The sequence below is a fragment of the Magallana gigas genome, chromosome 9 (genome assembly GCF_963853765.1).
Source record: "Magallana gigas chromosome 9, xbMagGiga1.1, whole genome shotgun sequence".
Lineage (NCBI taxonomy): Eukaryota > Metazoa > Mollusca > Bivalvia > Ostreida > Ostreidae > Magallana > Magallana gigas.
In genome coordinates this window covers 25662696-25775525 of record NC_088861.1, presented here as the reverse complement: position 1 = coordinate 25775525, position 112830 = coordinate 25662696, and the positions used below count along the sequence as shown (strand labels likewise).

The 112830-nt window shown below is 34.3% G+C and overlaps 6 protein-coding genes and 1 long non-coding RNA gene across 8 annotated transcripts; 3 read left to right on the top strand and 4 right to left on the bottom strand.

Moving 5' to 3' along the window:
* The first annotated feature begins 17805 nt into the window (after nt 1–17805).
* On the top strand, nt 17806–23841 carry LOC105320639 (uncharacterized). 2 transcript variants are annotated; one of them, XR_010709432.1, is made up of 5 exons: nt 17806–17943; nt 19366–19502; nt 20118–20270; nt 20753–20887; nt 21399–23841. XR_010709432.1 is itself a non-coding variant. In XM_011418650.4 (4 exons), the coding sequence occupies exons 1-4, from the start codon at nt 17916–17918 to the stop codon at nt 20756–20758; spliced, it is 324 nt and encodes a 107-aa protein (XP_011416952.3). In that variant the 5' UTR covers nt 17806–17915; the 3' UTR covers nt 20759–21375. The 2 variants fall into 2 exon arrangements, 1 of the variants encoding a protein (XP_011416952.3); XM_011418650.4 differs by lacking the exon at nt 21399–23841 and having other exon boundaries at nt 20753–21375.
* Nucleotides 23842–25533: 1692 nt separating this feature from the next.
* LOC105320640 (toll-like receptor 3) lies at nt 25534–29892 on the bottom strand. The gene is made up of 2 exons (XM_034479309.2): nt 29744–29892; nt 25534–27626 (listed from the first exon to the last, which is right to left on the bottom strand). The coding sequence occupies exons 1-2, from the start codon at nt 29775–29777 to the stop codon at nt 25534–25536; spliced, it is 2127 nt and encodes a 708-aa protein (XP_034335200.2). The 5' UTR covers nt 29778–29892.
* Nucleotides 29893–35562: 5670 nt separating this feature from the next.
* Nucleotides 35563–44586, bottom strand: LOC105320665 (toll-like receptor 13). The gene is made up of 2 exons (XM_011418699.4): nt 44499–44586; nt 35563–38802 (listed from the first exon to the last, which is right to left on the bottom strand). The coding sequence occupies exon 2, from the start codon at nt 38787–38789 to the stop codon at nt 36105–36107; it is 2685 nt and encodes an 894-aa protein (XP_011417001.4). The 5' UTR covers nt 38790–38802; nt 44499–44586; the 3' UTR covers nt 35563–36104.
* Nucleotides 44587–51755: 7169 nt separating this feature from the next.
* LOC105344901 (toll-like receptor 13) lies at nt 51756–55590 on the bottom strand. The gene is made up of 2 exons (XM_034475708.2): nt 55450–55590; nt 51756–54329 (listed from the first exon to the last, which is right to left on the bottom strand). Exon 2 carries the CDS (start codon nt 54303–54305, stop codon nt 51918–51920), a length of 2388 nt encoding a protein of 795 aa, XP_034331599.2. The 5' UTR covers nt 54306–54329; nt 55450–55590; the 3' UTR covers nt 51756–51917.
* A 6979-nt stretch (nt 55591–62569) lies between these two features.
* Nucleotides 62570–94535, bottom strand: LOC105344920 (uncharacterized). Its single transcript, XM_011452838.4, has 6 exons — nt 94035–94535; nt 93464–93551; nt 63857–64030; nt 63341–63423; nt 63126–63201; nt 62570–62814 (listed from the first exon to the last, which is right to left on the bottom strand). Exons 1-6 carry the CDS (start codon nt 94317–94319, stop codon nt 62606–62608), a joined length of 915 nt encoding a protein of 304 aa, XP_011451140.3. The 5' UTR covers nt 94320–94535; the 3' UTR covers nt 62570–62605.
* On the top strand, nt 68641–70553 carry LOC136271530 (uncharacterized). The gene is made up of 3 exons (XR_010709434.1): nt 68641–69247; nt 69393–69439; nt 69899–70553. It is a non-coding gene; the product is annotated as an uncharacterized lncRNA (long non-coding RNA).
* Nucleotides 94536–96252: 1717 nt separating the features above from the next.
* Nucleotides 96253–103294, top strand: LOC136271871 (uncharacterized). Its single transcript, XM_066072437.1, has 4 exons — nt 96253–96508; nt 96703–96823; nt 96920–96938; nt 102848–103294. Exons 2-4 carry the CDS (start codon nt 96792–96794, stop codon nt 103292–103294), a joined length of 498 nt encoding a protein of 165 aa, XP_065928509.1. The 5' UTR covers nt 96253–96508; nt 96703–96791.
* Nucleotides 103295–112830: the final 9536 nt, after the last annotated feature.

The following is a 112830-nucleotide window of genomic DNA, read 5'->3' as shown; positions in this document are numbered from 1 at the left end:
AAAATTAAAACAAAAAAACAACAAAAGGTATCAAATTAATGGAAAACTTGTGATTATTACTTTGCTTTTACAATCTTCAAAATTTTAATAGGCACACGATAGTCATGATTTCTTGGCCTTTTCATCCACTTGTTCTCTCGTTCTGTAACCGCGCAGCATAGTTAAAGCTTCCCGACACAGTTTAATGCACAAAATATGCATTTGATCTCAAATTATAACGTATAAACTTCGTTTATTCATGGGGTTAACTGCTCTAACAAAAAATTAACATCAACGGAGTCAATTCCATGGCTTTATACCTAGTCACGTGATCAACAGGTCACGTGACGCTATATTTAGAAAAGACAAAAATCGACATATATATCGCCTTTGCGCAGGTGAAAGATGCTATCAATACCGTGTTCTAAACAGATTCTGGATTTTGTTTTGATCTAAGTTAATTAAATCTTGCTTGGGAAAAAAACGCTATTTATATAATATTTTCCCAAAAAATGCTAGCATGCAGCGTTAAATCGGGGTATCTTCCCGATATTTTGGTAAATTTAAAGAAAAATGTTGAAGAAGCTAGTTTTCCGCAGCAGGATCCATGTTCCTTATCAAAATTGCTTACTTTTTATCGTATTGTTAAGTTAAAGGAACCCGAGCAATCACCTGCGCCAGTCGCTTATTTTAAACATCCCTAATTTTTCCTTTTTTTCTCAGGTTTCAAACGCACAAAAGAATAAGCTTTAGGGGAAGTAACCCATCAAACAAGGGCAATAATGGGCACGCGAATGATGAGATACCTATACATAAACTTTGTCAATCTATACGATACATCAATAAAACTATGTCCATTTTTTGTTTTATTGTGTTTGTTTTTCATATTTCAGCGAATAAATAAAGTACCCATCGGCTCCTGGTGATTATTTATAGGAAAAGAGCAATACACATTTAAAAATATAACACATAACGTGTTACATGCACATATTCCAGTTAACGTTTTTTATTTTACTTCAGCCTTTACAGATTTCATTTTATTAACTTATGAAATATTATAACCAAGATCAGATGCAATATAATTTTATTTTTACCAAATTCAAAGTATGACATATTAATCTGTTGCAAGTTTTGCTTTGTTTATATTCCTCTGCTATTTATAGTACGCAATGAAAAAAAAAATTACCCCCAAAAAATTTTTAAAAATGCAAAATCATTAAAAATATTAAAAATTCTATCAATCTTCACTTTACACCCAATATTAATCATTTTTTTTAAAAAAAAATACATTTTTGAAAATGTTGACAATGTTACAATTCTTAGCGTAAAACGTTTAATTTGCTTTAAAAAAAATCAATCGATCAATCAAAGAAATAAAATAATTTTTATACCCCCGCTCCGAAGGAGAGGGGGTATACTGTTTTACCCTTGTGTGTCTGTCCGTCCGTCTGTCCGTCTGTCTGTCTGTCCGTCCGTAACAACAATTTCTGTCGCATTTATCTCAGCAACTATTTATCGCAGATGCTTGACATTTTTACACAGTGTTTGTTAAGGCTTGGGATGTATTTTTGTACCAATCGGAAGTCAACTTCCTGTTTAATGAGTACCGTACTTTGTTTATTTGTTGCCGAAATTTTCAAATAATTTCCGTCAAAGATTTCTCAGCAACTATTTATCGCAGATGCTTGAAATTTTAACACACTATTTGTTTTGGCATGCCATATTGTGGGATATATTTTTGTATCAATCGGACGTCAACTTCCTGTTTAATGAGTACTTTGTTATTTTAGCCAAAATTTTCAAACAAATTTTCGTCAAAGATTTCTCAGCAACTATTTATCGCAGATGCTTGAAATTTTTACACAGTGTTTGTTAAGACATGCCATATTGTGGGAAATATTTTTGTACCAATCGGACGTCAACTTCCTGTTAAATGAGTACTTTGTTATTTTAGTCAAATTTTTCAAACAAGTTTTCCTCAAAGATTTCTCAGCAGCTATTTATCGCAGATGCTTGAAATTTTAACACACTATTTGTTTAGGCATGCCATATTGTGGGATATATTTTTGTACCAATTGGATGCCAGCTTTCTGTTAAATGTCGACTTTGCTTATTTTGCATATTCACATCAGAGCGGGGGTATCACTAGTGAGCATTGGCTCACAGATATCTTGTTTTTTTTCAAAATCGGTAAATATCAGCTTTTACAAAACTGCATATATTTTGAGCAGGATTTCTAATGGCTGATTTAAAGGACATCAAAAAGACACGTCAGTAATTTCACAAATATCATGTAGCATTATTGGATATCTGTGTTCATTTGAAGAGTAGGTTTTCCAAGACATCAATGATAATGATTTTACAACTTATTTGAAAATTCCAATTCCTCTAAAAAAAAAATGAACTTCTGCAACTTTTCCAAAGTCATCCCCTTCAGATCAACAAGAGACTCGAATGTACTTGCATGGTGGAAAAAAACCAAAAATGAAAATGTTCAAATCATTCCAAATTACAATTCCTGCAATTCCCATTCCTTTCGCCATAAAGTGTACAACAACATTTTTTTCAAATATCCAAGAATGCGATTACCCGTGTCCGTTTTTTAAAAGAAAATAAAAATTCTTCAGAAGTATGTAGCTGAGTCCAAGTATTATAGAGGAAACAACAAACATGGAGAAAAAACAAGTTTGTGGAAAGCTTTTCATTACAAAACTGGGAACAATTATCCAAAAGAGCCAGGCTGAGATATACCCTAAAAATCTGTTAACCATGTCAGTATGAAATTGACAGCTCGTCTTTACATATTTTCTTATGGGATAGACAGGCAAGAGGCATAACTAAAATGTACTCACATGACAGAAGCACTGGTGGCAGCTACAGACCAACCAAAAACAGCGAAGGGGTCCATTAATGTGGCAAAAACAATAATAAACACAACTAGAGCAAAGTTCGTTGCAAAGCAACGAGTGGGTCTTCCGTTAATGTCGGAAGTAAAGCTGGAAGTTCCTGTAAGAAGCAGAGCTCTTAAAAAGGCATGGTCACGATTTTGGTCAAATTTTATTTTTCTGCTTTTATTATTTACAATGCTTTAGGAATGCATTTCTAATGATCAAATAAAATTTGGGTGACAGTCGATGAGTTTTAAGCAAGATACAGGGCTCACAATTCTTCGTCATGTAAACAAGGCTCTTGCCCCGTTTTTGTTTACATAGGTTCAATATATCAGTAAAAGATATTTTTCAAGCTGATTTGTCTATCTTCTTATTCATTTTAAGCATAAATAAACAGTCCCTAACGATTAAAACAATTATTCGAGGTCTAAAACTGGAATTTTCACTTCAACATTCAAAATGTAAACAAACGCTTTGTTTACATAGCAAAGAATTGAAAGCTATGTAACTCGCTTATTACTCAACAAATGACAATAAAATGTTGGTTGCCTATGAAAAATGCCTTACTGAAGCATTGTAAACATTAAAATCGAAAAAAAAAATGACCAAAATCGTGACCATGACCATTTAAACCAATAACAAGAGTAACTAAAATAAAAAGATAAAAAAAATCGAATTATTCCTGGTACAACTTTACAAAACCCGAATGATTCTAAGTACGAATTAACAATTATTTTTGGTAAGAGTTTACTTTACTATAAACTTTACGCTATTTTTTAAACCAAGGACACAGATACAAAATTTCCGGAAAATTCAATTTTTAAACCCCGATATCTCTGTATTGCATCGTCCGAATTCTAAACGGATTTCAGTTTCGTATTTAGCATAACCAATTCTACAAACCTCGTAAACATTTGAAATTGAAACGAAAAATTCGAAAATTTTAAAACACTTCCGGTTTGAACCGGAAATGACGGAAACTAAATTCCAGCTTTATGTCCAAATGAAAATGATATATGCTTCAACTCAAAAAACTCCAAGTCTCTATCTTCAAGCGTTTTTGAAAACGCTCTGGACAAAATCACTTTTTTAAAATTTAAAAATTGACGTAACGTTAAAACGGAAGTGACGTTGTAGTTCAAAATTTGACATCTTTTAGGCACGATAATGCTTCATAATCCCTGAAAGTTTCATGTAAATCTGTTGAAAACTACCAGTTCATCTTCACTCTTTTCTCCAAATTGTAAAGATTCAAACACCACAGTACCATGTTATGTTCCGACACCAAAGATGAACAAAAACTCAAGAAGATAAATGAGTCTCAGAATAAGAAAAATATTCTCAATGTTGGGGGAGGGAGGGGATTTGAGACCGCAGTGTCAACACTGATGACAAAACCGCAGTCGGTGTTGGCAAAGATGATATCACCTGGCGGTGTGAAGCCCTACAGTGTTGATAATGTATATACCTATTTACTCAACAGGAATCCGCACAACTTTACTAACATCTTAGATTACTTAAGGAAAGGAGGAGACCTTCCCTTGGATGCCCTGCCCCTGGATCACAAGAACTTGTGCAAAATCTTCATGGAAGCTAAATTCAATGAATTAAGACACTTCAAAAAATTATAGAAATCAAGAACCTTGACTTAAGTGCAGAGTTGGTTGCTCTCAGCAAAATATAACGTTGATATTTGATAACAAGTATATCATTCGAGGAGGAGGGTAGTGTTATGACCCATGAACATTGCCTATAAATTAAATAATTTATTCCACTATTATTAAAGTACATAGTTGTTTATTTATTGTTGATATTGTTATAGTATGTTCTTATGTGATTTTTGGTAGAAGAAGTATCTTATCATGTAAAGTATTTGTTGGCGCATGCAAATCTTAATGTTTATTCTAAAAGTACTGTATTACAGTGTTTTGTATACAAGGAAATCTATCCAGCAGAAGTACTACGGGGACTTTATTTAACTAGCAATAGTAAACATCAGAACAACTATGTGTATCTGTTGTCTATATCTTACATGTACAACAACTCTGTTTACTATGAATTAATGCGTCTTTAGTACTCTTGGCACAATAATCGCTTACAAGGTATGTCGACACGTGCACAGCAGTTCGCCGCTTCAGAGAACTATTTCCAGCTTTAAATACCATATATCACGATGTTTAGACAGAATTAACACAATCTGCGTTGTTTTATTACTTACTTTTGAATGTTAAGACATATACTTTGTGTTAGCTGCATCATCGTCTTTTTGAGCGGAATCCCTGTAATGTTTTTGTTCGCAGACACCATTTCTACTTCATGAATATTGATTAGCGGGTCATGTGATAAAGGCTATATAAGGCCGGGCCCGATCAGAATTTAACACTTCGGTCACTTCTTGTTTTGAGATGAGCCAGTTTCAGCTCTTCCAGCCCGACTTCCCGGCAACAAAGGTGAATATTTTGCACCTTCTCTATTAGATAGACATATCTGAACATAGGTTCCATTCATATTAAGGTTTCAGTAGATCGTCATCATCACCTTCTGCATCATATTCAGCATTCCTGCTCACCTTCCTCAGAAGGTGCAACTAAATCGAGTTCAACACCTTTCAACCCCTACTACTAGAATTAGAACTTAGTTTATCATGTTGATATAGTTCATCAAAAGCCTAAGTGTTTTCATCTGGTGCACCTTAATAAGGTGTAAGTGTAGTGTAAGTTACAGTAATCTACACCTTCTTTTCATAATTCAGCACCTTCCCATACGGCCTGTACCTTCTATATTTAGGTATAAAGATTTCATTGAAAGTAAAAATGTATACAACCCCCAAACTCAAGACAGCAGCTTCCTGAAATTTATATTTTATACCTGAATAAATTTGTATTGATCATTACTTATCTTTTTCCAGGTACAGAGGGCTCTCACAATTTGAAACAACCGAAACCTTATAGTTAAAGTTAACAAGAGATGTTTGTGAAACACTTATGCCCCCCTCCCTTGGAAACATCCACAAAGAAAATGAACGTAAACTGCAAAAAACTGGAATTTTTCTAAGTCCAAGGAATATAACTGTCGAAAATTGCTCTATCATACCCAATATCAAACTTAAACTAGATATTAATTGGATAAACCTATATACCAAATTACATATCAATATGTGCATCATATGCGAAGAAAATGAGCAGAAACTGCAAATAACTGGAATTTGTCTATGTCCAAGGGCCATTACTCTGTCGAAAATTGCTCGGTCGTACCCAAAATCAAACTTGACCTAGATATTTTAAATAAATGCTTCGTTTTAAAGAGTCGAGGTCCCAGAAACGTTAGTTTTGTAAAATGACTGCAAATTGTAAATTTTAAATCCAAATTCCTTGATATTTTCCCTCATTGAGCCTCCGGGCTTTACTCGGGTTTAAATGGAATACCATGTCACACTTAGACCCGTGAACCTTGCTTTAATGTTTAAAAATAAAAAAGTATTCACACCTTAGTGGTTTTCACACATGGCTTTATATACCGATTGCTGACCAGTGTCCGAGTCTTTCGTGTTAAAGGCCCCGTGTACATACGTCGGTACCTTGTGCTGACTGCATTAGTATTTTTGATTGTTTCGTGTTTAACAAGGCCAAAAAATTGTCAGATTTAAGTTCGGAAGAGGAGCAACAACAGATTCAAATTCAAATTATAAAATTGTGCGTAATTCAAATTAGAAACTACATGTACTTGTCATGCAAAATAACATGTCTTTGGTTTTAAAATAAATAAACATCGACAAAATCAACTCCCGTCAGTTCTTCAGTTCTTTGATTATTTCTTTTATTTTAATCCAACCGCTTGCTTACAAATTAAAATAAAACAACAAACATAGTATTATGCTTCAAATTAGACTCGGATACTGGTCAGCAATCAATAAATATATAGCCAGTTATGAAAACCACTCAGGTGTGAATACTTTGTAGGTCTACTGAGTGCTATCCGTTTTCGTCCGTCGTCATGCATTTTACGTCGTCCGTTAATTGCGTGGACCCTGAGGTCCACGCAGAAAATATATAAGCGAGGTTAAACCGGATGCTATGGGAAAAAATCAGCTTGCGCATGAGCTAGCCTGGTTCCTGTGCGTAATGGGTAGCTGAGGGAACCAGGCTAGCACGCGTTTATCTGAATCGGGATCGGAATTCCGTGCCATATGCACACATAAGTTCAAAGGCGCTGTTATTGTAAAGTTGTCGGTAACAATACAGAAACAAAGTATTCCTTTTAAAGAAATGATTGGCATGTGATATGAACTATCAGTATTATGAATTAATTAAGTTAATGTTATGCCGAAACTACAACATGCATCAAATAGTATAATTTGCTATGTTTTGTTGTTTTCCAAATATACATGTAACTTAACTTCACTTTTATAGTAGGCGAGGCTAGTGTACTTTCCGATTAAATTTTTTTAAGCATTTAAGTATGATTGAATAATTATGTCACTGTCTACAAGTTTAAATCTCAAGAAAAATGCATCAAAGTATGAAATTTTTAATTTACACAAAGCTGTCACTGCATAGTGAACAAAGTAGTGCGAATCGTAATGTGTGCGCAAATAGTAGAATTCACCGAATGCCTGATACTATACATGCAAACCTGTCATAGATAAATCATAATTATTTTAGAAGTATGAACCCTTTAAATTCTGAAATACAACAAATTTAGTGGTTAAAAGCAGAGGGCAAGAGTCGGTGGAATCTCTGATTATCTTAAGGCTTTCACGTTTTCGTTGGAAACACATGCAAATGGTCCACGTATTGTAGTCCTTTTTTAAAGAACAGCAACTTGTAATTTTACATTTTTAACTTCTTGAAAACTACAAGGCTGTTACAATTTTTTGGTGTGAGGCCACTCTATGGCAAGAGGAATCTAAATTGTGAAATTCATGGCTCTACCACCCTCAGGGCGCCACATGTGGGGCCTAATATGCAAAATTTTCAAATATCTTCTTCTCTACTCCAATACATGTGAGAAAAACACAGGTTGCTTAGTTATGAGCTCCATGAAGCCCTCTACAAAAATTGTAAAATTCATAGCCCCTGGATCATGGATTCTGGGTCTTAAGTGGGGCCAAGATGGCCATATAGTAAAAATATATGAAATTTTAAAAAATCTTCTTCTCTACTACCATATATATTTGTTAAAAACTAAATGCATGATTATGATGTACATGAAGCCCTGTACTGAAAGTGTGAAGTTCATGACCCCTGGATTAGTGTTTTAGGTTCTAGGGTGGGGCCAATATGGCCATACACTTAAAATGTATTCAATCTTAAAAAATCTTCTTCTTTACTCCCATGTATATTTGTTAAAAACTAGCCTGGTTATAATGTCCATGAAGCCCTTTTCTAAAATTGTGAAATTCATGACCCCTATGTTAGGGGTTCCGGTCCTAAGGGTGGGGCCAATATGACCATATAGTAAAACTTTTTGAATTTTAAAAAATCTTCTTTCCTACTCCCACACTTGTGGTCAAATATTATGTCCACTTACTCCTGCACCTAAATTGTGAAATCTATGGCCCCTGGGTCAGGGGTTCAGGACACGAGGTGGGAGGGGCAGTATAGTGTAAATGCATATAAAGTTAAAAGTTTTCTCTATTCTCACACATCTGTCTAAAAAACTGACTTATAATTATGTTTACAGGAAGTCCTCTACTGAAATTTTAATTTTTATGTCCCCTGGAATAAAGGTTTTGACTCTAGGGGAGGGCCAAAATGGATGTATAGGTGTTAATGCATATGTTAAAAAAATCTTTTTTACTCCCACACACCTGAAAGGAAAACTGAATTCATGATTTTGTAGACCAGATCTATAAATTTTTTGCCAAAATTATAGGTTTCACGGTTCTTTTTAAAAGAATTCAGGCAGGGAGGTGGTCGTCATTACGAATTTATAATTTTTCTACTCCAGAATGAAACCTAATTAATTAAATGCATATATGAGACTCGACAATTAAGTTTGTGTATGGGTTATATGCTACTCAGGTGACCGTTAAGGCCAATTGGCCTCTTGTCGATGTGAGGCATCTCTATGGCAAGAGGAATCTATATTGTGAAATTCATGGCTCTAGCACCCCGGGGCATCACAGGCTGGGCCAAATATCATGCCAAGGGCATAATCCCACTCGCCAGGTTGGACGATTGTGAATCTCAACCTCTCTGTTATCCCCTACTAATTGGCAAACAGGCCTGGCTTGATCAATGATGTTGCCCTGGAAATAATGGACACAATTTTAGTTAATAAATGTGTACCAAAATTCTTTACAAAGTTGTTATCAAATTTAATTTATCAAATATCCAAAAGTTGTTGTTGGAATATGCCCATTCTTGAATGCATAAAAAATCAGGAAACTCAAAGGCTTTTCGTAGCAGACTCGGGCAATGTTGCAAGGTAAATCTGTTCTCTAATTAAACCACTTAATGTACCATCCTGAAACAATTTAAAAAAAAGATCTAAGCTTTGATTTAATATCTTACTGGCTTCAGATGGCTGTTTTGTACACTAACAGTACTTTTGATGTGTTTTGGCGTAAAATTACCAAATACTATTATTCACATGACCGCTTGGGTCAAATCCCGACAGAGAGCTTCACTTGTCCGTCTCCATTTGCTGTAATCGTTTCCACCGAGTCTCCAGATCTGTTGCTGACTTTCTCAAGTTGGGGATGAGCGTTTCTCTGATCTATGAATATATAATAAAGAGTGTATTGAATACATCAAATTGTTTCCACCAAATTCTTAATTAAATTCGTAATTTTTTGTGACTGTAAGTTTGTCATGCCATAAAAAGCCAAATTTTCAAAAATCTTCTTCTCTCCTCCAACACGTGAGGAAAAAACTGGTTGCATGGTTATGATATCTCTGAAGCCCTCTACCCAAATAGTAAAATTTATGGCCCCTGGGTCAGGGGTTCTGGCCTTCTGGTACAAGCAGATGTATTTGTGGTTTTGAGGTAATTTAAAAAATTCATTATTGCAAGGGCATAATCATGTCAAAATTCACAACTGAATTATAAAATAACTTGATGTTATAACGTAGATTTTGAAAAACGTTGAGAACTTTATAACTTAAGATTATTTGTTAGTAGAAACCATAATTTATAATGCATATGTATATGTTAGTGTATGCCCTTGCAATTAAGAGATTTATTTACACGTGTACTCAGCTTTAAGATATACGATGTTTTACACAAAACCGAGGTTGCCTCTTTATACAATGCATACTTATAACAAGTGAAAATAAGACTATATAGGTAGCATTCTACTAATAATAATGTTAAACAACATATTCATTTATAATTTTCCGCTTGTGTCCGGGTGTCTCTTGTTGAAATTGATATGCAATATGTAGGCCCCATGTGTAAGGTACATGAGAATCAGAAGTAATTGCGAAACCTGCGGCTATGACTGTTGTGTTGACTTTACACAATGAAAATGCAAGTTACAGCGGGAAGTAAAGTAACACGTAAAGTAGGTGGATGGGACATTGTAATTTATGTACACCGGTAAGTTTCTGACATGTGATAGTGCAACATGCACGCGGTACGGAAGGTCAACCCTCTGCATGGAATTAGCTGGGGGGGGGGGGTCTAAAAAGCTGAAAAATCATGAAAAATTACCAAAATATGAAAGGGTCAAAATCTCATAAAAACCCGTATGTAGAGAATTTTACAGGTTTTGACAAGTATTTTTCTTCCGAAATTGGTGATTGGCCTTATAAAGAGTGAATAAAAGGTATTTGTGCTGAATGGGAACTGAGGAAATTCTAGTTACAGAGTTCCGAGGACACGCATCGCCTGGCTTCAATGAATTGTATAAAAAAAACTGTCCCGTGCCACCTGAGGCAACTCTCAGACTTAAAATTCCTCTGATCGATAAGACGTCACAATAAGCAGCATGATGTATTATTTTAATCAGAAACATTTCAATTTTTACTTTATCTCTGGTTTTAATTATAAAAACTACTGGCGTAAAATGTTACTAGAGACTCTTCTAACTGAATAGTCCAATCCACAATTTGCAAAAGTTGTTCCCCTTTGTGGGTTCAACAAAAAGGTCAAAAGGGAAAAAACAACTTTTCCCTTCTTTATTCAACAAAATATTTGGGCGTCCTGTGAAAAATTCTCTAGGAACTTAATTTATTCCTTCGGTGTGTGGGTTGCCCAAATTTGGGGCAATCAAAATTCACAGCAAAAACAGATTTCTAATATCAAATGACGAAGTTACGACACTCTAAAGTACAAAGGCTACTGTGAGAAATATATGGGGTTTTCCCCAAAGATGGCGGCCAAGGGACATAACTTTTGTAAAGTGTGGATTGGTCTATATATCTTCGATTTCTCTGTATTACGTATAATAATCATTGATGACGTCACATGCATGTTTAATAGAGACGATCAATGTCGAGGGACAAATTGAAGAAGTCGAAGGTGTTTCCGATAAATAATGACAATATTTGTTTTAATGCGAATAACGATAGGATTCTAGCAGTAATACTAATAAACATGAACAAATTGCCGATCGAATTATTGTATAATAAATACAAATGAACTTCGGGGTAGTGTTACACTTTTTGGTTTTTTTATTAAGGTAAAAAGTTATCTATTTTTAACTTTCACGTGATACCATGGCACGGCAGCTTCAAAGATCGACTCGCCTTCGAAGTCAAAAAATAATATCATTGCGAACACATTCACTTGATATAAATATTCAGCACTGTTTTCATAAAAATAAACAATTTTTAAATTGATCATAATTTCGACGGTCTTTAAACTCGGAGTTGCCTTAATCTACCCGCGGAATTTACGATTTTTGAATTTTTTTAAGATTGAAAAGCTTAAGTAACGTCTATTCCAAAGACTTTTAAAATTGTACTTTTCCCCATATACTTCAATGTTAACTTCAAGGTGTGATGATTTGTTACTATTTAATTTTTGTTCAATTTTTAAGGTGAATGTACACTTTAGAATCATACTAAGATTTCAGTGTTCAAACTAACAATATTTGATGTTAAATACGTCACTTATGAATATAATACCTTGAAGTGAAAGACAATTTAAATAAGAAATATGATTGAGCCCAAACTTTATGCATTAAGTCATTTACTGGTTAGAATTTTGTATGATAATGACTGCAAATCCCTTACATTTGAAATGTATCTACATTTTTTAAAAACATTTTAATATACTCTTGAAGGAAATAAGTTTTTGATCTGCTTTAATAAGACAATAATAACTTTTGATATCGGTCAATAAATGGTGTTATAGACCCTTAAGAGTATACATGTACCAACCGGGGACTTGAAAAACCACATATAAACTGCAAAGCTATGCAGTCCTGTGTAGAATTTTGTCTTGGTGTCATCGTCCTTTATCTTGTCAACATGTCGATGCAGGCATAGCAACTTCTGATCTCGAATTTTAAAACCATGTTTTCTAGCAGAAGTGATTTTAGATCACATTGTACACCTACTATGAATTGCATCATGTTTACAGGGATGTTGTAAAATTGCACGTTATCTTTAGTTTTATATTGCATTGATCCATTTAATTCTGCCTTATGACACAAAAGCTTCAAAATACCCGCATCTTGTATGTCTAACCTCAGTGTCAATATCTCCTGGTTCGATCTCCAATCCCTCTGTATCACTGGGTTTAACATCTCTGCTCATGGTGTAGGATGAATGAATAGTTATAGGAAACGGTCCAGGGTTTTTTTTTTTGTTTTTTTTTTTTGCTTCCAAAACAAGGGCCTGGGCCTTTCCATTTGGGAAAAATAGCGACATTTGGATGAAATTGGGAAAAATGTCTTACCTTACATTTTTCTAAATAATTTCAAATAAGACATAACCGTATTGTTAGAAAAATATGTGTAAATAGCTTTAACCAGTTTTGCATCATCCAGTTTATTTTTTTTCTGTTAGACTTTGAATTGTGCGACATGGTTGACAGTCACAATATGGCGGCCCTTATTTGGAACATGCGGTTTAGATTTTTAAAACCCCGATCCTGATTTACTTTTCATGAATTTGGGGACACGTTTTGTTTTCTTAAACGATATTCGGTTTTAACTTTTTGGAATTTTCTGTGATGAAATTGGGAAAAAGACGTTCTTTTTACCGTTTGGAATGGGGCCGAATACAGGCCCCCTACGACCCCTTAAAACCCCTGAAACCTCAACTGTCTCTTCTCTTGCTCCTTAAATCTACTTAATTATACTCTGCCTCTCCAAAGTCCTACATGCATTCATAAAATGAATGTTACAACTTCATTTAAAAGAGCTATATTTTTATTTCTAATGATATCATATTATTTCAATATATTTTCATTATTTGGTTTTGTCTATCGCCTAACCTCAATTTAAAACACTAGATAAAATATTTGTAGGATTCGAGTAACATGTACCTTTTGAAAATTTCTTCTGGTTGCTCTGTTCTCCCTTTCAGCATTCACTGGTTTCTTCTTGTATTATAATATGGCGGGAATATAATTCTCAATCCGCTGGGTCATCACTATGCCACAAAATTAAAGTGCTCTGAACATACAGAGGAGTGATCAGATAAAATCGCATTCAATTATTTGAAAAAAAAATGCATCCCCTTCTTTTCCCTTAGCATTGTCCCGATTAGTGCACATGGTACACACTACAGCTTCGCACCATAGTTATCAATTTAGAGCCTATTAAAGCGAAAGAAAGCGTTTTCACTAAAACTTTTGAACGCTTGCGCGGAGAACAGCTCCGCAGTTATTGTGAAGGCCCTAGCTATGCTTAACTCGAAAAGTGCTGCTGGAATCCTGTATGAAGTATAACTTTAATGCAACATGCCGTTTTACGTGCAAACTGTGTAAAAGTTGGAAATGTTTTTTGAGAACCCGACGAAAAAGTATTTAATCGAAGAAAATATAGGATTCTAGCAGCATTTTGAATATAAACTAAGATGATGTGCCTTTACTTGATATGAGTATTGTTTACTGAAAGCGGTAGCGTTGTTTTCAGGGAATATACGTTAGATATTGATAGCTATCGCCTAATAATGCACTGAGTTGATTGTAATGTATAATACTATATTACAATAGCTCATCGATTGATTAACATTTTGCTTAATCACTCAATGTTTTTAAATACCACAGGGTTCAAACGATGTTTATTCAAAAGTTTAAAAAATTGTAAACTATATCAATTTAACAATATCCGCTTTGATTGTAAATAGTATTTATTTTTATTAAAAATCCAGGCCGGTGAATAAATCAAGAAATTGTTGTCAAATTTGAATTTAAATTTCCTGCCGCAATAAAAGCTGCCATTAAACTTTACTCTATGACGACACACCATCCATTCCGGGTTTTTTTACCAACATGATATTAGTAGTAGCAAATCATGATATTCCCTTTAGCCTCTGGATAACAAGTTTTGTAAAATATGAAACAATGTTTATTTTAGATCGACTTTCCGCTACATGTAAATTACAAACCATGCAGTGACACACGGAGCAGGTTCATTGAAATCTAAAAGCAGAGGGTTAGTGTTGGAGAAATTTCCGCGTAGTTGTGGAAATTGTAAAGATGCCAAGTGTCGTTGAAAATGTCTGCTGTCGTTTGTTTTCGACATGGTAATCCGAATTTAGGGAATGTTTTTTTTAAACATCCCAAATACAAATAACATACTAATTCAATTAGCGAAGAGCTTAACTTCGATTAATTTTTTATTTTCTATCACTAAAAGTGTAAAAAGTTGGTTTTAAAACTAGAGGTATCGTAAACTTGTTCTCTAAATAAAAAAGCGAAGCTCAATGTAAACGTTTTGTCTATTTTTATACCCCCGCTCCGAAGGAGAGGGGGTATACTGTTTTACCCGTGTGTCTGTCTGTCTGTCTGTCCGTCCGTCTGTCTGTCCGTCCGTAACAAAAATTTCTGTCGCATTTATCTCAGCAACTATTTATTGCAGATGCTTGAAATTTAAACACAGTGTTTGTTAAGGCATGCCATATCGTGGGATATATTTTTGTACCAATCGGACGTCAACTACCAGTTAAATGACGACTTTGCTTATTTTTTAACCAAAATTTTCAAACAAATTTTCGTCAAAGATTTCTCAGCAACTGTTTATCGCAGATGCTTGAAATTTTTACACAGTATTTGTATAGGCATGCCATATCGTGGGATATATTTTTGTATCAATCAGACGTCAACTTCCTGTTAAATGACGACTTTGTTTATTTTTAGCCAAAATTTTCAAACAAATTTCCGTCAAAGAATTCTCAGCAACTGTTTATCGCAGATGCTTGAAATTTTAACACACTATTTGTTTAGGCATGCCATATTGTGGGATATATTTTTGTATCAATCGGACGTCAACTTCCTGTTAAATGACGACTTTGCTTATTTTTTAACCAAATTTTCAAACAAATTTTCGTCAAAGATTTCTCAGCAACTATTTATCGCAGATGCTTGAAAATTTTACACAATATTTGTAAAGGCATGCCATATCGTGGGATATATTTCTGTACCAATCGGACGTCATCTTCCTGTTAAATGAGTACTTTGTTTATTTTTAGCCAACATTTTCAAACAAATTTTCGTCAAAGATTTCTCAGCAGCTATTTATTGCAGATGCTTTAAATTTTAACACACTATTTGTTTTGCCATGCCATATTGTGGGATATATTTTTGTACCAATCGGACGTCAACTTCCTGTTAAATAATGACTTTGTTTTTTTTTTGTTGCCAAAACTTTTGAACAAATTTTCGTCAAAGATTTCTCAGCAGCTATTTATCGGAGATGCTTGAAATTTTTACCCAGTGTTTTTTAAGGCATGCCATATTGTGGGATATATTTTTGTACCAATCGGACGTCATCTTCCTGTTAAATGAGTACTTTGTTTATTTTAGCCAAAATTTTCAAACAAATTTTCCTCAAAGATTTCTCAGCAGCTATTTATCGCAGATGCTTGAAATTTTAACACACTATTTGTTTAGGCATGCCATATTGTGGGATATATTTCTGTACCAATTCAATGCCAGCTTTCTGTTAAATGTCGACTTTGCTTATTTTGCATATTCACATCAGAGCGGGAGTATCACTAGTGAGCATTGGCTCACAGATATCTTGTTTTTTCATTTATTTACAACAAATATTAATACCATATTACCTTCATCCGTGACTATAGTAGCAGGTTAACATCTGTCATTTATTCATTAAGAATACATATGTTTAACATGCATAAATGTTTTCATTTCCAGATTGTTATGTTTGTGAACATAAATATTATCAATTTTGTTTTGTTTACTTGAGTTCATTGAAAGTCATAAACAAGCGTATTATCACTTATTTTACGCGAGAACTTCATTTCGCGATTCAACCGTTTTCCATCAAATTGCGAGATCATAAAATCGCAAAGGCCGAATTTGTTATCATAGTTTCATGTAGTTTACTTGCGTCCAAAAGATAAAAGCGAGACATTTTAGAATTTGCGAGTTGTGCTTCTCGCAGTTTAACGCGGATGCTTATTCCTCGTTTTTATTAGGAATCTACAGTTATGGATGGTGTGACGTTAAAATAATGAACAGTTTTGCTTTTCGGTACAAAAGAGTTCAAGATCAGGTAAGCCTCTAGTAAATGAGTTTTCTCTAAATTAATTCAAACATGCTTTTACGCTAAATCGTGTACTTTATTTATAAAACAGCATGACCAAATGTAATAATATGAACCACTCCTAGTTTAAATGAAAATGTGGTTTTTTTTAACTAACTTCCGTGAAATAAAAGCTTCCTCTTGCGAACACTCTAATTTTACAGCATTAAGGAAGTGACCTGGCTCTAATTATAGATCGATCTGGAAGTGTTGTTCGCAATATATATTTACATATGTATTTTGCACGAGAAATATCAAGTAGGTCAAAACATTTATTTTTGGGAAAAAAGCGTTTCCAAAATGTTTAACGTAACACCTGATAGATAGTTTTTAGTAAGTAGGGTATAATTTTCGTTGCGAGCCATGTTGAGGGTCCAAATGGCTTGATTTCTTCATTATTCAACCGGTTTCAACTTGCCGTACTGGGTAATTTGTCGCAGACAACAATGTTTTTATTACCGTTTGTTAGAGTCCCCTTAAATTGAAATTGTTTTTTTTTTGCCGCTTGTAAATTAAGAGCTGTTTTCAGTCATGTGGCAGGTGTTCAAACATAATTTGTATGTATTTATCTGGATAAACGTGACCTATATATATTTTCTTAGAGGACATGTAATGAACAAATAATAATATTTATGTGACCGTTTAATTGTAGATACTTATAAAACTTTTAATAATCTCCTGATCAGACATTCAACAAGAAAGGAACGGTTATCTGGCATGCAACCAGAAAACATCTATGAAACCATCAATGTAAATAAATACCCACGTACGTTACACGTCAGGGAAAATCCTTTTTTTTTTATTGCAATTACGTTGTTTTGTAGAACTTCAGTATATGTGTGTGTGGTCGTGGGGGGGGGGGGGGGGGGGGGGCTTTAAGAAATCTTTGTTTACACTTCCATTACCAATACGCATTTAAAATTTTGTTACCTAAAAACATTTAGAGATTTTTGTAAAAGTAATAACTTGAAAGCCGAAAAAAAAAATCAGCCAATCATCTTTTTAAAAAAAATAATATTATGAAAAATCAGGAATTTAAATACCATTTTTTAAAAACAAACCTTTATTTTAAATTTTTCTCATTCAAGTTATTGCTTCAGACCCGAAACTTCCAGTTATCCAGGTGTTTTTTTTTCCGTTAACTTTTATCTCTCCCTTGTTCTATTTTATAGTCGGTTACAAAATAAATTAATATATAAATATTCATGTTTAAATCCGAAATATACGAAATTATTTAGAATAAGGAAATAAATTATTCCATATATTTAAGCGAATAGCTTACTTTTCACTTAGAACGGCTGGGAAATATAGGCAAACTAATATTTAAACCACAAATATGAACATAATACTCGGGATTGCGGTTATATTCGTTTTTGTTCATGCAGAAGACGACCTTGGAACAAGACCGTAAGTGGTGTATTGATATTTAAAGTGAATTGGTACATCAACACAAAGAATAATCATTTTTATAGTATTTTATTAATATCTTAAGTTCTCAAAACTAAAATACCATAACATGCATAGGCTTTGAATTATTGTATATTTTGTTTTTGTTTAATGCACACAGTTAAATTGCAGTCTTTAACTAAAGCATTAAAATGAGTGATAGGTTAACATTATACAATTATTTAATGCTTGAGCAGTCAATAGACCAGAATATTTTTCCCGAGGTGCAGGGAACAGCTCAGTATGATCTATTGCCCGAGGCCAACGGCCGAGGGCAATAGATCATACTGAGCTGTTCCCTGCATCGAGGGAAAAAATTCTGGTCTATTGACTGTTCAAGCATTAAATAATTGTTTTATTACCTAATTCCTTTTTTAGTTTTCGGGGTTTACAATTTGCATATTGCAGATGGTTTTCGTGCCATTATTCAATATACTCAGATTTTTTTTCCATCTTTTACATGCACAAAGCCTGTTGCATGCATTACAACATCTCAATTTAATATTAGTTTACTCAAAGAAGGGGGAGTCTTCAACCCATTAGATTTAAGCATTAAATAATTGTTTTATTACCTAATTCCTTTTTTAGTTTTCGGGGTTTACAATTTGCATATTGCAGATGGTTTTCGTGCCATTATTCAATATACTCAGATTTTTTTTCCATCTTTTACATGCACAAAGCCTGTTGCATGCATTATAACATCTCAATTTAATATTAGTTTACTCAAAGAAGGGGGAGTCTTCAACCCATTATAGATTTTCATTAGTCTTTTACCTCATATAAAGCTTTAAACCTGTTGATTATTTGATACTCCATTTTGATAACATTGTATTTGGTTTCACCAAGTACTAAAAACAGCGTATATGTAAAGGAATATACATTCCCTGAGAACTATCGAAAGGATATAACATTAACATACCCGCGTTCTGAAATACATGTACGTTGCCGGTCCAATAGATCGCAGTCTATTGACCGGCGGTCCAATAGATCGAAGTCTATTGACCGGCGGTCTAATAGATCGCAGTCTATTGACCGGCAGTTCAAAATAGACGCAAATATTTAATTTGTAATAAAACAACAGAATCCCTTTGATTAGGTAATAATTTACTTTATTTTAGAGTATTAAATATCCAATTATTTTTAAATCATTCTTACAAGGCTGTAATCAAAAAATTGTATTGCATATTTTGAAACGTATTTAGAAGTGTTAAAAAATTGCTAATTTTTAAAATTTGATATAAAAACTGACTAAAATTTTGGAAATCATCATAGGTAGTCTTAAGTCAGTTTATGTTGCACGAGCACGGTTTAAAGTTAAACACTTTTTTTCTATTTCAGATTGTGCGCAAAATTTTTTATTGCACTATTTTTTTTTAATTTCAGGGATTATTGTAATGATGAATATAAGGGAGTGTTTTGTGAAAACAGATGTCCCTATCCAACATTTGGAAGTCAATGCAGTGAAAGATGCCACTGCAGCATCGAGTTTTGTGATCATACAAGTGGATGTCGTGCTCCAGGTAAAAAAAATGTGGAAATAGAAATGAACAAGGACATCATTTTCATAAACACAAGACATCGTTTACAAAAATTCGTATCAGTGGGGAGGGGGGGGGGTAATATTTTTACCTGATATCTATATGATCTTTAGACCAGTTACTCGTAAATGCATGTGACGTTAGTTATTACAGAGGTATGGATGCGTTTCACGGTCATAACTTGTTATTTTCAACGAAATATTGAGAAATGTTAATTTTTGTTTTGTTTTAATGGTCTATTTGATGTTCCGTAATATGGACAGGTATTGTTTAGATAGATTTTTAGACAAATTCCGTTACAAAAAACCCAACCATATGCATGTGCTACTTGTACTTGCCTGTGAATATATTAAATAAATTCTTTTTCTTTCCATTTTTTAAAAGAAGTCAGCCAACAAATTTCGCGGTTTATAAATGTATTGATTTTTGAGGTTATTAGCTATTTAAAATATTTTTAAGCTGTTTGAATTATAGGAACCGTTTTCGGTGTACATGGTACATTTACGTAATAAGATTTTCTAGCACTGAAATGGTTTTTTAATGCTCATAAAAAAATAATGTACATATAAAAAGATGTGCATTCATTTTGACTTGTAGCTGAAAATTGTTCCGTTGGTTTTATGGGGAAATATTGTAAAGAAATGTGTCGTTTTCCAAAGTACGGATATGGTTGTCAACAAAATTGCCTTTGTCCTAAGTCTTACTGTCATTTTAAAGAAGGATGTATTCGCAAAAAATTATCTCCAAAAAGTAAGTAACTGTGAATTTAACTCGCATGAAATAAACATTTGTTGCTCAATCCATGATGGTGTAAATACAGGAACAGCAACAGGAAATATAAAAAGTAAACAAATGCAACTTTCATTTCAGTAGATTGCAGTACTTGTATATGTTAAACATGTACATTTATAAATGCATAATCTGATTATGCTATTTGTGTTATATCGACGATGTTCAACGTTAATAGTGTGTTATCTTTGGAGAATTTACAATATCATCTCCTAAATTCAGTTAATCAATATTTGTTAAATTTATCTATTTACACAATAATTGAAATCGTTATACCTTTATTGCTTTATTGTGTATTTTTTAGTCCTCATCATATACTGGTAATAGTATTCCCAGTGAAACTTACATGGCCCCTTTGTGAAGTCCATTGCAAGTTTGCTTATTTATTAATACCAGCAATTAAAAGTAGAACACACATAGTTGCATCTGTTTTGTTTTGCTAGATTTAAATAGGAAGGATCTGTTGTTTGAGGACCAACCCGATGAGGAAGAAAGTACTATAAAACCTTACAGTCCTTCCACCACGTATACACCAGGGGAAAGCTTTATAATAACGATGAAAAAACGAAAAACTGATTGTAGGTATTGTTTTTAAAAATTTGTTTGACCAAAATTTCCTTTTCTTAAATTGAAGTTTAAAAAGTCAATTAAAAGTTTCAGTTGTTATATTATTTACAATACTTGGCTTTAATTGTCTGCAGGATATCTACATATTTTTATAAACGTTACACATGCAGCAACTTTTACAACTTACATGTATCTTATCAACTTGATACGTGTATCGGCTGTAAAACCATTAATATTAAAAGGCGAATAAAACACACGCTACATCACACATCGTCTTACTTAAAGAATGTATGTAATTCTTATGCCTAATATGGACTTTTTGGCAAACAGAAAAAACTTCATTTAAACAGTTGTATAAATTGCAACTCATGATGCTATACATATAACATATTTAAAAAAAAATACACTTTAAAAAAAAGAACTCCTCAACTTATATTGATTATAATAAAATACCCATAAGCAATTTAATAAAATGTTTCTGTTTAAAGAGAAATATTATAATTTATTTTTTTTAATTTTCAGGTTTATTCATTGAATATATAATGTCAGATGTTATTATATAAGAAAAAATGTCAGCTCGAATGAATTATTATTTCATGCGCTGGACGCGTTTTGTAGTTGAATTAAAAAAAAAAATTCAAAGCCAAGGTGATACATGTATATAAAGAAAAATATCCTGTAGTGAGCTTATTGCTTTACTCAAATAAAATTAAAATTTCCGCGAAATTTTCGAATGAATATTTGACATTTTTTAAATTCGGGAAAAATCTTTGGTAAGTGTCACCGACTTAACGATACCATATGCGCGTGCGTATTTGCAGTTGTATGGAGGCTTCCGTTGCGAATATTGTTAGATTTTTCTGTTAGAACTAATAAAATCAAAGTACGGAAGTACTGATGGGAGTTGATTTTATTGATAATTAATTGGTTTTAAATCAAAAATCTGTAATTTTGATCGGCAAGTAGTTTCCTGGTTGTATTAGAATTACGCACATTTTTTTTCCTTATATATGTAGGAATTTATGGGGTTTTCCGACAAAAATTCCGATAAAACCCCTTAGGAATCATCTTGTGAAATATTTATAGATGAATTACATGTAATTTCATTAAACCATTTTTCAGTAATCGAAATATTTCTGAATATATAAGGATCTGAGCATTATTGAATTTTGTCTCATTCAAACAAACGCTCGGCTGTCTCCACAAGTCTCAGAAAAGCAGAAGGACTCTCTGCTTGTCAGAGATTTACGGAGACAGTTGAAATCTGGCGTAGGAATTATTCTTACGAGTTCAATATAGTCTCGTATTCCGAATGCATACGACTAAAAAATCTGCCTACTTTCAATAAAAAGAAAAGAAAATCAAAAGTGAGTTGAAGTGAAAAGTGTTTCTCGTCAACGGATGTAATGGGTTTTCGTGTAAGACGAAGCTAAATTATCAGAACCATGCTCAATGTTCAGTTAAACTTTTCTCGTTATTGTTTCCGTTCACCATCGTGACCTGTTATATTTCAATTACGATTTAGAGATTTCAAATGAATCAATTTAGCAAGTTCATTTCAATAATGATACAGCAGGTAAATTAAAAGGCATATTGTATGTACGTTTGTGAGTAACATTTACTTCATTACTTGTCATTTCCCACATTTAAATGTTTTCATATAACTTGTAATTTAAAACTAGTTGATTTTTTTTAATTCGAAAAACTGTCATTGTTACGTTTTAATACGTGAAACACGTTTCTTCTTTGTCCCGGATTTCATTTCTTTCACGTTATTAGTCCAAAGAAAAAACGGTCGTTATAATACAATTTTTGTGATAAATTATTTTCTGGAATACAACCATAATTGATACTGGGATCAATGTGAAGATTGAAACAAAAACTATAAAGGTTTACAAGTAAGAACTCTAACTTTATATTCTTTACGGAATTCCTAGCCCTAGCAAACAATTCGTAAAATTACTTTTTATGTACATTTTGTCTGTAAGAACTTTCAATACGAAATTCCCGTTATGTTTTATTTTTAATGTTCTCTTTGTTTGCTTTTTGTCATGTAACCAAATCGATTACGCTACCGGATGCTTAGTCAAAGCGCTGCCTATGTGGAACCAAAGATTGAGAGTACTATACACTGGACCAATTATAACATTTTTTGTACAAAAATTGTACAATTTTAAACATTCATACTGATTGTACTTATTAATAAAGAAAGCACAATTTGGATTCGATCTGGAGCTTGGCTATGCAACGACATATTTAATACAATGAATAACTTGATGATCAGTTATGATGAATATATTGATGCAAATTTTCCCAATGAAATGAGATGGAGATGACTAACCGCTATCCGGTACTTTTAGTACTATGATTTTAGAAGATGGTAGTTGATGATTGGGTTAAAAGAAATGAAGTACTTTTTGTAGTAAATTAAAATGTTAAATTTTTAAAAATGTTACACTTAAAATTATAATGAATATCATGCCCATTTATATATAATTATCATAATGTGATCATGGTAAAGATTAATTAGTTTAGAGATAGTTTAATCATAAATGTTCATTCATGAAAACATAACCTGTAAGTGTACATAAAATATCGATGAAAACAGTTTGTATATTGTAATCTGTTGTGAAATGTTAAAATCTATGTACAGAGATAAATGTTAACAAATTTATTATGAAGTAATAATGAAACATTTTATTAATAAATGTTTTCAAGGACCTGGACACGATTTGATTTAGAATTTTAATATTTATTAAACAATCACTGGCGACAATTTAAGATTTGCTATTGATATTGACGTTTATACATGTAATTAATACACAGGTTCCAAGTTTCCCTATTGAGAACTTCATTGACAGCTTTCACTGGACTCTAAAGTATATGCCAGAACTTGCATGTATTTGGATAACATGTAGTAAAACTCAGGGGAAATTGAATTATCATATACCTTATTATCGGCTAATAGAGCGATGGCAAGTTTATTGTCTCCCCGTGACAGTAACCATTTCTCAAGGCGAAGCCTAGGGAAAAAGTTGCTGTCGGGGGGGGGGGGGGGGAACTTGCTGTCCAATTAGTCAGACAATAAATACTCAAATTGAAAATAACAACATATTAAGTATCTAGACTTACATTAAAAAAATAACAAAAATTGTTTAAATGGTGTTATTATTTATTTATCATACATGCATAAGATATATATACCACATATTTTCATAAGAGAAAGTGAACGTTAAATGATGTACATGTATATATACATGTACAAGTATTAGGTTAAGTGGCTGTTAATAACTATTAATAATTTAAAAAATATAGTTTTTGTTCGTATTTGGGCTCCATTTTGTAATCAGACCTATATTCCTTTTAATGTGGCCTCGCCATGAAAGGATTAGTGAATTTTTATGGTTTTTCTTTTCTGACCATTTGAACAATGCTTTTATTAAGAAGGATGGATGGTCAAAAAATTAACCATAAGAACGGCCTAAAATTTTTAAAATATGATTTGTTTAGCTGTTTACTATTGGTAAATGTAGAAAAAATCCATATATTTTACTTCTTGAATTTGAGTATTTTTATATATTTGTATACATACACAGAATGAACCTCTGCCATTCAGTCAACTGAATGATAACTGAATGGTCTGGAAAGGTGACTGAATGGCATAGCTATGCCATTCAGCCACATTTCAGTTACCTTTCAGTCACATTCCGGTTAACTGAATGGCAGAGATTCATCCTGTGATATCTCTTTTCCTACAGGAGATCAATACAGTTCTAAAATGGCCATAATCCTAGTGATACCCTTAAATTAATTGAAACTTCCATCTAAGAAACGGGATATTTCTTCAGATATTTCTTCAACTGCTGTTATTTTTGGCATAGATTATCAAAACTAAAATTTTTAGTAATATGCACATCTCTGATTTATATACAAAAGATCTCTTAAGCAAATATTTCCCAATGATCATCCTGAAACCTGTAGTAGGAGTAACCAATACAAAAGGAATACTCTTGTGGCAGCCGCCCGCTTGCCCGACCGCCATTTTCAATTTCCGAAATTTTCTTTCGGAAAGCCCGGCTAATAATGAGGAAAAACCATTAATTTTTAAAATATACATGTATATCAGTGAAAGTAGGGATAACTCGAGATATTGTCGTTTATCAATGTATAACTGACACCGGAGGTTCGCCAAGTGGTGATTTTACAGCAAGAATAACAACTTTCCAAAACATTTTTTCACGAGAACCGCCTTCATGCCAAGTTACAATGGGCTGGTTTTTCATCGTACGATGCAAAGAAGAAATCATGTTTTTACTACTAATGTTTTTATACAAAACAAATACTACTGCCGAATTTCCCCATTGTCTCAGTCTTTCTTCCACCAAATTTTCTTGCCAAAGACACCATTCGTTTTTCGCAAAATTGTTAGACAATATCACAAGGATCTATTTGCTTTCCTTAAATGCGGATTCAATTTCACCACATCGGTCCGCTCCCACATCAAACTCTCTATCTGGTATACATAACAGTAAACCCTCTGATTCCAATTTAGGCACAAGTGTTCGAATGACCCATTTTTCATCCTCTTCACAGTATACAACATACGCATCATATCTGAAATCTTGTTCATTTATTAGTTTGACATATCCCTTTTTTTTCAAACGAAAATAGTATATATAATTTTTAGATTAAGGGATATCATTAGCTGTCGAAGCATACTAGCAGGTGTCTGGCATGTATACATCCCCGGAAACAACAAAAGAGTAACGTTGGTTTTAAGACACCAATTTTTAAACCATATCATATCACATCCACAATCGAATGGGTTATAAGCGAGATTTAGAGTTTTTAAGTTATTCAAAATATTTGTTGGCACAGATGTTCTATTAAATATCGCAATTTTATTAAGACCAATATCCAAATGAGTTAATTCTGAAAGGTTTTGAAAAACATTTTCTTTCCATCCTATTAGTTTGTTTTGACTCAGTGAGATTCGCTTTAAAGTCCTTGTCGATCTGAATGCATCCTCGTAAATTGTATCCATTCTGTTATCCGCCAGAGATAGTTCAACTAATTTAGTCAAAGGTTTAAGAATTTCTTGACTATAGGGTCCTGTTGGAAAATGATTTTTACGAAGATCCAAAGTTCTTAAATTGGGACAAGACTTGAATATATATTTTGGTGAATATTTTGAGATATTCCCAAAGTCAAAATCGTTGTAATAAAACTTCAAGGTAACTAGGCTAGAACTGTTAAACGCATATTTAGCAATTGATTTCAAGCTTGGTACATGTCCAATTTTTAGCTCTTTTAAGGATCGTAATGAGCTAAAAATGTTGTCCTCAAGACTTTTAATATCAGTGTAGCTTAAATCTAATGTTTCTAAAGAAGGGAGACAAAGAAAACTGTTTAAGGAAATGTATGTAATTTTTGTGTGTGCTAAAGTAAGATACTTTAAATACGGATTTACGCCTTTGTTTGCCTCATTACAAAATGAAGGTACATGTCTAAAATAGTTATTTCGCAAATCAAGATTTTCCAGGTCTGGGAGACAATAAAATTTATGATCGCGAAGAGAAGTGATACTTGTGTTTTGAAGAAACAATGATTTTAATTTCGGAGTAAAGCAGGTTTTGTTTTGTCCACAGAAGGTCGGAAGGTTTGTGAAAGGGTTGTTTTTTAAATCTAAAATTTTAAGAGCTTGCAAACAATCAAAAGAATTGTCCTGAAGGGTTGTAATTGACGTAAATTGTAAATGAAACTCTTTAAGATAGGGCATAGTGCTATAGCCGTTTGAATTGCAGAAGTAAGGAACATTTGTTATTTTATTTCTGTCAAGTTCAAGATACCTGAGATTGGTCAAACATTGGAAATGTTTATGTGAAATATTTCCACGAATACCTGTATTTCCAATATGCAATTCATTCAAGTGATTTGAAATATGTTGAGAGTTGTGACAAAAAGCTGGAAATAATCCTATATCTGTGCCTGTAAGGTCAACAACTATCAAGTTTGGAAAACAAGTGAAGAAAGTTTTTGGAAGATTTTTTATCTTGGTTGAACGCAGGAGAAGATTTTGTAGTTTTGAAAACAAAGGGATATAATTTTCTAGACACAACTTTGTCAAATTTCTAAATCCAGACGATGATAAATCTAACGTTGTCAAAAGAAGTCCTTTAATAACATCGCCTTGAAAATGTTTCATCGGATTGCTTGCTAGTACCAACTTAGAAAGATTTGTGGGTTTTAAATATTTGAACAGATCTGGTAGAGAGAAGTTTAAATTGTTAGAAGTCACATCCAGGGTCTGTAAGGTCGGCGATATGTTTTCAAATGCGTCTCTTAAAACATAACTAGGAAGTTCAATGTTATTTGATATCTCCAATGATGTGAGACGTCGAAAAGATTGAAATAGACCCTTTTCCATAAATGTTATATTCATATTCTGAAGTTGTAAAACTTTTAGATGTAGGCGAGTTAAATTCAATAACTCGTCTCGTAAAATGTTTGGACGTTTAAAATTTAGGAACGTCACATTAGAAATATAGCTTGGTAGACTAGGAAAATAGGGTAACTGTGTGTGGCCTCTCTCTGGCTTACATCTGGCAAATCGACCTTTGACATCACAAACGCAGGAATTATGGCCACATGAAGTATACACCATAGTGGCAGTTTTTAGCACTGCAAATCCAACAAGGGCCATACTTAGAAAAGTGTTTGTCTTCATTGTTGTTGACAACCCTCTACAAACTAGAATTAATAAAAATGAGATTAATACTTTATCATTGTAAAAAATCTGTGAAAAAAGGCTTGGTATATATTCCAGGGAAATTCACTATATTTGACTCCACCTGCGCCAATGGAACCCATTCTCCTAGCAATAATAAGCAGCCACCGCGTTACCCACTCGGCCATCTAGGCAGGCACGTAGCATCAGGGGGGGGCTGGCCCCCCCCCCCACTTTTTCTCGCAGCAACAAATTTTTTAAAATTTACATATAACAAATTGAATTATCATGGAGTTGCCCCCCCCCCCCACTTTTTTGGGAGTATGTAAAAAATTGATATGAAAATAAGGAAATGAGGAGTGAAATTGAAGTTATATACTGCGCCCCCCCCCCCCCCCCCCGGATTAGGATTTTGAAGATTTTGGAAAACTTTAAATTTCCCCCCCCCCTTTTTTTTTGCTTGTCAAGACCCCCCCCCCCCCCCCCCCCCCCCCCGGATTAGGATTTTGAAGATTTTGGGAAAATTTAAATTTCCACTTTTTTTTTTTGGCTTGTCAAGATTTTTTGGATTAGTCTGGCCCCCCACTTTCAAAAACGATGCTACGGGCCTGCTAGGCAAGATAAAAAATCGTAGTTTTGATGACGAACGGAATCTAGCGCGCTGGTTGTTTACTACATGGTCGTTTGAAATATATAGTTAAACGACAATTTGAAAGGATATACGATACGCATTACGGAGATAAATACGTATGATAAGCACACACATTGCAATAACCCTCAAATTGGCATATAGAATTACTTAAGAAATAAAGTACGAGTTTTCGTGAATGTTGCAGAATAACCTCCGAGGTCGAGAAATGTTGTTTTGAAATATAAAAGCCGAGGCGTTAGCCGAGGCTTTTATATTTCAAACAACATTTCGAGGTTATCCTGCAACATTCATGAAAACAAGAACTTTATTTCTATTCTACTAACAGCCCAGTATTTCTACAGATCGTTTCTCCTATAGAGAGACGATCTAGGTCATTTTGACGGCTGTTCCGTGTAACCCCAACGGTTTTGTTAGTAATGTTTACATGTGTATCGATCAAAGGAATCACATGCAGACGACATACTTTTTTCTTAGGATTTTAATACTCTTCACTTATTTATAAAATATCTTTGAATCACATTCCTAATATTTTAAAGACAATTTAATACGATTATTACTACAACACGTTATATATTTTATGTAAAAACACGCCGTGAAAATGTGCTAGGGAGGTCCTAGGAACAGCCGCATTGATCTCTTAAGAATAAAGATTTGAGGCAATACACATTGTTTTGACTGGAACTAACACGTGAAATTGACATGGTTTTAAAACTTTTTACGGTTTGAAGTGGTACTTCCATGATTAGTGCGAGACAAATAGGTATTTCTGATCTGATAATTTACTGATGACGTTCGTGGTATATTGGAGAATAATGTCCGCGGCATCTCTTTGATCTCGGCAATAACTGTAGTAGAATTGCCCATAGTGAAGGATATAGCACTTATATCTTAGTCAAAATCAATGTGGAAAAAGCTCAGAACGATTGAACAGTTTTAAGTAGTCTGTACATGTGCAATTTTTTTAAAGTGATAAAAGTTGAGATCAGTTGCTGACAATTCATCATGAGAGTAAGTTTATCTGTCAAGTTTAACAAACATTATTGATTAGACGAAAAAATATACATGTATATCCCTTCTGTTTAAACCAGAAATCCGAGAATCAAAATGTTATATCGTCCATGTTTCTTCAAGTGATACTTCTTTAATGATCAATTCCATTTCCAAGTTAGTGTCTTTTTTGCAGTTATAATATTGACATTTTTAGTACAAGTCATGCGTATGCCTTATAAAAACGTATTTACCACTTTTTCGACGAAGAACGAAATACCATATTCATAATTGAATTAAATGACACAACCTTTGCAAAATATTTTATTCCTGACAAGATAAAAATTATCAATGTATTTACGTGTTCATTAAAATCATTATGTGTACATTTAATAATAGTCAACAAACAACAAATAAAGGCAGAAAATAGATAAATGATACAGTTTCCATTCATAACCATTCTATAACTGTTAAGATTTTGATAAATAAAAATTATTGTACCTGTATAAGTGAAATTTTCACCGATTGTGTACATGTAATAACTCCATTGATGAAAAGTCTGTTGATTCAAATATTTGGTACTTGTGACTTCACTGTCGAAACAGCTTATTTGATATGAGAAGTCATATCAGAACTAGGAAACAAACAAATGGATACAAGGAAAATAGTAAATTACTGAATAATTGTAGGGAAACAGATACATGTATACAAAATGCAATTTAAAAAAAAATTAAATGAATAAGGAAACACTAGACTCATTATTGTTCAACACTTCAATTGAATTTAGACTTTATGATAGCTTTAATAATAATTATTTTAAAAAATTTATTAAACATATAATGCTTTTCATGGAATGTAAATTATATTAAAAAATGGCTTAAGACTCCACTATCCCATTAAATAAAATTATCGTTACTTAAAGAGTTATCTTTCCAATGTAGAAAGTATGGATCACTTCCGGTTAATCAAAGATAAGTAATCAGTACGGGTATTAACATTTTCTGTCACCAACATTCGAATCAATCAAATTACCATACTGAAAACATCAGAAGTTATCTAAAATTAAAAACAAGAATTCAAATCATATTGACGCAAGCGTCAAATGGGCCTCAAAAATATAGTTGTTGTATGCACCATCATTGTTTGATAACATCAAAACACACCACAAACAATAACGAGTTGGTTGTACTAATTTTTATAGTAAATTTTAAATAATATATTTTCAGGGAGGAAAAACCTGAACCAAAACCTCGTGTCATGTCTGTATTATCTATGTGGTTTCAGAAACATCTTCCGCCTCTTTACTTGTAATATTATTATTAAACAACTCTTGACTATTGAAGTATAAAACCTGTTACACTTAAAATGAAGGAAAGACATCCTGAATATACTGTTTGACTATATCCTGCCCCAATGGTTTTCACCTTCACACGTGGCATCGCCAAAGTAGCCGACGTTTAGCCAAGCGTAAAATTCGGTATGGAAAATGTATAGTATGACGGACAAAGACCATCATTTTCAGATCATTACAGCGGTATATTGTGTGTGTGTGTATTGCACTCATGTTGGTAATAAAAGTGAAATAAATGACATGTTCATTTTATTCTCTGGTGCCATTGAAGATAACTCAGATATCTTCTAAACACAAGTAACCCAGGTAGAACCAAGTGTTACTCGTCCAGACTTTGCGAAAGCCACTTGACCTAAACAACTGAAGGTTCACTTCCGGAGAGAAAACCCGCCTTCCTTCTTCGCAATAAATCCCGTAAATCAGCTGCTGATCCGAGTTCATCAATCTTTGCCTCAAGAAATAAACCACAGCGCGATGATACAGTCGTTCAAATTTTAGAAACACGTCTTTGGTTGCTACAAGCATACCCCCTCCTACCCACACATACTTTTCTTTGAATATGGAATCGAAAGATACATTTTTGGTTAAAGATTGGTTTACTAAGTTTATAGACAGCCGTGTTTTGTCCACTTCCGGTGGTGGATTCATCCGGAAGTAATGGTTTTCACCTTCACACGTGGCATCGCCAAAGTAGCCGGCGTTTAGCCAAGCGTAAAATTCGGTATGGAAAATGTTCTGCTTTAAAGCATCTGCAAGGACAGCGTATTTGGCGTGTTGGCTGGCGGAATATTCCGGCATCACAGTATTTGGGTAATATTGGGTAATAGGAATGTTCGGCTGCTGAAACACTGCCTGGATTTCCTTTAATATTTGGAATGGCCAAAATTCCTTTCGATCCGTTATAAGTATTATTTTCGTTTTATTCCGGAATTTTTCCCTATATTTTTCCACGGCCAGTTTGAAATCCTTCGAATTAGTGTAAAAGATGAGTGGGCTAATGATATTTTAAAACACCTCGGCCCATTGCTTATAATCATTTGGAGAATATTCTGAGCTGGCACCCTTCCGGAAGCGACCGAAGTCCCAGAATGCCGAGATGATCGTGACGTTGTCGTGCTTTGTTGTCGTCATCCATTCCTCTGGTAATTTCCGACTAGAGCGGAAATACAACATTCTCGCACCTTTTTAAGATTTCCTATATTAATTTTTTTTTTAAATTCTATCCCGCAGAAACGCAGTGACAATATTTAAATGTATATTAAATAACGGACCGCTTTCTGGTGGCCTGTAATAAAATCAATTCAGCGTTTCAGAACATACAACTGCACTAATTGCGTTTGATTCTAATGAAAGGCTACATGTAGTTATAATAAGTCATTATTCTGATTTCCCTGATAAACTAAATACTACCTACTACTTAAAGCTGACATGAATTCATAAATACGCATTATTTCCCTTTCATCTCCAACTACCGCCATATTACATGTAGTTGTCGATTTCTATTGTTCTGCTCATCGCTACACACCCCCTATATAAGGCCGAAAGCACTATTCATGCTTCACCGCATTCAGGAATTTCGTACACCCGAACACGTTACCTTGGACTAAAAGACATGGAGAAACGCGTTTTGAATAAAAATATGACAACCACTGCACTGGCAAGATATATCCAATAAACGGCGAAACAAGACAGACAGAAATCCAGGCACAGATACTTCAAATATTCGCTGATAATTGTAGACCGTTTTCCTGTGTATATTATAACATCGCACATGCGCAAACCACACACTGTGGCAGATCGAGCAATGTCAATTATCGCATGGATTTTAGAAACGGTGCGTTTTTGTAGGAACGGATAGAAACGATGTTTCGTTGTTACTTTCTTCGATTTACTATCATTTAGCTACTGTGTTGGATGTAGTACCGCCGGGTGTTTCAAGAAGATGCTGACGCTACGCATTATGTATGAACAACACACGTCTTCGAAGTGCATGCAAAGTAATGCAACACTGTTTGTGCAAAATAATACAGATACATGTACCTCGGAATTCCTTTCAAAGAATATATATATTTTGTATTTCATTGATTGTTGTTTTCCATAATCTTTATTACAACATTTTACTACAAGGTGTAGTTGATGCATTTAGAAGTCCGTGTCACATGAATGCCTCGATCGGAAAGCAACCGACCGTAACTTTCTCAACTGGTATATATACCCCAGTGGCAGTAGAGGAGCGATCGAAACTAACATGGCGACCGAATGCTTTTATGAATTCATGTCAGCCTTAAAAACTAAAAAGGTTAAATATTAGCGGGTTTTTAAAGCCTTTGAAAAGGCTGCTATTGTATTAGTAGGATTTTGTAAGACATGATGCTATCACAATGTAACATAGGTGAATGTAAATAGGTTTGAGTCACGTGGTCGAGGCTTTGTTATTCATGAGGTCTGCAAGGGTTATTATTCGTTAACAACCTACCATTACTAAAGAGACAACCGCACAGAATTTTGCACGTTTTCAATGAAAAACATATCAACGCACGACTGTTTCAATTTCTTTTATGAATAAAATGATTAATATATTAACCGTTTTCATTGGCCGTATTTACGACAACTTGAAACATTAGTGCGCTCATATAGAAAACAGGCTCCATAAATGAGGGTCTGACCTAAAATCTATGAGAAATCGATTAAAACAACAAACTCCTGCTATATTAATGGAGGCAATATCTTAATACCGTAGAAGGAATTATATAGAGAAATTGAAATTAAAAAACGTTTATGTTTGAAGGATGAGAAAATATGTAAAAATCCTAATTTGATTTTTTTGCAAATTATTGGGGGGGGGGGGGGGGGCGATTTTGGACGTTTAGAGTTTTCACTGACATACAGGTATTGACGTATTATTGTTCTACTAATTATAGCGGGACAGTGTGCTTGTCAGGGCAAGCGAAATTTTTATTTGTTGATTATTATACTTCTCATCGATTGGCTGTTCGATTTCACTGACGTAAATGCTAATTTGCATATCAAACACAGAACTCATGAACGAGATTACCAGTTGTTATTACATGTACTATGATTCATTTAAGGTATTATGAGGTCACCGTGATAATTTCGGTCGGGGCGTGGTCCGAAAAATGATCACCTCATAATATTCAAAGAATGATTCCTTATTACTGATATTTATTTCATTTCCAACTTCAACATTTTAAAACAACATTTTAATACCACTATTTTTTCATATAACACGTTATGTAGTATTACTTCGCGGCGCAGCCGATACCATTTTTCGGTTATGCTAAAAAAAACACGCCCATTTTGTGTCGCGTATCTTTTATGAAATTATTGGGTTATAGACTACAAAAATGACTCGTGATGTAATCACAGTTGAAGACAGTTGAAAATGTAAATATTTATCGATACATTTGGATAGTTTATGTTTTAAACAAGCTTGTCACTTCACGAAATTTTATTCTTAAGCAGAATAGATCATGTTTTTATCACGTGTAGAATTTTTTAATTGATAACTACAAAAACATCTGTCATCGTTACAATTAATTACTATATCATATGTTAAGTATTGAATCTTGAAAAAAAATAATTGTTTTTATCAGAAATAAAACTAATGGTTACACGGAAAAGCTTTTCAATGACAGGGATACACTTAAAACTTATCCATTTGTCTACATTTACATTCCTTTTCTAAAGCGTTTAATTATTTATTCGTATTAAAATTGCATGTAAAATACATAATTTTATCTGTAATATAATTACTTTACACAAATTATATATATTTTAACCAATAGCTAAAGAAGTTAAACGAAATGATTTAAGGCCACGCCATGTCTATGAATTTGCAAACTGGATATTTGTAAACAAAGACGAAATTTTTTTAACAAAAAATGAATGTACCATAATAAGGCATACATTTACAAAAAACATAAGAATATTTTTTCTATTAACACTGCATGTAAATTACAGAAAAATCGTTCTAGTCTTCCGTTATCACCATTTGTGGAAGTTGTCGCATTCAATTTGTTCAAACCGTATAACTTCATCGGTTCATAAAATGCAATTCTTTTAATTTGCTTGTTCAATCATTGTAAATATATATTTATATTACAAAATAAAATATTAAACAGTAACAAGGGATGCATTTTGTTTTTCGGTTTTAATGCGGATATAAAGAATATCTTGGTACAGTGCAGAAAAATATATATATATTGGTCACGGGAGAGAATAATGGGTATTATTCCTCTATTATGTTTTGTGGTATGACGTCTCTAAATAATAGCCTGATCATATTAAGTAAAATTTACGTGATTAAGAAGGGGGCGGAGAGAGCAAAACGATCGAACCCGTTTTAATCGCGTAGATTTTACTTTATATGATCTTACTTACTTACTTACGTTGAACATAACCCGCTTTTTCATTGGCTGATCAAAGCTCTGTGCCAATCAAAATAAATATCATCACTCTTTTTTACGGCCCATAAGCTGTTAATCTAATAGAGAAGTCGCTGTGAACTTAGAGAAATTCTAAACGATTAAAAACATCATTTAAGAGAATATCAAGCGACTGTTGATTGAATGAAAAAGTGGGTAATGCTCTAAGGAGATTTTCACAACTATTTTTGGACATTAATAACGCATATAAATGATCAACGAAAATGATAACTATCCTTAAAAAAACTTATTGGCGTGCGATAACTTGATTTTACTCTTTTCAGATCAAAAGCATAATGGATTTGAAAATAAAAATGCATACTGTCGGTCGATATACAAAGAGGAAATATGAGAGACCACTAATGGTCTGTCATGCCCACTTTGTAGATTTCAAACTATATCTATTCTATTTTGCTTCTACTGTAGTCCAGAAAGTCGACCCTTTTAGTTTGTACGCGGACCTTACTTTAAGACCTCGTTTTTAAAGAAACAAATTACTGCCGTCGCTTAAGAAAATTGCCTTTATTACATACATGTAAGAAAATTAATACTTGTTGATATAGTACACGTCCAATAAAGTATGTATTCACAAAAGGAATCAAAGTAAAATTTCAACAGTATATACTTTGATATTTTGTCATACATGATTGCACAGGTGGGATACTATGTACACAAATGTTATATAAATTTGTATGTCAATCAGCAGTGAGCAATGTCAATTGACAATAAAGAAAACAATGGAAATACATTTTAAAGAAACATAATTTATAAGATTTAAAAGATATACAAGAAATTGAAATGCATGATAGAAATTCAGTATGGTTATTGAGCTTATACATCGGAAATAGTATAGACATTACACTTATAACAAACACAAAACGATAGTTGTTCGTATTTACAAAGGAAATGAAAACTACATATGCTAAAAATTATTCATTTTAGCGGCCTGTTCTTTTCTGTTGTTAACTTGTTATCATATGTCAATGACATTCTCATTTTGGTCTTAATCTTTGGTGTTCATCAAAGCCATCATATACTCGCTTGATTTAAAAGAAAAAATAATTGTTCATCCATCCAAGACTGACACCGGAGGTTCGCCGAGTGGTGATTGTACAGCAAGAATAAAAACTTTCCAAAACATTTTTTCACGAGTACCTCCTTCGTGCCAAGTTATAATGGGATGAGTTTTCATTGTACGATGCAAAGAAGAAATCATGTTTTTGCTACTTATGTTTTTAAACAAAACAAATACCACTGACGAATTCCCACACCGTCGCAGCCTTTCTTCCACCAAATGTTCTTGCCAAAGACACCATTCGTTCTTCGCAAAATTGTTGGACAATACCACAATGATTTTTTTGCTTTTCGTAAACGCAGATTCAATTTCACCACACCTGTCAGCTCCAACGTCAAACTCTCTATCAGGAATACATAATCGTAAATTTTCGCATTCCAGTTTTGGCACAAGTGTTCGAATGATCCATTTTTCATCTTCCTCACAGTATACAACATAGGCATCGTATTTGAAATCTTGTTCATTTATTAACTTGACATATCCTATTCTTTTCAAACGGAAGTAATACATATAATTCTTGATTGTTGATAAATGCGTTGAAATTATAATAGAAGTTAACGTAATTAATAATATTGCAGCTGAAACAGCAGTAATTACTACGATCCATGGGTTTTTTTGTCTGCAATCCTCCTCCGATAGAGTGAGAGATGTCATAGGTTGCCTAAGCATACTAGCAGGTGTCTGGCATGTATACATATTTGGAAACAAAAGAAGAGTTACATTTGTTTTTTTACTCCAGGTTTTGAACCACAACAAGTCACAACCACAATTAAATGGGTTATATGCAAGACTTAATGTTTTCAAACTATTCAAAATATTTGCTGGTACTGATGTTTCGTTGAAAACCGAAATCTTATTATGCGACAAGTCTAAATCTACTAAGTTTGAAAGGTTTTGAAAAACATTTTCATTCCAGCCTATAAGTCTATTTTGTTTTAGAGAGATCTTTTTCAATGTCTTGGAATATCTAAAAGTATCTACATGAATTGTGTCCATTCTGTTTTCAGCTAAGGATAGGTTAACTAATTTTGTCAAGGGCTTTAATATTTCCTGACTTAAAGACCCTGTTGAAAAATGGTTTCCACTTAAATCTAAAGTAGTTATATTTGCACAAGATTTAAATAGATGAACTGGTGAATATTTTCCTTTTTTCTCAAAATCAAAATTGTTGTTCTGAAACTTCAGAGTACGAAGACTGGAACAATTGAACGCGTATTTTGATATTGACTTTAGGTTTGTTAGATAACTAATTTGTACACATTCTAAAGATCGTAGAAAACTGAATATATTGTCGTCAAGTTGAAATATTTCAGTGTAACTCAAATCTAAGGTTTCTAAAGATGCAAGACAAAGAAAACTTGAATATTTAATTTTGTTAATTTTTGTATGCGATAAATCGAGATATTTTAAAACAGGGTTTATGCTTTGATTCAAATCATTGCAAAATAATGGAACTTCACTAAAATAGTTGCCTTGCAGATCAAGATGTTGTAGATTAGGAAGACAATTAAATTTATATCCAAATAGTGTTGTAATTCCTGTGTTTTTTAGGCTCAACACTTTCAAATTAGGAGTATAGCTTGTGTGGTTTTTTCCACAGAATGTGGGAAGGGTTTTCAAACGATTTTCTTTTAAATCTAACTTTTGGAGAGCGGGCAAACAATTCATAGAATCGTGTTGAAAAAATGTAATGGATGTTTTCTGAAGGCTGAGTACTAATAATTTCGGAACAAAGCTGTTGCCAAGTGAGTTGCAGAATAAAGGAACTTCTGTTATTCTATTTCTGTCAAGATCTAGAGTTTTAAGATTTGTCAAACATTTAAAATGTTTGTTGGAAATCACTCCGCGGATACCCGTTTCTCCAAGATTAATTTTCTTTAAGTTACTTGTAACATTTTGAGAGTGGGAGCAAAAACCAGTCGGAAAAGTTCCAAGTTTTGTTTTTTCAAGGGATATTGTTTTTAGGTTGGGGAAACAACTAAAGAAATTATTTGGAATAGTTTTGATTTTTGTATTGCGTAATTGCAGAGTGCTTAGTGATGGCAGTAAAGAAACCGAATTTGCAGGACATAATTTTATCATATTTTTAATTTTAGAAGACGACAAATCTAACGTTTTCAAATGTAGTTTTCGAACAACCCCTGCGTCGAAGTCTAACAATGGATTGCTTGCAAGAATTAACATTTTAATATTGGTATGTTCAAGATATTTGAACACGTCTTTAACCTTAAAGTTCAATTTGTTAGAATTAAGAGTTAACTCTTCAAAAATAGGCGTAATGTTTATCAACGAGTCTCGTAAGATTTCAGAGATGAGTGTAGGACTATGTGATATCTGTAACCTTTTCAAATTTCTAAACGATTGAAATAGACCCATTTGCAAAAATTGTATATGCATTTCTTGTAACGTTAACGTTGTAAGTGGGAGGCGGCTTAATGGCAATAAATCACTAACAGATATGTTTTGACGTCTATAGCATTTGAAAGTCACATCTTTAATGTAGCGTGGTAAATCAGGAAAATAAAATAACTTCCCATTCTTTCGGTCTGGTCTACATCTGGCAGAAAGTTTCTGGTCATCACACAGACACATGTTTTGACCGCATGAAATCGTGACATTGGTGGCAGTTTTCAGTATGGCAGCGAGAAACAGAAAAACAAATATATTGTTCTTCATTGTTTTGCAACGTCTAAAAAAAAAGAAAAAATACGCTTTGAATAAAAACATCATCGAATTATTTTTCTTAGAACATTTATTTTTCATAAAAGTGAAAATTGTATTTGCTTTTATTATAGGACTATGTTTCAGAAATAAAGGCTTGCATATTAATATAATGACAGGTGTTATAACAACAGCACACGTAATATTCAAAACATACAAGGAAATATGTTCCAGTTGCTCATTTCTTGCTAGCTTACAAGATTCAAATTAACTTAATTTGAACCAAGTTACTGTTTATATCACATTTTTCTTGACATTTTGATTTTTATGAATACGTTTGTTTTTACTTCAGTCATCTTAGTTATAAATTGAGGCATTTTGCAAATAAACTACAAAATGCCAGCACCAGAGTACCTTTGGTATTTCAACACATGCGTAAAGATATCCGTAAGGTATTATTGAATTTTAACTAAAGAGTTATTATTGTGAAATTAATCAAAAACCTACTTTCATTTTCGATAAACAAGCCCGAAATAACAAAAATGAGATTAAGGTGGTGAACACGGTTTAGTAGATCCAATCTTAGGGATATTTTGCATCAAAATATATACTTCCAATGAAATAATATTGAATAATAACGTAAAGAGTGAATATATTTACTGTGAGCCTATTGAGATAATAAATAGACTGAAGTTAAGATTTGACAAATGTTCAATAAATAAAATGAGTCAATTCGTTTCTTTAGTGGGCGATTTTAGTTTTGATAAACATTCGCTTGAAAACTTTCAAGAACGGGGTAACCAAGAACGCGGACTGACTAATGAACAACAAGCTTATCTTTCAAAAATATTGGTGCGCTAGCGCTGTAGCCATCATAAAACACCGACGCAGATTTCTAAACATTGGTTTAAATTTCTGAATCGATTAATTAACAATCGGAAGGCAGAGTGGTGTATTGAAATTGTCCTGGAATGGGGTCTCAATTCTAGAGTGGGCTTCACATCAGCAATGGCATAGCTCATTGACCTTAATCGTTATGTATCTGCTGTAATTTCAATTTCAAGGTGAACATTTTCTTTTCAAGAACCATTGGTACTTTTGTAGCAATCGTATCTTCTAGGACCTTTCCGGCAAGCTCGGAAAACATATATCCGAGGTTTTCCGAGCTTGAAGGAATATAAGATAAAGCTAACTATTTATTGTAATATTTAAAATAACTAGCTATTTATTGTAATATTTAAAATAACTATATTCATAAATAACTGCATTATAAGACCTAAGCTACTATTACGTTTGACATTTAATTTACAATAAAACACAAAACTTCATGTGAAGATGATAAAACGAAATTCAAATGGTACAGTTTATCTACAGTAGTACAGTCTTCCCAGAATACCCTGGATATGGCGAGTTAACAATCGGCCAGCTACTTTGAATCTGAAAACTTTTGTTTAAAATGTGCATGCAGATGGATAAGCGTGTTTTAATTTATTACCTTTTTTTATACCACGACTGATTTTTCGATATAATTTGTATTATAATTACTCTACCAAATAAGAATTTCAGATAAACGACTTTTGAAATTCTTATTTGGTAGAGTTATTATAATACAAATTATATCGAAAAATGACCAAGAGAACCACTAAATACCCATCCATCGATTTAAAATAAATACAATAAAAAAGTAAATTTTTCAGTCAGGTGCAACAAACAGGATTAAGGCCACGTACATGTATTCATCCCTGTCAGCACGTACTTCTAAATATTCAACACTGCAGTTTGTTTTTTATTTCAATTTTAAAGAATAAGATAAGCTAGAAAAAATCAGACAAAGTTTATACAAAAATAAACAAAAATATGATTAAAAAAATATTAAGCATTACATGATAATAATATGTAAAGTGTTAAGGGTATCATCTAGAACACTAAAACGAAAAGAGTACAGGTTTTCTGTTCAGTAAAGCTAACGGTATCGCTTCAGGTGTTTTGTGTTGTTTTGTGTTGGTTACACATTTTGTACAAGATCTAGAAAAGATCTAGAAAAAACTAGATTTCAGAACTATGATCAAAACGGAGGATTGTAACAATAAAAATTGCGATTCGCCAAAACAAAATCAAAACGCTTGCTCTAAATGATGCAAGGTGAAAGGAAAAAGGAACGTTGATCGTAAGTGGAGTAAAGCAGTGTTTAATTTTAAAAGCAAGAAAGCAGATAGAAAAGTGAAAGTTAATAAGTCGAGAAAAAAGAAGAGAAGTTCAGCAACATCTGAGAATCATGATCTTGGGTTGCATATCTATAAAGGTAATATGGAAGGGGAACATAAATTGACATATTAAATAAAAATGAAAGTAAACACAATATTTATATTATTATTTAAGACTATCGATAACACTAAGTCAGCCTTAGTTACATATATTTTTGTATAATTAGTATATTTTATGGACAATATTGTTTCTGCACATAGAGCTACATGTAATTAAGTACAGGAATACATGTCTAATAACAATAAAATTAAAACATCATGGTCTCTCCAGTGACATGACTTCAATATTATGGAGAATATTTGGCAAAAACATTAATTCACACTAAAAACCCGGGGTTCATCTGTTTACATTATATTATTCGGACTGCCTGGGATTGTATTCCTACAATGTACTTCAAATGTTGGGGGCCTGTAACAGCCTGCATAAGACAATTCTTTTCAGACTATTTGAAGCATCAAAAATGTAAGGCAATTTAACAAAGAGGTAAGATATGTTGACATTAATTTTATTAACATATCTTAAAGAGGTTCGATCCTCTGATTTTGGGTAGCCATTTTGTGTCAACTCTAGTCTGGAAATTCTGTGTCATATATGAATTCTACTTGTAAATTCCTTTTTTTACAATGCCAAATAAACTCTATTGAATAAAATAGTGAAGAAAAAAATCCATATTTAGAAAGTGTAGTAAGGGACTATATTTTGTGGCGGAAGGTTTTTAAGAAGAAAATGAACATTTTTCATAACTCAATTGTTTTAGAGTACCCTAATTTAAGCTTTCTTATTTTCCGTGCAGACCAAATTTTCAGATAGTTTATGCATTGGGTTATCTTCGTATTGTTTCAAAAAACACATTTCAACAATATTTCAATATTTCTATCGACATATATTGGCATGTTTAAGTGATATTTCATAAAAGTAAAGAAAAAATAAACTCCAATTTTCCCCTAAAATTAGATTATTTCATGCCATATCTCAAAATTTACATTATAGACCCATACTTTTGGTTTTATTTTCTGAATATTTAAGTTTCTTTTGACAAGTCTGTCATAATTTGAGAAAAATTTGAGACTTTTAAATTACTTAATTGCATGTTGAATCGTTTATGAATAAAAATATGAATTTTTCAGTGCAAAAAGGTCAAAATATAAATTAGGTGAAGAAATTGCAAACTTTTTCATTATGATAATTTTCATTTTATTAATTCTAAATAATGTAAATTTGTATTTGATACCATGGTTCATTTCGATAAAAAATTATAGAGGGAAAAGCGATTTATGTGCAATTTGCACTTTCAGTGCAGAAAGGTCATATTAAATACACCGTAGCACCGAAAGGAGCATATAGACCCCCAAATTTTGTTTTGAGTTTTGGTTTAGATATGTGTGTAGATATTAAAAAAATACTTTAGAAAAAAACTTAGAGACTTTTGATCGCAGGATCCAACGTCCTTAAGATGGGCGATGTCAGAAGTACTGCAGCCATTTTTAAGTGGCAAATAACTGTGTCCCTTGACAGTACTATAAGCAGTTGCGGTAGTTATAAACTTATCACGACCAACATTGAACATATAATGTGTAATATTTTCATTTACTTTCTTTTCCCCTATCAAATTGTATTGATTTATTTGAGTGATATTTTCGCATAACACAGAAGACCCAATCACCAAATCTGGTGCGTATGAATACAATCTTCCTTTAGTATTTCTCGAAGAACATAGTTACAATGTAACTGACTCCTCGCGACTTCAAGTCAGAACACGACCTAATATTATACTTACGATGATAAATATTTCTCGATGTAAACATATTTTAACATTAAAAGGAATTCAATTGATTAATTTCTTAGTATACCAAAAGTTTTATCAAATTACAGAATGAAAAATGAAATTCTCTTATAAGTTATCAAATCTCTGTGCACTTTTTTTGTCAGCATGATTCGGCTGTTCCATTGGCTCTTCCATTAATTGCATGTAACTCGTTGAATAAAGCAGAGATTTTAAAAAATAAATCATGTTTTCGGAAAGAAAATAAATGTTAAAAACAAGTGAAAAGCTGTCAATGTGACAGCAAACCGGGTTTCTTTTATGTAAACTGTATCCATAATCCATGTCAACCCTTATCCAGTGAAATGGAGTACCCTACATGTATATGCAACATTTTGCCAAAAAATGACTAAGTTCAAAAGCTGGTATTTTTTTCATAAATTATCGGAAATCAGAATCCTAGCAATATGCACACCTCTGATATATGTACAATTGATCTGCAAAAGAACAACTTCCTATCTTGAGAACTGTAGGAGGAGTTATCCGTACAATGAGGGTTTCCTATATGCAATATTTTGCCCCAAAATTACCAAGTTCAAAAGCTGGTATTTTTTTCGATAAATTATCGGAAATCAAAATCCTAGCAATTTGCACACCTCTGATATATGTACAATTGATCTGCAAAAGAACAACTTCCTATCTTGAAAACTGTAGGAGGAGTTATCCGTACAATGAGGGTACCCTTTTGGCAGCCGCCCGCCCGCCCGCCCGCCATTTTCACCATTTTAATAACCGGATTTTTCCGTTGGAAAACCCGGTTAAAAACGTAAATATAAGTATTGAATCATTATTTTTTGAAAGATGTGGTCTCATAACTGCAACGATGTGTGCAAACAAATTTTCATAACGCGCTTGCGCATGTTTTTCAATTTGTATGCACACACCGTTGCAGTTATGAGATCACATCTTTCAAAAAGTAATGATTCAATGCTTAAAACGGCAGATGAATGGTCAGTTTTTCCAATCTGTAGGTCGTATAGTTACCTAGCTAGGGTATAAAAGAGATGACTTTTTATATACAATGAGTTGTTTTTGTCCATAACTTTTAAGTGAAGCAAGGCAACATTTGTTTTTTATACAATTTTTTTTATCTACTTCCCATGATAAAATACCCGTGTTTTTTCCTTTGTATTATGATTTAAAATTTAAAAAATCGTACTTTTTTGGTTTATTTATGCGGGTGTATATATATATATATATATATATATATATATATATATATATATATATATATATATATATATATATATATATATATATATAAATCAAATATAGTTAGTTTAGGTTGTACACAATACCTCCAAGCAGAGCAATCTAGTCGCGTCGAATGTTTTTGAAAATTGTCATTTAGTTAATTTATGTTAAATAATTAAAATGATCATTCCTTTTCATTTAGAGAAGCTAGTTCTTTTGTATTCATAAATTTATTTAAAGTTAACAAATTGCACATCATCATTAAATATTTTTTGATTGAATACTGTGGTTTCATCAAATGAATATTCGTTAAAAACCACGCAAATTTACGTGTCCTTGAAACTGTGATTTTAACTTTATCCATCAGACAATTGATACATTGAGTATTAATAAAAGCACAGTATCTTATTGAAGGATGGAAACAGAAAAAAAATAATTTTTACCTCTTGCTTTTAGTACATGTAATTCCTTCCGACTTAGTCAAGTCAATGATGTTTACGGACTCATTTTATTTCCTGTAATGCACTTTCCCAAAGACCATTTCCTTATGGAAATGTATCTTTCGATAAAACTCGCTTTGAATATTTTCCATGCAATACAGTGTAATATCAAAGTTTCCGTGTTTCTTCAGATAACTACATTGCAAATACGGTTTTATCATTGACAGCTCGTTGACAACATTTTGAAGGTGGTAATGTAAAAACATTTTATTGCTTACTTTAAATTGTGGCATTGCACCACACAGATAACAAAATCGGATTTTTATCCTATGATACACTTATAAGAAGTGTTATGGAAGTCTGAACAGAACTTATATATTTAGGGGAATTTTTTTTATTCTACATCGTTTACATGCACTTAACATAAAATATAGTGTCAGAATATTTTACTGGTTATGATGACACCAGCAGATTCATTTCCCTGCGACAACTATTTTCTAGGCAAAGCCAAGGAAAAAAATTGCTGAAGGAAGGGGGGGGGGGCAGTACACTTGCTATTGTTCTTATGGTCATCAAATAGATACGTGTTTTCCATTTTACCGTAGAAATGTAATTTGCGGCAATGTAAAATTTGTTGATGGTGAAACAAGTTCGAGTTATCGGACTTTGAATTCGAAGAAGCGTAACCGATAACACTAGAAAAGTCCCGAGTTTAAAAGGAGAGAAATCGGAATAGTTTTTATGATTATTCACCATGGACAAATAGCACAGGGACTATTTCACGGTAAACCTAGTTGCGGTAAAAAAGCAGCTGCAGGTGTATTTATTTTGACTTTACATATACATGGCATCCTTGATTAAGGAGTGTGGTAGGTGTCTGAAGTTTAAGACTACAGCGAGCTGAGTTAGTTAATTTTAGGACATTCTATCCTTTCAAACTAGTATGCATGGATTATTTAACACTCAAACTTTGTAAAGGCCAAATCCAGAACATCTTGGTAGTAACAGACCATTTAAGCAATGTTTTTGTTGCTGTACTTTCTAGGAATCATACAGAATTCTAAAACAATAGTTGATGCCTTGATCCACACCTTTATTGTTCCTTATGAGATTCCAACGACTCTTCATTTAGATCAAAAGGTTATCTTCAAGTAAGTTAATATAAGATCTTTATATTTATATTTAACAGTAACTTCCAAATTCTATAGAACTCTATATCTTCCCATGGACAATGACATAACTGAACGTTTCAACAGGACCCTCATCTTTATACTTGGAACTACTTTGCAACATTATCAGAAGACTGACTGTAAGTCCTTAGTCAATCGCATATGATGCAACTAAGCATAATACTACAAGATTCTTTCCATACCTTCCACGTTACCTGTACATTAGCCCATAGCTTAGACCAATATGGCAACGTCTAGACATTGTCAGAATATGTAGAGATTTTACACATGCGAATATAGCTTCAAAGTACACTCAAGGACGATGTAAGCTTCAGAACAATCAGAAGTTGAAAGGAGTTGGTATACAGGAAGTTAAGGGGATTGAGTGTTTGGCATGGCCTTGACAACAAGCATAAGATTTTCAGTCCGTGGGAAGATACCCCATAAAATGCGGTTCACCAACCTAACACAATCGGCCCAGTATTTAAAGTTAAGAGGGAGGACAAAAAAGGCAGTTGTAAAACACTGCGTAGGAATTTACTTGTTTCAAATGGATCAAAACTCACATCCCCAATTCCACCACCATAGAATCCAGCTAAAGGAATTAGAGCTCCGGGGTACTCAGAGAAAATGTTCTCAGGTAGATAATTTGCAAAAGTCTGATGATGATAATTTTGTCGGCTTTATCATAGGTATCTGTGCCACCACAGCAAAGACTCGGATTGACCATCACAAACAAACCAAATCATCAACTTTCTTTTTTTTCTAATATGACTTTTTCCCGATTTTGACATTTACATCGATTATGAAATGCCCAGTTGTGACAAGGAGCACACCGGGGGTGCGACCGGTCAGCAGAGATGCTCACTACTCCAAGGCACCTGATCATATCTCTATCTTTTTAGAGGTCCGTGTTGCTCTGCTTTGAATTTGTATTTCGTTTTATGGATTTTTGAGATGGTTGAATGTTTGTTATTGTCATTTTTTTATTGACCAGAGGAAGGATGCTCCTAATATCAGTCTATCAACTGATTGTCAAGAGTATAATGATGACGACTATATAGAAGAAGAGCTATAATATAAGGATGTTATCAGGAATATAGACTCAGAATCCAAGACAGATCCTAAACACAGTCAGTCCAAGGAAGACTTTACAGTCCGAGAGCAAACAGCAACACTAAAAACAATAACAATATAAACAAAAACAAAAAACACCGCTGTTTTCTTTGTTATTACCATTATTTTTTAAGCAACACTTCCTACAAAGAACCATTTTTGTCAATTAATTTGCACAACTTTTCATTTTAAGCAAATTAATTCATATTTTTATCATGTGTATACATATAATAACAACATAAACCATCTGCCATCGTCTAATAACTAATACTTACATGTACCATATGTATGGATCTCGAAAAAAATAATTTGAAAAAAAATTATAATTGGCAATCAAACTAATGGATACAAGGAAACATCGTCCTTCTATGACACGGATATACTTAAATGTGGAGATATCGGGTCAACATATAAATGTATTACAGTTTGTAGAATTTTCTATCAGTTATTGGTATTAAAATAAAAAATATATAATTCTTATATGCAAACATTTTTTTTTTTATATATTTCAGCAAATTACTACAGAAATATAAAAAAAACTAAATTTGGAAATAATTTAAGAACATGATTTTTTTAAAAATCAAACAATTTAAGTGCTAACCCGAATATCTTTAATTTGGTGTACATGTATACATTTGGGGATGGGGGTGTACATTTACGTGGTTGTATGGTTCCGCTTTTCCTAGCAGAACAACAACACATATGCTAACTTATCTTCATATAGTGACATGCATTAGAATAAACTATTCGTGTAAGTAGCCTAAGCTCTAGGTCTATCGATATGTAGTTTGCCCTGATAAAAAAATTCGAGTTGCCATGCGTATGTCAGCCTAAAGTATCAGATTTCCAGCTATTGAAACAGATTGATTTTCTGGTGATAGATGTTGGCGATATTCGTCAAAAACTCCTCTGAATCTTAGACTAGTTCCACTCTTAATAATTTGGGAAATTTTGTTCAAAGTTTGGCCGTTGGTTTCAATGTTAATCGAATGAATTTAATCTCCTACTAGTTTCAACCTTAACTTTGGACTTTATTATTAATCCCCTTGACTACAAAACATTTGTTTCTTAATTACAAGGTCTAAATCCCCAAATAATATCAAGTTGCTGATTTTTACGGTTTAATTTCACTTTAGTTTCACAGTAGTAAATGGAAAGTCAGAATTGTCAAGATTTAAATGTAAATAATATGCCTGTTTTAAATCTTGATTACAAAGCGATGTTTAAGAAATACAAAACTCATTGACTTGAAAGTTAATAAGGCTAACTTTGTCCTCTTTCCATGCAAAAGAAATGTACGAAGTTTGATATACATTTGTGCGAGGGTTTTCTTTGAATCTTGTCCATATCTGAAGTGGACCCACTTACTAACACGTACAGCAGCCATGCTTTATCTCCTTCGCACAAGTTGCGCAAAAGGACAATAAAATAGGGTGGTTTTTTAAATTCTGTTTTTGGTTTTTTATGGTTTCTAGTGGTTTTTAAGAATATCTAGGTATGCTGTATAAAAAATACATATTAATATCACGCAAGTGAATACCGTTAATTCATTCATTATTGGTCTGTGGTATAAGATCTATATACACAGTATTACAACTTTTTCATGGACATAAAAACATGTAAATCACCCTTGCGAATGTTTTTGTCATTTAAATTTAGACCACGTGGTTTTGTTTGACCCTTTCAGTTTCGCAGTAAAAAATTGTGCCTTGTGTTTAAAGTCTATTTCCTAGAACCTATAGGTACTTGTAGTCAAACATGAGATCTAGACGTTTATTGATTTGAAACTTTACATTCATTCAATGGCGGGTAAAATGAGTTCTAGAAATAAATGTGACAATAGAAAATATAGGGGTTTATATGTTATTTCAGCAAATAACATGCTTAGTAGCGACTCATCCATAGGATTTATTTTTAATCCACGCCTGACCTAGTAATATTATCAATAATGAAACAGACTCTACTATTTTTTGCGGAATGTTCTTTGAAAATGGTTTGATAAACTATGTTTTTATACAAAACAGACACCAATTTTTTTTAAAGCATGGTATTTTATACTAAAGCCTTCAACATGGCTATGATTTTTTAACCAACGCAATGTTTATATTTTCAACCACGTGCAGAGTGGTTTAACACGAGCAATGACTCTGTTCTGAATATCATCGTTTAGTTTAAAGAGACAGTACAGCTGAAAACATATGTGTGAATAACTTCAGATTTACCTATTGTATCGTAAGGAAATAAGAAATAACGTTGATTGTAATAGTTGAAATACATAAAAATCCCTTCCACATACTTAATTAAAGCTGAACACCGCTCGTAAATAGGCACTGTCCGCCATATTTCTCTTTAATCACTGCTGTCCCTACAACCCTTATATAAGGGACAGACCTCTAAACAGTTCAAAGTACTTCGCTGTGGAGGTCTCACCTGTGTGGACGTACAGTTTGCCTCGCCGTGTTACCCGGTCGCGATGAAACTATCAAATTTTACGCACTTTTTGAAGCCAGGAGAATACTAACATCAAATAAATTGGTCAATGCATTATTTACGAACAAAAAATGAACATAAGATAAGAAAAAAAATGCATAAAACTAAAGACCACGAAAGGAATACTACATGTCGGCCACAAGGTTCAGGTGTGCAATCGGGTGTAACGAAATCGAAGGGTTTATTTACCAGGTATCAGTGTGACGGTGCCTATTTACGAGCAGTGTTCAGCTTTAACGAAATTATGAGCCTCCGGAAATTCAAGGGTCGTACAAACCGGAATAATCTTATATCGTTTATTTGTACCACGTGGACTTTGATTGACAATAATTGACACGTGCTGAAAACTACAAGATCTTCGTCCGACTACGGTCATCATGGTATACGAAGTAAAAGGGACTCTCTAAACGGAACACATCCTCACTTACTAGGTAATTTATAAATGGTTTACCAATTTCGGTTCATTTTAAAATGAACAGACATAAATATTTCAAATAACCTCTCAATGGGCCTCATTTACAAAAATGAATTTAGGTTGTAGCAACTCCTATGATAAACACGAAAAATACATCCTTACAAAATAATAATTGTGGTTATTTTAAATAAAATTGTTTACAAAAATGAATTTAGGTTGTAGCAACTCCTATGATAAACACGAAAAATACATACTTACAAAATAATAATTGTGGTTATTTTAAAAAAATTATTACCTGTGAGAAGTAGAAAAGACATATTTTTATCAACAAACATGTTCAGGAGAATCTTCGCGAGCCCTGCATGCGTAATAGTACAGAAGGCTGAACCCCGTAACACGTTGCGATGTGAATATGTGATAGGTTATAAGTAATTATTTGTTTATTAGATAATAATTATATTTATTTCATGGAGAACTTTGTAATTTTTTGAAAGTTTATACATTCATGAATAGTACAAAAATACCGAACCCGATCGGAAATTTTTTTTAAAGTCGGTTTTTTTTAATAAGATGCGCCGTACTGTCTCTTTAAATAACCACAAGATGATGAAATAAGACATATCTTAATAGATTTCCATGTTTTAACATAAACGACCAGTACTTACGAATTTTGAGAATATTATCCTTATACTTATACTTCCGCTCGAAATTTTACAGGAACTGAACAAATCTCGGGGAAGTCTCGTGAACTTTCATTCGAGCACATCTGGATTTATTTCATACTTAGCAACGATAAAGAAAACATTCCGAACAAATTCGCAAGGGTGTAAATGGTCTTTCGAAAATGGTCAGTCAGTATAGTATACAAAACAATAGGCCTGCACTATTACGATTTTGTTTTCAAATCAATAAGACATCGGATTTGAAAACCAAATGTTGACCATTATTTTCTGACGAAAGAAAAATCAATTCATTTACGAACGCGTCGAAGTAAAGTTAATGTTTCCCAATCCAGAGACCTCATTTTCAAGCCAATGAAATGTGTTCCAACTGAAGGCAAGAGTCTTAATGCAATTGAATTTCTGAGCGCCCCTTGTGAATCTCTCTTAATACTAAGATATGTGTCACGGAACATTTATTTACGAAAAACTATATTAACATTTAACAGATACAACATATGTTTCAGAAATTATTTCGCGGTTGAATTAAGCAAAAACAATATTTTTATTATACTGGTTGAACAGTTATTCATGTATCACAAGAAAGGGTGTAGTTTAATATTCAAAGGAAAACTGTTTTATCAAATGGTACTAATCAAACTTGTTAACATCAAATAATAACCAGATAAGGACAAGAAAAGGTGGCCAAAGGGTCTACACTGTGCTTTAAATATATGAATATGTATTTTTTAATTTTTTAATTTTCGTGTATAATTTTATGTTTTAAAATGTCTTATTGACATCAATGAACATGTTTTATTAGATATTAATTGTTAACAGCAAATAATAAACTCAAATCATGACTTTTATGATATTTTTAATATCTAGGAGAAACTGTTTCCTTCGGAGCGGGGGTATAAAAATGGAAAATACATAATATAAATGTATAATGTAGGAACATGACTTCACATTTAAAATAATACATATTTTGATAATTAAAATGTATGGTAGAAATCAAGTGTGGTATATGAACTCATACATTGAATATATGTGTGTATTATAAATATAGGACTTAAACACGAATTAAACAGTGGTTGTTACATGTAGTATTTACAAAGGAAATAAAAACTATAAATGTTACTGATGTTACATTTTAGCGGGCTGGTTTTTTTTTCGGCCGTTATCCTATCTCGACAACAGTCTCATTTCTGCTTATATCTGGTTTTTAACGAAGTCATCATTGACTGGCTTAGTGTAACAGAAAGATAATTGTTCATCCATTTAAGACTGATACCGGAGGTTCGCCAAGGGGTGATTGTACAGCAAGGATAACAACCTTCCAAAACATTTTTTCACGCGCACCCCCTTCGTGCCACGTTACTATGGACTGATTTTTCATTGTACGATGCAAAGAAGAAATCATGTTTTTGCTACTGATGTTTTTGTATAAAACAAATACCACTGATGAATTCCCCCTTTGTCGCAATCGTTCTTCTACTAAATGTTCCTGCCAAAGACACCATTCGTTTTTTGCAAAATCGTTGGACAATATTACAAGGATTTTTTTGCTTTCTTAAAATGCGGATTCAATTTCACCACATCTGTCAGCTCCAACTCTAAATTCTCTATCAGGAATACATAACTGTAAACCCTCGGATTCCAATTTAGGCACGAGTGTTCGAATAACCCATTTTTCGTCTGCTTCACAGTATACAACATATGCATCGTATCTATAATCTTGGTCATTTATTAATTTGACATACCCTATTCTCTTCAATCGGAAGTAGTATATATAATTTTTTATAGTCGGTAACTGCACAGTAATAAGAGTAAACGTTAAAAAAAGTAAGAAAGATCCAGCCGATGCAGCAGCAATATATATAATCCATGGATGTTTTTCTGTGCAATCGTCTTTTGTTAGTTGTAGGAATGTAATTGGCTGCCGAAGCATGGAAGCAGGTGTCTGGCACGAATACTTGTTCGGAAATAATAGAAGAGTGACATTTGTTTGTAGACTCCATTTTTTAAACCAAATTAAATCACAACCACAGTCAAACGGATTATACGCAAGATTTAATGTTGTTAAATGATTCAAAATATTCGTTGGCAATGACGTTTTATTAAACACTGCAATTTTATTGTCCGCCATGTTCAAATGTTGTAAATTCGAAAGATTTTGGAAAACATTTTTTTTCCAACCTATTAGCTTGTTTTGATTCAGATGTATTTCTTTTAAAGTCTTGGACGATCTAAATGTGTATTCATGAATAGTGTCCATTCTGTTATTAGTCAGGATTAGTGTAACTAATTTTGTTAAAGGCTTAAGTGTCTCTTCAGCAGTGGGTCCCGTTGAAAAGTGGTTTCCACTGAGGTCTAAGGTCGTCACATTTGCACAGGATTTAAATAGATATTTTGGAAAATATTTTTTTCTCTCAAAATCAAAATTGTTGTAAGTAAATTTCATTGTGAGAAGACTTGAGATATTGAACGCATATTTAGATATGCCTGTTAAGCTCGGTGAATCGCCAATTTCTAAATATGTCAAAGATCCTAACGAACTAAATATATTGTCATCAAGTCGAGTGATTTCGGTGTTCTTTAAATATAACTTCCTTAAAGAGGGAAGGCATAAAAAGCTGTCGTTAAATATGTATTTAATTTTCGTGTTCGATAAATTCAGATCATGTAGAAGGGGGTTAGTGCTGTGATTTGATCCATCGCAGAAAGACGGAACTTGTCTGAAGAAGTTATATCGCAAATCAAGCTTTTCCAGATTTGGAAGACAGCCAAACTTAAAACCTTTAAGATTTGTAATACTTGTATTTTGTAGGAACAGTTCCTTCAATTTCGGAGTATAGCTGGTGTTATTTTCTCTACAGAAAGTTGGAAGACTTTTAAAAAGATTGTTTTTTAAATCTAAGCTTTTAAGAGAAGGCAAACATTTCAAAGAATCGTTATGAAAAATTGTGATCGATGTAAACTGAAGCCGAAGACGATATAGTTTCGGGACATTACTAAAGCCCTTAGAATTACAAAAGTGGGGGAAATTTGTTATTGGATTTTTGTCGAGTTTAATATGCCTAAGGTTTTTCAAACACAAAAAATGTTTGCTACAAATATGTCCACTGATTCTGGTATTTGCGAGATACAATGTTTCCAAATGATTTGTAACATGTTGATAGTTGTGGCAAAAAGTTGGAAAAAATCCAAAAGGTGTGTTATCAAAGTTAACTTTTTGAAGACTTGGAAAACAACGTAATACATTTTTTGGAAGTGTTTTGATCTTTGTTGAACGAAGTTGAAGATTCTCTAGTGTTGGGAGTAGAGGGGTAGAATTTGCAGGACATATTATTGTCAAATTACCAAATTCAGAGTATGATAAATCTAAAATTTTCAGATGAAGTCCTTTTACTACATCAGCTTTGAAATGATATAATGGGTTACATGTATATGCCAAAACTAAACTTGTAAAATTGGTATCTACAAGATATTTAAACATGTCTGGCACAGTGTCCAATCGGCTAGAAGTCATATTAAAAGTTTGAAAACCTTGTGAAATATTTCTGAATGCCTCTTTTAATGTATCAGAAGAAAGTTCCGGATTATATGAGATATCTATTATTTTTAGACTTTTAAAGGATTGAAATAAACCCATTTCCATAGTAGTAATTTCCATACTATGCAGTCGCAACACTTCAAGACGAAGGCGAGTTAAGTTCACTAAATCCTTTGTAGAAATATGTCGGCGTGTATAATCTTTGAACATAACATCAGTGACGAAATTCGGTAGACGAGGAAAGAATAATAACTCTTCTCGGCCTCGATCTGGTCTACAGCTTGCAGTAAGTTGTTCGTCATCACAGATACACATACTCCCGGCACATGAAGTAACAACCGCCGAGGCAATCTTTATCACGGAAGAACCAATAATAACCAAACACAACAAACTGTTTGTCTTCATCGTTAGGGAAGATGTGAAATTGGACTGAAACAATAAATTAGCATATAAACATATGTACAATATATTTGACTTCGAAAAAAAAAACCCATAAAATTATGTGTTATTAAAAAAAGGATTAACAAAAAATACTGAAAAGAAAGTTTTGCGTGATAAAAAGATGCTGGATGTAAGGCCCCACGTTTAATAAAATTTGTGCGGAAACAAATGCGTAAATTACAACTCGAGATGCGTAAAGACCTGTAGCTCCGAGATCGTTCATCTGATTTTTTGTCACACCAGGAGCTTAAGTCCTGCAGCCTATTTCACTTAAATGTTACAAATAGTATTAAGTTGTTTTTTTTTTTACCCGAAATTGCTAGTTATAAATCGCATGGATGCAAAAATATCACACGAAGTCTTATAAATAACAATTGTTTCGTTCAAAGGACGTTTCAAATATGTCAGGAAACTATTATAATATATCTTTTTAAACAAAATGTTTGATACAAATTTTGTAGCAAAACTATTATTGTTTATATTAATTTTATACTTTGTATGTCTGAGATAAGACAGTTACTTTTTAACTTATCCGAATTTTTTTTCAATAATGAACAAGAAGGTAAGAATATCAGAAACATCAGAGCATTATGCTAACAAAACTGAAACAACGCTGCATAAACAGGTAAAGGAGTTTAACGGCGGCGTAAATCCAGAATACAGTTCGAAAAAGTGAATTTTAGATTTTTTAAGATTTAGACAATGAATTGAGAGTTATAAATATTTTATAAAATAATTAAAAAGATCAAACTTGTGGCCTTTCACCTGGATATATTTTAAGAGCATCAGATTTAGTTTTGATGTCCTAGTAAAAAGTGCCGGCAATGGTTAACATGCCAGCGCTTCCCAATATTTATTGGTAAAAATGAACGGCAGATAAATGTCTCAATATGTAAATGATTTTTTATCACAGATAAAAAAACAACAAACAGTTAATAATCGGTTTTCTATTTTGTTTATTTTTTTTTGGTTAACTGTCATTTACTTTTGGTTTTAATTCAAATAAGGAATGCTGCTGTTTTGTTATCATAGTCCAGGCAAACAAATATTAATGTAATATTTTAACGTCAAACGAGATACGCAAGATTTATAAGAAAAAAATATTTACCTGTACTTCCAATAATTATTTGCGGTGATGTAAACGTGCTCAAACGTGTTAAAAACGACGTGCACTTTACCAAAAAAAATTTCCTCTTGGAAATTTATCTGCCAACATCACGTGTAAAATATCCATTCCATCTATTAAAACGCAATTACGGTGTTTCCGTGTTTCTTTCATTGAAAACAATCCAAATTGGAAGTTATATATCAATCAATTAGAATTCAAAAGTGGAAAAATAACAATATTTTTTCCTTCTTTGAATTGTAGCATTTCCTCATATATTATGACACAATCTCATGTTACACTGTAATAAGTATTTAAACTGATAAAAAACTTTTGGTGCAGTTAAAAAATTAGGCCGCATGTTTTTAAGTTGAATTTACTCTTATTTTGGAGGTTTTTCGGCTCCCTTTCTTGAGAGGGGGAATTTATTCACAAAATGTTTAAAACACTCTTTCGCACGTACTAAATATAAACTACATGTATACGCTCAGCCATAGACACAGTTGTCAATATAACAAAATATACACCTTCACTGTACAAACCATACATTACATTTTAAAGCGAAATCTTTATAACAATTCATTCAATAAAATTTCAATTAAAAAGACAAATGATTTACACTGCCATTGACCTTATGACATATATAATTACATGGTCACGATCTTGGTCAAAAATTATTTTTCCGATTTTAATGTTTACAATGCTTCACTAGGGCATTTTTAATAGGCAACCAAAATTTGAGTGTCATTCGTTGAGTAATAAGCGAGTTACTGAGCTGACAATTCTGCTAGGTTAACAAAGCTTTTGTTTACATTTTGGATGTTGAAATGTAAAAATTCCAGTTTTAGACCTAAAATGAATGTGTTAATTAAACGCTAGGAACATAGAAAAAGCAGGTTGAAAACGATTACTTACTGGTATATTGAACATATGTAAACAAAAACAGAGTACGAGCCTTGTTAACATGAAAAAGAATTGTGAGCCATGTATCTTGCTTATAACTCTACGAATGACTCTCAAATTTTATTTGATTATTAGAAATGCATTCCTAAACTAAGCATTATAAATAATAAAACAGAATTTGATCAAAATCGTGACCATGCCCCTTTAAATGTGGTAAAAAAAATTGTATTTCGTTGTGCATGTATAACATTTTTAAACTGTTTGAAGCATTTTGTGCATTAATATATAATAATATACAGTTGGGATGGCTTGTACTGACACTTTGACATGAAAGTATGATCTGATCTGCTTCACAAAACACAACATATGCATTTCGCGCATGATAATGGTGTACAAATACTCCTTTATGTGTTTATTACATTTGCTTTAGTATCATACATATGAAATGTACGTTTAAAGAATAAGATGCTTCCTTTGGTGATTAATGCGGGACATTGCAGAAGAATGTTGGGTTTTTTTTTGCAATGATCGCTACCTTCATAACCGCATGAATCATCAAAGGAAGTATTTAATCGTTTATTAAAAAATTAATGAATTGATCGTTCAAAAGTAACTGAATATTTGTTAACGTGTTTCAGTACCTTAGATAAAACATGTGAAAAGCTGTCAATGTGACAGAAACCGGGTTTTCTGTTATGTAAACTGTATCCATATCCATTTGTCAACCCTAAATTGAAAAACAATACCTATCCAGAGAAATATTGTACCCTATAAGCAAATTTTTCTGCGAGAAAATGAATAAGTTCAACAGCTTTTTTTTTCCATAAATTTAATACCAAAAATCAAAACTCAAGCAATATGCACATCTCTGATATATATTCAGTTGATATGCAAAACAATTTCCTATCTTAAAAACTGTAGGAAGTGTTATCCATACAATAGGGGTACACTTTTGGCAGTCGCCCGCCCGCCATTTTCACAATTTCAACAAGCATTCTGAGAGTATTGCATAAGCAATACACGTCCCCTACCGGGTTGTGGAAATTGTGAAAACAATGCACTGCTATGCAGAATATCGAACCCGAACATTAAAAAATTGGAAAATAAAAAATTAGTTTTCTTGCAAATATGTCAACTAGACGCTACAAAAGTGTAATTTTGATCTGTAGTTTGACATTTTGAAGCTGTTCAGCAAATTTCATATTGTTCCTCAAACGCATCATGTGGAAAACTGAAGTGGGACAGACAGACGGACGGACGGACTGACGGACGCAGAGGAAAGCTATAGTACCCTCCGGTGAAAACCGGTAGGGGACTAATAACCGGATTTGTATTTGGAAACCTGGATAAAAATAGTCAAGTCGTCTTATATAGGAATTTGAATCTGACATTACGATTGTTTTGTACAGTCCGTGATTTTTCTTAGGTTGCTGAAGGTTTTGATCGATCGATAAACTGGTTTGAACTGGATATTGTAGATTTCAGATCTGTCAATTTCTATACAGCTGTGAATTACGGTCAGTTTTCGTTAAAAAAATATTAAAGGAATCTTAGTGGATGTAAATGCATGTAATTTTTTATATGCACTGTATGTATATATTACGGGTTTTATTATGAATTCATCCTTAAGATTAAGAAATGTAACTTCATATCAAAAAATTCCTGTACAGACTTGACATGGAAACCTTGATTAAGACCTATTAGATTAATTGAAAGTGTGTAGGGGGGGGGGGGGCGCTAGACTGATCCTCAAATATCTTGACAAGCAAAAAAAACCAAAAAAAAACAAACAAAGTTTTCCCCCAAATCATGAAAATCCTAATCCGGGGGGGGGGGGGGGGGGGCATTCCTCTATTATGCCATGTGTCTAATGGTTTTGTCTAACTGTGCAAAAATAACTGGGGGGGGGGGGAACTAAGCCCCCCTGGTTCCGACGGCTATGTATTAATTCCACAGATTAAACTATTTTATTACTTGGCAAAAAATAAATATGGAAAAATGTTCTTTCCTTATAAATTTTTTTAATTTGGCTTATATCGTTCGAGAATTCGTATTCCAAGATCAAGTTATAATGGAGGAATGTTCCCCTTTGTTATTACTTCACATGTATGCTTATATATTTGGGCATTTTAATTCTTGACTGCATTATCAATAAGAGTTACACGGCACGTTAATATAAGCTCGTTAAATTTTAATAATATACAGTTCAATTAAAAATCATAAATTAATACATAGGAAATCAACTTGAACCATGAAAACGAACAGATGGATATGAGGAACGCTCTCTGTCTAATAACGCGGATATACTTTTTTCGAACAAGGAAATCCGCCTATGTTAAGCATTACAAACATTGTTCGTATCCAGGAACAAATCAATTTTTTCATTTTTTTTTTAAACTGCATGTATAGATCATTATAAAGATTTTATGATTTATTTACAGAAACATTCAAACTCGGAAGTGTTTGTAAAATAGATGTCCTTTTTTGGGGGAACATTGACTTCAATATTTCATTTGTTATAAATCCGAGGAAGAACTATTTAATAGATAAAAGATAATAAACCAGGAAACGAAATTTTTTTTAGGACATTGAAAAGCAAACTGCTGTGTTTTTTATATAAAGAGAGAGAGAGAGAGAAATATTAAAAATAGTTCGATTTCTTTAAATAGCTGTAATTTTTAATTGTGGAAACACAATGCATTTTGCTTTTGATGGACATTATCTAAGCTATGATGTGCAATTTCTAGATACCAAGTTCAAAGCAATTAGGGCTGTCAAGAAGGGCGAGAAATCAAAATCTCAAATAGCCACAGATTTCGGCGTACCGGCCAATAATCTGTCCACTTGGTTGAAGAACAAAGAGAGCAACATAGAGACCTACCAACAGTTAAACCCCAAGAGAAAAACCAGAAAAACAAGCACTGAAATGGTTGAAGCTGCCAGAAAAAAAATCCCATTTCCTGGCCAATGTTGGTGACGAAAGCAGAGGAATTGCCAGAAAACTTGACAAAACAGATTTCAAGACCTCCAACGGATGGCTAGAGAACTTCAAATCCCTTCAAGGGATCACATTTAAGAGAGTATGCGGAGAATAATAGTTTGTTGACGCAGTCTGACGAGATGACACACCCCTGCGAATGTTATTGTCATTTAAATTTTAGACCACGTGATTTTACTTGACCCTTTCAGTTTCGCACTAAAAATCATGCCTCGTGTTTATAGTCTATTTCATAGAATTTAGGTACTTGTAGTCAAATATAAAATCTAGAGGTTAATTGATTTTAAACTTTATCTTCATTAATTAGTGAATAAAATGTTCTAAAAATAAATGCGACGATACAAAAAATAGTTTTTGTCTGCTGTTGCAACAATTAACATGCTTGTAGAGCAATCGCAACTTACCGGCCTTTCCGGCAAGCTTGGAAAAACACCTCGAATGTATTACCAAGGCGTCTACGACAACCCCCCTTTTTGTAAAACTTGAAATAAATAGAACACATTTTACGATCTGTTGAGATGTGAGCTATACATCATTAAAGTAAACGATGTACACTAAAATATAACACAGAAGCGACATATAAGACTGTCTAGCCGATACTTATTTTAATGGGAAGCGGCTCCATTTTGTGTAAAATTCTAACATCCGGTGATGTTAATACATTCGAGGTGTTTTTCCGAGCTTGCCGGAAAGGCCCGAAAAGTTGCGATTAGCTTGTAGAGATCCCCCCTGAGGATTAATTTTCGATCCGCGCTTGACTTAGTAATAGCATCAATAGTGAAACAGACTATACTATTTCATGCAGAATGTTCCTTGAAAATGGCTCGATATACTAAGTTTTTAATGCAAAACGGACACCCATTATTTTTCTAAAAACATGGTATTGCACACCACAAGCTTCACACATGGCTATGATTTTATTTAGCAACCCATTGTTTATATTTTTAACCACTCTACACGTGGTTGAACACGAACGATAACCCTATTTGAATATTATCGTTTAATGTAAATAACCGCTAGATGGTGAAATAAAACATACAGCTTAAAAGGTTTTCATGTTTTAACATAAATTCAAATAGGATATGATATGAAAAACGACCAGTACTTACGTATTTTGAGAAAATTATGCGAACACTTATACTTCCGCTCGAAATTTCATAGGAACTGAACAAATCTCAGTGAAGTCTCGTGAACTTTCAGTCGAGCACCTCTTGATTTATTATATACTTAGCAACGATAAAGAAAACATTCCGAACACATTCGCAGGGGTGTGACAGCCTGGAAAGAAAAGTTGAACGGTCTGCTGAACCACTTTGCACCTGAACACAACTTTAACGCCGGGATCATCCGCATGCTGCATGATAAGACACTATAATCAAGGACGTCAGCTGCCACGGTGGAAAGAAGAATAAAGAACGCCCTACAGCCATGATTTGCGCCAATATGGAGAGAAATAAAAAGCTATCTCTTCTTATCATCAGAAAATCTGCCAACCCACGCGGCTTAAAAAACGTGCGGATCTTTCATGAAGAATACCTGGCCAACAAGAAAACCTTGATGACCGGAGAGATCTTCACAGCCTTGTTCAAGCAGCTAGTTAAGGAGATGAAGAGAAAGAAGACGAAAATAGTCCTGCCACCAAACACAATATCCAAAACCCAGCCTGTGGACCAAATAATTATCTAGAACCTTGAAGTTCACTAGAGTTCTACTGTGCTACATTTCTGCCGTCAACCGGAAAGAGATGTTCCACATCTTTTTTTTTTTTGGATGCCTTGACATATTAATCAAGCCTGGAACACCTACCATGGACGAAGGTGTCCGAGCCTGCGATATTATCCACTCCTATCTACAGAACCAGAAGTGTGTGATCTTGTGAGCAGATACATCTTTAGCCGGAATTCACCCCATCAATCCCGTATTACAAACTTTTTTGAGTGTCTGCAGCGTAACAAGAAAGTGACTGTGTTTGTAGCGCAAGCTTCATCATACCAGAAACATAATTATATGTTTTGACATTTGTTTTGTGTATTTATTGAAAGAATGCGTGCCTAAATAATACAAGTTATTTATTTTGAACGCATGTCTTTGCTATTGTATGTTTATACTCAGTCTGTGAATTGATAAAATGTCGTTTTTATGTCACCGTAAATGCAAACGATATTTATAATGAATTAATATTATGACAATATCCGATATTCTTAGTTTATTCAATTTAAAACCACCTTACATTTAAAGAAAAATACATATAATATTCAATATTCTTTTAAATTATATCAAATATATTTGCAAACCATCTTGATCCGAAATATTCACTTGGCAAACACAAAGAAGCATCGATGTCAAAAGTCCAAGTGTAAATTCCAAGTGGCATTAAAATGTAGGGTGAATAATAACGACCGGTAAGACTTATTTTTAAACCTTAAAAGCCAACGTTAACCCGAAAAATTCCGCACTCTCTCGATCAAGATTTACCTCTCGTAGAAATACTTAACTATAAAATAACTTTTCACGAGATTTCTGTCTTCTTAATATTAGTTTAAAGCTTTAAACATGTATCTGAAAACTATAAAGTGATCTAGATCTTAAAAGTGATTTGACTCTTTAAAGTTTTTTTTATAAAAGTTAAAATATTTTTAACTAATTAGCCATGAATACAAACACTGTTTGCTTTGTATCCGATTTCCTTAATTGTCTCTTGTTTCTACAGCAGACATATAATGTTTATTTTTTCACCCTTCTACATTCGAATTTTTATTTTAATTTGTAAATATTCGCACATTTAAATTAATTCTTAATAACGTACATGTACCAGGCTTAAACCGTACAATCGTTTTAACTGTAGTGAAATATCAACAACACAATTACGTAAACGAGAAACTCACAAATTAGAGGCAAACTACTTTGCCAAAGAATTGAGGAAATGCAACAGTAGAACTCTCAAACTTATTTTTAGAGTTTTCCACGTGATTATAAAGCATCTCAAAAGATAACGATGTCAGATATTTGTACGATGTAGGTATCTTCAATCAGAAATCTTTACATAGATATTGCACTTTATGAACAGTATTGGGTGATGACCACAAAATTAAGGCCTCTTTATACATGTAATGCATAGCATAGCTATGCATGTCGTCAATTCGAGGAATTCATATTCGTTTTAAAATAATCAACGTCAGAGTAAAAGTTTAAAATTTATTAACAGATTTTCTAAAGTTACACACTTTTTAATGAAATGTTTTCTTTATCGCAAGTCCTTTACTTTTCACAAACAAACTGAAATGTAGATGTGCAAGAATAATCATGCCAGCCGCTGGATTCGTCTAGGACAGCACAGTTTTCACTTCCTCCGCCTCCTGGCTCCCCCGGTTGCCAGGCCGTGAATGTGGGCGCATTACGCGAGTTGTCCCAGTACCAAGCGCCTTCTGAACCCTCGTCCGTCGCTCCCAACCATAGCTTTTGAGTCGCTAATAAAAGTAAAGTTGATATGCAAATTACATAAATTATTTACATTATGATATGATAGCAGATTAGAAATGTTTTTTGAGAAAATAAGATTGTTTTGAAAAAAAAAGAAGAAAATTTGTTAAAAGTACCGTTCAAAGTTTGTTTTGATCAATTAGTATATCATCATTGTATAAGTTGACAAAACTTACAAAATATAAACTTAATATTTGATTATCAGAGTTTAATGAGATACATTAATCTATCTAGGAAGACACATCCATAAGAAATATTAACTGGAGGTACTTTTCGAGACTTTCGAAAGTTTTAATACCTTTTGACCTGATCCAGGTTTGCTCCTCCTGACTTCCTATCTCCATAAGATAAGCTTTCATGTCGGAGCAAATGTTCTGCGATACAGAAAAGCAAACAAAAAATTACTGACCAAAGTCTTTTTCATGAAAAAAAATGATTTTCTTCTAACATTTCATAGTACTTATGCTTTATTTAGTTTTGTAGATTTTAAGCAAGAAAAAGGTTTAAACTTACCTTAGCATTATTCCAAGAGAGTACTTGATTAGTTACGAAACAGTAGCTTTGTCCAGCATAACTTTCCCAGGTGCCGGGACAATCTAAATATTAAAATATTACCGAATTGAAACATAGTTATAAAATCCAAGGAATACGTTTAATTTATCAAAATACAAAGTGTTGCCAAAAACTTGTTAGATAGTAATATTGCTTGTGCATTAACAAATTGGAGTATACATGTATACATTTGGTACTAGTGAAGAATGTTCGAAGACCTTTTTTTACACAAAGACATAATTTGCAATCATTTTTTGTTTAGTAAACCCGTATATTAGAACAATTAATGCACAGAACTACATAATTTCAGTGAGCGATATTTCAGCTTGAAAGTAATTTCAAAAGTATATTTAGCTAATTTAGCCAATACCAATTCATTTAGTAGCATATTCAATTAAACGTTTCCATAACACAATTGAGCAATTTAACTGAGATAACAAGTTCTTTATACACGTAACTAATAAAAATACGTTATACCTAAATAACAACTGTAAACTGGAGTTTCCCATTTGTTATCTGGAAAACAGTGAATAACGTTTTTAACCCCTTCACCCACGAATCCAGGCTTACAACCGTATGTTATTGAAGATGGCATGTAAGTTCTGTATAGGACTCTCCCATTTGTTATCACTGGCTCAGAATCTGTGCAAACTGCAGAAAAAGCAAAATATTATGCATTAAAAAATTTGAAAACATACTTAGGTAAAAACAAATTTTGTTTAGAGTATTCATAAAATTTCTTTTTGATGCATTATGATAACTTTCGCAATCGTATACTTTTTTTACCAATTATACACGATTAAGTTTCGCGAACACATTATATTTTTTTTGGACAAAGCTATAGTTGTTTTCTAGTCTTAACCTTTCAGAAATGATTTTCAAATCTTAAAATTATAATATTACTTTATATACATGTATGTAATTAGTGGGATATGTAATTTGCAATCAGATATTGACGCACAATATGCAAATAGCTATTACTTTCAAGTGTGTTTATGTATGTGTATCTTGATGTTTTTCACTCTCTTTAATTAGTTAACCAACTTTGCAGTTTAAATGATTACTTGCAACCCTAGAACACTTGTATACATGTAATTACATAGTTACCAATTTATATCTTTATACATGAATTATCAATTTGCGGCAAAAGAAAATACTTATTCCAGATGAAGTATCGTGTAAAATCAAAACTGAAGAAAAAAAATCCGCGTTTTTCAATTTTTCGAAATTGTTACTTGAAGTTATTCACAGACAAGTTTATTTAGTGTTAGGGGAATCGATAATACACATGGAACATACATGGTTATTATGTACATGTATAATACGTTTGGGCATTGGTTTTATAAAAATGGTACATGTAACATGTTTTTGTATAAATGAAACTCTGTTGAAAATTTGACTCAAATAGAACAAAGACATGAACAGCAGATTCAATTAGTGATATGACCTTGAAAGGCATTAGAGTTAATCAAATATACAGCTTAATAATGCATGTGTATACACCCTGGATAAACCCTATCTCGATATTTGGTGTCAAAAGTTGTGTGTACACATTTTTACAAAATATGTCTGCAAAAAAGTTATAAAAAGTTTTATAATTAATCGAAAATCATTTGCCTCTTTTACACAACTAAATGATATTTTGCATTAATATACTGTATTTTACAAAGCCGAGAGTAGAACAAATATCCCGTAATCAATACGCATTGTTGTGTTTTTGGTCTCAATTATTTTGTATGCTAAGGACTTCAATTGACGACACGTAATACTTTTTAGTCTTCTACCAGTTTCACCGGAGGGGATTATAGCTTTTCTCTGCGTCCGTCAGTCCGTCCGTCTGTCTGTCCCACTTCAGTTTTTCACACGTTTTTTCTTTATGCGTTTGAGGAATAATTTAAAATTTGCCGAACAGCTTCAAAATGTTAAATTACAGATCAAGTTTACACTTTTGTAGCGTCTGGTTGACATATTTTCGAGAAAATATGTAGTCAGTAATAATATCGTGCATTACTTGTGCCATTCCTTTTATTGTTTCTAAAAAAAACACATAAGTTCTGTAAAAAAGTATCAAGCAATGTGTTGTAAATTTAATCGACAGGGTTATTTTATTATTACAATCGGGTTCGTTATCGTGTTGGTCTGTTGATTCGGGGTACAGAAGACGGTAAGAAATGATAATCTGCATAACAGTGCATTGTATTCACAAATTTCTACCAGCAAATACTTAATGGACTTGGCTAAATTACAGGAGATAAAATAGAGAGTATTATTTTATCCATTTTTTATTTAATTTCTATATCAACTATGTAGTTTGAATTGCCTCTTTTCTTTTATCTCTGATTAAAAGCATAACAACTCGTTTATAATAGTTTTGAAATAGATGTATGCTTCGAAGCTTTCATAGAATAATACAAACCGGTAGGGGACGTCTATTGCTTATGCAATATTTCAGAATGCTTGTTTTATTAGATGAGATATTGTGCATATTGATAAATAAGTGAAATAGAGGTGGTAAATCGATAAATTGTCAGTTTATCATTCACACACAATATTGTCTCACTCTCTCAAGTTTCGCTACTGGATATTTTAAAATATTAAAATCGCTAAAACGCACAGAAAATAATTAACAACGGAGCGACTTCGATGTGTTAATACATGCATAGAGATATATAAAAATCAAGAAAAATATTAAAAGGCCATAATTCAAATATGTTTCATCTTGGTAAATAATTTCCGAATCTCATTTTTGCCTTGTAAGATTATTATAATAATTGTGGAAGTATCTTCTTTAAGCCTGTTTAAGTATCCGGTGTTCAGGCCTAAAACGCTGAATGGCAAAAAAAACAATATACATTTATAATATCTACTTAAGTTTGCAGTAAAATGTATATTGATAAATTGAGTATCATTTTAAAATTTTCTCATTGATCTCAATGACAAACATATGAAACTTAATCGAAATAAGCATGAACAGTGAAGAACTCAAACAGTACGTCATGTAATGAAGTACAGAATGAACAGGCAAACACAAATTACATGTACATGTGTCATGTAAAGGAAATAAGAGATTAAACACACTGATGAAAAAATTGTTTTCAAGATGTATCTTGTATGAACATGTGTTTGAACTTTATTTTTTTATACAAAACACAAATACAATGTTATACTATCAAAAGGTCTAATATGTTTTACAACATTTATCATGTTCATATTAAACCTTGTTTAACACGACGCTTCATCAATCAAACATTCAAAGATTAGCGTAAGTAGAATGTGTGGTTGAACGTGACTAGTTTATTATAATAATAGCTCCAAAATACACTCGGATACTTTCGTCAATTAATTACTTGTGGCACAAACAAAACTGGTTACACAACCTTGTTGAAAATAATCAATTTATTATTGTGGATTTGAAGTGGAGAACGGGCCAGATTAATTTCTAAATAAATACATTTAGTTGAACCACGTCATACAGTGTAAGTGTTATTCATTCAAAATATATGGATTATTGAAGATTTATTGAAGAATCGTTAATCGAACAATTTGGTCTTTTTGGTAATAAAACTTCATACATGAGAAATAATCAGGTTTAATGGTAAACCATCGCTCTCAGTTCCCTTTTAACAATTTACATTATTAACCGGGTTTTCCAACGGAAAAATCCGGTTATTAAAATCGTGAAAATGGCGGGCGGGCGGGCGGATGCCAAAAGGGTACCCTCATTGTACGGATAACTCCTACAGTGTTCAAGATAGGAAGTTGTTCTTTTGCAAATCAATTGTACATATATCAGAGGGTTGCATATTGCTAGGATTTTAATTTCCGATAATTTATGAAAAAAATACCGGCTTTTGAACTTAGTCATTTTTTGGCAAAATATTGCATATAGGGTACCCTCATTGTACGGATAACTCCTTGTACAGTTTTCAAGATAGGAAGTTGTTCTTTTTCAGATTAATTGTACATATATCAGAGGTGTGCAATTTGCTGGGATTATGATTTCTGATTATTTATTTAAAAAAAATACCAGCTTTTGAACTTAGTCATTTTTTGGCAAAATATTGCATATAGGTACTCCATTTCACTGGATACGGGTTAACATGGATTATTGATACAGTTCACATAAAAGAAAACCTGGTTTACTGTCACATTGACAGCTATTCACTTGTCTTATGTATTTTAGTGAAATTGAAAACGGAGTGTGGGTCGTATATGAATGGGAATGGATGTAAGTGTTTCAATGTAGGACACTTGTCACTTGTTTTTTTCTTCCAGCGTTGGTACACAATACAGATACAATGCAGATTTAATTCTTTTATGACGACTACTGATAGTAATCGTTGTGATTTTTGTAGTTCGCTTAATTGTTGACGAGAACAAGCGTCCTATTTTATTTTATATATTAGACAACGTAGGTTTTGTGGTATTCTCACTGATAAAAACTTTCCACTTCGTGGTTGTAAAAAGCTAGGTGAATAAATCAATCAAACGGGTATACTCTGTCCCAAGTTTCTACTTCCAATCCCTTTTTTTAATATTTCGATAATCATAAATGATTTATTTGTAATAATGTGTGCCGAAACTGCATTAATTCACGAGAATACAGAAATCTATTAGTTTTTAACCGGGTTTTCCAACGGAAAATTCCGGTTATTAAAATGGTGAAAATGGCGGGCGGGCGGCTGCCTCATTGTACGGATAACTTCTCCTACAGTTTTCAAGATAGGAAGTTGTTCTTTTGCAGTCATTTTTGGCAAAATATTGCATATACGGTACACCATTTCACTGGATACGGGTTGACATGGATTATGGATACAGTTCACATAAAAGAAAACCCGGTTTGCTGCCACATTGACAGCTTTTCACTTGACTTTTTAGCTCACCAGAGCTGAAAGCTCAAGTGAGCTATTCTGATCACATTTTGTCCGTCGTCCGTCTGTCTGTCCGTCCGTCCGTCTGTAAACTTTTTACATTTTGAACTTCTTCTCTATCCAATTTATCCAATCTATCCAATCTTCTTATCCAATTTCAACCAAATTTGGCACAAAGCATCCTTATGGAAGGGCGAATATAAATTGCAGAAATAAAAGTCCGATCTGTATTCAAAGCGGAGAAAACCTTGAAACTGTAGAAAAAGGGGGGTGCATTTTTGAAAATCTTCTTCTCACGAACTATGGACTCCAATTTAACGTAGTTGAGCATAAATTATTCTTATGGGAAGGAAAATATAAACTGCAAAAATTAAGTGCTAATTCTAAGTAGTATAAGGCGTCTATATAGGGGGGTCAAATGAGTGCACTTTACATCCGTCTATATAGGGGGGTCAAAGGTCAAATCGAAAAATGACGTCATAAAGGTTAAAAATAGTTTTATTGAGGATAAACAACAACAAACAAACAACAAACAGTAAAAGTCGAACAAACAATGAGGTCTCTAAGGATAGTTCTTATTTAACAACAAGAATATGTTTCATCGTCTTCATCAACATGCATGTCCTCTTCATTCTTTTTTCCTTTTTTCTTCGAATGCTCCTTTCTGGGTTTTTTTTCTTTCTTATTCTTCTTGTTAGGTTGCTTGTAGGGGGCAATGTTTTCCTTATCGGATTCGTCCTCCATGTACTCGTCTAACAATGCTGCGGCTTCTTGGCCATGCTTTTTACCTGTATCTTTGTTTTTGTAATATTCCTCTTTACCTTTGTATTTATTTTTGTAATATTCCTCTCTATCTGGACAGTCTTTCATCCAGTGGTCTTCTTGTTTACAAATAAAACAGCCTGTGGTTTTGGCAGATTCTTTCTTTTTCTCTTCTTTTTGGTCGTTTTCAGGGCAGTTGGGAGAGAAATGTCCTGGTTTTCCACAGGTGTAACAGGTAAGAATCTTTTTATTTTTTTTTTCTTGAATGGAATTGTCCCTGTACTGATCTTTATTGGGGCAGTTGGGAGAGAAATGTCCTTTTTCTCCGCAGGTAAAGCAGCTGTATTCTTTTTTCTTTTCGTTTCCTTGCTCTTTTTTAGGGGCCAGTTCATCCCTGACTTCGTTGATTTTGTTTATGATGATACTGGTATGTCTGCTTATTTCATCGCTTAAGACGTTCAGGGTATTTATGATTCCATCCTGACTGGTTGACAATATGCTAAAGTCTTCTTTACTCATGGGTTGATTGTTGTATGATGCCATTTCTAAGGCCGTTGCATCTTGAGCTTCTGTCAATAGTGGATTGTAATATCCTGCTCCCTTAGACATTGGGTCTTGACTCTCTAGGAAATTATTCATTGTGATAGTGTTGAGTAGAAATTCTTTCTTTTTATGTTCTTTTTACCGTGACTTATTGGAAATTCCAATGACGTTATGGGTTTTTCCCAGTAGAGCTCTGGGTTTTTCCAATGACGTCATTGGGTTTTCCAAAATGGCATGATGTAATATTAGGGTATATAATACCTGTTTATGGTGATTTTAAAATCATTTTTGAAATAAAAAATGGGCGATATTTTGACTTACTCATTTGATGCATATTTACTAGTCACGGCATGGAACAGTGGACTAGACGAAGAGAAGGAGAGACGAATCTTACAGGTGACCGCTCTAGGACGGGAGGCAATCGACAGTATGGAGTTGTTTCAAGGCCTGATGGTTTTTTTAGCCGAAAGACCCACAGCAGGAAGAATAGTCAACCTTTACTGGATTTCCGAGGGATGCAAACTTCACCTGTTGGAGAAGTTGACAGGGATATCGTACGGAGATTATCAAAACTGGAGCTTTTTAAGAAAAATGTTCACCCGTCAAGGAAGACAATGCATGCAGGTGATAAAGCAGATCGACCACATAAAGATCACAGCCATGGAATATGCCTATATGAAACTAAAAGCACTGAATTATCGGGGCATAAGCGTGTGAAGTTTGACATGAATTTGACTGTGCATGAAATACCTTATGAAGACCGCGTAAGTGAATGGATGACCGTGAGCCTTGACCGTCATCGATTTGAAAGACGAATTCAACAGACTGGTTTAATTATTGAACCTGTATTGAAACGACGTTTAAATTTGAAATAATTGTTTTTTTTGTTTATTTGAAATAAAAAATGTTAACTAATGTAAAATTATCAATTTTTATGTCTTACTGTTTTTGTGACCTGATTTTAAAACTTTTGTATTTTGGTAAATATGAGCTGTAGATGTGCGGGAATAGTTTCATTCGATAGAATACAATCTCTACTTTTTAAAAATATCTTATTTGTAAAAATATTCCTTTTGGAATGATTAGAAATAATTTTTGACAGTGGTGTGAAACTCAGAATCAGGTTCGTTTCGACCTTTGTTTTCCTTATAAATAAATAATCTGATGTACCATCGCCATAAGATAAGTAGTAAATGATAGAATAAAAGTGGACAAATCAATCTCAATGAATCTTTTTTAAATATAATTAATCGTTTTTTAAATAAAGAAAGAAATATCAACTGGTAAAAGCACAAATTTAGCCATTTTACGCTCCGCCATGATATTTCTATCGAGGCGACATCCGGGTATTTAGGGTGCTTTCTTTTACGTCCGCTCTATTAGCATAAATAGTAGCGCGTTCTCAGTCGACTCTTCACTTGTCGGATAGATCTCCTATGATCGCAAGTAGACAAGTTTTTTCTCAGTATGGAGAATCGCAACAACTTAGAGAATTGGATCTACCAATGGGATGAAGACCAGCAGAGATTTGTTAGAGGCCAGCGGAGGGATCCTCATCCAACAGAGGGGCCACAGCAGCAGTCTGCCGCTACCCAGACGATGACGGAGATTGAGGGGGTGCCTCAGCACCAGACGTCCACCACCCAGACCGTGAGTTTTGCGGGGACCAATTTCCGTTTGAGGCCCACCGTGCTCTTCCCTAGACGCCCCATTGGAGTGACGAGGCCTACCAGCGCTCCCGCTAGACCCCCAGCTCCCGCGGTCACATCGCCGGTGACGGTGAGACCCAATACTAGCCTGGGTCAGATGTACTACGCAGATGGGAGTGTGTCTGCTCCTGAAAGCTCAACTGGTCAGAGGATCAACCGGAGCCAGAAGAGGACCAGGGACGGTGGAGAGGACGACGAGGCAGAGGAGTCCCCCCGCAGTCGAGCCAGGTGGGTGTCACCATCCCGACCCTCCAGGCCGCCATTGCCAGATGCACCCGACAGCCCGGATCCCTCCCCGCCGGCCAGTCCGAGGAACTCCCCCACCCCCATCGTCATTCCTGATACGCCACCACCATCGCCACCACCATCGCCGCCACTTGGGAACATCCGGAGACGACTTGGTGCCAGACCCGCTCCGGACCGCCCCGCCCCTCCGGCGCCCACCAGACCCGCTCCAGAGAGACCCCCGCCTGTGAGACCCGCACCCGATCGGCCAGCGCCTCCCCCTCCCAGCAGACCAAGATCGCCCCAGGTGCCACCTCCCCCCTCGCCCATGACGATAACCCTGATAAACGGCGAGAATCAGAGGACCTTTAGGGCAGAAAGGAATGCTGATGACACGGAGGTGCGTTGGACGAGGGTGAGGGATCCCTCCACAGTTCCCGTGCCCGAAAACCACACCGCTATCATCAGAAATGGAGGGGCCAGCGGCAGCAGCAGCAGGAACAGTACCAGCAGCAGAGTGTTCTTGAACCCTAGCGTAGCGGCCAATCATAGTGAGACCGTTCGCCTGCTGGACAGGCTGGAGAGGAGCATAAGAAGAGTGGTGACCAGGCAGCACCAGAACCATCACCCCCTCCAGAACCAACCCCCCTTCGAGTATGCTCACACCAGAAGGCCAGACAACCCCAGGGAGCACTACACTATTGTACCTTCCTGGGCCGTAAAAGCGGAGGACAAGAGGGGACCGTGCAACATCTGCTTGGAGGAGAACACTCACTTGCAGATAAAATGTATCAGGTGCAACAACCAGTGTGTCTGTTGCAAGTGTGTGATTGGTGTGTATAGACACATCAACCCCTGTCCAATGTGCCGTCATAGAGGGGAGCGTTAGAGAGGAGGTGGGAAAGAAAAAAGACCCAACGGCCCTTTTAAGGGCCACCCATATTTTACGAAAAGATGCTTTCAATTACATGCAGTAGAAAAAATAAAAATGACTAACACCAGCATTTACATAAAAATGAAACGTTTTTTATTTTCATGTCATAATTCGTCATGTATTCCTACGAGTCACTGTCCCCTTTTCAATTGAAACATGAATTTACCATGGTGGTAGCTGGTCCTTCTAAATCGGGGAAAACAGAATTTGTTAAAAAGTTAATAGAAAATACCCAATGGATAAGTCCTCCCCCTGAAAAAATAGTATGGTGTTACCGTGAATGGCAACCTGCCTACGAATCTTTGCAAGATCGGGTTAAGTTTATTCAGAATATTCCTGAAGACGATGAAAAATTAGTTGCCGATACTACCAGCCGTCACCTGTTAGTATTTGACGATATGATGGGAGGGAAAGCAATTGAGTCTATTGTAGATTGGTTTACTCGCAAAGCTCACCATCGGAATACGAGTGTGATTTACATCACTCAGAATGTTTTTGACAGAGCTAATCAACATCGCACTATTAGTTTAAATGCTCATTATTTAGTTTTGTTTAAAAATCCTAGAGATAAATCTCAAATTGTAGTGTTGAGTCGGCAATTAGGGATGCCTCATTTATTGTCTGCTTATTCAGATGCTACTAGCATTCCTCATGGTTATCTGCTTGTAGATCTCAGTCCACAAACTCCAGATGAACTGAGGTTAAGGAGTCAAATGTTTGATACCCTGAGTGTCTATATGCCTCGAGAATATAAATAATGAATACACTAAGAGTTACCTTCATTTGAGTTAAAATCATCATGGCAGGACAAAACAAAATTTTGAGACTGTTGAAACTGTTATATGGAGAGAAAAATCCAGAGAAAAGGCAGGAAATCATCGAATTAAGTCGTAAAACCTTAATGAAATGGTTTCTGATCGGGGCTAACAATTTACTGAAAGGATCCATTCCTGTCGACAAGCAGACTCAACGGTTTATTGAAAAACACCGGGAGGATTTGAAAGTGATTGCTGACAAAAAAGCCAACGAAGATAACAGATTGAAAGCCGTATTGAAAAGAGGCGGAGCTGGTTTTTTAGGAGGGGTCATCATTCGTAATTTATTGAAATGGAATATGAAGAAAGAAAAAATTGCAAAGCCTAGAAAGAGTAAATCCAAGAAAGCCATCACAAAGAAGTTAAGCAAGAAAGATTTCGTGAAGACCCCTTCCCTTAGAAAAGATTTGCCTGATTGGGTTCAGGAGCAAGTAGACTTGTATCGTCAAGATCGAAATCAGAAAAATCAAGGAGATTTAGATGCCACTCTTCCCTATGCTGAGGAAGATGCCCCAACCTTTCCCATACTCAGCGCTAAGGCTATCCAGAAGATGGATAGAGCCATGCAGGGTCCCATAGGAGCCGCCCGAACTTCAGATAATGTCATGACTTCTACTCCCATCAAAGCCACTCATCCTCCCCCTTTGTTTGATGATGTTATTGAGATTGATGATTCCCCTATTCAGTCACCCTCTACCCCCAGACTACCGTTGAAGTTAAAGAAAAAGTCTAAAAAGTCTCCCATGGATTCACCAAATCTGAAATATTTCTGTCCTCATGATGGAGTTGGCTTTAGACTAAAAGAGAATTACGACCGTCACATGGCTACGGCTCATAACCCAGCTTGGATTGAAAGTCAATCCAAAAGTCTTACTAAAAGAAAAATAGTTCCTGTACCTGACATTTCCAATTTTACTTTAGGTTTCAAGAAACCTAAGTTAAATTATTATTGCCCCGACTGTCACATGGCTTTTAGACTTAAAAGTGAATTCGAAAAACATACACGAAGATATCACCCAGTAGCTGTACCGTGGGTCCAAAATAAGTGATAGAGTGAGGTTTTTTTGATGGTCCTATAAAAGACAATCATCGATGGATTTTTTATCAGTTTTTGAGGATGGCTTCTGATATAAAGAATAGAAAGGAGATGAAAGGAAAGAAGGGGGTGAAAAAGGAGAAAAAGGAGAGAAAAAAGAATAATTCTTGTGAATGTAGACTGAAGCCCCACATGCCCGTATTAAAGCTGTTACTCTCTCCTGAAACTACTCCCGTATTGAAAAATCAAGTATTGAAACACTGCAGTAACAATTGTATTCACACCATTTGTGAAATTGTGTACAATCTATTAAAAGGAAACATTCCTCTATCCCCCTCTCAGAAGCAACAACTAGCTCCTAAGAAACACATCTTGAGAAAGCTAGTGAAGCCTCAGTCTACTAAGAAAAGAAGAGCTGCATTAGTGAAACAGAAGGGAGGATCTGTTCTTAAAATAGTATTGAATCAGCTCTTAGGAAAATGAGTCGTAAAATGGTGTTAGTTCCCGAGACAATGTTAATAGAATTGAAAGGTAAACTACCTAAGTCTCCTGAATTTCAATCGACCCTGGGATTAGGATATGACTTAGATAAAATTCAGACTCGAGAAGATTTAAGTCCAGAGGAAAAAGCTGCTCTTTATGCTCATCAATTATTCCGCTACAGAAAATTTCTGGGCCAAGCTCGTAATGAAGGTAAAACAATTTCTGCGCCTCCTTCCTCTATTGAACAAACTGCCGAATCAGAAACAGTACCAGATGCAAGTGAAACCCCTGAAGTAGAAGAAAATGTCGTAAAAAGTGTGAGTAACCGAATGCAAAAGAAAGCAGGTCTTATCCTAGACCATCTTAAGAAATCTAAAGTCATAAAATGGAATAAGGATGGAGAAATCAGTTACCGTGGAAAACCCATTCCTGAGTCTAACATTGTGGATCTAGTCTCTAATACTTTAAAAACTAAATCTCGTAAAGGCTTCCCCACACCTGCTGGAACAAACGAATTTGCCCAAGCCTTAAAAGAAACGAATGTTCCCAAAGATTATGTGCAGAATCCAAACATTATAAAAGCTATGGAAAAGCCAGGAAAAATCAGTACTCCCAGACCGATGTTGACTGAATATGATGATGACGACGATACCGGGTTTCAGGATGCCTCAAGTTTTAACACACCTCAAGGTTCTTCTTTTGCTTTAACTCCAAAGACAACCAAAAGGGCTAAAAACGCTATTCTAGATTGGTCTATATTAAAGAGATGAAGAAAAAGGTGTTACCAGAGATTTTAGCAGAAATTTATTACAATCCTAAAACTGGATATGGAGGAGTCCAGTCTTTATATCGTCAATTACGTGCAAAGGGACATTCCGTTTCACTATCTCAAATTAGAAATTGGCTGAAGGAACAAGACACTTATACTCTGCATAAACCCATTCAAAGGAAATTTAAACGAGAAGGAACCAGAGTGACCGATATAGACGAGCAATGGCAATTAGATTTGGCAGATGTGTCCCCATTGAAAAAAGAGAATGATGGAAATACCTTTTTATTGTGTGCTATCGATGTTCTTTCTAAATATGCCTGGGTGGTGCCCTTAAAACAGAAAACAGGGAAGGAAATGATTAGAGGTCTGAAAGAGATTATCAAACTGGATGGTCGGCAACCCGTTCGGATTCAGTCCGACCAGGGAAAGGAATTTACAAATAAAGAATTTTTAGGGGCGTTCAAGCACATTCATTTCTTTACTACTCGAAATGCAGAAACCAAAGCTAGTATTGTGGAACGATTTCAACGTACTTTGAAAGCAAGAATGTGGAGATATTTCACTAAAAATAAAACCAGACGTTACGTGGACATTTTACCCGATTTAGTCTACGCCTACAATCACAGCTATCATCGCAGTATCAAACGAACCCCTGCAGAAGTGAATCCTTCTAATGTTTTAGAAGTGTGGAAGACTCTTTATCAAAAAAAGACGAATCTCATCAGTCCTAAATTTAAGGAAGGGGATAGAGTGAGGATTAGTAAAGCAAAACGTACTTTTGAAAAAGGCTATTTACCTAACTGGACAAGGGAGTTATTTACCATATCCCACTTAGTAAAAGGCTCTTCACCTTACCGATATAAGGTCGAGGATTATAACGGAGAAGAATTAGAAGGAACTTTTTACGAGTCTGAATTACAAAAAGTGATTAAAAGAGATGACGTCTATGAAGTGGAAGAAATTTTGGGATATAAAAAAAGACGTGTGGGGAAAAAGATCATTCAGGAGGTGAAAGTTTCCTGGAAAGGTTACCCTTCTACTTTCGATTCATGGATTCCCCGCTCGGATCTCATCATTCCTCCCACAAAATAGAACATTGGAATCTATGTGGGGAACGATTACCTAGAGCAGAAATTATTTTTTTTGCTCAATTACTCGTTTCTATTACTTTAATTATTGCTTCTATTGTCATGTTGTCTATTCACGATAATAATCGTGATTTTTGGATGGTCATTCTCAGCTCAATTGTGGGTTATATCATGCCTAGTCCCAGTCTTCCAAAATCCAAATCAGAGGGTGGATAAATCAAAATTTTCCAAGTACACTGGGAAAACCCATGACGTCATAGGGATTTTCCAAAAGGGGGATTTTTTGGGGGGATTTTTTTCTGGAAATTACCAGTGACGTCATATTCTTTATAAAAAAGGAGATCATCAGGGGATGGACATTCAATTCTGACAATGGTAGAAAGCTGTGAATATCGTTGGAAGCTCGTAGATCCAAACTGCGATAAAAATCCAGGCCCTCCTTCACCAAAGGGGAATTGGATGACTTCTAGAAAAGCATGTCTTAAACACTTCATGTACAAATATGAAAAAGACTTCAAATATGAAAAGGGAGATAACCCACCAACACCTTACCTCTACAAGAGAATCGAGGTACCAAAACGGTTTCTGATTTTGGGAAAATGCGGTTATGACGAATATAAATATAAAGTCAAAGCCTGTTTCTACCGGGATGAACATTTGTGGACCATGCATGAATCGAAATGGGGGAAAAGTCTGAGGAAGACCTTGACGAATTTTAGAGATTTTGAAAGGAAAGGGTACGACTATGTGGACTGCTGTTGCCCCATCGAATATCTCTACATGAGGAAGCGCATCGACATGAAAAAATTACCTCCTTTTGAGCTTAATGATTTCCTTGAAGGATTGAACCGAGATCATGACACATGGGAAACTGAAGAGGAGATGGAAAGACCGAGCAGCTCTAAGAAACCAATTATACGCACCGAGTTAGACGATGAATATCTTGAAGAGAGACACAAGGAAATCGAAGCAATCCTGAAAGCAAACAATCCAAGCTCATTCCAAAAGGAAATTGAAGATGAGGAAAAAATGCCACTGCTGAATTGATTACCTTTGTTGAATCGTAAAAAATTTGACTTTTTTCATTGAACTTGATGTATATTGCACCTGTTTTTATTGTTCATTTTTTTGTTTCAAAAATAAAAATTGTTCACTTTATAAAAGCTCATGTCTTTTTTCGAAAGATTCATTTAAAGTCACGATGGCGCGGAGTGAAGGTTTTTACATGACTTTACCTAGTGATGGCTCAATCCAGTTTTTTCCTGACAATAAGTTGTCCGATTATAAAACCCTATTACCCAATCAGTTGAACTTAGACGATGGAGAATGGGAAGTGGCTCTTACTGAAATGATGTATGGGACGGATGTTCAAAACATTTCAGATAAGGAAGCCTATTTTGACATTTTAATCACTAAAGAATATAGCGATCAATTAGGAGATCCTAATCTTTTTAAAACCAATCGTTTTCAAAAGACTAAATTAGAAAGCACATTTCTTGCTGATTGTGAAACTTTGGTGTCCTGGAACTATTCCTACTATGCTTATAATTATAGACAAACAGAAGAGAAAAAAGAAGTCCCGCCTACTTTAGAAATGGATATTTGGAGAATTCAGTTTCAACCGGGTCCTTACGTTCATCCCAAGGCCCTAATCTCTGAAATCAACGAGGGTCTCCGAATAACCATGCATGATCTCTGGGGAGTCTTGAGTAAAAACCCCAATGAGAAGAATAACATGCAATTAGTGTACCATGATAAATTCGATCGAATCGAATATCAATACAACGGAAATATAATGCGTCGAAACCACCCCTTTTGCATCCGTTTTCCCATACCCCTAGCCTTAAAAATGGGGTTTGGGGAAAAAGCTTTTTTTTTACTAAAGGAGGAGGATATGACTAAATGCCTCTTAACCAAGGGCCTCCAATCGCTTGGGACAAAAGCTTCTTTTCAAGTCGACCAAAACATGACCAAATGGATCAATGTTAATTATCTTGCTCCATATAACATTGATTTGTTCGAGAATTTGAAACAGATGTACGTGTACTGTGACATCATAGAACCTCAGATGGTAGGTTCTAATGCTTTGAAATTGTTGAGAGTCGTCCCCGTGACTTCTGGCAGTCAGGATCAAACGCAGGCAAAATGGGAACCTGTGAGAGCCGAATATTTGAAATTGAGCAAAAAGCATTTTGACACGATTGGGATCCATATCAGAAATAATTTAGGAGAGTTGTATCCATTTTTAAGGGGAAAAACAGTGGCAAAACTTCATTTCCGAAAAGCCTACTAAAATGGAAATCTGGGTCATTATTTGCCTGAGTGTACTAGCAGCCGTTCTGATTTTCTCTTGGTGTATGGAATGTTTCAAGAAAATTTAGAAAAAGCTATAAATACCCTACAAGTTACACTCTTTTTATCATTATTGACAATCATGGCCTACGGTCACATTCGACGACGACGACGCCGCAGGGGACAGAAAGGAGGAATTTTTCCTTTGCTTCCCTTAGCAGCAGCAGCTCTCGGACCCATCGTAGGCGGAATAGCCTCTCAGTTGGGAAGAGGAAGGAGAATTAGAGCAAGAAGGACTAGGAGATATAGAAGCAGACCTTAAAACATATAAAAACAAGATTCACTAAAACTTTTTGTCAGTTAGTCATGGCTTATCATCAGGGATTATTACGACAAAGGGGATTCGGGGGAGGTTACCATCAGGGAGTATTACGCCAAAAAGGATTTGGGATACCCGTCGGAGCCCTTCTAAAAATAGGGGGTCCCTTACTTAGCGGTGTTTTGGCCCCCGTTGTTGGAGATTTAGTGGGAGGATTAATCAAAAAACAAAGAGGAAGAGGGATACCCGTCGGAGCCCTTCTAAAAATAGGGGGTCCCTTACTTAGCGGTGCCTTAGGTCCCGTTTTTGGAGATTTATTAGGAGGATTAATCAATAAACAGAGAGGAAGAGGCATATTTACCGATGTAATGAAAGGAGGGTACGATGTGGTGAAAAAGGCTGCCCTAGATAGATATCATAATAGATTAGGCTTTATGGATTCATTGAGAAGAGGAACTAGTCAAAAACTTAAAGCCTTTGCAATTCCTCAAGTAGAAAGACAATTAATGAGAAACGTTCCGGCTTTCAGAGCCCCTATTGTTGGTGATATACTCAGAGGCAAAGTATTACCCATGATTAAGAATAAAGTAGCTACTGCTATTGATGCTAACGTGAACAAATATTTGGGAGCGCAAAGAGGAAGAGGAAGGAAAAGAAGGAAAAAACAAAGAGGAAGAGGGGTGGCCACTGACTTAATTAAATTGGGGGCTAAACAAGTCGTTGGTCCATTATTGAGAAGGGGGGGAAGAGTTTTACTTAGAAGAGGAATTAAACAAGGACTTAAAAGAGGAGCTGAAGAATTAGTCAAAGAAGGAACAAGGCAGGCCATTCACAGTGCCACCAAAGTGGGTATAGATGCACTAAAGGGAAAATCCCTAAAAGAATCCGTAGTGAAGAGAGGTCAGGAAGGATTGCAGAAAACAGGAATGTCCATGGAAGAGAAACTTTTAGGAACCCCAACGGTGGCTAAAAGGACCCCCAAAAGGACCCCCCAAATTTTGGCTAGAGGAGGACCCAAAACAGGGGGTATTAGTGGTAGTAGTAGTAGTAATATTAGAAAAAGAAAAAGAACTATTAAGTTGGGGACAGGTAAAAAAGCAAGGACCATTGACATCTTTGACTGATCCCTATAAAAAGCCAGTCAGTTCTCTCTTTCTTCTCAGTTTGATTTATCAATTCAAAAGCTACACATCAAAACAACATCAAAAATGATGCACCGAGAGTCATGCATGTGTGGGATGGAGAATTTGGAATTGTTTCAAGTTCCCCCCACCAATATAGCCCTAGAAGAATCCAAATGGATGGAATACTATCCCATCTCCAGTACTCTCCAATCGGAAACAGCACCCATTGAATTCGACATTCAAGGACAAGGAGATGAATACATTGATCTCTCTCAGACTTATGTTCAGATTGTCTGCAAATTCACTAAAGATGATGGCACTGCCTTGACAGGAGCTAACACTAGTGTCACTCCGGTCAATAACATTATACACTCTTTATTCTCGGAAATCGATGTCACTCTGAATGGTAAAATCATCAGTCCAGGAACGGATACTTATCCTTACAAAGCTTACCTGGAGAAATTACTCTCCTATCGACCCAAAACTTTAGAAACTCAAATGAAAGCATGTAGTTTGTGGGAAAAAGACACAGCAGGTCATATGGATGATGCCTTAACCACTGCACCCACCCAGACCAAAACTCAATTTAATGTGGTAGATGACAAAGTAACAGTAAATGCCGCTCAGCTGGGGTTTCCCCTACCCGCCGGTGGCGAGAATGAAGGTCTGAGAAAACGCCGCGATGCGATAGAAAACAGTAAAAAGATTACTTTAATTGACCGACTTTACGTAGATCTCTTTCAACAGGACAGATTTATTCCCAATGGAGTAGACATTCGATTGAGATTCAATCGAGCCAAACCTGCCTTTCACCTGATGGCTCATGCAGGAAGCACAGGGAAAATCAGCATTCTGAGCATGTTACTGTGGGTGAGAAAAGTCAAACCTACGGCTACGGTACTCAATGCCATCAACGAAAGATTAAATTCCGAAACGGCTAAATTTCCCTTGAGACGAGTGGAGGTCAAAACCTTTACCATTCCACAAGGAACTCAATCCAAAATCACCGATCATCTGTTTCAGGGTCAGATGCCGAAAAGAATCGTTTTGGGATTTGTAGAAAATGCTGCTTTCAATGGCGATCTCACTAAAAATCCCTTCAATTTCAAGAATGCCAATGTCAAAAAGTTAGACGTGAGCATTAACGGGGAAACCATAACTACCAGACCCTTCGAACCGGATTTCGCTAACGATTTGTATCTCCGATCCTATCTGAGTTTATATCAAGCTTTAGGTAAATTTGCAGAAGATTGGGCTCCTGACATCAGTTTCGAAGAATATAAAGACGGTTACACCCTGTGGTGCGTAGACTTCACCAAAGATCAGGAGGCGCAGCTGGACAAATTTCATCTCATTGAAACGGGAAATTTGAGAATCGAAGTTCAATTTTCACAAAACACGGCAACAACCCTCAATTGTTTGGTGTATGCTGAATTTGATAACTTGTTGGAAATCAACAAACAGAGAGAAGTCAGTGTTGACTATTAAAAAACAATGGACACAGATCAATTGAAAAACGTTTTATCCAGAGATTTAGGGTCCTCTTTTGGGGGTGTCTACCCTGTTGATCTAATACCAGATCATTTAATTTCTAACAAAAAAGCCATTGTGATCAATTTAGATCCTCACTATAAACCGGGATCTCATTGGGTTTGTCTGTATTTAAGTGGCAATAGGGTAGAATATTTCGATTCTTATGGGTTACCCCCCTTTTCTAAAAACATCAAAGTCTTTCTTGACAAGAACAGTAACGACATACATTATAATCAAAGACAATATCAGGATTTCAATACCGATGTGTGCGGGCAATACTGTGTTTATTTTCTACATGAGAGACATAGACGAGGAAGTGTGGCGTTTAGACCGTTTATTTCCTGAAAATTGGAAACCCAAACAAACAGATCGTATTGTCTTTAATTGGTTTAATCAAACCTATCGTAAACCTAAAACCCGCAGGGGACAGTGCTGTAAGACCTTCAAAGAAAATTGTATTTGCTGGGAAAAAACTTGGCAAGGATTTAAAAATTGATGACGTGATTGGAAAAACCCAGAGCTCTAGTGGGAAAAACCCATGACGTCATTGGAAATACCCACAGAGGCTTTATAACAGAGCCCTCCTTGACAATTCATCATCACTTTTTTTGAGCTCTGATGGGAAACATATTTTCCAAACCAGTAAAGAAAATGAACACCTATGAAATGACTGAAGAGGATGAGTATGAATCGATGATGAATGCTAAAGAAGGAGGCAAAGACATCATTCCTGACGAACGGAAATTCGACCCACCCCTGTATGAGCCCCCGGAGGAGGTCGATGATGGTGGTGCTGATGATGAAATGAGTTCCGATATAACCTCTGACATAACCGCTGAGGAAGAGGATCAATTGGAAGAGGAAAGAGAAAAAAAGAGAAGGAAGGAGATGAGAGAAAAAGAGGAGGAGGAAGAAGAGGAGGAGGAAAAGAAAGAAGAAATGGGTGAATTGCAGGAGATGGGAGCAACAGTCCAGGAGATGGGAGCAACGGCAATGGAGCCCCCAGTTGACAAACTAAGTTTAGTGTACAACGAGTGCAGAGTCTACAGAGAACAGGAAAAAAAGAGAAAAAGGGCTGAGAAATGGGAACTAGACCAAGAAAAAAGAAAAGCCCTTAGAGAACTAAAATTTAAACTGCTGAATGAAAGTTACAGAAAATTGACGAAAATCGAGGGAAATGACCTGGAACTTTTGAAGATGCTTCAGATCTGTCAGGTGATTGAAAAACTTAAGAAACTATAAACTGTCTTTTTTTGTAAAAGAATATTCATTGATGTTATTCATTGTAAATATTCATTGTAAATATCGTTTTTTGTAAAAAGAAAAAAGATGGTGCTAAGGACGACGACGAATATTACTGGCATTTAAAAGTATCAGTTGAAAGATCGGAAATGGTTGGAAGAAGTTTTTATTTCCTTGGAGGTCAATTAGTGAAAAAGAGACACTGTTCAATCTAAAAAACATGTTCATTATATCTTTGATTGTTATTTGTTCTTTATCATTCATTGTTTGAATAAAAATGTTACTGTTCAATTATGGTAGTTATTCCTTTTTTTCAAAAAAGGACCCTGGTCCTAAAAAATAACAACTCTTAAAATTTTTTAAAATACATTTTTATTTCAATCAATAACCAAATGGAAGTGTGTTAAAATGTTCAATGATCTGGCGTTTATCATAAACAATTTGATATTTCTTAGTGAATGGTTTTGTCAATAATTCATGTCTCTTGGTCCTCTGAATCTTATGAGGATAGTTCACGGTAACATCAGGTAATTGATTAAAAATCATTTTCTCAAGAGCATCCATTGTTACAATTTGAGAAGCTCGATGATTTAAAGTCAGTCCTTTCACTTTTTGTACGGTCTTTCCCGTATCGGTTTCGAAGGCATAGTTTTTGGGTCCTCCCGACATGAATTTGGTAATGTGTCCTCCTTCCAATTCATCGGTCCATCCTCCTAAGCTATTGACAATGGTGGGGTTGTAGAGTCCATCGACGTGTTGATAAATGATACTGTCTGTATCGAAATAAAGAACACGCTCTCCTAATTTTTCTAAAGTGTCATACAAATGTAGTCGAGCATGAGCGGTAGTAAAAGCAGCCAAGACCACATTCCCAAAAGGACAGTCTTCGATGAAATCTTTTTTTTCCACGTAATTAATTAATATCATATCAGAATCAGGTTTTTTCAAGTTATTCAACAATTCAATTCCTTTGACTTCCAAAGTAGTGTCCTGCAACATTTTAGTAAGTTGTTCTTGTTGAGTCAAATATTCAATCTTAGGCAACTGCAAACGCTGAGCAAATTTTCCCCACAAACAATTTAGAAATAACTTTGCAATAGTTCGTCTTACTGGATTTTTTTCAATTTCTATGGGGTTCAAGACTAATTTCTCCCGCTGATAAATTTCATTCCGATAGATCCGTTGCTGTTCTTCGGTCTCGCATTCAGGGGGATACCCCGAGGCCTCCTGCTTGATTTTTAAAAAGGTGTCGATATAAGTTCTAAATAAATCATGACTTTTTTGAGGAAAATGCCACACTTCGTAGATTTTTTGAATCTCATATCCGCATTCCAAGGCTTTTTGAAGTTCCGTAGTCACCCAGGTTCCAATCAATGAGCGTTCACAAGCAGAATGCTGGCAGCGATAAGAAGGATCTTGAAAACCCTCTTGAGCACAGGTACGACATAATGGAAAGAGCAGCTTTCCACCAGTACGATAAGGCAACACAGGATGATACAATCCTCGAGGGGGTAATACCTGACATTGAATCAGTCCGAAATAACTATGAACGTCCTGAAAATCCTTCGTGATGATTTCTGGATGCCCCATGGGAAAGGGTCTATACTTTAAAACAAAGGGATATAAAGAACAGACATCCACGTATCTCATATGACCCTCAGTACAATACAATCGCGTAGCATTTGTTCGCCCTCCGTACAAAGCTTGACGAGGATTCAAGGGGTCTTGAAAGTCCAAATTTTCCATAAAGCGCTGCATGTCAATGTTGTTTTTCATTTCCTTATCGAAATCATGCTCCCATATGCTCACTACGTGATATCCTTTTTCCTTTAGAAAATGTTCTCGCCTTAGGGTCTCTTCGTACAGTCCACCGTAGGTGCAATCCACCCGATGGGGATGATAATTAGCTTCAAGTTCAGGATGGCATATGGGGCACCCATGCCAATAGCACCCGTAAAATTCGTACACGGTGTTAGTATTATCATCGTAACCGTCTACGGTATAGGAACCCACTTGAATCTCTCCCCCATTCTTTGCATGCTGAATAAATTTACCCTCTCGACTCATCCAGGCTACCCATCGACAGGCTTTCATGGAAAATTGTCGAGCCGGATCGTACCCCATGTTAGGAATAATGGCAATACTGTCTTGGGGCATAAAGCCTCTACGGTAGGCCAAATTTGCAGTGCTAGCAAATGTAATGGCTTCCTGAAAGGGGTTCACCTGTACCAAATTTTCTATAGTCTTTCTAAAATGAGCACAACATCGCTGTAAAATATCAACATCGGATATGCAATAGGCCAAAAATTCCTTTTGAAAATCAAACAGTTTCCCTTCCTTTTGCTGGTACCATTGATAAAATGCTTTACGCCCAGAAGAGCTCATGTCGTCAGGATTATAGAAGGAAGGAGGCGGGTAGGGACCCACATAATTTTGATTCCGTTCAGTATTGAAAAAATGAGGAAAATATCCTTTTTTAAGTTCTTCAAATCCAAAGGCAGAGGGCATTTTAGATAAGGCAAAAGGCAAATAGTTGTAAGAATCTATAAACTTTAATCCCAGAACTTGCATGGATAAAATCTTAGTTCCATTCATGATCACCGTGGGAGTGACACAAGAAGTGTGTACCAAGTAATTCAAAATGAACTGTCCGTCGTATCCCTTAAAATTGTGAGCAATCACGATAGCATCCTTATGCAAAAGCAGACATTGGTTTTTTTGAGTGGGGTGAGTTTGAGACTGAAAAAGCCATTCCATAAACTGAGTTAAGGTGTCAGAACCCCTAAACAGATGTCTTCGACCCCCTAAGAAATCACAATGAGAACAAGTTTGGTCCACAGGTAGGTGATCGCAATGTTGACAGACTCGATGAGCCACACAGAGATTAGGAACATGGATTCCATTTTCTTGAGTACACTCGAAATCGAAATAAATATACAGCTGAAGTTGCTTTCCTTCTTTAGGAACAGATTTCACTTGAACAAAACATTGATGTTCTCTGTCTACCATTTTCCTACAAATCCTGCACCATTTATTTTGCCCACATTTATGATGTGCTAACAATTTTTTACTCATCCAAGTCTGACAATCAGGGCATCGATCCATTAAACTACATACATTCGCATCTGTTTTATTACTGTAGGGTTGCAAATGTCTCTGATAACAATTCCTACTTTTAAAATATCCATTACATTGAGAACAATGTATGCTACTACCATCAGCAGGACAAGGACAATCGGCCAAACAAAAAGAACAAAGGTGGGGACATTTCACTCTATGATCTTCGATGTGAGCATATCCAACATCGCAATAGTTGCAATAATAAGGGTTTTCAGTCAAGCCGGGCATGGACAAGATGGTGTCGTAATGATCTTTATCCAGCAAAATGTTCAAACAAACTCCATCTCCCTTTCCTCTGTACATGACCTCCAACTTCAATCTAGAACATGCTTTAAATTGAAATATTTTAAGGCGATATTCAGGAGCTAGGATATTTTGTAACTTGTCCCATTCTGCGGGTCCACAAGGTAAATCAGGATCACAGTTGGCTAATTTCATCAATTCCAAAGCTTCCTTTTTCTGCTGAGGAGAAAGTACATCAATTCGTTTAATGCGATCCCACTTTTTTTTCCATTCTCCCAACTTCACATTATCCTGAGGTTTTTGGCTGTGTAACCGAGCTACGACAATAGCTCTTGGGAGACAAAGAGAATCATTTCCATTTTCAATTTTTAATAAAGATCTCTTCCTTCTTTTGAACATGACTTTGTTGGAATGTAAATGTTTTGCAGATTGCCCACCACTCCCTTGAGGATATTTCACATGAAACAATTCAAATTCAGCAGACCCATCCGTAATGGTAAATTCTTTCTTAGACTGTTGAACACCTTCAATCTTACTTAAAATTGTACTTTCATTTAAATTCTTGGACTGGGTAAATTCGTACCAAACATCAGAATCGAGAGAAGGGTGCCGAATATTCAACCGCAAATAATCGTTAGGATTACACTGCATCCTTTCTTTTACTTCTTTCAACATTTGACTTAATAATCTCCGAACAAAATTACTGTCTGAAGGCAAAGCACGAAAATTAACAGTGTAAACATTTTGTTTTACTTTAAATTTTCTAGACTTGCGTCCCCTATCTAGCCTGATCTTATAAAAATCAGATACAACTTTTCTTTTGCCATTTTTAACAACTTCTTTTTTATTAGGTTTTAATTCTTTTCTACTTCTTTTCTCTTTTAGTTCTTTTAATTGTTGTTGAATTCTTCTTCTTTTGTGCCTTAAAAGAAGCAATTGATTTTTTAAAATACTTTCTTTTACATTCATCCCACTCATCTCCTTTTCTCCTGATAAACAGAAATGATCAATTCTTAGAAAGCCTATGGTATATATCTTCTATAACAGATTAATTGGTAAAAAGGAAAAACCAATGACGTCATTGGAAAAACCAAAACTCTATTTCCCATTTGACGTCATTGGAAAAACCCAAAGCTCTTACTCCCCAGTGGAAATCCCCATGACGTCATTGGAATTTCCAGAAATAAGGTCATAAAAGAGAGCATCTACCAACGGTCAGGCATTCACAATCGAAATGGCTTCAGGCGATGAAGACAGAAAAATGGACGTCACAGAAGAAAAAGGAGAGAGCATTCCGCCAAAAGAGGTTAGCAACGATTTAAAACATTTTGAAAATACCTGCTGGGAGAACTACCGATTAAAACAAAATGACCTATGGGATCAGTACGTAGAAACAGCATGGAAAGTGTACCAAGAAAAATACGTAGAAAAAGCAAAACAAACGCACGAAGAATTGCAGGAAAAACTAAAGGATGAATACAGAAAAAAGGGATACAATGTCAAAAGTGTGGGACCCCCAATACCATTTGAGGACTACAAAAAAGACATGAGAAAACTCGGATACAAATTGGTACACACCTGCAAACATGACAAAAATAGATGGCAGAGAATTGAATTGAGTCCAGAAGAAAGAGAAGCAGACAAAAAAGAAGAAGAAATGGAGGCAGCTCAAAAAGCAGAGGAAATAGAAGAAGCTCTAAAAGCAGAAGAAATGGAAATAGCTAGAAAAGCAGAAGAAATCAAAGCTGCTAGATTTCCAACTCGCCCATGTTCAAACCCTCCCAAGCCAATAGGATTCACTACACTAATGCCTCAAAATGACAGTGGATTCTTTCCCTTCAAAACCGGAGAATTACCTAAACGTCCGAAATACTCCATTCCCACTCCATGGGGAGAATGGGAAACAGGAAAAGAAAGAGTGGAACGTCTAAAACAAGAAAAAAAGGAAGACGAAGATTTCAATAAACAACTGAATATCCAATTTCGTAGAAGAGTAAGAGACAACCCTCATATCAATTTCACAACCGACAACTTTGGAAGTGGGAAACACATCAAAAACATAGATGAAAAGGTAAAAGACCTGCTTGAGGATCCACATTATCCAGAGGCCAAATTCAACAGTCTGAAATGCGAGACACTCTTAGTATCCAATGAACTAGACGATACGAGAAAAGAACTGGAAGACACCAAAAAAGAACTGGAGGACACCAAAAAGAAACTGACTGAATTGCCTGAATTTAAAGAACAAAGCAAAATGATACTTGAAGGATACAAAAAAGAACTAGAAGACATCAGTAAAGAACTAGAGGACATCAAAGAAGAAATTCAGAAAGCCAAAGAAGAAGAAGAAAAAAAAGAAAACCTGAAATCAAAAATGGAAGAATTTCTGTCAAATATCAAACTAGATCCAGCAGAATACATCGTTCCATTATTTGAAAAACCACCGGGAAACAGAATGGATTGGATGAAATCGGATGCCAGTAGAGCAACATGGAGCTTCTACATCAAACCAGAACAAGCCAAAAATGACAAATTCAAGGCCATGAGACTTCTGCTATCAGAATACTGTCACAAATTCTGCTTAGTGGAAAACGGAGTAACTCATAACATCAACGGAGAATTCCAATTGAAAAAACCAATGAACATCAAGGGACTAACAGACCTACTTGGACCCAACATCTATATCAACGGGGCCCTAAAGAACTAACCACTGAAAATTGGTCTATGGCTGCAAAATTCGACCAGAAAGACTACTTCAACATCTCTTTCACAGATGAAACAAAAGGAACCATTTCAAAATTCAACATTGGTAATAAACCCAAACCTGTGGTGTGTAGACTGAAGCAAAGATCAAGAGCCACAGCTGGAGAAATGTCATCTGATAAACCCAAAAATGAGGAAGAAAAACCCCAACCAGAGGAAAGAAAACCCCAAACAGAGGAAAAAATGGAAGACAAAATGGAAACTGAGGTAAAAATGGAAGACAAAATGGAAACTGAGGTAAAAATGGAAGAAGATGAAGCTGAAATTCACATGGAAGAAAATGAAGAGGAAGTGATATCTGAATTTCATATCAAATGACTAATTATTATCATCAAATTCCTGTATTTTCTTGTCATAGGACTCCTAGTATTCATTCATATCATCTGTGCTTTACCATTCTTGTTATTTATCATTGTTCATCTTCTCTTCACCAATTTCACATTGTTCTTCTTTTCATCTCCATGATTTTCCTCATTAGGCTCAAACAATCAGGGATGTTCAATAGTTCTTGATATTTGTTGTTTGTTGTTTGTCATTTTGAATTTCAAGTAAGATTCCCATTGCTGTTGTTTGTTGTTGTTTATCCTCAATAAAACTATTTTTAACCTTTATGACGTCATTTTTCGATTTGACCTTTGACCCCCCTATATAGACGGATGTAAAGTGCACTCATTTGACCCCCCTATATAGACGCCTTATACTACTATTCTATTTCAAATCTGAGTTATTACGAAAATAATAATAAAGGAAAGGCGAATTTCAGCTTCGAGTTCGGCATCCGGTAAAATGGGTGGGCAAGACTTGGCCTGGGCAAAACAAAAGATTGGCAGTTATTAATCTGCCAATCTCATTAAAATTTCAGGATATTTGATGGACCAGTATATTTGTATTCGCTGTAAATATTGCTGCAAAATAGTGCGTATTTGGAATTGACGATTGCCGATCTGCCCGCCTTTTATTTTGCCACGGCCCGGGTTTGCATACCCATTTTACCAAGACTCGTACTCATACTTCTAAAACGAGGTTCTTTGTTTAAAGCAGCCATGACATTATACGAAAAAGGGTCGATCTGATTATGATGAATTTGCTTGTTATACAACAGTTCGCGTATGAAGGGAAATTTTTGAAACATGCAAGATATATTGGTGCCGATTTTGTGAAGTAAATTGAGGCTAAATATTTCAATGCGTTGACAGTTTTCACACATGACGTTGGTGTTAGCTTGTTCTGATTTTCGTTTCGTTTTCATTATTTATGCCTTGTAACCTGGGAACTATCGTCTGTATTTCGTGATTTTTACGTATCAAAAAAAACAGAGACTTCGGTAAATCAAACAGTTAACTGTGTACCTGCGCAAATTAAGCAAAATCTGATGTATCAAAAGAGTACTGAAATACAATTCATTGTATCGGTAATTCGGCATTATCTTTTGCGTAATGGTAGATTAATGCAATAAGTTGTGTTGAGATGTTCGGCATTTTCTCTAGTTTATTCAGTTTAAATAGAGTTTGATATCGCTGATGGAAATATGTAGGTATATACATGTATATATATGATTCATTTCGAAAAAATAAATTGTGTTCTTTATTTGTTATACTGCATGTCTCTTGTGTTTAATTGTTTACGAATTCTATTTACTAACCATATTATTATTTGAGTTTTAAGCTTCGAATTATAAGCAAGATACAGAGATTTGCTCACAATTATATGTTTGTACACAGATCTTAAAAACAAAAGATTAAAAAAGTAAAACATTTGTCAATATTTATTAAGAAAATTTTCAAAGTCTGTTCTTCCAGAAACCAACTTTAACAACTTATTGTATTGTAAACTTAACCTTGTTTCGTCATTATTACTCCTACTATGCATGTGATCTTTGACTGTGTTTGTGTACATTTGTATAAACTCATTTTGAGCCTCAAATACCAGTGAACTGGTGTTGAGTGAATAAAAGAATTGAAAATCTTAGGCCATTCTTTTTTTCCATTTTAAATGCTGAATAGGAAATACCAAGTTAAAAATCTTAAGCTGAATGTAATAAACTCATGTGAACAAAATATGACTCAAACCTAGGCGAACTGTGAGCTCTGTATCTTGCTTATAATTCTACGATTGACGCTGAAATTTTGGTTGAACGCTAGAAATTCTATAAGAATTAGAGTATGTTAAATACTTGTACAAACAAAATAAAAGAATGATATTCTGTATATATCTACTCTCTGGGGCCCCCTCTTTATACAATAAATAATGTGAAATCTACATCAATTTTGATAGTTTTTCAGACACGAGTAAATAAAAAAGACATATTTAAAACAGTTTCCATAGTTCTGACACATTTCTGTTGCGGGGATAAAGTAATTATTGCTTATCATAAGAAAATATCACAGCGGAAAATTATCCTGGTTTGTACGCGAGGTAAATAACAGTCATTTAATTACAATGGAGAAGACAAATTAAATTTTTGAATGTTTTTAATTTGAGAAATTGAGCACATTGAGGTACAATTTTCTTCTTCACATCTATACATGTAGGATTTTAAAAATAAAATACAATAACTATTATATTTTTTTTAAAAATACAATAACTAGTATGTAGTTGATGAAAAAAATGTACCTATATGCTCTCATATATTTTGATCGCTTTACAAAGTGTGTGTGTGTGTGTGGGGGGGGGGGGTAGACCGAAAATATAGGGAATAGGAAGTTAACAACTTACCAGTGTACCCCTACCAAATGTTTAGTTTTATATCTTGCGAAGGATTTTCTTATTGTGGTAAAAATAGTATTTCATAAAGGTACAATGTCAAAGATTACGTGTATGCAAAAATAAGTGTATAATTCGAATACTTGACGACAATATTTATTTTTGTTATTCTACCGAGGGACCATATGGCACAATATCTTTTGAACGCCCATTGTTGCTCAGGTGAGCGATGTGGCCCCATGGGCCTCTTGTTTTTTTGTTCTGAAGCTCTCCCTCTATACCGCCAGGTTTTAATACACAGTCTACGGGATTTTTCATTGCAAACATAAAAAGTACCCGGATGCTAATGTTGAAAAAGAGCACGGGGGTTCCATTAATTTCCAAAAGGTTAAAAGATGCCAGTCTGAGATTCGTCCATTATAAGTCTTCATTAGAGGCGTATTTTCGTTTCAGTGTATTTCCACGGATACATGAATAAAGAGGGAACGCGAGAAATACGAAATTCTTGTCAATTGCCGATCTCAATATTTTTTTCACGGACAAGTATGTGTATTTATTAAGCACACTGTATCTATTGGAATTATCTTAATGCCCTTTAATAAAACCACTTTCTGGATCGGTCTGATAAATGCCGATCTTTATGATTTTATTCTTGCTGTTTTTAGAGGTACGTCTCATAGCTTACTCAACTCCATAATCTATTGAATTTTTTTTTCATGTTTGACAGCTGATCTTTTTTAATATGGCTCATAAATTTGGCATTTACGGTTGCGAAGTGTTGTCCAACTGAATTCAAGGGGACCATTATTAAAAGCGCATGAGGCAACTTTAAATGATTTTTAAAACAGCATAATGTTGTTAACTCTGTTTTAACATGTGAAACCTACAACATGTACAAGTGTCCTAGAGTAGGTACATACTTTTTGTTATAATCTGCATGAGGCTTTTTAAAGACTGTTTTGTCTAAGCATAACAATAAAAAAAATTCGATCTCCAGTAAATTGATTTCATCAAAGCTAAAATTAATATCAATAATATAGTAAAGTTAATTTCTTTAGCAAGACCTTTAGCACAACAAGTGGCTTGCTAATTTCATGACTTCAAAGATTTTTATCCTATTTCAGCAAATATGCCAAATTTATTCAGAACAGTAAAGTGATAATTGACTACAAATAAATAATGTTTTACCGCTATAATATAATTTTATAGAAGCCTTCAAATTTTTAATATCATATTTTAAGGAGGTTTGGTGGTCAAACAAACACCCATCATATCTATCTTAAATTCTTATAAATGATTTTTAAGCAATAAGCTTTTATTTAGTAAAGACAGATTCCAAAGATTTGAATTTTAAATTTGAATGTTTTTTTTCTTCTAAATCTTTATACAGAACACTTCTTTTCAAGGAAATCTATAGGGTCTAAAATGACTACAACATTATAGTCATCTTAATCTAGTTTTACAAAAAATAAAAAAGTTCAAAAATACAATAATAAAACTATCTTACCAACAGGAACGCAAACAGAGATGTCGAACGCTGTTCGAACACACCGAGAGACAGCATTGCAGGTTTCAGCTCCACAGACTTTATTTATCTAGACAATTAATATAGGAAAAGCCACCAGATTATAACAAAGATTATACCAGCGCCTGCCTTTTAAAAGAAAATAAAATTTCTTCTTGAAAAGGTCTAAAACTAGCAATATGATCTGTTGTTATGAATAAGACAAATGACTATGACAAAATATTCCCATTTTTTTTCTTTTTGCAAATGCATAAACGGGTCATTCTTGACGCGTTTGTTTAATATTGAATTTCAAACAGTGTTCTGCGTTTCTTGGAAGGGTATAAGCGGCTCCTTTGAAATCTCCCTAAGCTGAAATACATATCCCGAATAGCACATCACTATTACCGTATTACCATTGCATACTTTTTTGTTTTCTTTTCGTATAACATTCGTAAAAGCGTATAATATTTACTTAGCTTGGTCGCGTTATATAACGCGCACGCTGAACGTGATTATGAAAAAATATAATATACATAGTATGAATACACGAGCAAAACTACAAGGCACTTACAGGACGAGGTATTTCATGGTAGACGTATTCATCATCGCTGATCCAAGAAAGAGATTCGGTTTTCCACCCACTGTTCAACTCACAAACAAAATGCTTCAAATTGTAGTTTAAAGATGAACACATAACATATTTTTCACATTCCGATAAACACATCTGCACTCCAAAGCTATTAAAAACCATGAAAGGAGTTGTTGGTAGTTTCTGTCCGATTTCAAAACTTTGCGCCATGGTTTTTGACTGCACCGTGCATACGAATAAAGCAACGAAAACTATCTCTTTAACCATCTCCGTTATAATGTGCTTAACATTGAGGTAAATAGATGTTGTACAATCAAATACAATGTTAAGAACAGAATTAATAACTACAACTTATGTCTCTAGCAAGACTTGGCAAGCAAAGAAGGTATCCGAATTGGTCCTTGTCATCAACATGAATGAAATTTTACTAGTTTTCGTCATGTTGACAGTCAATTTCAATTCGAGACCAAATTGTTTATGTTCAAATAACGGGACATATCATTTCCATTCAAATATCAATTCTAAATTGAAAAAAGTCGATGAAACCCATTACTTTCATCGCTAAACAAACACGTAGCCTTTTAATCCCGTAAAAATGAACCCAATACTTGGCATATAAGGTAATCCTTTGTTTTCATGATGTGTGGGCTATTAATGTATTTTGATTAAATTATTTATCATGTACGCTTTAACTTAATTGATACCGTCAAAGAGGTTTTTAAAAAATTGTTTTCAAACCTCCGTCTTTTGAAGTTTGTGCATGAGCAGTTTGATACAAATTAAAAATCAAATGTTCATTATATTTACTCATTACGGCATCATGTTTGGATAAGACAGTAGTGGTTCTTGACCATTGTCGCAATTAAAAGGACACAGAAAGGAAAGTTAGAAAATGTTTACGATGAACTTATTCAAATCAGTCAGGGCTGACTTATAAATAAACATATCGATTTGTGTAGAATAAATGTTCTTTTTGTCAATATAACAACACAGTCGGCTGTATGGTAAACAAGTGAGAATTGTTTAGTGGCATTCCTCCTTAAATATGTTTCCACTGCTCGATTATTATTGTTTCCATTTGGTGTTATTCCTCGGCCGAATGACAATGGACTTGAAATGTAAAATTACGCACATACTACTTACAATGGTACTCTTAAAATGATTGTTTATTTTGTAAAATTTTAAGTCATAGTGTAGACGGGAATATATTTAATAATTGTTGTCTTGATGATCAATTTTTAATTGATGATCATTCGGAAAGGTTGTCGATTTACATGAACAATAATCGATTTGAGATTTTAATCGCTCTTTTATATCATTAAGCCTTAAAAAAAATATTGTGTGTTTCGGGTAACCCGACCTAACCTATGAAAATGCGCCGATCCTACCATTTTTATAGGTGTCCGTTTTTATCTGATTGTGATTTTCAATTTTTTTTCATAAAAAATCCGTTTTTATCAGAATATTAATTCTTGTTCTTAACGACGTCTTCAAAACGCTTAGTTAACGTATACAATAACAGTGATTACGATCAACTTACAAGCGTATTAATGACGGATCAGCATGGCAGGATGCTCAGTTGTTAACATTTGGTGCAAGAAATGTAAACACAGAGAAGGGACACGCATCATCAGCGTTGTGAGACGTAAAGAAACATTCGAAATGTTCGAGGCAAAGTTTGAATGTCCAAACTCCTTACTAGACATACAGTCGGTTCAAGCATATCTTTTACAACATACACCATAGCATAGCATAGCAATGAAATCTCATAGCATAGCATTGAAATCTCATAGCACAGCATTGGAATCTCATACCATAGCATACAATCTCATAGAACCGCATTCGTCATATCATACCATAGCATACCATAGTATAGCATACAACATTCTTTTAACTCGGTTTTAAATGTTTTTATTTGAAAAAATAAATGTTTACATAACAGATTTGTGGTAAACTTTGGCTTCTTATTAATTGACTTCGAAATGTGTGGAACTCTTCTGTGTATGGAGGCGTTTTTGTTCAAATCTCATAGCATACCATAGCATAGCATACCATATCATTAAGCCCTTCATTTCAATTTCTCATAGCATAGCATACACATCTCATAGCATAGCATACAAATCTCATAGCATATAATTGAAATCGCATACCATAGCATAGCATAAATTTGTAAAAGATATGCATGAAATGACTGTATCGTTAAGCTCGACAGAAAATGGCCCTTGGTCAGCCCTCGATGATGAAATTGTATCTGATTTGTACCAGACACCTATGGGTGTTGTATTTAGAACATTCCCCGACACAAAATACGTCAAACTTGAATGTGTTGAAGAACCAGAAGAGGAAATACAGGACCAGGCGATTGGTGTAAACCCCCCAAATGCATTTCAAATATTGATGTCTAGTAGTGCTGGTGCGACAACCAAACCTCGAGTCCCTAGCAAAAAACGTTCTAGGTATGTGCATAAAACAAACTCCTATTAAGTCTTTAATGCATGTAAATTAAAATTTAACCATCAAATTCGAAAACATTTTTTATTGTACATTACATCATGTGACGTGTATCATTGTGTGCCAGGTACAGGAATTTCTAAATTCAAAAGATGGTACAGATTGAAAAAATAATATACATTAATTATACTATTTTTAGCGCTGGTGTTCCTGATGGTTTGTCGAGCAAAGATGGGTTATTTAATGATGTTATCATGTGGATGGAGAAGAGAAATTTACTATTTCTGAATGCAGATGTGGAAGGAAAATACTTTGCTCAGGTAAAGATGCATGTATAGATAAATATATAAGTTACACAAAAATTGATGATAAAGAGCTTTTCATTTATATGAACTTTAATGGTTGAATATTTTCAGTGAGAATCCAGCAAGTCAGGTACAGTCATATATATATAGTGGTGTATGAATTATCTTAATATCATTCATCTATGCATATAGTTCTCAATACTTAAAAATGTGACACTGACTTTGGGTGGTCTTTCAGTACACACAATTTCCTTTCATCTTTAATATCACTTTAATATAAGCCTATTCCTGTCTTCATATAAAGAATTGTCTGCTTGCACGTTATACAAATAGTAGTATCACCATAAATCATTTTATATTTCACTCTGATGTTGTAGCATTCATAGCATTAATACTTGGTATTGTGTGCTTGTGTTATATTTTTCTGATATTTAAAAGAAACAACAAGATATCTGTGAGCCAATGCTCACTAGTGATACCCCCGCTCTGATGTGAATATGCAAAATAAGCAAAGTCGACATTAAACAGAAAGCTGGCATCCGATTGGTACAGAAATATATTCCACAATATGGCATGCCTTAACTAACACTTTGTAAAATTTTCAAGCATCTGCGATAAATAGCTGCTGAGGAATCTCTGACGAAAATTTGTTTGAAAATTTTGGCTAAAAATAAACAATGTCATTATTTAACAGGAAGTTGACGTCCGATTGATACAAAAATATATCCCACGATATGTCATGCCAAAACAAATAGTGTGTTAAAATTTCAAGCATCTGTGATGAATAGTTGCTGAGAAATCTTAGACGGAAATTTGTTTGAAAATTTTGGCAAAAAATAAACAAAGTACTCATTAAACAGGAAGTTGACGTCCGATTGGAACAAAAATAAATCTCACGATATAGCATGCCTATACAAATACTGTGTAAAAATTTCAAGCATCTGCGATAAACAGTTACTCCTTATATAAAGCGCTATAGTTCGAAGTATTAATCTAAAATTATTCATTTTTAATAATTAAGTACTATGTACATGACATTCGATGTGATATACATCAATGTTACGTACTATAATTTTTGGTGATTACTATTGTAGATTTAAATTTGATATGCCATGAAAATTATATTCAAAATTCAAGTACATGTATACTAACTGTAACCATTTACAGGCATGTTTTGATTTAATTAAAGACGATTATATGTCTTGTACTCTGTGAATCCTATTACCGGTATAGCATATATACATTTAAAAAAAATGAATTCAGATAATAAGATAACAATAAAATAACAATACAATGTTCTATAAATCCTTCATTTGGTTAAGTCAATTTACAACAGTCTATCCATTGTCTACTCCTCTGCTTGCGTTGGACACAATTCATCCTGGTGTGCAGGTCTAACGTATGGACGGACATTCCTGTACAGATATTGCTGCCGCTCAAGTGTAAGGCCAGGGGGGATAATCTCTTCTGGGAGTTCCGTGGCATCAAAGGGAGTTGCTCCTCTCTTCCTAATTGACATCGGTTTTTCCACCCCGTCAATACGTTCCTTCAAATATACTGTCCAGGGATCATCAGCCGTAGCCCTGAAGTGATGAAACCGCCTGATTCCTTTGACTGCACGGAATTGACTGAACAAAATACTTTTCCAGAATCTCCACTTCCAAGCAGCACTTTGAAAGGAGACAGCTTCATTTGAAGCTGCTGATTTGTTGATCAAGGTGTGAAACTGGCCTACAAAATCAACATCTGACCTTCGGAAAAGTTTCCGAATGTGGGCGAACCCACTGTCTACAAGACATCTAAAATGAGAAAATTAGAAATCCAATAACAACGACTTAATGACAATTTTATACTTGAAAGGCATAAGATACGACTGGGTTTACCTTGTGTGTCAGGGGATTTGCATGGAATACTCAATTTCTTCATGCCGACCCGTCATCACTCGCCAACATAAATATCCTAGCATGTACTGGTTCTTGTTTTGGCCTGTTTTGATTAAAAAACCCGCTTCATTGTTAAAGAAGGAATTGCATGTTCAGCATGTATTTTGCATGGCTTGTCATTTGCAATGTAACGATAACTTACCAGAACAATTGTCAGCATTCAGAAAACATTTTCGCTCCCCAAATCCATTCTCCGTTAGGGCATGGTCCAGCATGCTAATGACAGCATTTGGTCCATTTGTTGATGTTTCGTCTTGTCCTTAAAAATAAACCTTCACCGTTCAAACAAAGCAAAACGTTTAATAAATTCTAACATTATTTATCTGATGAAAATAATCTACATTTAGAGACATACCTATAGTTTAATCTTCATCAATAACATAATTTATTTGTCTGGACAACCCATCGATCCTGACACCAAACACTTGTACTCTTCCTAGTGGAACAAAATAAGTGGGCTCCATTTGACGGGAGTGATATGGCAACTGAAAATGTTGTGCAAAGTCAAAGATATAGTGAACATTGGTGAGTTCACCCCCTTCCCAGTTCGACATTTCTTTCACTGAATTTTCAACGCAAGTTCTGTAGTGACTTCGTTCTCTCCTTGCATCTTCTAAATGTTTGTGAAACAATTCAGTCACGGTCAGTTTCTCTTATTCAGTTACAGCATCGGTGACCTGCTTTCTAAGACATTCACATCGTTGGCAAACATCATCTCGAGGTTTGCTTATCCTTATATAGGGCACACATTTCAGCCAAGCTTCTTCAAAAGATGAAATCTTCAGCGCACGAACATCTGTACCTTGACAAGAAGCGATGTACCGCTAATGAATACCTTTCTTCGTGTCTGATGATGGAAGGAGTATAGGAGGGATTCCGTCGCTTCCTCTTGGGGCTTCAGGTTGTGGCATGCCTACTTCTGCAGCATAATTGACAATAAAAGTTATTGCATTATGAATCCCCTCATATTTCAGTGCATGATGAGGCTTTTTCCCTGTATTCCGATGTTCGCGGGGAACAGCTTCAATGTCCTTCAAATGCCTATTAATATTCTTTAGGACTCTTTCAGTATAGTCATTGATAATTAGAAAAGCTTGTCTGCAAATATTTTGTCCTTGAAATGAATAATCGTATCTTAACCTCTTACGTTATTTGCGTTTTGATGTTATTTTCTTGCTTCCTATCTGTTTAACTGTTGCATTGAAGTTTCCAAAACAATTGTTTGAACAGTTGCATTTGAAACTATTCGAATCTTCCTCTGTATCGGGATTTTCTTCTCCTGTGTTTTCCTCGTCGGGTATAGCATCCTTGTCATTTTCTAGGAGCTGCGATATTCTCTGATTGATAACTTGGTTGATGTCTATTTCATCTTCACCATCATCATCAGAACTACAAGTGTCTGTACTTTTGTTGCTCTGCGACAGTCCGCTGCATGTATTTGTATCAAGTCCAAAATGCTCACGAAAGAGATTATCAAGTTCCTGGAACAATTAATAAGAATAAAATTGGATACACGTAAATAAATTTACGTATTACAACTAAAAATAGAATGTAGTGATTCAATTTCAAAATCTGTATACACGTATGTGTAATTACAATAAATTTAAATTCACCTTGTAAAATGAAATACATGTATTATCCGACAGATAAATATTTTGGAGCTCATGGTGCAAATGTCACGTAAAGTGTAATTAGATAAGCAATACACCAATTATCTGTCATTTATTTTTTTTATTTTGTTTTAAAGCAACACAATATGATACCAGGTTGAAATTTTAAAGGTTGAAAGTATCTACATGTAATATAAAATACAATAAATAGGTTATTATTTTGGAGATGCAACGTACAGTACCGATCAGACCCAACCTAACAGAAAGTAAACCCCAACTAAACCCTGGGTTTACTTTCTGGGTTTACTTTGGGTTTACTAGAGTGGACCCAAAGTAAACCCAGAGTGAACACAGAGAGTAAACTCAGTCAAACGTATACCCCTGAAAGCAGACGCTAACTGTGTATTCGGAATATACAAAGGGTAGGAATTATAGGCAGTAGGATGGTAAGATAAAATACTAGTCTGCTTCATCCTCAGTGCATACAGTTGACCTCAAAAGCAATTTCAAAGTAAACCCAAACTAAACCCAGAGTAAACCCAAAGTAAACCCCGAGTGGACCCATATTTTTAAAAAGTAAACCCAGGGTTTAGTTAGGGTTTACTCTGGTGTTAGGTTGGGTCTGATCGGTACTGTACTTAATAATTGAAATACACTTATTCATGTAATTATTTTTGCTATTTACAGTTCTATATCTTGTACAAACTATATATCCATGTCAACCAGGAGCTTTTTCCCAGTTGAATAGGTCCGTACAAAAATGTAATAAGTTCTTCGAAATGTTTTATTGTAAATTAAAGTACCAAAAAAGATGATGCTAAAATCATATTTTATTTTTTATACCAAGAATTTCATAATTCAAAAGATTTTTCAATTCAAATTAATTTATCGATTAAAATTAAAAAAGAAATGGAATATTTTATATTTGGAATTTAAAGAAATTATGTCATACTGATTGAAAAAAATAATACCCAAACAATTTTTATCCGGTCAATACATGTAGCATTAGCGCATAATTTGAAATAATCAATAACCAATCGTTATATCTCGTAAAAATAACATTGTAAAATATTTGAAGATGTAAATTGATTTCTTATTATTCTTGATATTCATTTTCCCCGCGGGGAGCCTCCTAGTAATTTCTGCATATGTGGTTGGGTTATCTCTCTTGTTTTTCGACTTTACACATAGAAATTCCGTGAAAGTGTCAGTAATGATTTGTTTTATTGTAAGATCAATCCTCAGGTCGAAAATAACTTGCTCAAAATTGTAAGATATAACTCTAAATCATATAATGGCTTGAACACAGCTTGCATTGTTTATGGCTGTTAGCCGGTGTAGTCAATGACGCTGTGCAGCTGTGTGTAAACAGACGCAGACGGGGGCAGATCAACTAGTTAAAATTGATACATGTAATCGAGAATAATGATAATAATTATTATTTTTCATGAAGAAGTAATTCTGTACGGGAATATTTCATACTAGACCACTCAATACTTCAAATTCTTTCTTGGAAAACAATTTGTTTAATCAATCTTCGATCTTCTGAGTCTTTTGATGATGAACAAGAGCTGTCTTTCGTTCGTATCATCGTAATAGAAGAAACCGGCGTGGAATCTAAATATTCGGTTGATATGAATGTTAATGAGAAAAGATGTAAAATGTATATATATGAGATATTCGTTTTAACTGTTTAGAGATTGCAAAGGGAAACTAAATGTAAGGGTATTTGACTTACAATTGAAACACGTGTTCATTAACAAAAACAAACGCGCTGTTTTGCACCGTCAACCGATTTATTTTTGTTTACGTAACGTCATATCTTTATAACGTCTTTTCTCTGTTTTTAACAAAAACCCATAAGGCCCTTTTCTCATGGGCGCAATCAAATTTGTTTGAAAAGTTTTGCTAAAAATAAACAAAGTCGTCATTTAACAGGAAGTTGACGTCTGATTGGTACAGATATATATCCCACGATATGGCATGCCTATACAAATATTGTGTAAAAATTTCAAGCATCTGCGATAAATAGTTGCTGAGAAATCTTTGACGAAAATTTGTTTCAAAATTTTGGTTAAAATACAAGCAAAGTCGTCATTTAACAGGAAGTTGACGTCCGATTGGTGCAAAAATATATCCCACCATATGGCATGCCTTATCAAACACTGTGTAAAAGTTTCAAGCATCTGCAATTATTAGTTAATGAGATAAATGCGACAGAAATTTACGGACGGACAGACAGACATACAAGGGTAAAACAGTATACCCCCTCTCCTTCGGAGCAGGGGTATAAAAATGACTCCAAAGATGATGTTTTGAAGTTGAATATGTCAAATGTCTTTATAAAATATGTCTGGCATTTGCTGAAATATGGTGCTTTTCGCATTAACTCTTGTTAATTCTAAAATCGGTGTGTTACCCGTTTATCAATTGTTGCATGCTACAGCAAAGATACAAAAAAGTAAAAAATCATAATTTTTTTTTAGGTCTTGACAAATGCCTTGTGGTACATACCAAACCAACATGACACCATAAATGACAGAGCCAGAAGGGAGAAAGAAGTATTGGGAGTCCAACCAGAATTTGACAAGTTCAAGAACTACAATGACCTAAAGAAAAAGACACAGAAACTTGGAACCCTTGAAGCTACACAGATGAAGACACACTCAGAAATTTTATTGACTTTGTGTAGTAAGCCTTATATGAGAAGTTCACCTGAATGGGAACAAGCTTACCATGACATAAAACATTTTTCAGAGTGTATATTATCTTACAACACATACTTGAAAACACAGAATGAGAAAGTTCAGTTTAATCAAAATTTAGACCATCCAGTTCGTCTGGTATCGGAAGATGTTAGTGTCAGGTGTATTTTGAAAAACTTGATTGGAATCCGTGAAGAATACAAGCGTATTGACAAAGTTGTTTCCTAAGCATATTTTAATGAGCCAGTATTTGATGAAAGAGAACATTTATCAAGTCCTTATCAAAGTTCAATGCAGAGACTTAGATTGTTTGAAAACTTACAGTTATCTGTCAATGTTGACATGTTCAAATACAGTCCTGGTGGAAGCATTGCTACAGTATACTGTTTGATTAAAGTTCAAAGTAACAGAATTGAGAGTGACAAATGTTCACAGATTGCATCTAACCTTCTGAAAATTAAGCCAAGTTTTCCTGAATACCACACCAGAGAAATGAAAAGAAATTTTAAGGCAAAGGTGAGAAATTTTGCTTGTGTCCAACCAGGTCTGTTAGATACCATATATTAAGAACTCGCACTAGATGAATCCAAAGAAGCACACCCTGCAGAGAATTCGCATGATATTTTTGGGAGAAACTGGACTATTACCTGATCTCATAAAACTTAACCCAGGAAGACCATCAGGGCAGTATGACTTATTCTTTGAAAAGCTGGGAGAAATGATTGAGGAGTACACAGCGGCAGATGTTAGGAGACACAGTATCTCTCACATGTCAGAGATTTTGTCCAGTAAAGATTAAATAATCAGACCAAAGAACGATGCCCTCATGACACACTCATCCCATCTGCTGCACTGGTACGTTTACAGTTCTGCCCAAGAAATCCTTACTCTCATGCTGCCATGACCTTCACATCAAAAATACCAGTTCAATATAAAATTCAAAGACATCAATTACGTATTTCTCACCCTGACGACCATTACTGCAATGCTTTATTTAAATATGAAAGATCATTAGCAGTGGAGCTTGGAAAGGACTGTGTACTATTTTTTGTGATGACAAAGTCAATGTACAAATCGGAGATCCTGATCTTCCTATGTCAACTGGGGTACGTGGGAAGAAATCGGTACTACACTTGCTGCTACTGACCATGATTTGCACCACAAAGGCAGCTTAACACTTTCTGTATATATGCAATGCGATGTGCTAGAAAGCATTGATAAACCTTTTTACAGAGGAAAAGTCATTGTGATAGTCAACGATTCAGGGTTTCAGTCATCAAACCCAATGAGGCATGCTACGCCGTACTTAAACGAATTCCGAAACTACAGGACAAACCAAAGGTTGTTCTTAAATTCATTGATGGTGGAACAGATCATCGAACCAACTTTGAACATGTTAAAGTATCAGCTATCTGCCTGTTTAAAGAACTGTACTTGGATTTGTATGTAGCAGCCGGGTGTGCTCCTGGTCAATCCTGGATAAATCCTGCAGAAAGGGTCATGTCTATATTGAATATAGGGCTTCAGAACTGTGCTTTGTCAAGAGAGAAATGGTCAACAGAACTGGAAAAAACACTAAATGCACATCAATGGAGAGCATCAGATCCAAACATCAGGAAATTGGAGAAGAATGGGAAGCTTCTATAATGCCCGTACGAAGAACAATGGAGAATCGATTCAGAAAACTAGCGTTAAAGGATCAAACTTTCCAGATCATGTGCCCAATGCAGGAAAATGAAATTGACTATTTGTCAAGGCACATTGATGTCATGTTTCCCAACATGGACAAGACAAAGCTTGTAAAAAGTCACACAAGTAAAGTTAAGGAATATAACGAGTGGGTTGATGTTCACTGTAGACTGAGACACTACAGTTTCCAGATCAGAAAGTGTGATGACATTGAGTGTTGTTCCCCATCACAGGCGAATTGTAATGGCTACCTGATCCAGTTATTGATGTCAATGGAAATCACTACAAAAGCTTTGAAAGTACATATGGAGTGGTGGAGACAGCAGAGGCTGACAGACCTACACTGATGAAAAAACCAGAAGAAGCAGTACCAGCTACCAGGAAAAAGGATCAAAAGAAAGATAAAAGAACAATTTTAGATGGGTGTAAGAACAAAAAATGTTAGTATTCTTAAGACCTTTTCAAAGAAATCAAGAAAAAGGGGCTGGCCCAATAAAATTTTACAAATTTAGTACCAGAGGACCCACTTTTACAGGGTGAAACAAGTGTTTTTAAGCACAAAATGCTAGATATATAACGATGTGTATCGAGTGCGACAAACCTTGATTAATATATGGCAAAAGTAAATTAACAGAGCGACAAAAAGTACAGCTTGCTCTTCTTTTGTCCAATTATGATTTCACATGTGGAAGTCCATTGACACCACCACAGCACTCCTTGCATGGTAAACTTGTAACAAAAATGAACATCAACTGCGGAAGCCCAATGGAGATTGCATATTATCGTTCTTCAACTGACAGAAGAGACATCTGTTATTACTGTGGTGCCACTGAAGCAGAGACAAACATGGAGCTAAAAAAAGAATTTAAAACAGTCCTACCACTATATCAAACTTGCAAGGACATGGGACGACAAGTCACTACCTTACGACCCTATGCCAAAAAAAAAAAAAAAAAAAAAAAAAAAAAAAAACCTTATTAGCTTATTTTTGCAAGCGATGGATAATATTTTGTAGAAAGAACAATTGGGACAAATTCATATAAACGTTAATTTTTATTTCAAGTGATTCAAGATATTGAAGTACATGTACTTTTAAAAAAAAAAGGAGATATGTTGAAATTGAATGTTTTATATGTTAACACATGTTTTCATATAAAAATATCAAGGATTTGATATTGTGAATTAATTTGATATTGTGAATTTATGACACTGTCTAAATTTCAAGGAAGGATGAAAAAAAAACCCAGAAGGATTTAAATTCTGAATGTCACATATTGTTATAGAACTTTTGATTTGTAATGTTTGTATCTGCCATGTCATCTTCATAAGAACTTTTGAATATTACCATCATTTATATCAATAACTCTTTTGGAAAATAGTTCACTGTTTCTGTGATATAGAGATCTTTTGACATTGCTGGAAATGAGAGAAATGAAAAATTACAACAATATAGAACAATGTTAATTTTGTTGTCTGCTGATTTTCAAAATCCAAAAAAATTGGGATTAAATATGACACAAACATCATTATGATTTTATATCTGTATATGTTTTCTCGCACATAAAAAAATATGATTAAAAAAACCTCATGTTACTATACATATAAATTTTTCATTTTCATTGAAACGAAAAGTGTTGAAAACGGGTTTTTATGTTTATCGCAAAAGATACCAATTTTGTATGTTACACCTTTATTAATAAAAAAAAAACCCAGCATATGTCTGAATAGCATTAAAATGTAAATGTAAATAGCACAGATGACTAATTTATTTTAAATGCATATCACAGATTTAATTTCGTGCTCCATTTCAATGAATTTAATACAATTTGTTACCGATTCGATTACTGGCCGATCATCAGTTGTTAAGAGACAACCGATTCTGCCAATTACATGTAATAAATCATTATGCTTTACAATCGATTTGCAACACCAGTTATATTTAAAAATCCAAGATAATGATAAACATGTTGTACTTTTTACATAACTTAAAAAACTTGTCATGATATGCCGATCTAAATGACGAAAGTACACATTTTACATGGAGTCAAATACGTACCCAATTGACATTCAAAAAAACATTTCCTAAATCAATCTGTTCCTTATTCTCGTGCATTTTGTGCATGACTTCAAGTTTTTGTGCATGACTCCGATCGACTCAACTTATTAATACAGTGTTTTTATTCTACGCTCAATCTGAATATTCTAAACATTATTCTCCAGTTGATGTTTTATTTTGCTTTGATCACAGATTAACATGTTCAGTCATGCACCGCATTTAAAAAACAATTGTATTAATAACCCCTTTCACGTTCGTGTTGGTCGACTGGAAAGGCAGTTTTCACTTAAAAACAGCATCGAAAACAGTAAAGTGTATGAATTAAATTAGGAAAATACATATTATGTATAAGCCGTTGGCATCTTACAAAATAATATATTCACATGTAATTGTTGTTTACAGTTTTCATATACATGCATCTCATATAAAATTTAGGTAATATTGATCAATATTTTTTTTATGACAAAGGGTATAAAATTTCAATATACAAGTGAGCATTAATATATTATGTCTGACTGGACAATACAATTAAGAATTGTTAAATCTTGCAATAAGTACAATACAATCTTTTGTATTGATTTGTATTTGTATATAGTCCTACAATCTTTGTTTCACTGTCATTCATACCTTCGTGTAGAGATAAACCTTTGACCTGAGATGAAAATATGAATATATAGGGTCTTTTTAATAATGGATGTAAATGTCTGGAGAGAATATTTTCATTTTAATAGAGTGAATTTGGTAAAATTCTATCCTTATCTTTCTTTAAAAAATTTAATATAAATTTGAATTACATATTGTCAGACGACCAATGCTTGCACTCTACATGTTTAATATTACATAACAAAGATAGCGCACAATTAGTTCTCTAGGAATTAAAGCTAATGCACTTCAAGATTTTTAATCAATTTCAGATGAACGAAAATAAGGTTATTTGAGAGTTGAAAACAAAGCCTTAAAATAAAATAAAGAACCAGATGCCTTAGGTCAGATATGGTCGAACAATTTATTGCATAATTTACAGTGTACTTTTACATGTGTATAGCTGCCTAGAATTATGCTTATTCTGTGTATCGTGCGAACTGCTGTAATATTCTTTTCTCTTTAAAAGAATTTGTTTTCCCTCTTAAGAACATTTATGAACTCTCTGTCCTATATGAAGCTGTACATATATAGCAGGCACGTAGCATCAGGGGGGGCCTGGCCCCCCCCACTTTTTCTCGCAGCAACAATTTTTTTTAAAATTCACATATAAAAAATTGAACTATCATGGAGTTGGCCCCCCCCCCCACTTTTTTGGGAGGATGTTAAAAATTGATATGAAAATAAGGAAATGAGGAGTAAAATTGAAGTTATATACTATATCCCCCCCCCCCCCCCCTTAGGATTTTGAAGATTTTGGAAAAGTTTAAATTTCCCTTTTTTTTTTTTTTTTTTTTTTTTTTTGCTTGTCAAGATTTTTTCGATGAGTCTGGCCCCCCCCCCCCACTTTCAAAAACGATGCTACGTGCCTGTATAGATGATAATATTGTATGAAGTACTTAACGATTCTTTGGTTGTATATTTTTTTTGAACTGTCTCACTCAATCATATGATAAAAAATGCTAAACGATTTGTTTTGAATACGATACATATACAGGTATAATGGCATAATGCATGCTTACACCTATTCATGATAAGGATAGTTTAGTGTACCAGGGAAGTGGCGAGGCTACCTTTACCCTATGAATATAATTAGGGTGAAGTTTCCAAAGGGAGCTCCTGGACAACTCCTCCAATAGATCTGCGCATGCTTTTACAACCACAATATTGTAATTTGTCAGTAAAACAAAAATTAGAACTACATGTAGCAGTATGAAAATATTAATGAGCAATTAGTAGTTTGATTTTTTACAACTTCGCACTCTTCCTATCTCAACATGTATATCGTTCTCCTTACGCGTTTGTCTTGTTTTTCGGTATGAAAAATGACAACAAATCGCCAACCATCTCAAAAATCCACAAAAACAAAATACAAATTCAAAGCAGAGCAACACGGACCTCTAAAAAGAGAGAGGTAAGATCGGGTGCCTAGGAGGAGTGAGCATCTTCTGCTGAGCGGTCAAACCTGCCGTGTGCTATTTGTCGTAAGCTGACAGCAACAAAAAAAGAGAACACGCTGCATGTTAATGAATTACTGATATCTAGGATCTGTGGAGGTTTTTTCAGACTAGTTTAGCAATTCACTAAAGAAAGCGATTGAAAGCATGTCCTTTTTGATGGTGTACATTTATGAATTTTTAGACTTTTTCATTTCTGACACGTTATAATCTAAAGTGATTACCTGAAATTTCATTATACTTTAACACTGACTGTTTTTCTCTGCGTGTCTTTGAAGATCCCTGTTAATGTGTAATCTATACATAATTAACGAATGCATCAGTATATTATTACACAAAAAAACATGTAACAAATAGCTCAAATATTCGAAAGACTTAATTTATGGTAAATGTTTTCTCGGTCTTGAGATTTTTTTGCAAGAAAAAAAGGTAGCTTCAGGTCTTGATCGATTAACTTCCGACGTTTTTATGAATATATCTTGACAGATCAAAAGACACAGAAAATTTTTCTTTTCACTAGAAGTGTCTTTTGAAGGGTATGGTTCGCAGCCTCAAGACAAGACATCGATTCGCGGCGGATGCTTTCGGCGATCACCTACGTAGTAATGTAACGACTATTCTTAAATGACAATTTTTATATTAATGATATATTTAATGTGAACACATATACCAATGTCAATCCCATTAAGGAACTTGTCAATCCTAAAAACAGTACAGCTGCTAGAAGGATATGTATTTTGTTTTCTAAAAAAACTGTTTCAACGCTAGAAAGGAAAGTCAACAATGAACACGTATACAATTTTATGAATACCAATAATAGTCTTCACACAAGCCTAGTTTTGTTCACCCTATGTTTTGTCCATTGTAGATTTATTAGTTAATGTTTAACTTTTACATGCTATGTTTAATGTTTTGTTTTATGTAACTCATATTCATAACTGTATGCTGACATGGTAATTGTCAATAAATGAATTGAATTAAGTCTCATCAAAAAGCGCAATTAAACTACTGACCAAGATGGACAAACTTCTGAAATGTTATAGTCCAGAATCTCTAGCAAAAATAAATTTCTTGTAATGATATTTTAGGCTAATGAAAAACGTTTTCTGTCACCAGGAAAACGTAAACGAAAACACTGAATGTAAAAACAGAAAGAGACAAAGAGAAGAGAATCTCAAAACTACATCATCATTCAAGAAAAAGAGAGTAAATCTTAAAATGAAACAAAAGAAAAAAGTAACTACTAGTACTCTTAAGCTGAAGGAGCGCCTTACATATCCGACTGAAGTTGATGTTACAGACTACCCAGCTGAATCCAGACTACCCAGCTGAGTCCATTCATGAAAGTCCTTCTCCCCCTTCACCAATCTATTAGCTGCCGTTGCAAGCTAAATGTATTCCAGTGTGTACTTTGATTTGAAAACGACAGGGCTCGGTATGTGGTTATTAACCCATTCTCTCTTTCTGTCTCTCTCATACAAATTCATTTAGTTTCATTGTTTTTGTTGTAGGTATAGCAGACATAAATCAGATTTCAGCTGTGTGTAAAGAAAATTCCTTTAGCATGTATGTGAAACCAGAGGTACCAATAATAGCAAAGACATCTAAAATCACCGGGTTGACTTTTGATGTTCTTTCATGGAAGGCTGTTGTTTGCCATTTCCTGCAGCATGTCTTGGAGAACTTTGGAAGGCGGTTGGCATCCTTTGAAGACCCTGTTTTGTTTGCCTACTGTTAAACTGCATGAAAGGTTTAGGGGTTTTTGTAACATATTGGAATTATTCAGAGCAATTCTTTTTTTCTGAAAGATTTTCTCTTGAATATTTGGTTACACATGTTTTGAAAATTTCATATAATGCTCATAATGCTCTGGAGGATTCAAATGTGTAACAAGGACTCACCGAGTTACCTCAGCATGCGATTGAGAAACATTTTTTGAATCATTCATTTGATGCCACTAGTACTTTGAAAACTGTATCGGATTCCCTTCAATCTCAGGTCAAAGAAAACTGAAACTTTGAAACCACTTGATGTACAAAATACCATTTCTGAAAACATGGCCAAGAAAATTTCACAATCTGGTTTGACCTATCGTGCTTTCTCTAGAAACCCCAAAGAGGGAATAAGAAATCTTTTTACATAGGCAAAAGATGGCCATGTCAGAGTCACTAATAGAAAAACCCCCATTATTTCTTGTGTCACAAATTATTTCACAAATTATTTCAAAGAAAGATAACTCTTTCTATCAGACGAAAAATGTCATTGAAACAAGGGCACCGCTAAGCGGAGCATTCCCTTGTGACATGAGTTATTGTGTGGGGGAATGCATTATTTAGAAATATATAGTTATGTAAATGAGGAGACAATATTCTACTAACCTCCATTACTACAAACCCTCCATTACTTTAAAAACTACTTTTTCTTTACCTTTACTAGATCTAAATCTAAAAAAATATCAAGTTGTTGATTCGAACTGCTTACTTTCACCTTTGGTTTCACAGAAGAGAAGCGGACGTAGTTATTGTCAAGTCGTACATAAAATTTGTTAGAAAATTGTGTTATTTTAACGATATATTGAAAAGGACTCAACTAATTGACTTGAAAATCTACAGGATTTGTCCTTTAACCATGCAAAATAAGTGTACAATGTTTGGTAAATATCTGTGATGGGGTTTTCTTTTAAACTTACTTCCAAGCTGAACACACACACGCACGCACAGCAGTGACGCTATATCCCCTTCGCAACAAGTTGTGCGAGTTGACAATTAAAGTTTACATGGATAGTATGCCAAAAAAATCCAGCGCAACCTTATATTGTAAATCATTAAATTGATACATTGAATCTTATCTTTAAATATATTATATGTAAACTGTAATTTTATTTTTTGGCTTGGATAATCAAATATGACATTTTCCTCACCCAATGCCAATTTTTCTTCTTGTGATGATTACCTAATTAATGAAATTCTTACAAAAAATCCAGCGCAATGTATATTTAAACTTAAAGAAATGAATTCATCAACAATTCAGCTATCTGAAAATCTGATTGTTGTATTCTTAAAGACATGTGGGGAAAATTTGAGCAGAGGGATATTACACCTTTGATTCTTTTTTTGTCTATTTTAGAATATTATGTGTCCGAAAGTTTTCTTAACATGTTTTTTAAAATTAAAAAAAAAACCTCGATGAGCATGAATCCAGATAATAAAAGACTGCTTCAACTATCAAACTTTCCCATTTCAGTTATTATTATAGATGTTTATTGTTGTACACAATCTGCTCATTATTTACAAATTATTGTGCAAGATTTACTACCAATCTGTCGTAGCATAAACAAAATAATCTAAACAAACGCTAGTGTATGCATATCTAGTTAACTCGCCCTACACTTGCCGCGATGACATTAATTAGTCTAGAACCCGCGTTCCTGGGCACTCTGTTCTGGATAGTTCTTTCCATCAAAAATAAAATATCAAATTTTCACATAGAGATTTCCTCTATAATTATGATTAAGTTGGGGCATAGCTCGTATCTGCCCGCGATGCATGATAAACGCCAACACTTTTCGCCATAACGTTAATTAGTCAACCCGCTTTCTTGGCTATCCCGTTCTGGAACGTTCTATCCTATTCTCTCACCAGAAGTCGTGCTTTGCAAGCGTCTATCCATCAAAACTAAAATCGCGCATTCAAGAAACGAATTGTCTTATTTTATTTATTGTAAACTCTGAGCAAGTCCATAGTATATTCAATCTTTACGTAATCATTCAATATTATTTCATTGCAAGTATATATTTTGATGCTTATCCCCACTGACTTGGATCAGCCAAATCTTGTCCATCACCTTACTCTGAATTTTTGCTTTTTCGGGCTGGTCTATCGAAAATGAATGTAGGTCACAATAATTACTTATAAGATAAA

What these genes read in the sequence shown, in the direction of transcription:
- LOC105344901 (XM_034475708.2), bottom strand. Translation starts at nt 54,305, where the DNA reads ATGAAGACAAACAGTTTGTTGTGTTTGGTTATTATTGGTTCTTCCGTG.
- LOC136271871 (XM_066072437.1), top strand. Translation starts at nt 96,792, where the DNA reads ATGCAGATGTGGAAGGAAAATACTTTGCTCAG.
- LOC105344920 (XM_011452838.4), bottom strand. Translation starts at nt 94,319, where the DNA reads ATGGTTAAAGAGATAGTTTTCGTTGCTTTATTCGTATGCACGGTGCAG. An exon ending in CTCTGTTTGCGTTCCTGTTG is followed by an intron (nt 64,031 to 93,463) that starts GTAAGATAGTTT and finishes CTTTTTCTGCAG; the next exon opens with TTTGCACAGATTCTGAGCCA. An exon ending in AGTTTACAGTTGTTATTTAG is followed by an intron (nt 63,424 to 63,856) that starts GTATAACGTATT and finishes TTTAATATTTAG; the next exon opens with ATTGTCCCGGCACCTGGGAA.
- LOC105320639 (XM_011418650.4), top strand. Translation starts at nt 17,916, where the DNA reads ATGCAGAAGACGACCTTGGAACAAGACC. An exon ending in GACGACCTTGGAACAAGACC is followed by an intron (nt 17,944 to 19,365) that starts GTAAGTGGTGTA and finishes TTTTAATTTCAG; the next exon opens with GGATTATTGTAATGATGAAT. An exon ending in AAGTGGATGTCGTGCTCCAG is followed by an intron (nt 19,503 to 20,117) that starts GTAAAAAAAATG and finishes TTTGACTTGTAG; the next exon opens with CTGAAAATTGTTCCGTTGGT.
- LOC105320640 (XM_034479309.2), bottom strand. Translation starts at nt 29,777, where the DNA reads ATGTACACAATCGGTGAAAATTTCACTTATACAG. An exon ending in TGAAAATTTCACTTATACAG is followed by an intron (nt 27,627 to 29,743) that starts GTACAATAATTT and finishes TATTAATTCTAG; the next exon opens with TTTGTAGAGGGTTGTCAACA.
- LOC105320665 (XM_011418699.4), bottom strand. Translation starts at nt 38,789, where the DNA reads ATGAAGAACAATATATTTGTTTTTCTGTTTCTCGCTGCCATACTGAAA.